Source organism: Chironomus tepperi, unplaced genomic scaffold, assembly GCF_022539635.2.
Source record: "Chironomus tepperi strain 1889 unplaced genomic scaffold, CSIRO-AGI_Ctep_v1 contig_33, whole genome shotgun sequence".
NCBI classification, from domain to species: Eukaryota; Metazoa; Arthropoda; class Insecta; order Diptera; family Chironomidae; genus Chironomus; species Chironomus tepperi.
This window is the reverse complement of record NW_027226155.1, coordinates 655543-799721: the sequence shown is the minus strand read 5'-3', so window position 1 is coordinate 799721 and position 144179 is coordinate 655543. Positions and strand designations below refer to the sequence as shown.

The 144179-nt window shown below is 32.6% G+C and overlaps 2 protein-coding genes across 2 annotated transcripts; both read left to right on the top strand.

Annotated features, from left to right (window-relative positions):
- The first annotated feature begins 30252 nt into the window (after nucleotides 1–30252).
- LOC139093863 (ADP-ribosylation factor-like protein 3) lies at nucleotides 30253–31484 on the top strand. The gene is made up of 4 exons (XM_070644716.1): nucleotides 30253–30264; nucleotides 30468–30672; nucleotides 31018–31085; nucleotides 31180–31484. The coding sequence occupies exons 1-4, from the start codon at nucleotides 30253–30255 to the stop codon at nucleotides 31444–31446; spliced, it is 552 nt and encodes a 183-aa protein (XP_070500817.1). The 3' UTR covers nucleotides 31447–31484.
- Nucleotides 31485–41436: 9952 nt separating this feature from the next.
- Nucleotides 41437–134117, top strand: LOC139094290 (protein amalgam-like). Its single transcript, XM_070645312.1, has 9 exons — nucleotides 41437–42271; nucleotides 43932–44580; nucleotides 125636–125918; nucleotides 126130–126185; nucleotides 126303–126404; nucleotides 127355–127552; nucleotides 127620–127952; nucleotides 129607–129696; nucleotides 131943–134117. The coding sequence occupies exons 2-9, from the start codon at nucleotides 44523–44525 to the stop codon at nucleotides 132176–132178; spliced, it is 1356 nt and encodes a 451-aa protein (XP_070501413.1). The 5' UTR covers nucleotides 41437–42271; nucleotides 43932–44522; the 3' UTR covers nucleotides 132179–134117.
- The last annotated feature ends 10062 nt before the right edge of the window (nucleotides 134118–144179 follow it).

Below are 144179 nucleotides of genomic sequence, written 5' to 3'. Positions count from 1 at the left end.
TTATTAAGCTTCACTTTCTCAAATTCATATTGGTTTTGTCAGAAAATGTTTTGTTCTGCTGAGTTAAAGTTGGGTTTCCAAAAACGGGAGAGGGAATTCACGTTCCCGATTCCCGAAATGTCACGGGAACGGGAATTCTGGAAACCCTAAGCTAAACATTGTTCTTTCGAGTAATAAACTTCATTTATTCAGCAAAGCCAATCGCATGAACCAAACAACGTAAAAATGGTCCAAAATCCAGCTCCAGGTAAGCATAACTGTAGATTCTATTAAAATATAATGGAATTCGGCCTCAAGCTAGCGTCAGACCGGTACGGTGCTAAATTTTTGACCATATCTACGCTGTGTACTTTCCAGGAAGGTGAACAAAGAACTAACTCTATTTTCACAGAAGTACTTTACATCCTCATCATAAAACTAAATTGAAAAGTATTTGTTTTATACCAGGAAGGTTTCACATTTCTTACAAATCTAGTTAATTTAACTTTTTTTTTATTTTCATTTGCCGTGAGAGAAAGTAAGACATAAAATTTATATGAGTTTCTTGGTTTTTGAGGCCAGTGAGGCATTGATACAAATTCAACATCCTCCCCTCTTTCATATACATCCTCATAAAGACGAAATAAAGTTAAGTGAGTAAATTTTTTTATTGCACATCATACGACAATAAATCGAAATTTAATTGAGTTATAAAGCTTGTACTTACACATGCCTATGGTGTTGAGGCAATTTTCCAGCATCATCATCAGTCTCAATGATCTAAAAAACAAGTGTTTACTTTTTCGAGTGGCTGTATCTGTCCTCCCACTTTCTTCTTCACTTTCTCTCCTTTTTTTACTTGATGTACTGCATGAAAAAAAAAAGAAAAAACATTTTATACAGCTACAGCCTCTCTTTTTAACCTCCCGTACAACCCATCTTCGTGTCTGCCTCAAACTGCAGGGTAAAAAATAATTTTAAAATACAGGCAGCGAACAGAATGAAATAAAATAAATAAATTTTGTGATGCTTGAATGTGTTCGAGGAAGAGTGAGGCTGAGATTTAAATCATTCAGTCTTTAAAAAGGCAAACGGTGGAGGTTCATAAATAATTGACATAAGTAACGCAATCTTTTTTGAGGCATCTTGGGAGATTGAATGCGTTTGGGGATATTTTCTTTTTTTTCATGAAATATTTTAATTAAAAATTGTCGTTTTAGAATAAAAGGGTGAACATTTTTTAGATTCTTAGAAAATTTAAGGAAATAGGAAATTTCCCTTGGGATATACTTGAAATTTTCTTGTTTTTATAGCATTGTTGTTAGGATGTTTTTAAACAATTGATGTCAATTTTATTCAAAAATTCACGAAATTATTTAAAATTGTAGGCGTTCAAAGAAGACAGATTTATATTTAGCTTGAATAGACAAGGAGGATGCTCAATATGCTTAATTATATTGAGAACATTTAGATGAATTTGCTTATAATTTCTTAGGGCTGAGTTCAAGGATTTTAAATTGAGACTTTTTGATTTTAAAAGTAATGCTCTTCAAAATATGTCAGTTTAAGGCCAAGAGCTGCATTTCCTGCATTACCTACTGTACCAAATAGTTCGTTTAATGTACAGACATGCGTCTTTTACTTGTAGTCCTGTAGTTTTGGACGAGCTCAAATTTTAGAGCAAATTAATCCCGAGTCGACAACTTGACACAATGTCTAGTTTTAAACTAGACCTACGGTCCACTTACATACATAGCTACTTCTCTCATCATACAGATTATCTGTGATCCATATTCTCCCTCAGATATCGCCTAATGCCAGCTTTATTGCCGACAACCGCTTGCAATTTCCGATTCCAAATTTTATCGAACTTCATGAAGTAAATGTCATTAATCGAACTTAGATTAAAATTCCTTTGAATTTTAATGTACAGCTTAAAATATTCTTTGAATATTCTTTTGGGTTCGCAATACGACCAAAAACTTACGGAAAGAAGCTGTCATCGAGATAGTATTGCATTTCAACTAGAAAATTGGCAAACGGAGGCCAAGTTTTAGGCAATATCTGAGGGAGGGCATGGATTTAAATTGGTCTGTACTGCCAGCGAAGTAAGTAAGGACATGTAATAAAGTCAGATGGAAAGACTTTTGGACTAACCTAGGCTTCATATCAGAGCATAGTCCTAGTAATTTATTAAGGAAGTAAGTACTGTAGCGCACGATTGATGTCATTTGTCAACGACCTCTTAGCTCATACTCTGAAATTTTGCAGCCCCTTAATTTCCGAAACACATTCCTTAAAAATCTTGCACAAAAATACCTTCTTTAAAATAGACTGACCTACAAAAAATAAACTTTTTCTGTATTCATCCTCCTAATTCACCAAATCATTCTAAAACTTCCGAATAAAACTCCCACAGACGAGAAGATAAAGACAGCAGAACAAAGCGTTGAAATTTCCGTTTCAAGAAATAAATCGTGAAAAAAAGTTTAAGTTTTTTTTTTTTCATCCCAACTTTTCTTTCATTATGAGTGGAAAGGTCTTGAAGTTAATTAAATACTTTTTTAAGATGAGAGTAAAAAGTACGTTTTTTTCGTCTTTATCGTTTAAACTATATAAGACGGTTCACAGCTTTAATAGCGAAAAATTGGTGAATGATGTAAAAAAAAAAATAAAACATTTTTTCGCTTAAAAAACTTTTTTGAGTTGCTTCTTACCCACTCCAGTTCCTTTAAAATTTTGCTAAAGATTAAAAAATTTACGTTCAAGTGAACAGCATTAATCGCATAATAAATTTTACTTGGTGGAATCTTAATCTTCATAATTTTTTTTACCCCGTTATTATTTATGTTGTAAGAGCGTAATTGAAAATTTTTTTTTTTGCAGTTTTTATGATCAAGAAATTTTGTTCAAGATAACCATTTTATGCTTGTGTCTAGATTCTTTTTTTTCGACTATAATTTAGTGGGTTGCTTTTATCTCTTAAGTCGTTGACATCTCAATTTATATTAGTCCTCAAAAATAACTTATTTTTTTTCCATCATCTCATAATCTTTTGTGATTTAAAGCTTCTTATGTACAGCCAGACATTCTTGACCTTCACTACAGAAAATTGAAAATTCATACAAAACTTTCCTTCTTACGGTTGACATTAAAGGTAAGATTATGAAGGGATTTGCGTGCAATTTGAATAAGATTTTAAGCGAGATTTGACGAAAAGACTTGATGAGATTTGTACGAAAGTTAAGTTTTGGTGGTGTGACCTTTTGGATTATTAGGATGTTTTGTTAGGATTTTGAGGAATTTTGTCAGCATTCGGAGAGGGGAGATTTTGCGTCTTATGCTTTTGTTGACTTTTGATGTTGTGGCAACAAGTCTAAATATAAAAGGTGGAAGCTTTTAATTCCGACTTAACTTTGGAGAAAACCTTGAGTATTATTTCAATATTGAATAGTTGATACCAAGATTTCTTCAAGATTGCATTACCAGTTTCGACTGTTGACAAAATATGTAGTCCTGCATATGACAAAATATAAGGAACATCAGAAAACTGCATGCTAGCAGCTTTTGATCGAACCTTAGCTGATACAGACCAGAACTACACAAATAAAGATGGCCCGCCACGTAACGTTTAAAACTGAGCAACTTTATTGAAACCAAATTATCGTTTTGACATCCACATGACTGGCATCAAGCCATGACCAGGATGAGAGGCTTCCATTTGATGTGAAATAAAAGAGGTTAACCAAAGTTTTAAGTAGCTTTCTGATTATGAGTTGATTTCGGAAATGAATGGTTGATAATAATGGATAATAAGCCCTACCATCCCTTGATGGTAGGTGTAATTAATGATGTTAAGAAATACTTACTTCCTTGGCTGGGGCGTACGAGGGCCCATTGCTGCGCGTAGGGTATGTCTGAAGACAGCTCTATCCTTCGAAACCTTCTGGCAATTCGGGATGTTAAGGACACTAACGTCCTTTTCAACACATGTTAGGGAATAGCATGATAATGAAAACACTCGAAATTTAGTCAGCTTCGGAGTCAGGCTTTGACTTAAAGTAGGGAACAAAGGCAGCAACAGAGTCAGATTAAAAGCTTTTTTAACGAAGCCTTTCTCATTTGTGTTACTCCTTGCAATGTACTTTAAAAACATGAAAGTAAACCTTTAAAATCTTCTATTCCACAGAGACGCATCTCAACCTTTAAGTACAAATTTAATCATTATCCCCAACCCTTATTCACAGTCAAATAATCAACGAAAAAAGAGGAAAAATTTTCAATTCTCATTCTTATCTTGAAGAAGTAAAGATGATGGAGTTAATCAAATGCAAATCGATAAAGCTCGTCAAAAAAGGAAGTGAAGAAAAATTTGATGGAAATTGAAACCTTTTTTGTAGAGTAAATTTAATGGAAAAGAAAATTATTTTGTAAAGAAAAAAAAGTTTTCCATTTATTTCAGCGGATTTCCTGCGTGTGCGCTTCAAGGTATAATTTTCACACACAATTTCAATTTACATACTTGAATCTTTTTTTTTACCTTACGGCAATGATCAACACTTTTTAAATGTAAATTAATTTTTTACGTCATATTTCCGTCTTCGATTTCAATGAATTTATTGAATATTTTACTCGGATTGAAGATTAAGCGACATAAAGCATAACAGACTATTTTCAATTTTATTTCAAATACAGATTGACATTGAGTCTTCAATATTCTTATTTACTGTATGTAAGCTCATATTTTACATGAACCTTAGTTATTTACAGCTCTCCATATGATTGCGTGCAAAATTACCAGCAATGAAGATGAAAATTTTAAATAAAACTGGGATAAATTTATTGGTGCCGGGACCGTCCATTTATTATGTAACGTAAAAAATCGAGTATCTAGACACTCCGAACCGTCCCAAAACTTTTATGTGCCCTTCCTGGACACTTCGAAGCGTCCAAAACTTTTCTATGCCCTTCCTGGACACTCAGAACTGTCCTAAAACTTTTCTGTGCCCTTCCTTGACACTCCGAACCGCACCAAATGTTTCTGTACTCTCTCTTGACTCTCTGAACCTTACCTTCCTTAGTGCGTTATGTAATATGTTACATGTATTTAACTGAATGACCTATTGTCGAAATTTCTATTGTACAATTTTAATCAGATTTACAACTCCAATCCCCCACCCTCTAAACATTCGTGTGCGTAATATGTGAACGACCCCTGATTAAACTGGGATTAAACTCACAATGACGAAAGAGTAAATGAAAATTCTGTCATTTTACTTTTTGTAATAAAATGCTCTTTTATCTTGTGATGGAATGATGAATATCGATAGAATACTTCCGTATGTAGAATATAGAAATGTTTGAAGATTTGATGTGTTTTAGGGGTTTTACAATTGCGGTTCTTTTTTTCTAATGAAGGATGGTTTAAAGGAGTACCATCATCCTCTCTCCTTCTTCCCTCCCCTCTGTCTCTCCTCACGCTCTTAAATCTGTAAAGGGCTAAAATGTAAAAAGTAATAACATAAAGTCCTTAATTGTGTTTATAATAGTTATTCATTCCTTTATATGTCTGTGATCAATTAAACCCTTAAGGTAAAATTGCCGTCAGGGTACCCTACATCTTGCGGTCAAGGCATCGACGTAACGACGCCCTAGCGACTAAATTGGTCTCCTCGGCTCATCATGTCATTATCGATCCAATTTATTACTTTTCAAATAAAAATCAATCATCATCCATCAAAATTCATCAAAAAAATACAGACCAATAAAATTTCATAAATGTGAAAACTCTAAAAAAAATGTAATCATAATAGCAGATGTGTAGACACAAAACTGCATGAGAATGGAACAATACAGAATGAGAATGAAATCAAGCCTGAAGGAAAGAAATCACTTTTTTTTACTATTTTTAGACGAGAAAATAAAACGTAAAATAGCAACAATAAAAAGCAGAAGTGAGCCTCCTTGAATGGATTTGACATTCATGCACACATGTGTTAGCTATTATAGAATGGATGATACCTCAAAGAAGAGATGTACGTCGAATCTCTCACCTTGTTTGAACTTGCTTTGTCATTGATCCATGAATGAGATGAAAATTTCTTTCTTTTTACACCTCTTCACTTTGATTTTGACTTTTTTTTTGTGCGTCTCATGCCTTCCAAGAACCTGTACACAAATTTAATGTAATGCTACGGGTTACAATTGTGACACAAAAATTAATTTCATTTCCCTTTTATGCAATTTTACAATGTAAAGGACTTACATCAACCTTTTTTTTTGTTGTGAGAGCACCGGCAAGCCTTTTGTTGTTACTTTTGCATGTTGCTATGATAATTAGCAATTAGGGAGAAATTAAGTCTGTAATTAAGGTAGCATGAGATTGAAAATAACAAAACAAGACAATGAAAAATGGTGTAACGTGATGTGAACATTTTAATGGCATTTATGTCGCTATCTGACTACGATGATTGCTGCTGCTGCGACACGTGCAAATTAATGCGAAAAGTTAAGTGGAAGTTAAAATTTTTAAATTAATTGAATTTCCTGTTTTAGTTGTAGGTAAAAATATTTTTGTTGTTTTCTAGATGATGAGTGTATGCACGAGGCAATGACTTTGATGTTTTTGTCGTTGTTGATTTTGGGAGGCACCTGCTTGGAATTATAATTTTTAAATGATGCTTAGTTGTAATGATTTTTTAAAATTCTCTTGAAAAATGTTATTTTAGAGACGTGATATTGTAGGATATTGTTTAGCTTACTTAGTAATTGCAATCATGCTCTAATGTGGAATTTAGGTTATAAAAAAATGCATTCCATCTGCTTTTGTTGCTGATTCTTTCACCAAGTTTGTACAAATTCTCTGTCATCACGTTGAGCTGACATTCTTACATCACTGTTCTGCGCCAACTAGCTTTTGGAGTTCCAAAGCGTCTTTTTCCGTGCGGACTCCAACCATGGGCGGTGCAGCAATCTTGTGTTTTTGTTCCAGCAATGGCACTTTCTCAGACATTTGTCTTTCAAAGTGTCTGTCTAATCCCACTGTACTTCCTCATCTTGATGTCATGCTGACTTGCTTTTTTGCAGAAGCTTCTCATTTGAAGACCAATCATCTTGATTCCCCTCAAACCAAATCCGAGTGTCACAAATGAAGAAGGCTCCTCCACGGAGCTTATAAGGCTTCGCTAAACCACTATGGGGCAAAATGAAAAAAAAAGGGACATTCACTTTGATTTTTGGACTTTTTGGAATCAAGACTTGAGGGTATTTTTTCTTATAGTACATATAGCAATAGACTTGCATGCAAAATTTCAGCTCATTTGGTGCTGTTTGGTCGGTTCTGGAGCTGTTTGAAGTTGAAAAATGGTAAAAAAATGGTTTTTTTCACTTCTTGTTTGACTTGAAAAGTTTCATATTTAATTAAAAGATATTGAAAAACGGTTTTCGGTTCCTAATTCTACTATATAAGAGCTTTAATTTGACATAGGACAAGGTTTATATATATTGGGTTTTAGTGGCAGGACTTGAGAAAATGTATGAAAATACCAGGAAAAAAAGCTTCAAGCGTCTGGAAAATATGCTAGTTCTCAAAAGTTTCTCATATAGACCTATTTTTTCGTAAAGTACTTACTTTCTACTTTCCAAAACTGAAAAAATATCCAAAATCGGTTGGTACGAACAAAAGTTATTGCATTTTTAGTTTTGGACGAATTTTTTCTCAAAACTAATATTTCTGAGATGAATTTGGAAGATATCATTTGGAAAAATTTTTTTAATGTTTTTTAATGTATTTAGTCATTTTAAGAAGATTTGTGAAGAAATTTTTGAAAAAGTTCAAAATTCTCCGAGTTAGAGGTACATATGCTAATTGACGACTTGACCCTTTTTCTCATCACTCAAACTGCTATAACTTTTACATGATTAAATATTTTACAGTTCTGTTTCTTGTTTAGTGTAGCTTGTTATAATACCTTTCCAACGATACATAATACTTAATAGTTGGAAGTAGTCTTGGTCGTGAAAACGGACTCTGTTTGTGACTGACCCTTTACAAAGAAATTTTCAAAAAAGTCATTTCTAAAACTACCACTTAGAAATTAAATAATATAATGTTTTTGTGTTTTTTAGGTCAAAATATGATAGTTTTGAATCTCAAAACTCAAAAAATCTCATTTTGTAAACTTTCTGCAACTTTAGGGGCCTTCATATGTAACACTTAGGTAGTCCAACAATTCTCAGATATGAAACTTTTTTATTGACTTTTTTGATTGATATTCAATACTTACATTTATTTTGTGCAAAATATATCAATTTTAAAAAGTTTGGGACAAAAAAAAGTGATTTTTGACTATTTTGTTAAAAACAGGCTTAGGTAGGCCACATTTAAGGCACTCCAGTAGCCACTATGATTAAGTTCTATACATGTTTTATACATATTTATAAAGGTAATAGTAGTAACTAGTAATAACAGAAAACAGAATGCAAAAATATTGGTTCTAAAAAAGTTATAGTCATTTGAGTGGCCAAAAAAGTGCTCAGGAGAGCAACCAGCATAGGCAAAAACACAAAAATTCAAAATTTTACGTTTATTTTGACAAAAAATGCATTATTTTGAATTAATATGACATAAAATTAATTTTTATTCAAAAAACTTCAAGAATTTCATTAAAATTTTAAATTTTTGTGTTTTTGCCTATGCTGGTTGCTCTCCTGAGCACTTTTTTGGCCACTCAAATGACTATAACTTTTTTTAGAACCAATATTTTTGCATTCTGTTTTCTGTTATTACTAGTTACTACTATTACCTTTATAAATATGTATAAAACATGTATAGAACTTAATCATAGTGGCTACTGGAGTGCCTTAAATGTGGCCTACCTAAGCCTGTTTTTAACAAAATAGTCAAAAATCACTTTTTTCGACCCAAACTTTTTAAAATTGATATATTTTGCACAAAATAAATGTAAATATTGAATATCAATCAAAAAAAGTCAATAAAAAAGTTTCATATCTGAGAATTGTTGGACTACCTAAGTGTTACATATGAAGGCCCCTAAAGTTGCAGAAAGTTTACAAAATGAGATTTTTTGAGTTTTGAGATTCAAAACTATCATATTTTGACCTAAAAAACACAAAAACATTATATTATTTAATTTCTAAGTGGTAGTTTTAGAAATGACTTTTTTGAAAATTTCTTTGTAAAGGGTCAGTCACAAACAGAGTCCGTTTTCACGACCAAGACTACTTCCAACTATTAAGTATTATGTATCGTTGGAAAGGTATTATAACAAGCTACACTAAACAAGAAACAGAACTGTAAAATATTTAATCATGTAAAAGTTATAGCAGTTTGAGTGATGAGAAAAAGGGTCAAGTCGTCAATTAGCATATGTACCTCTAACTCGGAGAATTTTGAACTTTTTCAAAAAATTTCTTCACAAATCTTCTTAAAATGACTAAATACATTAAAAAACATTAAAAAAATTTTTCCAAATGATATCTTCCAAATTCATCTCAGAAATATTAGTTTTGAGAAAAAATTCGTCCAAAACTAAAAATGCAATAACTTTTGTTCGTACCAACCGATTTTGGATATTTTTTCAGTTTTGGAAAGTAGAAAGTAAGTACTTTACGAAAAAATAGGTCTATATGAGAAACTTTTGAGAACTAGCATATTTTCCAGACGCTTGAAGCTTTTTTTCCTGGTATTTTCATACATTTTCTCAAGTCCTGCCACTAAAACCCAATATATATAAACCTTGTCCTATGTCAAATTAAAGCTCTTATATAGTAGAATTAGGAACCGAAAACCGTTTTTCAATATCTTTTAATTAAATATGAAACTTTTCATGTCAAACAAGAAGTGAAAAAAAACCATTTTTTTACCATTTTTCAACTTCAAACAGCTCCAGAACCGACCAAACAGCACCAAATGAGCTGAAATTTTGCATGCAAGTCTATTGCTATATGTACTATAAGAAAAAATACCCTCAAGTCTTGATTTCAAAAAGTCCAAAAATCAAAGTGAATGTCCCTTTTTTTCATTTTGCCCCATAGTGTAAACCTTCCTTATTAACACCAAATGGAAGCCCGCTCCGTATGTCGTCCATATGGCCAAAAATAGACGATTTCCATTTAGTGTTAATGAAGGAGGGTAAGCGAAGCCTTATAAGCTCCGTAGCAGAGCCTTTTTCATTTATGTCGCTGGGGTGTCAAGCTTAGACTGCAAGTTAACATCAATGACTGCTTTAAAGATGCTCTAAAGATTTGGTTTGACGAGAATCATGATGATTGATCTTTAAATGAGAAGCCTCCGTGAAAGCGATTTCTTCATTTGTGTCGCTTGGGACAGAATATCGTGCAGCACTGTCTTAAAACTCTATAGCATTTAACTACGTAGGCGATTTGGATTTGAAACCAACATTTTTAAATGAATCTAATTTGATATTCTTGTCTTATCGTATTTATCTTTATATTTAAGAGGATCAAAGCAAAAACCTCATCTAATACTTTTGGAGTAGACTTATGAAATGTTAATCTTATTCCAATAAATACACATCCAAAAAATTAATTAACATAACCCCATCAAACGTAAATAAATGTCAATGTTATGTTTATATTTAAAAAACACAAAAATAATCCTGTCTCAAAACTCATTTTTTTCAATTTAGAAAAGCCAGATTATGCAATTCATCTTAATTCCTTTCCTTACCAAAATGATTATGTCTCAAAATTTATTCGCATTGAAACTCAAAAATAATAAGAATTTTAAATTTTTTTTATCTGTTGCTTTGCCAATTGATACATACTCAAATTCTTATTTGTAATTCAATTTACTCAGCATAAAAAATTCAACTTAAATAAAAGAATTTTTTTTTTTGTGAGAAAATTACCGAGCAGAGCTTTAACTCTTCTCGTACAACTCTTTATAACGCTTTATATTTGTTTATCTTTTCGTAAGCTCTTCTCAATATCATGAGCATACATGAGCATGGAAATAAAAAAAAATCCTTGTTGCGTAACCACTTCTCGTTGTGAAATTTTCACTCATATTAAATGCAACGTATAAGGCACATTAAGAGGCCTGTTTACATAGCTTTATACACATACACAAAAAAAAATCACTCGTGTGAGATTCAAGACAGAACGACATGCACGAGATGAAGGGCAAAAATACATCAAAACAGCGGCATAAATAGCATAAAAGGCGCATAAATTATTAATTTAACGTCATGGGAAAAATAAAAAAGCACATAAAAGTGCGACAAAAGTTGCCTTTGAGATTTTGTTTGTCGTTATCTTTGGCTTTGACTTACAAGTGCGGCATACTGGTTGTAAATGTAAACAAAAAAAAATTGTTAAGTATAAGGCTCTCTCACTCACTCATTCTCTCTCATCTTGTGATGTTTTTGTCGTAATTTCTAAGGAAGAAAATTGTTGTCGCATTATGACATTCATTGGCAGAGTTGGAGGTTGTTGATGCTTGGGATTGAAGGATTTGAAGGCTGTTCATTAGGAACTGAAGCTGTTCATTAGGAACTGAAGCTGTTCATTAGGAACTGAAGCTGTTCATTATGAAATGAAGCTGTTCATTAAGAACTGAAGCTGTTCATTAGGAACTGAAGCTGTTCATTAGGAACTGAAGCTATTCATTAGGAACTGAATCTGTTTATTAGGAACTGAAGCTGGCCATTAGAAACTGAAGTATTTCATTAGGAACTGGAGCCGTTCATTAAGAACTGAAGCTGTTCATTAGGAACTGAAGCTGTTCATTAGGAGCTGAAGCTGTTCATTATGAAATGAAGCTGTTCATTAAGAACTGAAGCTGTTCATTAGGAACTGAAGCTGTTCATTAGGAACTGAAGCTTTTCATATGGAACTGAAGCTTTTCATTAGGAACTGAAGCTGTTCATTAGGAACTAAAGCTGTTCACTAGGAATTGAAGCTTTTCATTAAGAACTAAAGCTGGTCATTAGAAACTGAAGCTGTTCATTAGGAACTGAAGCTTTTCATATGGAACTGAAGCTTTTCATTAGGAACTGAAGCTGTTCATTAGGAACTGAAACTGTTCATTAGGAACTGAAGCTGTTCACTAGGAATTGAAGCTGTTCATTAAGAACTAAAGTTGGTCATTAGAAACTGAAGCTGTTCATTAGGAACTGAAGCTTTTCATATGGAACTGAAGCTGTTCATTAGAAACTGAAGCTGTTCATTAGGAACTAAAGCTGTTCACTAGGAATTGAAGCTTTTCATTAAGAACTAAAGCTGGTCATTAGAAACTGAAGCTGTTCATTAGGAACTGAAGCTTTTCATATGGAACTGAAGCTTTTCATTAGGAACTGAAGCTGTTCATTAGGAACTGAGGCTGTTCATTATCAACTGAAACTGTTCATTAAGAACTGAAGCTGTTCATTAGTAACTGAAGCTGTTTATTAGGAACTGAAGCTGTTTTTTAGGAATTGAAGCTGTTCTTTAGGAACTGAAGCTGTTCATTAGGAACTGAAGCTGTTCATTAGGAACTGAAACTGTTCATTAGGAACTGAAGCTGTTCATTAGGAACTAAAGCTGTTCACTAGGAATTGAAGCTTTTCATTAAGAACTAAAGCTGGTCATTAGAAACTGAAGCTGTTCATTAGGAACTGAAGCTTTTCATATGGAACTGAAGCTTTTCATTAGGAACTGAAGCTGTTCATTAGGAACTAAAGCTTTTCATTAGGAACTGAGGCTGTTCATTAGGAACTGAAGAAACTAGCCCTAACCTGCAAATAAACCGCAATTAGTGGTCTTTCTGTGCCATCAGCATATCTTTTATCTTTTAGGGTCCGTAAAGAAGTTGACTCGAGGTTTGGACTAGGATTTTTCGTAGCAATTTCTAAATCCCGTCTACCTTTTAGAAAACGTCAGTTTTGTATGCCAAACCACGGAAACCCTAGATAGAACCACTTCAGACCCCTCATTCACTTCCTCAAATATCCTCTAATAATTCCCCAAATTCTCCAACTCTGTTTATCATATTCCTTTGAATGCGGATATGAGGAAGGCTTTTGAGTAATAAATAGCATTACTCGTGTTCTTTTAATGCAATTATATATCATTAAAAAGGAACAAGCAATCGCAAAACATGGCAATAAACAATTTCAAGTATTTTGTAGAAAATGCTCTAACTCGAGATGCTCGCATACAAAAGTGTTTACAAACAATTTCAGCATGAGATTGCAACCCTTGACAAAAAAAAGTCGTTAATAAAAGCGGATATTAATTTTTTTATCACACATATAAATGCTTTCTTGGCTTATTTGGTTCCATTTGGGATAAATTCTTCTTTAGAATTTCCTTCTTCTGCAGATTTCGGATTATGGAAGGGGTGGCATGATGGTTGGGGTTAATCCAAAAGTAAGTTAAAGCTGCCCTTTTCGTAATCGTAAACGACTACAAACTGGATACTGTCCCTTAAAGGAAAGATCGATTAATTGATCAAAATTCGGTTCTTGACCAGCATGATTCTGGTTTGGTGGTAGATTTGAATCAAATCCGACATCAGACCATGGTGACTTTAGCATAATGCCGGATTCAAACTGATTAATGAACCAAATTGGAGTCATGCTGGCCTTTTGCTGAATTTGAACCGAATTAAATATTAAGGCAACCCAGAATCACGTCAGCTTGGTACTGGATTTTGGACAGATTAGTCGACTTGTGCTATTTGAGTAAATTATAGACGTAAGTGCATTCCAGACGAGAGGACTTTATCCATAAGTTCCAATGAAAATTTGTTCAAAATACATTCCCAGAACTAACTCAGACCTATCCATACTTCATCTTAAATTTGATTAGATTTTAAAACTTTTTAAAAATAAATCTGCAAATTCTTTTTTAAGTTTTTGATAGTCACAGAAAAAAAATCATCCATTCCATTTTCTTCTCATCGCTTTTCAATCTTATAGGACATGATAAACTTTCCTTTTATAAACTTCAATTTTTTTGTTTATGCTCTTATGCACTTTAGTGTAATGAGAAAACTTTCACAGCACAGACATTAAAAAAGGCTGTTTTTCATCAGAAAGTCAAATCATTTTGCAATCAGCAACACATTAATAATTTTTTAATGAGAAATACATCATGAAAAGATATAAATGTTAAAATTGCATTGCATGTCATTTGATGAATGTCTGGAAAAATGAGTCTGGATCACGTTTTGATGTTTATTTGAATGTTAAAGAGATTGTTGGGGTTGTAAGGTTTTTAATGGAATTTTAAGAATAATTTAGTTTGATTCAGGATGTTAGTCAGGTTTGTGAGAGGGATGGGGTGGGAGGTGTCATATTAGACGTATAATATGAAGGGATGGGTTCGGATTATTGACTCAAAAAACCCTAAAAATGGATAAAATCCTGAAAAATCGATGAGCACATTTAAGTCTATTCTTCAGCCTGTTGTGCCTCCAGATTGTGGCAGAACCTGCAATATTATTGACTCCTAAACCCAACCAGACAATAATAGCAAATTAACGAAGAAAAACTTTAAATTATTGCATTTTAAAATTTAATTCTAACATCAATGCAGCCAATTAAGAAAGCACATTTCCTCAATGCTTTAGTCTCACATTTCTACCTTGATATAATTAATTCTTAGAATAATTTTTCTTCAACATTGTGTAGAATTAGATTAAAATCGCAATTATTCTTCATACAATTTTCATTTTTATCATCTACGTGAGCAGCTCTCCTACTTGTCATGATTTATTATTTATAAAAAAAACCTGTCAGCACTGCTCTGTATTCATTTTTTTAAAAACAAAACCAAGCAAAATATGAGCAGTTTATTTTAGCATCAGTCAAATCAACATCAACATCAGTGTCATCACATATTAAACTATCTCTTTGTAGATTTGCAACAGAGACTGTATTTCTGTTTTATTATTTAAATGGCTATCGAAGTGAAATTATGAATAAAAGCGGACAGGAAGAGCCAAAAGTTTTTAAAACGGAGAAATGGAATATAATGCATTGTTATAGCTTCAATTTGACCATTTTTCTTTTGGATGTTTGTTGCTATTGAATTGTCCGTAATGACAATGTATTGCTGCTAATTATGTGTTTTTCCCGGAAGGCACAAGACGTTGGAATGACCTTAAAAATTCGGTTCCAAGCTGATTCAACTCTGATCAGAGACTAAGTACTAATTTTGCATCATTAACAGAAGGCAAATGACTTAGGAATGACCGTACATCCGGTCCTAAGAAGACTCATTGCTGATCAGAGGCTTAATACTAATCATGGATGTTTCCTCGAGAACAAATTGCGTAGAAATGACCGTAAATCCTGTTTAAATCCAATTCAACTCTGGTCTGTGGCTAGTTTATTTAAAACAGGTCTAAAACTAGAGTCACGCTGACCTGATGTCATATTTTCGGACATTTCTACGACTTAAGGATTCTTAATAGCTTCAACTTTTCTACTCACTTACTACACTGCCCGTGCAAATCAATTATGATTCATGGCCTCCTTCAAATGACGACTAATACTAACTCAATCGCTGACTTCCACTCTAGCATCAGCTTAGATCCCTAAAACATATAATTACAATGTAAAATGCTTAATTCATCAAAACTGCGCGTTATTAATCCTTCAAAAATAATTCATATTTTTTTCTTTCTTTATTCATATCCAACAACATGAATTTTTTTTGTTCATCCACAACTCATCATACATATGAAATTTTGTTGGCGCTTCACGAATGAGCAAATATTGAAAAAAATTCTTGTTCCTCTTCTCTCACCATTCATTGCATATTGTTCTGTGGTTATCAATGGCAAACATATTGCATTGATATGATGATGTGAATTCATGCAATGCGCCTGTATCTCTCTCATCATCATTGTGTATGTCTCATTCTCATCGTTATGTGCTTCATCTCTTGAACCGTAATTAATTATCTGCTAGGGTGCTTTCATAATGTTTAATTACTGATAATTTCAATTGTAAATTCATTATTATTTCAATACTTAATTACTGAATTCCTCATAATGTTTCTCATTATTTTGCAATAAATAAACACAAAATATATATTTTCAATGGAAAATATATAAAATGTCTTATGACAATGATGATGATGATGCTGATGCTGTTTCATATATATAAAAAATAATTATTTCTATTGTATTGAATAAACACGATAAAATAACAAGCTTTAAATGATATTTGATGCATTTTCACTGTATGCAATCTTTATGCTGCTAAAGACGATCTCAAATTTTGTGAGATAAGAGGAAAGTAGAGAAATTGTATAAACATCCTAAGGCTATTGTGATAGTTGATATGATGCATGATATGAGATTCTAAATTATTGCAGCAAATGATTATTTTGTAGATTAATTGAAATGTATCTCATATGAAGAATATCGGATTTTTTTTTTCTGTTCATATTCTGTTCCTCTTGTGTCTCATTCATTTGCTTTGTGATGTACTGTATGCACTTGAGATGATAACAATTTATGATGATAATACCTTTGTGAGTTTTATTATGAAATGATTGTGATCTATCTTTGGAATGAGCGAATACTTGATGTACTTGTGATGTTTTTCATAGCTTTGAATTATTGTAATATTTATTTTGTATGGAAATAATAAAATGATTTAAAAGTCTAGGCAAGGACAGTTAGGGGACGTTTGGAAATTACACAATGAGATAATTAGCGGTTTTAGACACCATTTCCCTTCAACATAGCAATATGTAAGAAAATTATCGACACAAATTTGTACTTTTCCTCCCTAAACGTTACGCAATTTTCGAGAATATACTAACTCAAGAGTCTTTCAGGACATCAAGGTATCAGTTTTTCAGGGTATCCATAATTGCATTAAGTGAAGAAAATGTTTGATAAAATCTGGCCTTATGGTAGAGTCACGACTGCATGGGAACACAATTATTGCTTTTATCTAACGGACAATGAGCATACCCTGGAACATCCTCAACTAAATGAGCGTACTCATGAGTGAACTCAATCAATACAACTGAGAATGCTTCATTTTGTGAGCATGTTCTTTATTGGGTCTCCTTCCAATGTGATTTGTGAGTATATTTCAATTTTAATCACTGGATAGTCCACAAAATTTAACTCAGATTCTTTAATCCACAATTATTTTAAACATTTAAACGCAGATCCATCAAACTCTGCAGCCCAACATACAAAAAAATTGCTTATGCATTCTACGCTATTCCCAAACAACTTAGAGCTGAATCAAACCTTCAAAAATGTTCTGTAAAAATATTCTATATTACTACTTCCATTTCCTACAGACACTTAATATCAAATATATCGAAATCAATTTTAATGGAAGTAAAAGTGTTTCTGCATGGACAACTGTAAATATATATATTTTTATTCTGCATCCTTCATACGAGCCGATTTCATAAAGAGATAGGTCAATACCGTAAAAGTTCATTAAAGGAAGTCGGAAATTGGTTTGAGATATTTTTGCCAGTCTAGACTTGATAAAAAAAATGTGTCTTTATTAAAATTGTTATGAGGGTCGTCTGTGACATTTAATGTGAGTTTGTTTGAAGTAATTTACAATTTGATGAGGTATTTATTATAATTATAATGAAGTTAGTGGTAATGGATCGTTATGTGATTCTTGGGGGAATGTACGCAAATTAGAAGGGACGGGAGGGGTCTCAATTGGTTTTGGATTACAAATTTTGGTTCACGATTTGATTGCAAATCGTTACGATGGACAGACGGTCTAAAAATGCTGTCTTTAGCGTTACATAACTCCCATACGATTCCTAAGTCAGCAATCCAAAATGTACCAAATCTAGTCCTATGCGGTATTTTAAATCAGCAATAAAATGAACAAAAAATTTAAATTTCACTAACAAACCTGCACATCTGTAATAATAAAGTATCGTTTGTCAGTTCCATTGAATTGAATTGGCCAAAATTACGTACAAAAGTAATTAATAATCAATGAATTTAATCGGCTTACGTATTAAATTGGCTTTTGACAAGCCAACCAATTCGTTATCAATGAATAGGACTGATTACAACATTTTAAATCCAATCAATTGAACAGCATCAAAGGTTTTATATAATTGCCAATTTAACATGTTGCATATGCATTTCACACCATATAATTTGTGAAATTTTATGGTGATTATTTTGAATGTCATGCCATCAAAATCCAACGTAATAGTAATCATATCAGTTTATCATTTCCACGAATTATCTTTAATGTTTGCAAAATTACAATTTATGATTTTTATAAATTCAACTCAGCATTATCGAAGTCGGAACTCAATTTTGTGTAATCGACATATTTATTTATGTCATCGGATGGAATATTGAGAAAAATTGTTTAAAACTAATACTTTTAGGATGTCCAAATATTAGAATGACCTATAAAAGTGGTCAAAATCTAATTTCATATTGCATAACTTCCTATTCCCAAAATATCATATGGACATCCCAGACATACATTCAAAAACATTAGGAACACAAATAACCGTTCCTTTCTTATTCATCCACACCAAAAAAAATCTATCTATAATATTCGAAATAAACGGATGAAAAGGATAAAATAACATCGAATGCTTCTTTTCATAATATTATGATTAATGTAACAAAATTCACATTTATATATACATATTTATACGAGAGAGTAACATTGTCATTGAGAGTAATATCATGTGTATACATATATTTATGTAACTCATACACTCCTAAGTGAGAATAAACAGCTTAACGTTAAATTCTTGCTGAATCTCATGTGATAAATTTAAAAGCAATTTAAATAATACAACAAATATACCTCTCGCATACGATGATGCTGTATCATCATTAGACATTTCTTTAGCGTATTTTTTACTAGAGATGTTGTGGGTGAGGTGAGGATGTTAGGCATTCTGTATACATTATTGACTTTGTAATTAGGTTTGTTGACTAATGTTGTACAAATTTTGGGGGTTTTATGAAAGAATGCAGTCAAATAATGAGCATTGAGGGGTCTAAAAATGCCAAGAATCATACTTTAGGGGGTATATTCTTTGGGGTGTTTTTGGATGTTACGTAATACTAGAAATAGCATTTTTTGACCCCCTCACCCTATTGTGGTGCTTTGTAACAAAATAATGAGCTTATTAAAAATGCAGCATCCACTCCTTAGCGTTACGTTACATCCTTACGTTCTTTTAAAGACCATTCACTTAATACTTACTTTACACCCTTGATTGGGGCGGACGGAGACCCATTGGCGTGTTTAGAGAACATCTTTAGACAGCTCTATCTTTCGAAAACTTCTTTCAGTTCGAGATATTGAGAGCTCAAGCGTCTTCATTACTTAACACGTAACGCAAAAATTCAAGGTTCTTGACCTCCCTTCTTCCTCCCCTCATCCATGTCCGTAATAAAATCTCAAACCCCCTTTAAGAGTGTTACTTAACAAATGAACATTCTTCCTTCATTAAATGTTCTTTTATATGAAAATATTCCAATTTCTTTGAAAATTCGCTTTAACCACCTCTAATTTCCATACTCTATCACATCCTAACTTCTCCCCTTTTTAACAGCATTCGGCAAATTTCTACACACAAAGCATACAAATAAAATTAATGTGTCACTTTTACAAGCAAGCATTTATTTGATTAGAGAATGAAGTAAAAAGGGAAATAGAAGACAAAAAAAAAGTCACTTAAAATGCTACATCAGTCTCCGATTTTTAACATGCGTTAAGCTTAACTACTTTTTTTTGTTGTTGTTCTGTTATTCTTTTTCCTTTATTCCCCATCTCGTTCACAATGTTTTTTTTTTCGGTACATAACAACTTCCTGTCTTGATAAATGTAATTGAGAAGCGTTGAGATGAGACTTTATATTTCATTTTGATGTTAAAGCTTCTTACACCATGCGGTATGTCGGCAAAGTTTTTTAATTAAAATTCTTTCGCCAATGCAGGAAAAAAGAGACACAAAGACATATACAAATACTTATTAGAGAAGGTTTTTATTTAATACGTATATGGGAAATGAAATGACATAAGATATAAAAGAGGAAGGATGTATGTTAAAGTTTGTATTATCTTGATTCAGTCAACATTAAAATATTAATGCGCATTTTATAGGATTTTGTGAAAAAACTGAAAGAAAATGAATTTGGGGCAGAGTTGGCGGGAATTTGGAGTCCAGACACCAAAATAAAAAATCCCAAGGTCCTGAACTTTGTGGAGTCAGACATCACTTTTTTTTGTAGTCCGGACTCCAGTAAAGGTGCCTCTACATTGGAGTCCTGTCAACTCTGATTTGGGGTAACTGGGAATGGCACAATATCCTGGAAGGCACACGACATAGAAATGGTCAAAAATCCAAATCCATGACAATTTTACGCTGGATCGAGGTCAGATTTGATAAAACTCGGTCTGTGGCCAACATCAAGTCAGCCTGGCATTGGATAAGCTCAATTCTACGACGTGCTTTTTTGAACAATATTAAGAATGTCTCAGTAATCTGAAAGATGGCTCCCGAATAGCACAACTTGGTTATTCGATCAAAAGTCCGAATCCAGACCAGCGTGACCCTGATTTTGTGCTGTTTTTGGTGAGTCATGCGAATCTGATTCCTGATTCAAAATTAAGAACTAACTAACCCAGTCAATTGCCAACGCCCCCTAAGTATCTATGTACATATCAGTTGATTAGATAATTTCAAATTTCTTATTTTGTTTAAAAAATCACCTTCTTACCTTGACATCTAACATCAGTGCCAATTACTCATTTCTTCAGGTGAAACGCAAACAAAATTTTTCACCTGCAAAGTGGTTTTATGTTTACATTTGCGTCGCATCAAATGTCTTACTTATTCATTCTTCATTTTACTTATAGAAATCTCGAGAATCAGCAACACAAAAAGAGAAAAATCAAGATATGTCTGAAATATCATCCATTTGAAATGTCTCGAAAGTCAATTGAAATTCTCAATATCTTAGACAATTTGTAGCTATATCAAGACAAAATTATGTACATGCCATTAAAATAAGAAGACTCTAAACAATTCAAAAAGTCATAGTCACAATTGCTTGAAATGAAAGTTTTTCTTCTATTTTTCTGGCAACAATGGATGCGAACAATAGCTTAGTGTTGAAGTTATCATATGGGAAATATCAGTCAAAATCTCATGCCATATATTTATTATTATGATTACTGTTGTTGTATATTATATATATTTACAGCATGTCTTAACTTTTTTCTCTTTTCATTTCATTTGTTGGATGTGACAATTTCAGAGTGTGAAATATTATTTATATTGTTGTTGCTTAATATACATTAACTACTATTTTGACAGCTTTAATTTTCACATGTTAAATGCCTAACCCCTATGAAAATAGAAAAAAAAAATCGGCAATAGGAGAAAAAAGTCATCTTAATGTCGGTGGATAAAGAGGGAAAAAAAAGAAAAAAAGTTTTTTTTTCTCGAGCAAACTTTATTTCCATTACATTACTGATATCCAATTTAGTTAACGAAATTTTCTCTTTCTATGAATACGTTTTCTAGTTTTGAGGAGCATTTTGTACTGGAAATGATGTTGATATGGCAGAAAATTTTATGTCCGAATTCAAAAAGTTCAAATGGTTTCCTCCAAAAGTCCGAAATCCAGTGTAATCCGAAACCATAATACATTATCAATCAATGTCTGGGGGAAAATTGGGGGAATTAGTCATCAAAAAAAATTGGAGTCTGGATTCCACGAAGAAACAATCAAGAAAAATACACGGCACAAAAATAGTCAAAATAGTTAGCTATATGCTAACTTGCCCGAGCAGACAAAGATCATTGTCATGAGTATGCTCACAAAATTGAACATACTCAATTATATTGACTGAGTATGCTCATGAACACGTTCATTCAGGTGAGTATGCTCATTGTCTGTTAGAACTGCCTTTGCCCTGAAGCCGGATTCATCAAATCTGGCCTAGGCCTCGAGTCACACTAGCTTGATGCCGGATTTTGACCATTTCTACGACGTTTAATTTCTGGAAGATCCTCAAATAGCATTAGTCGATTAATTAATTCAACATTAGTCATCAGAGCTGTGTGACCCTGACTTGGTACCCGATTTAGTTTAACTCCGGGTTCATGTCAGAGTCACAACTACCTGGGGTCGGATTTTAGATCGATTAACTGTTTTGGGCTGTTTTGGTAATGATTATTTGCCATTGGATGTGGAGGACATAGGGTTACTTTTTGACCCAAAATGCGGTTTTTGAAAGAAGTAGAAAGATGTATAAGAGCTCGTAGTCGACTCGGATTGTGTATAGAAAAGTCAACTGACTTCATAAAAAATTCTGGTCGACTTTAAACTTTGCAAAACATTCAAACAATACCTATTAAATTTTATGAAACCTAAAGTAGAACACATGATAGCCAAACAGAACAACGTTCAATCTAGTTTCATACATTCTGAATAAAAAATGCTTTTCATCCATCCATAGCACACACTGGATGTATCAAACAATTTTGTTTTCTTCGTGTTTAGTTACTTATTTATTCAGATGTCGAGAGAGATTTTTTTTTCATTCATTTCTAGCCTTCCCAAAGGGAATTTTTTTTTTCATGCCTGTATCAATATTTATTTGGTTAGAATCACACTCCATGGAAATAATGGTTATGCCTAAGTATACAAGATCTGCATACGAACAATACTGATATTGAGAATACGAAGAAAATTTACTGATTTTGATGATGATGGGTAACATAATGAGAGACAGATAGGAACTGGCAACAAGAAAATTTTGATGACAATTTATCCATCCATTTTGTCCATCATTCATCCCATGAGCTTTAATTACTTAATCATTTTGCTGTCATTGAAACAAAATTCAAATAGATTTTGTTCATAATGTCATCGTGGATTATTACATAATTCTTTTCATTTCCAACTCTCATACTCTCCATACCATTCCCTTTCTTTTGTATTCCCAAACCATTAGCTGTCTCAATATTAATGTCTTCTGCGAATAACTTTATATATTCATGATGATGTTTAATGTTTTATTTATGTCTGCAATATTATAGGAAATCTATATTATGTATTCATTATAAATGTACATAAATTATTACTCATGTCACAACAGCCTTTCCCTTAGCTACTTCTAATTATTTTGTCTTATTTTCTTCTGCAATATCTTGATGTTTTCACGCTTACTTGTTGTTGTTTATTTACGTATTCACGTGTATCTATTATAATTTGACATTATGCATTACTGTATGATTAATTGCTTAACTAGTGGGATGTTGTGGTTTAGTCATGTGAAAATTATTTTTATCTTGGTATGTTTTATTGCTTTGATAGGTGGATTTGACAGTGAAATTTGTATTCAATTTTATAGGGATAGAAATTTTAATTGAAACGATATGGTGTAGAAATGGCCGGAAATCCGGAAACAGACCAACATAACACTGGACATAGGCCAGATTCGATGAAATTCTGATTCAATCTTGAGTCAAGTCGGTCTGGAGCCAAGTTTTCGGCAATTTTGACGAAGTGTGCCTTGCGAGATTTCTAAAAATTATTGAGGACATTCAGGACACTCTAAGAAGAAGCTTGAAGAAGAGAGAGGTGCATGCGGTGGTTCATTTCACCCCAGAACCTCCCTAAATACGCCACTGATAGCCTAGTTCCTATTTTGTTTTACTAAATCCCAATTTCCCATTATTCAACAGTTGAACTTCATCTCCATACTTTTCCAGATTTCACCATATTCAGCTTTAATTGACATGAAATAAAATCTATAATATTAAAGCAGACCTGAACGATTATCCAACTGAAATCACCCCCAAACGCAACACACTTTAATTATCCACATCGCCGTATTTCTGGCCACATACTGCTGAAAGTTATGGTAATAATAATAATAGTTCAATTTATTACAAATAGTAGAGAAACTAAAGCTTTTAATTACCGGAAGACATCCTCAATGGTTTGCACCATGCTTTATCGTTCCCCTCAAATTAAATATGTATCCATGTGTTTCATCATGTAGCCAGAGAGAAGTAGATTAATATAATATAATAATTTTTAGTACCTCATGAAATATTCAGAATGGAGAAAATTTTCATCGATTTACTTAATTGATAATCATTGTCGTAATTAAAAGATGGAATGGATTCTCCTATGAGGTTGGATTATGGCTTTGCAAAAGGTATTTAATTTTAAATTTAGTTTGTATTGTAAGTTATGATGGAAGTAAATGAAGGAGATTATGAATAGAATGATTGAACATTTCTTGAGTCCTGAGTTCATATTGGAATTGAATAGCTTTCAAGAAATGGAAATTTTTTAAAATTTGATATGAATTGAATTTTCTAAGGTTCATCTTAGAAATGAGAGCCGAATTAGATTGGCTAGCTTGCAATTCTCGGCTGTATTTTGTAGTTTATCTAAAGATGTTAGCCTAGGGGATGAGGGGATTGTAAAAATCGAAATCCGAGCTAGGGGCTGGGATAAGTCAATTAAAGTCGAGCTCGACGTTGGCACATTTGATGTCTACTTTAGTCGACTCGACTGGACTTCGCTGGAGGATAGTGTGAAAGTGTATGTAAACCGCCTCTTCTGAAGGCTAGCAGCCCTACAATCATATAAGGGATGGTAAGAATTGCTATCGACCATCAACTTGTACAAATCAAGCAACATAAAGCTGCAAACTAGCAGTTTGAGACGAAACAAAGAATTTTAAAGAAATTTAGAATATTTAATTGGTAAATAGTATTGAAATATCAATTAAAATCCAAACTAGCTAAAAACTTTGTTCCTCAAGGTACACTTCCCCCTTATATTTTGATATTCAAATTTCCTTATAACTGCCAATAATTGACCACTATTTTTCCATATAAATCCAAAATCAACACCTCATATTCATTGAATAATCCACAAACAAATTCTGCAAAGATCATCATTTCATCACCAAAAAAATCCATCAACAGACATTAACACAAAAATATCTCAATATTTTCATAAATACATTTCACCATAAAAAAACAGAAAACAAACAATTTTTTATGTTTTGTACTTTTATCACCATAGAAACATGCCATGAGCGTCTCACTTTGACACAAACTCAACATCATTTAAAAAGTAGTTAAAACTTGTGATGCCAATGGCAACATGAGGGCCAACAACAACAAAATGTGATAGTTTTTTTTCCATTTTTTCTCTATTGTGCATATTATATCACTTTTTTTTCGAGTGAATGGAGAAAGTGCATAAGCTGATTTCGTGAAAAATATTGAGAAAATTGTTATAAAAAATACATGTTTTTTAATATTTTAAAAGTGTTTTTAATAAAAAATCTTTTATTATTTGTGTGTACATGAACTAACCCTTTGTGTGTCCAAGTACAATATTATATCGCATTATACGATTTTAAGAATACAAAAAAGAAGCATTTTCAAAGAAAAAATAATATATAATAGCATAAAAAAAGGAATCAATTATGGTTAGTACAATATCCATTAAAGTTAAAGTCATAGGATGTGTCTCATCGGTATGGCACAAAATACATAATTTTTCCTCCATAAATCTCTGAATGAGGAAGAATGAAAAGTGTTGGAAACAAGTTTTCTAAAGTGGCAATTAAATCCTGACTCATTCCTTTAGTCCTTTATTCATCTCGATAATGTATATGTTGTCTTATGAATTGGATGGCTATATATTATGAAATATTGTGATTCAATTTGAAATCTTGGTTTAATAAGTGTGAAAACTGACGTTTTTTAATGACTAATTTATAGTATAGCTTGAAGTCGACGTGGATTTTGTATGAAATCGAGTCGACTTGAATCGACTTTTATATACTAAATTCATGTCGACTTTGTAGCTCTGCTTTCGGCTTGAATCGACTTTTATATACTAAATTCATGTCGACTTTGTAGCAAAATTGGCAAGATTCCAACGTGAACGCGCCTTTATGGACTTTTGGAGTCCATACTCCCAACATGCCACCTCTGCTTTAGTACGTTCACTTATTGCTTAGCATGAGAAATTGACTGTTTGACCTCACGTTCTTCGTGACAAATCTCAAACCAACCCCATCCTCCCATCTTTTGCGTTACAAAAGTTAACGGTCCCCTTATGGCTTAATACATATCATACATCCCCCCAACTTTATCAACTGTTACTTCCAGTTTTCATAAAAGATTTCCTTAAATATCTGCAGCTTTCTCAAAATTGAGATAATTGCCCTTCCCTATAAATACTCATAACTTCCTAATCCCACAAAAAACCTCACCTTTAATCCCACATACTCATCTCTACAACCACTCACTGACCATCTAGCCACCCACCTGTATAAATGACGATAGGATAGAAAGAAGGAATATGGCATTTGATGTTAATGTGTAATTATTTAACTCTGTCTTATGCTCTATGTGCTTAAGCTTTAATTGATATACTTTCCTTTCATAAGGAAAAGAAAGTAAGAAAGGGAAATTGAGATTAAGTGGCTTTCTTCCATAAAAATTATTCTACGTATGAGAGACAAAAAGAGTGTGATAGGAAAGGAACAATAAGGTAAAGAAAGAAGAAAATTCATTTTTCAATTGCATTTATTTTAAGGAATGTGTGGCTTTAGGTGGTTCATTTTGGTTTGGATTGAAGATTGATTGAGTAGGTAGATTTAGGTTTGGGGATTTACTCAGATTGTGATTGGAAGTGGGTAATGGGAGCAAAGATACTTACTTTTCTGGTCATACAAATCAATTCCATGCCCTCCCTTAGATATCGCCTAAAGCTAGTTCTATCGCTGGCTACAGTCGACCAATTAACAATACTGAATGCAATACTGCCTGTACTCAAGTATCTGGAACACATTCAAATGGGAGGAGAGTGTTCATGGGTCAATATCTCCTCTTTTTGAATGCGTAAGAAGTTCCTGTTGTAAAGATTAGATGTTAAAATCTGTATTTTACCTGATTATGCACTCTAAGGTACTCTCTATACTATAAGACCACTTCCTTACTTCCATTCTCACTCTGTCTCATCAGTAACTTTTATATTTTTATGACATAAAGTGAGTAAAAGTAATTATATCATACTTGCATGCTTGTTGTTGAGCGTGATCATAATTAAAAGCCATTCAATAACGTATTAATGTAATCCTAGCTGATATCGATTTCTTATTTATGAAAACATTGCTTAGCATGAACCTCAAAGTGTCATTATTCTTATCAAACACAAAAAAAAAGTAAAAGGAAATGAATGAAAGGAAAGAAACTCCAAGAAATTCCTTTATTTTTGTTTCTTATTACTTAATGACTGAAATTTGAACTGAAAAAAAAAAGAAAAAGTTCACGTCTAGACGCTTTAACTGTTGTTATAAAAGGTACAAGACTCTTCTTTTTGTTGTGTCTATGCTTTTTTTTACCTTTAGATGTATCAATTCTATTAAGAGATAAATATGCTGAGATAAATTAGATTTCTTTCGTTTTTTTGCCATCCTCAAATTAAAGAGAAACACTTCATTCGTGTAATTTATTCTTTGAAAATGAGAATACCAATTGAATTGAGTGCTAAAGACTTTTTAAACGTCCGTTACTGACTTTTCACAATTTCTCAATTAATTTAATTTTATATCATTTTATTTGCTTCATTCCATTTTTTTAGTAATTTGACTTTAACATGAAATTGAAAGCTTGGAATTATTTGAGGTTGAGACTTACTGACTTACTGGAATCATGAGCCTAGGTTATTACAAATGACCTTCCATCTGACTGTGTTACTGGCCACATCACAATGCTTGTACAGATTCTCTGTTTTGACATCTAATTGCTAGTTACCCTTCGCAAATTATCCACTAATTACCAATACCAAATGCTTCACTTTCTAAATCAATCCTAACAGGCAAAGATCATGCTTTCATGGTACTAATGATACCACTACAGTATCTAATAGCGGTCTCCTTCCTGTTAGAGCTTCTTTCCAAGTGTTCTTTGGTCACTCAAGTGCTCTTTTGGACAAATATTAGCTAGAATCTGACTAATTTGTATCAAAAATTACAAGCTTTATTAAAATAAAAAAGAAACCCATTAGATGGTCATAATCATTGAGATCCAGAGCTGTACTAGGGCGACTCGCGGCTACTATTTGATTAAAGAGTTAGGATGTGTCCTCTGTCAGGGCATTGCACTTAGTAGACTTATACAGAACACTGCACTTACTGCTAGTAAACTAAAGTGGAATCAAAACCTTCATCTGATGACATTCCTGTCTGTAGCTTAGAAAAGAAAGGGTGTGTGCCCTGTTTCATCTCCAAATGATTCGAAGATTCAAAAAATGGTCGCTATTCCTATAATTAGGTACCGAAGTACTTAACTATCCAACACAGTGCCACTTTGACTCACAAAACATCTTAAGAAGCAATCTTATTAAATTCCTCTTATTTTGTAGTTTTACATTGACATTATGATAGTGCATCAAGCTAGCAATTTTGTTAGCATATTATAGTAAAGCTTTTAATTAATTAATTTAATGACATCGCCATCTTTACAGTAACACAAAAAAAAAAATGTATCCAAGATTGCTTGCATTGCAATTAAAATCATCGTAAATTGAGTGATAAAATTATCTCTAGGGTAATTACAAATTGTTTAAAACAAATTGTGCTGGTTGCAATTGAAGAAATGTTTACTTTTTACTGTAAACATTGGAAATTAAATGCTTACTTTGGGGCATTATGGGTTTTGTGTTGATAAAATTCATCACATTTGATTCAGATTTTAATTACGTTTTAAAATTATTGTGAATTTAATTCAAAAATGTTTTAATTTTGGACATTCATTCAAGATATTTCAATGGAATTTACTGAGAATCCTATATAAATTCACTTTGTGTTCCTAAATACACTTCAAAGCATGAAATTAATTTTGTTATACAAATTTTCTCCTCAATTGTTTAGCTATTATTCAAAATTTTCCATGACCTAAATATTATTTCTCAGAATATTCAGTAGATGTTCTTAATAATTCCAAAATATACTCAATTTACATCCGATTATGACGTGAATCATCGCGTTTACTTCAATTTTACAATATTTACCTTTCGATTTTTTTGTTTTCTTTTTTTTGTTTCATTATGAAAAAAAGGCATGCAAGGAAAGGCAAAGATTATTATCTGCTGTATATTCTTTCGTAATTACAACTAAATGGGTCAATAAACCTTTCTGTTGGGAACAAGCTGGCGAAGGACATTAGGTCGTTTGCTTTTTATGAACTTTTGTTTATTTTCGTTGTGTAAATTTTAATAAATTTCTTTTTTTGTGAATGGAAATTAATCCCGAATGGCTCAAATTAGCAAGTCCAGGTTAGTCCAGTAGATGGACAATTTTATATTATTTGAGGTAGACATTGGTTTTAAGCCTCGAAAGAAACAGAAATGATACACGGTTCATGGGCATTTTCATGCATTTTAGGCGTACACTAGTGACTAGTGTGCTGTGGCACACAGGTTGCGCACCATTGAGTTAGTCGATCGAAAATCATACCTTAGACCACAGACTCAGATTAAATTGTTATTTTTAATGCAATGACACCCCAAAGGTTTGTTCATTGATTATTATGCCATAATTGGCATTTTGCTTTTTTCCAACTCTGCACAGTAACATTGCCCAGGAAAAACCAATACACTGTATGTCTCTGTCCACAATTTGTGTGACGCGAATAAACAAACCGAGTTGGTGTGACTAGAAATAGCGAAAAAGCATACAAATCCGATCAGACTCCGAATAGACAAAAATACGTCAAAACTAGTCATCAACTGGACATTAATTTGACTTAAACTAGTCATAGTGTATTTTAATCCACTCCAGGACTTTCTCTGGGCTCGATTCCTGGTCGATAAGGTCAATTGGACGTTACTGTAGCCACTTCGCCACTGTTGCTGTTTCGCTGCATTTTTAAACGCCTGCAACTCTTTTAAAATTTAGTTTTAAAGTTCAAATCATGTTCAAAATAATTACTAAATTTTGTCATTTTTGTAATAATTTTAGGATGTTCCTTACACATTTTCATTACCAAAAACTATTCAATTAGACTTTAAAAAATCCAATTTAAATTTTAATAATTTCACCATCTGCTGAAAAAGAGCTACTAACCCAAATAATGAAATAAAGTTCAAACCCATGAATGAATATATTAATTGACACAGTTCAGGGTTAAAGATATTTCCTACTAAATTTCAACCCCATCGGGTTAGAAAGAAGCAGCAAATTTTTAATTATAATTAGCAACAAAAATGAGAAGAAGTGTGAGTAAAGTGATTATAATTACAAAAAAGAGTCACTCGTCAATTAAAATTCAATTTTGTTAGTCTATATCCCCTTAAATGGTCTACCTTTTTTTTTGTTCTAACATTCACGCAATATCTTGGTTGTATCAAATTTACTGAACTTCTATTATCATCATCATGAGACGCTTTAATTTATTTAATATAATCCTTAATTTTTGTAGGGCTTACTATCACTATTAAGAAAACTTCGGTCATCATCTGATAAAGAATTAAGAATTGTCCTTGTCGGTTTGGATAATAGTGGAAAGACAACAATTTTAAGACATTTGGCAAATGAAGAGACACCACACATAACAACACCTACAGCTGGATTTAATATCAAATCGATATCATCTAATAATTTAAATTTAAATGTGTGGGATTTGGGTGAGTATTGGGGTTATAAAAAAAAGAACAGACGAGGTAAAATGAAATTGGGAATGTGAATATACATTTTGTATGTATCACTTCATCTCATCTAATATACATTAATATACAGTTGACTTAATTTTATTTTATCTTCATGCTATCTTTATACGATTTACGTTATATAGTTTTGAATTCGAAAATTTCATATTTCAAATTTAAATTCGTTAAAATTATTTAAATTTGAAATGTCAAGCCTCACATCCCAATTCACATTTTGCCTTTCCGTCTTCCTTACCGAGCACCTTTTCTAGTACACATACATATTTAAATATATACATTTTCTATTTTCCTTACACACTGTAGGTGGAAATGCTAAAATTCGACCCTACTGGCGTAACTATTTCGAGAACACAGATGTTCTCATATTTGTGGTACACTTTACTGATGATGATTCCAATATTGTATGATGTTAACGTTACAATATTCTTTTCTCCTTTTTCCATCTCCAATAACAAAATTTTTAAGGTCGATAGCAGTGACAGAAAGAGAATGAGCGAGAGCACTGGAGAATTTAATGAACTATTGAAGGATGAAAAGTTGAAGTCTGTACCGATAATTGTACTTGCCAATAAGCAAGATCTCTCGAGTTCTATGAAGGCATCTGAAGTTGCTGAACTGATAGGTTTAGTTAAATTGAAGGATCGTGATTGGCAGATACAGGCGTGCTCGGCATTAGAAGGAACTGGCTTACAAGAAGCTATGGACTGGATTTGTAAATGTGTTAAAAAATAAAAGGAAGGAAATTTTTTATTTTCTTATTTGAAACGTGAAATGACATGGAGCATTTCTGAATGTTTTTTTTCCAAGTAATTGTATGTTTATTCGTAGGTAAATTGGACATTTTTAAATTCGGGGGTTGAAACTTTTATTTTTTTGGAAAGGATAAGCAAACATTATTGAATTTTTGATGAAATTGAAATAAAATGTAAATGTCAATTTGGGATTCAATATTATTTAGCTTATTTTGAGTTTGTAGTTGCTCTTTGATTTTTTCTAGAAAAAGTTTTGTTAAGTTAAGATAAAAATCGATTCATATTAATTCATGCCCGAGCGACACAAGTGAAGATGGCTCTGCTATGGAGCTTTTAGAGCTCGGCAAAAGCTCTTTTATTACGCTAAGCATGACTTTTTGGCAGCCATATGGATGCAACTTGATCATGTGAATGTCACATAGTCACATGAGTGCCACATGGTCATTTGAATACTTCATGGTGATTCAAATGTTACATGATCATATGAATGTAACATGTTCATTGGAATGCTTCATGGTCATAGGTACGTCACATGGTCAGATGAATGTAAAATGGTCATATGAGTGTCACATGGTCATGTGAGATCAACATGGTCATATGAGTGTAACATGGTCATATGTTTTTCATATTCTGATTTGAATGCGACATGGAGTGTTACATGGTCATATGTTTTTCATATTCTGATTTGAATGCGACATGGAGTGTTACATGGTCATTTGAATGTCACATGATTTCCACATAGAAATGGCTCCCATTTAGTGTTAATAAAAGAGCTTTGAATGAGTCTTATAAGCTTTGTAGCGGAGCCTTCTATATTTGTGTCATTTAGGTCAACATCATATTCAAGCCACTCTTATTTAGCAGTCATATTAATGCAATATGCAAGCGGAAATATGTCGCTCGGGAGAATAAAAGTTTTCCTCGCTTTACAAATAAGTTTTAAAACCACAACAAATAATTTTAAATTTTTAAACCAAATATTAAAACCGTAAAAAACATTAAAAGACGAAACACTTTTACCAAAATTGTAAAACTACACAAAATTTCCCCAAAAACCCCATAAGAGCAACAACACAGAAGAAAGGAAAAGTTTGAAGTGTCGTTTAAGGTGTTGAAACTTTTAACTTATTCTATTTAAAATTCTTTCAATTTTGTTGTTTCCTTTGAAAGGAACCTGTAAAATGTGAATATGGAAAAAGTTATTATAGCACAGAATGTGGAAAAAAATGGAAAAATTATAAAAAAATGTAATAAAATTCATGTTTGATTCTGATAACATTAATTTCCTGAATACATTAATCTCTTGCTACTAAAAGTTTTCTTTTTAAGGTGTGAGTTTTATCTGTGAATATGGTTTCAGATCCAACACAAACTGTCTGAAAATATTGTAAAAGTTTTATAGGAAATATCAAAGAATTCTCATTTTTTTTTACAGTCTGTGTGATATTATTTGCTCATTTTCTGAATGTAATGTAATGTAAGCAAGTATAAAGTTCACTGAAAATAAAATAAAAGCATACAGTCAGAATATTAAATGTTAAAATTGATTCTAAGAAATTTTTCTTCATCAAATTTTCAAAATCCTTAATTGGAATTTGTACAACAAATTTTCATGAGGATTTCGTGGAAATAATTTTTGGTATTTTGGAGACGATGTGATGTTGTTGATGTCAAATTAAGTGGATTGTTTTAAGAATAAAGATGAAAAAAGTTTAGAAGAATGTTTTTGATTTCATGGAATCACTTTAATCAAATTCAAAGACCAAAGGTCAGACACTTTAAAGAACAGTACTGTGCCTTCATTAAGTACTTCCATGTAAATACTTCAAATAAGTACTTCCACTTAAATTCAACTGTATTTAACAGTAAGTACAAGACTGGATTATTAAAGTGTCTGGCCCTAGATTAAGATTTTTTTGACTGTTCTTAAAAGTCTTAAAAAGTTAAAAATAAAAGAAAATGAGCTCAAAATAATTGAGCATTGAATTTATCTATGTATGCTTATGGGGCCGTTCACTTATTATGTTACGCAAAAAACGAATTTCTTGACCCCTCTCCCCCTCTTTTCAAAATGCCATTGAAAAAAAAAATTATTTTGGCTGTTACAAAATCCTCCTTAAAAAGCGAATGTAATAAGTGAACGGCCCCTATAAACATTGAGATATTATCCCATGTTACTAAGGAATATTTCTGTAATACACTGTAAACATTTTGGTTACATATCATTGGATGCGTGTCGGCACAGAAGTTATTATCTCTTTAATTTCAATATTTAATTACTTAATGAGGTTAAATAAATAAGACTGTAGATCTCGAATAGGGTCCGTTCATTCGGTGCATAACTCGAAAAATCAAATTTTAGATCCCGTTCTGTAACACAATTTCCCTGCACAAATTTCTTCATTTTTTCAGGCAGAACAATTTACCCGCAAGGCACACGGCGTTAATAATTTAGGGACGAATTTTTGGCAAAAAAATTAATAGATTGATCGATTGAAAATTCAGCCTTTGAACGGTGTGACTTTGACTTGATTTCGGATTTGATTTAATTCCGGTATTATGTCAGAGTCAATTTGGTCTGGAACCGGATTTTAACCGACTTGTGCTTAGGGGTGTCGAACCTAAGTCTTAAAACATACCCCAAATCCATAAAAAATTAATGATGCAGAAATGTTTCATAGGCCGGGATGCGTTGAATGAATGAAATCCTAAATTTACCTTGAAATTGACCTCACTCAACGTTATGGTTAATTAAAAATTGCGATTTGGGTCAGGATTTGGGGTATTTGGCTGGTTAAATGACTACAGGTCTTAGGGAAGTGAGTTTCAAATTAAAATTTAATATTAAACGGAAGTATCTGGTCCTATAAAACATTTCTGCATCATCACATTTATTTTGAGATTAATTAGGTTCTTAATTTTTTTAGGATTTGGAGTACCTTTCAGATTTGGGTTTCGACACCCATACTTGTGCTATTTGTAAGTTGATTTTAAAACAAGGGTCAGACACTTGTAGGTATATGTTGAATTTATGTGCAAGTACATTAAGTACAGTACTATACTTTTGGAGTGCCCTAGTTTTAAATAGACACGTAAAAGTCCAAATTTACTTCCTTAATTTTGGAAAGTAATTTAAATTTTAAATCGCAGTCTTTTTATGACCCATTCTTTTATTATGTTAACAACATTATCATCCATTTAAATAATCTTCCTAAAAACATCTCATAAAAAGTTAAGTTTCACATAAAATTTACTATGAAAAATTAAAACTTCCACCATCATTACTCCTCCACGAAGTGAGCATCTCACACTAAAATCACGGTTAATTATATTCTCTTGAGCTAAAAAAAACTAATCTCTGCGAATGTTTAATTAATTAATGTGATTGCTGCAGGATATTTGAGAACAAATAAGCTTTAAAAATAGGAAACTTGAGAATTTTCTCTTTTATTCACAACATAAATTGCTCTACAGGTACTCATTAAAACATTAAAAGGTTATGGTGATATAATCTCATTAAAATGAAAACAATAAAAAAAAAGCGTGGGGGAAAGGAATTATGTTGTTCCATGTCCTCATGCTCATTATTCCGATGTTCGCTTTTTAATTCATTTCGAATTTAAATGTTAAGTATTTTTTAATATCAAATGAGAATTCATAGTTTTAACTGAGCTCTTCGGGAATATGAAGTAAATGAGTAAATTAATGAATAGAGCATATTGATGCTTGAATTTAATGAGCTTTATGCATTTAAATCAATTGCTTTTTCCAATTAAAATTAATTTATGCTTTTTTTTTCTTCCTTCTTCGTCTCTCATTTGCACTCTCTCCTGTTCTTTTTCTCCATTTATTCGCCTCGCCTGTCCGCACACTCCATCACTGCCTGAATATATAATAAAATGAAAAAAAAAGTAGAAAAAATGGGGATTAAAGGATAAAATTTTTGGGTAACGTCGGATACATGTTTAATGAAAGCGCATTTAATCCCTATTTAAATATGAGGTTTACGGGTTTGACAGGTGGAAAATTGACAATAGTTTTGGGGTTGTGGCTTTTGGTGATTTTTGAATTGTTAGCATTTGATATCTATTTAGTCGTAAATTATTGGTAAATTATTGAACTCTAAGCGTTTGGCGTATTGAATTCCATCTATACGAATTGAATTCTATTCGGATCAGTAAAATCCCGGAATGCACAAGACATAGAAATGACCTAAAATTCGGCTTAGATCAAGTTGATGCTTATTTACGTACTGTAATCATATTTTTATGAGAAACTTTGGTATCAACTACATGATTTTCATTTGACTTCATTGTCGGCTCTTTCACCTAGCTTGTACTCAATCCGAATGTTAAGCTGACATTCTTTAATCACTGTTCTGCGACAAGTTGCTTTTGGGGCTCCTGGTCGTTGTTTTCCTTGCGAATACAAACCAAGGTAGATGTAACAATCTTGTGATTCTGACCCAGAAATTACATTTTCTCTGGCAATCTTCTTTAGAAGTGTAAGTCTTTTTACTTCGTCATCTGTATCGCCTGGTTGAGGCCTTGCTGACTTGATTATGGTCTGAGACAAATTTCATCGAATGTTGCCTGAGACCAGAGTCACGCTGACTTAGGGTTGAATAAACTATGAACAATGAGTAGTTCAAGAATTAATTTTCAAATGATTAATCTTGTTCTATCCACAATCCCATTTATTTTACTTGGAATTGGGCAAAAGGGTCCAACTAAGACCACAGCACCTAATTACGTTACCTTATTGAACCAAACTTTTAGACCATAAGCAAACTTCATCCATTCTTCAGAACAAACTGTAATAAAAATTTCTTCTCTCCATCCAAAAAAGGAAGCTCAACATTACATAATGTACAAACGTATGCATACACAAAAAAAAACGGAAAAAAGTGTCGGAACATTAATTTAATGAGGCTTTGCGTGCGGTGAAATTTAATCGTTAATTTAAATCAATAGGGCTTCGATTTATTGAAAAGGAGATGATAATAATTAAAAGGTATTGAAGCCATGATGATGGCAGACGGATGTAGAAGTGTTGTGTTTGTTTTTGTTCCTTTCATTTCATTTCCTTCCCCATCCCCTCCTCTTTTCGTCTTTTAACACAACACAAAAATGATTCCGGTTATCGCTTTATTAAAGGTCAAAGCAAGTAGGAACAAAAAAATCGCAAACTCATTAATTGAACCATAATACATAAAATAATGGAATTTGTGGTCATTACAGCTCATTGAACGTGAATGGGTAGGTGAGGCTAATAGGATATAATAACTTTCATCATGTAGAACTTTTTTTATATATAATATTGGGTGAGGATGTGATGTTAAGCCATCCATTTATTCATTCATGTAAACACAATTTTCAACAATTCCCATGCACAATTGTTTACACTAATTTTAGCAATTCTGATTATGAAGCTTACGAGAATTGCGAGTAGGTGTATTTGCTCTTTCACATAATTACCTTCATGAAACAACATAAATTATCTCTTTGTTGATTATGTTATTCATAGGGTACATGGATGAATTTTGTTTTATTGAGAACAGGCAGTGAATGATACCGAGCTGTGTGGGGGAATTATGTGGTGTTTTGGAGGGAGCGTCCCAATTAGTGGATATTATAAAGGCACACGCAGGTGTGTATTCAAAAGAGCGAGATTTGAGGAGGTTTGGAGGGTCTTGCACCTTTTTGTAGTAAAAATTCTTCAAATTGCTTAGGTTTTTTCGTAAAAAGTTCCAAAACCTCCCCTTAAATGTTGGCCTACAAATTGGTCTGACACTGAATTGGACCAAATTTTACTTAATTCTGATTTCAACGAGTCCGGAGCAACATGATTGTCATGCTAGGCCTACAATTAGTCAACTGTACTTCAGGCTAGAGCTTGAAATCGACTTGAATTTTGTATGGACTTAAGTCGACTTTTACATACAAATTTGAGTCCTTTCAGGTTCTGCGTCTAGCTTTAAATTTTCTTTTCGAGCTCAAAGTCGACTTGACTTCAATAATATAAATCTTTAGTAGACGTCTAGATATAAACTTGACAGTCCAAGTCTAGTTCCACAACTTTCAAATTTATTACCAGACATAAGCTCGATTAATCACAGCTTGTTCCACTCGGATCCAGTTAAACACAGGATTTTACACCTCTTCTACGACGTATGCCTTCCAAAAATATTAATTAACCCAACAGCCGCTCAAAAATAATTCATTACTCGGAATTATAATTTTTTTTTTCAATCCCTATATAATATCCAGCAGTTATCATATTTATGGCTTGACAAAAATATATATCGCAGATTCTGGAAAATTGAATTACCTGTAAAAATGTTTTTACAATTGCCGTGATGGCATTTACAGTATAATAATAGTAATAAATGAACACCATGAACGATGAACTATGCAGCACAATGATGCATTAAATTGAATTCATGAATTTTAATGTCTCTTTTTTTGACTCAAAAAAAAAATTGTTTCCATTCATGCAGAAATAAAAATTCAATAGCTCAATACACAGGAAAGATGAATAGGTTAAGTAAGTCAGGAAAATTCATCAAACTAAGAAAATTAAATTTTTGAAATTGCATATTTGCATGCATTACATTCATCTTTCTGTCTTCATATTGAATCGACTACCATTAATTTGGTACATGTTTGCTTCCTTATCTGCAGTATGTAAGTTAAATAAAAAAAAATTGTAACATTCGTACAGAGTATCATCTAATGCATGTGTAGAATGATTGAAATATTGAGTTTTGTATTTCTATGCGGTCAATATTTGATGTGCAACAATATTGCATAGTAACTGCTTTGAAATTTGAATTTTTAGAGACATTGAAGTTTAAGTATAGGGTACACCTTTGTGTCCCATTCAAAAGGATTTCTAAATAGTGAGATTTGCTTAAATATTCTGAATAGAGATTGGTTTTTAGTGGTTCTTTTATGAATTGTTGATTTTTTGTCAGAAATGTGGAGTTTATTGACTCAAATTGACTAAAGTTGTTCGCTGAGGCACGGCTAAGCTGGTCGACCATCTGGTGTATTTTTGCTGGAACACTGCTGTACTTTTCTCTTTTGCTCATGAGTCCCTAAAAAGCCTCAAAATGTCTTCATATATTGCAAAAATCATCAAATCACCCTACGGCTAAGCCTGATTTTTGCTCCATTTTACAGAAAATGCAGTTTGTTGCATTATGTCGTTTGGGTCACCCTTACGGGCAAATTGGCTTCTTTTAGATATCGTAGTGGTCTGTGGAAACTCCATTAATTAAGCCCTTCAAAGTGATTTTCTATACGGTAAATGAGCTCGTGGACGTTTAAAGAGCTCGTGGACATCAAAAGAACTCTTGCAAGGAAGCTATCGAAAGAGATAGTATTGCGCTCGGTATCGGAAATTGGCAAGTGGAAGCCAGCAATTGAGCCAGCTTCAGGCGACTCCTTTGGGAGGTCATGGATCACAACTGATCGGTACGACCATCGAAGTAAGTAAGTAAGTGGTCTTTCTGTATCATTTAAGGGATGCTCCTTGCCTGTTAGGGTCATTCACTTATTAAGTATAGTCCTTAGAGGGATGTAGGGAGGTGAGATTTTGTCATGCTTCAAACAATACTTGTTATAAGAGGGCAAGGAGGTAAGGATCCAAAAAGTAAATTTTTCACGTTACTCAATAAGCAAACTACCCCTTACAATCAAGATTGAAGTTACTTTACCAATATTTGCTGTTCTTTTCCTTTATCAATATATGAGTTCCAGTGTTAAATTCAATTTACAGATCAGATAGTTCTAAAAGTTTCTCAAACTATCGATTTATAAAGATTAGATTAAAATGATCAATGAGTATAAAAAAGTTATTTTACAAATGCATATCACTATAGGAACCAGACAGAAAATTTATTACAAAGAGGTTTTATGGATTGAATTTTAAAATCCATACATTAAAAATTCCTTTCAATTTATCTGGATTATTCACAAAAAAAAAATATCTCAAATGTTTGCCTTTTTGAGCTCGAAATTGACTGTAAATTGTAAATATTTTACGTATATATTGTTGTAAAATGCCTACACATCATCAGAGAAACTTTTTTTATGCTTTAAACTCGATTTACTGCTTTATTCAATCACATAAAGCATCTAAAGTGAAGAGAATCGAGAATTTAGTCTGATTATAATAAAGGAAATCTCCTCCACAAAAATATGATTTGAAAGCAATAAACTAGGAATTGATAAGAAGAAGAAATTCAAATCGAAAATGTTTCTGTGACGCACGAAGAAGATTTCTTGCCTCAAATAGCCTTTTGTGTGTATTTGTAAGAGCCTTTTTTACGCTTCTCGCAGAATCTTTTTTAATATTGAATTGCTACATTTCCTTTATTTACATTAACCGCAAGTAAATATATTCGAAATTAGAAAGATGGATGGATTGCCATAGACGATAGAATACATAATCTGATTAAGAATCGATTGAAGAAGATAAATGATTAAGCCATGCCATTTCTCGTATGTAATCATTCGCTCATAAGATGAAATGATGTTGAGATACATTTGGATGGAATGGTGAATTTTTGTCTTTAATTTTTTTGCATGATATTTCCCCGGTGACTACACTTTTTTGGAGATTATTAGGGATTTTTTAATTGATAAATGTTGATTTTTTAACCTTTTGTTCCTTAATAGATCCATTGAGTTTTCCAGGAATAAAACTTGGGCAATTTTCAAATGTTTAACCTTGAAGAATTAAAGTCAAATTTAAACTCTGGTTAATATAAGCTGGAGCTGCAAAAAAAATCGGTTAATGAGTCAGAAATTGAGCTTCATGCCGTTGCTATTGTTGAAGGGTACATTGGGTATAAGTAGTAAGTACAGTACTGGACTTTTGGAGTCTCTGTATTATTGTACTTACTATACTTACTGTACTTACTGTACTTACTGTACTAACTGTACTTACTGTACTTACTGTACTTACTGTACTTACTGTACTTACTGTAGATGTATGTAAAATGCAGTAAAAAGAGTACTGTACATTGGAGTGTCTGACCCTAGGGGCCGTTCAGACTCTATATTGGCACTGGATTAAATCAGTTTAAACTGATTTCAGCTTCAAACCAAAGTCACACAGGCCTCTAACCGGAGTTTGAATCGGTTAACCAATTTGTGCTATTTCGGGAAGCAGATATATACATAACCAAAATATCATTTTTAATCTTAAAAATTTATTAAAAGTATTTCATAAGAAATGACTTTCATAAATCTTCAAAAATACTTCCTTCAATTATATTCCTTGAAAAAAGGATTCATTCCTTCCTTAATTAGACAAAAGCAATTCATAGCATAGATACATCCAGCAGCAATTTTATTAAAAATATCTTTCTTAACAGCCTAAAAAGTAAAATTTTTGGATGAAAATCCTTTCCCGCAAATTCTTTTTCCTTTCAAAATTTTAACCACCAGGGTTAAAAATTCTCGAATTTATTTCAAAAATATTCAACTTAAAGTCATCATCAAGATATTTTCAAAAGGATTTTTAATACTTCCCATGTGCGGTTTTATCCCGAGTTTTTTTTTTATTTTCTTCGTACGCGTAGCAGCAAAACATTAAAATAGGATTACAGACTTTTTTTTCCTTTATTCATCCTTATTAGCGAGTATCAGATGATAATGTTTCTTTTGGGGTTTTCTCTCTCAAAAAAATTCATTTTCTCCTCTCATAGCCAGCAATAAAGGATGCGACGGGGAAAATTGTATGAAATAAGGTGAAATTTACATCACAGAGAGTCAATTTATGTCCTGCAGAGAGAACATTTTTGAGGGGAAATATCAAAAATAGGGGAAATTGAGAGAGAATTTCAATCAACACAGAGATGCTGTGTATGTCTATGAAAATGTAAACCATCCTGCCTGATATCACACAGGAATTGAAGAGAAAATGCACAACTCAGTTGGTATTTTATCACAGACTCGATCGAACGGCTACGGATATATTCGTGTTTTGTATTAAAATTTTATTGGACTCAAGAAGAAAGTTTTTGGAAGTTTTATCGAGATTATTATTATTCTTATTGTTATTTTGTCATCATTAGTCTCATCCCAAATGTGCGTGGGAAATTAAGTGAAATAATTGCCTAAAAAAAAATCCACGATAATCTAGCGCTTGTTGTGAAATTTCTCATCATTGGATAGCACAAAAAATAAATAAATATTTTTATTACAAAAGCGAGGAGCAACAGAAAAATAAACAGTGAATTGAAAATGACATAATCAAAAAGATGAGAAAAAGCCATGGAAATAACGTGTAATAAACATTTCAATCAAACAATAAAGATTGCTACAATTGCCTACATTCCACATATAATAAAGAAAATTATCTGACACTGGAGAGACATTGACATTCTCTTGCTTTATACATATTTTTATTTTTGTGAAGTGCTTTGTGCGTTCGAAGGAAACAAAAAAAATAAAGAAATATAAAAAATAATAAGGCAAAGAAATAAAATAACAAAAAAACAAAAGAAGATATGAAAGGAAAATCTCAACAAATAAATTAAATAATGATATTTCGCTCCTTTTTTCAGTCTCAACACACTTCTGTCTCTGTTTACTGTATTCGGTGTAATATAATATTGAAGTGTGAAGACGCTCTTGTCAAATAACACGAAGAAGAAGGGTGCAAAAATTTTTTTTTATTCTTAAACATTTAGCCTCGTTGTTTACAAGAAGAAAGTAAAATATTCATATGTGATGTGAGATATAAGAAGAAGTAGGTGTATATGGTGTAATAATATACGTAATATATATAGGGTAAGTTTGAAAAAATGAGAGGAATTTTTGAACGGTGAAAATTCTTTACAGTTATTACGTGAGGAATGTTACTTTTGATGATTCAACGTAATTAGATTGATTAAAGTGAAATTGGATACTGAAATTTTGGCAATCAAGGAACTTTTGATAAAGGATTTTAATGCTGCAATTTTTAAATAAGCCGGTGATTTTATTTTGTAAGATTATGTAAACCCGAGTGGACAACTTGATATAATGTCTGGTTCAGTATTATCCAAACTTTTTTGAGCCAATGGCATACATTAGTGAAAAGTGTTAGTCAAAACCACATACAGCATACGCCTCATGGCACTTTAAATTAAATTCAACGGCACATCAGTGTTCCGCGGCCCACAATTAAGCACTGGTCTATTTAATAACTATAATTACTTGTCTGAACAATGGATTCTACTTAACTTCGGAACACCGGAACATTCCATAAAAATATCATCCATAACAGACAATGAGCATACTCACCTAAATGAACGTTCTCATTAGTATACTCAGTCAATATAGTTGAGTATGCTTAATTTTGTGAAATCTTGTCTATTCGGGCATTTGCCAACTATAGAAAGAATCTAATTTAGAATAAAATCTATCAAAATATAAAACAACATTCGATATATATGATAGGTGCATACCCTGAAGGTAGAAGAAGAAGAACAAATTTCTCTTTTCAATTGAAATCAGTTGAAATAATTCATAAATTTAATGAAATTTGAGAAGAGCTTAATTTGATTTATCTTCTACAATCTTTTGCAAAGAATAAATCAGTCCGAGTACGAGGAGAGCTATATTTGTCACAAAAGTTCACGTGCTGTTTTATGGTTATTCGGAGTTCCTTTGGGAAAAATATGAGGAAACACCTCTCATATTTCTTTTATGAACATAAAGAATTTAGACTTTGCTTTGAATAAACTTTACTAGTAATTGTGCATTTTAAAAATCGTAGAATAAGTGTTGACTGAATATTTTTTGACTGTAAAATTAGATTAAAATGAGAGTGACTAGTTGTACCTTTTAATTAAATTCTTTAAGTATAAACAAAACCACATATTTTTAGAATTTTTAATGTATTTCGACGACAAACTAGAGCTCGTTCTGAGGCATTCCAGAATGCCGTGGCATACAGTTTGGACAACACTGCATTAAACTTTTACAGTTATGCTGTTCAATTAAAATGATCCAGTGGAATTTTAATGTTTTTCGAAATTATTGCTTAAATAAAATAAAATGCAATCAATATTTTAAAGAGCCCTTTAAATAGTCAAGCCAGTAATTTTTTGAGAATAATTTGGATTTTTTTTTGTGATTTGAGCAAAACGTCAGAAAATCTATGAAGCTTTGAATTTTTATAATTCGGGACAGTGAAAGAATCTTGGACTTTTCCGGTTAAAAATGAGTAAATTGAAAATGAATGAAAATCTTTAATTAAGTAAATGTTCAAAATTTAAAAACTTAAATTTAAATTTCAAATTCCTGTATATTTATTAAACATCTTACTCTTACTATTTATTGATAAAAGTAAAACAGCCTGAGAAAAACTGTAAAGAAGTCACCCCCTAAAAATATTAAATCTTCCAAAATCCTCTCAATTTTTTCATCTTTACCCAAAAACACACATATATATATATATATTTAGATATAAACCCTCTCGATCTACAAGACATATCACCGATAAGAAAGTGTCGAAAATTGAAACGATTCCACACACTTAAATAAAAAGAAGTAAAAGAAGTAAAAAAAATATCGCAAATAAGAAAAATAAGAAGTTGATTTCGGTTAAATTGAAAGCGATAAAACAGTAAATTTATGATTGAAAGCATCTTACAAAAAGCATATCAAGTTGCGATGATGGAGAAAGTTTGTTAAAAGAAAATCTTAGCGAAGCAACTTTTTACGTGTTCTTGTCCTCTACATTTAAGTGACGAAACTTACACTTTAAAGAAAAAAAAAGAAAAAAAGAATCTTTTTACTGTGTTCGAATAATGGCATGACAAGTTGTAAATAATAAAGTAGCTGAGCTGTTAAAATTAAATATATTTTCTAATAAGTAAGCACTGTGCTGTTCCATCAAAGATAAAAAAAACGGAAGGGAGACGAAAGCAAAGCGACAAAAAAATTTTTTTGATGACAGTATAACGAGTCAATATAAAGCAGTTGAGGCAGCAACGTAAAAAGAGATTAAGGAAGAATTTTGTGGATAATAAAAAGATAAAAAAAACCAAGAACTATGAAACATCTTTTCGGATTACTTTTGTTTCAAATTTTCACAAATAATTTTGCGAATGGTGAGTATTTTTTTGGTCTTATTTGTCTTGTGTCTGTTGCTAATAAGAAAAGTTTTCCGCTCCTTTTATCTGTGGTGCGAAAAAATATTTCTTTTTTTTTTCTGTATAATTTAACAATAGAACAAGCAGTATGGCTTTTAATGTGGTTAGAGAAAATTATTGTCACAGCGACAAATGGAAACAAAAAAATGTCGAAACAATTTCTTCCACTAAATTTGCGTTTCAAATTTGAAATATTTTTTTGGATGGAGGAAATAATAAGAAAATATTTTATTACTATAGTAATTATTCATCCAAAAATTAAGGAGATCTGGAGAAATATTTGAGTTTTTACAAAAAAATTTGTCTAAAGTTTTAAATTTTTTAAATTTCAAATTTTTTAAATTCAAATATTTTAATGTAAAATTTTAAAATTTAAAATTTAAAATATTTAAGATTTAAATTTTAAAATATTACAAAAATTACTAAAATTACCAAAATTTACCCTTAAACCAAGGTCAGAAACTATCAATTTCACAATTTTTACGATAATGTTTGACTATAGATATTTAGTTCAAACATTGCAGCTTTCAATTTTACAGAATTAAAGCTTACATTTTCAAGTTAAAGCTAAGTATTTGAGTGTTTGGCATAATACCGAGAATTTTAAGCCAAGCCACACAGTGTAATGTGATAGTTTAATAGGAATGGCGCAGAACTTTTAAAAAATCTAAATGCCCTTTAGCATATTTCCTTAACTCTTTTGAAAGCTTCAAGTGAAAAATTTTGTTAAAATTCAGTCATGATGCATTTGAGTTTTTCTGAAGGCTTCATGAGAATCATATGACTTTGTATTTTCCATACCTAAAATTACTGTCTCATTGATACTTTTAAACTTTTTTTAAAGTCAACAAAAAATGCTAAAAACAAAAAATTCGACAATAAATATTTAAACACAAAAAATCTTTCTCAAATTCTTTAATAAGTATAAGTCTTGCATTAAAAGAGCTAAAAAATACTTTATAAAAAAAAACTTTTAAAAAAACCTCGTTTTTCGCGTAGACTAAAAAGCAAAATAAATTTTATTTTGTGTTGTAGAGAAATTGGTTTGAAAGTTGAGACGACAGATGAATTACATACAAGCACCTTGATCTTATCGTATAGTTCTACAACTTTAAACGAGGGCGCTTATTGACAGAGCTTCATCAAAGTTTTGCGCCCTCGTTTAAAGTTGTAGAACTATACGATAAGATCAAGGTGCTTGTATGTAATTCATCTGTCGTCTCAACTTTCAAACCAATTTCTCTACAACACAAAATAAAATTTATTTTTTGCTTTTTAGTCTACGCGAAAAACGAGGTTTTTTTAAAAAGTTTTTTTTTATAAAGTATTTTATTTTCAACTTTTTAGTCAAATGATTATTTAATTTAATATTTTGATAATCTTGGAACATGTTTGAAGGGCATAAGTTTGAAGAACTAAGCTAGCCCGATAGGCCAAGCTTCGCTTGGCTTAAGTTTGAAGAACTAAGCTAGACCGATAGGCCAAGCTTCGCTTGGCATAAGTTTGAAGAACTAAGCTAGACCGATAGGCCAAGCTTCGCTTGGCATAAGTTTGAAGAACTAAGCTAGACCGATAGGCCAAGCTTCGCTTGGCATAAGTTTGAAGAACTAAGCTAGACCTATAGGCCAAGCTTCGCTTGGCATAAGTTTGAAGAGCTAAGCTAGACCTAAAGGCCAAGCTTCGCTTGGCATAAGTTTGAAGAACTAAGCTAGAACGATAGGCCAAGCTTCGCTTGGCATAAGTTTGAAGAACTAAGCTAGACCGATAGGCCAAGCTTCGCTTGGCATAAGTTTGAAGAGCTAAGCTAGACCGATAGGCCAAGCTTCGCTTGGCATAAGTTTGAAAAGCTAAGCTAGACCGATAGGCCAAGCTTCGCTTGGCATAAGTTTGAAGAGCTAAGCTAGACCGATAGGCCAAGCTTCGCTTGGCATAAGTTTGAAGAACTAAGCTAGACCGATAGGCCAAGCTTCGCTTGGCATAAGTTTGAAGAACTAAGCTAGACCGATAGGCCAAGCTTCGCTTGGCATAAGTTTGAAGAGCTAAGCTAGACCGATAGGCCAAGCTTCGCTTGGCATAAGTTTGAAGAGCTAAGCTAGACCGATAGGCCAAGCTTCGCTTGGCATAAGTTTGAAGAGCTAAGCTAGACCGATAGGCCAAGCTTCGCTTGGCATAAGTTTGAAGAACTAAGCTAGACCGATAGGCCAAGCTTCGCTTGGCATAAGTTTGAAGAACTAAGCTAGACCGATAGGCCAAGCTTCGCTTGGCATAAGTTTGAAGAGCTAAGCTAGACCGATAGGCCAAGCTTCGCTTGGCATAAGTTTGAAGAGCTAAGCTAGACCGATAGGCCAAGCTTCGCTTGGCATAAGTTTGAAGAGCTAAGCTAGACCGATAGGCCAAGCTTCGCTTGGCATAAGTTTGAAAAGCTAAGCTAGACCGATAGGCCAAGCTTCGCTTGGCATAAGTTTGAAGAGCTAAGCTAGACCGATAGGCCAAGCTTCGCTTGGCATAAGTTTGAAGAGCTAAGCTAGACCGATAGGCCAAGCTTCGCTTGGCATAAGTTTGAAGAGCTAAGCTAGACCGATAGGCCAAGCTTCGCTTGGCATAAGTTTGAAAAGCTAAGCTAGACCGATAGGCCAAGCTTCGCTTGGCATAAGTTTGAAGAGCTAAGCTAGACCGATAGGCCAAGCTTCGCTTGGCATAAGTTTGAAGAACTAAGCTAGACCGATAGGCCAAGCTTCGCTTGGCATAAGTTTGAAGAACTAAGCTAGACCGATAGGCCAAGCTTCGCTTGGCATAAGTTTGAAGAGCTAAGCTAGACCGATAGGCCAAGCTTCGCTTGGCATAAGTTTGAAGAGCTAAGCTAGACCGATAGGCCAAGCTTCGCTTGGCATAAGTTTGAAGAGCTAAGCTAGACCGATAGGCCAAGCTTCGCTTGGCATAAGTTTGAAGAACTAAGCTAGACCGATAGGCCAAGCTTCGCTTGGCATAAGTTTGAAGAACTAAGCTAGACCGATAGGCCAAGCTTCGCTTGGCATAAGTTTGAAGAGCTAAGCTAGACCGATAGGCCAAGCTTCGCTTGGCATAAGTTTGAAGAGCTAAGCTAGACCGATAGGCCAAGCTTCGCTTGGCATAAGTTTGAAGAGCTAAGCTAGACCGATAGGCCAAGCTTCGCTTGGCATAAGTTTGAAGAGCTAAGCTAGACCGATAGGCCAAGCTTCGCTTGGCATAAGTTTGAAGAGCTAAGCTAGACCGATAGGCCAAGCTTCGCTTGGCATAAGTTTGAAGAGCTAAGCTAGGCCGATAGGCCAAGCTCCGCTTGGCATTAGTTTGAAGAGCTAAGCTAGACCGATAGGCCAAGCTTCGCTTGGCATAAGTTTGAAGAACTAAGCTAGACCGATAGGCCAAGCTTCGCTTGGCATAAGTTTGAAGAACTAAGCTAGACCGATAGGCCAAGCTTCGCTTGGCATAAGTTTGAAGAGCTAAGCTAGACCGATAGGCCAAGCTTCGCTTGGCATAAGTTTGAAGAGCTAAGCTAGACCGATAGGCCAAGCTTCGCTTGGCATAAGTTTGAAGAGCTAAGCTAGACCGATAGGCCAAGCTTCGCTTGGCATAAGTTTGAAGAACTAAGCTAGACCGATAGGCCAAGCTTCGCTTGGCATAAGTTTGAAGAACTAAGCTAGACCGATAGGCCAAGCTTCGCTTGGCTTAAGTTTGAAGAACTAAGATAGACCGATAGGCCAAGCTTCGCTTGGCATAAGTTTGAAGGACTAAGCTAGACCGATTATTATTATCTAGAAATTTAAATATTAGCTTTAATTTAAATTTGATTTTTGATAATAAAAATAAAGTATTTTCGATACTTTCCATCATGAGGACAAAAACGTAAAATTTTATGTGAAAATGCGTGATGAAAAATATTAAACTCCAAGAAAACATTAGAAAATAGCTAAGAAAAGTATGAAAATGGAAAATTTTATATTAAAACATTATAAATTATCAAAAAAGTATGAAAAAGAATTGAAAAAGTACGACAAAAAAAGTTGGAAAATTTGAGACTTGAACTCTTGACCGGCTTGGAATTTTATAAAAATTATCTCTTTAAGGACTACGTAAAAATACGTACGTAATGCGCGTAAAGCGCGTACGAAAAAATTAGTTAAAATTAATTAATTATAGCATAACTAAGCTATATTGTGATTAACTAATGCTTGAATATTGCATTGTCATCGAGAACACACATGCATGAAAAATTTCAGCTCGATTGGAGCAGTAGAAGTAGTCGAAAAATCGATCACAAGATTTGACCTCGACAAACAGACAGACAAGGAAGCAAGTTAAGAAAAACAAGGTAAAAAGAAGGATCAAATCAAATTAAAAAGTATTAAAAAGTATCTTATTTCTAAGTGAGGGGAATTTTACTCTCAATTAATACAAAATTTGTGAAAAAAATTGTTTGACAAAATTCATGTGAATTCAAAACCAACAATTTTGGATGTTTGCTTTTCTTTAAAAAGTTTCAATGTTAAAAATGAAAATTCCCCCACCTGACATTCAATCTTTTGGAATTTACTTTTGAAATTAATTTTGTTAAATTTTCCCAGACATGATAACTTTTACGGTTTAATGATTTGTATCGATGTGATGCAAAAATTTGTAAAATTTCTTATTTTAGTCTTTATAAGTTAAATTTAGAAGCTCTCAACAGTCCCAGAAATATGATTGAAAATTCTTGTTATTCACTTATTGAAAATACTTTATTTATTATCGGAGATTTCATGAAATATAATACTCATTCCAAGGCCATTTAATAAAGAGATTTAAACAATAATATTTGTTTTCATTATTTTCGATCTTTAATATTTACGAGACCATAAATATCATTTTGTTTTTAAATTTTTTTCAATGTCCAACAAACATTTTACAAATTATATCTTTAAAACAGAGGAACTAGGAGGGGGTAAGAAACTGGAATTTTGTCTTGAGGCGTAACTAGGGAAGAGGTCGGGGAAATTGTCTTTTTGAAAAAAATTCTTCAATTTTATAAAGTTTCTTGATGTCAGGACAAGAACTGGGAATTTTAGAGAAAGTTATGAGTCGATTCCGTCCTGAGTGTCGAGTCCTTGTCTGGGACCCGAGTCCCGTCTTGAGTCTTAGGTCCACTCTTGAGTCTCGAGTCCCGCCTTGAGTTTCGAGTCCCGTCTTAAGTCTCGAGTCCCGTCTTGAATCTTAAGCTCCGTTTCATGTCCCGAATCCTGAGTTCCGGTTGGGGTTCCTAGTCTTGAGTCCCAGTCCCTTTTTAGTATCGGTCTCTTTCTGAATTCCTGAGTCCCGGCCCCGTTTTAAATTCTAGTCCCGTCTTAAAAACCGTTTTCCAAGTCCAGAAAAATTCTCGGAAAAGCTTACAATTTGATAAATTCTTAAGTATGCAATATATGATTCATAGCAAAGACAACAATATCCCAAGTTAGTTAATTGATCTTATATCCGGCACCAGCCCATCGTGACTCTGGCATGATGCAAGATTTAAATCAATTTATACTATTCGGGCTGCAAAATTCACTACTTTAAAATTTTCTATTAAATCTAAAAAAATTTAAAAATTGAAGATCAAAAAGTCTCAAAACAAGCATAATCAAGTCTAGAATCAGAATCAAATTTCATAAAAGAGAAGAAAAAAAAATCTTGACTTTTCACATTTGCAAAATTAATATTCATATTACATCACATTTGAAATCTTTCATGCGATTAATTTTCATATTCATATTATGAAAGCTGCTTCAACATAAATCTCACACCATAAATCTCGTGCATTTTTTTTTTGTTCCATCCGAGAGGGAGGTTGAGTATTAAATTTGCATGAAATTTATATGAATTATTCTTCTTAGAAAGAATTTCCATACAATCATTTGCAAAATTAATTGGTTTCATGAGAAACATTTAATAAAAATTCATTTAAAATGTTCTGTAAATTTATGTCAAAATGCCTGCCTTTCTTTGTTCCTTTTAAATTTTCTATATTATGTTGAAAATTACTTTTTTTTTTGTGTTTTATTGGAAATGGAGTGTCGTAATCTGAAATCAGAAATACAATTTCTACAGGAATAATTTTCTTTTATGTTTAAAAGTAATAAAAGTAAATTGTTATGTGATTTTTGTGTTACCAAGGTTCTTTTGCTGTAGCTTCAAAGTCATCTTCAATTACTTTGTTTGCTATTTTTGTCAGAATTTTCTTTCTGTAACTAGAAGAATTATTCTTGAAATTGGATCAACATTTTGAGTTCTTTGAATGTTTAAATATGTTTATTTTTGGTGTAATTAAAAGTTTTTTTTGGAAGTCTACGAAATGGAGGGTAGTCAAGTGTCTTACTTGTTTGTTTAGTTACTTACTGGAACCATCCTACGACTTGGAGGCTTAGGTTACAACAATTGTGATTCTGTCCCAACAATGACATTTTCTTTGACATTTTCCTTTCAAAGTGTATGTCCTATTCAGCCGTTGGGTCTCAACTGAGTCAAGTTTCTTAAAGCATAAGATAAAGGACGAAGTCTTGGTCAAAACATTTTCATTTAAAAAAGCTTCAATTTATTTCATTCTTAAAGGCAAATTTCAAAAGTTATGTTAAAATTAGCTTTTTTAGACATCCTGCCCTAACCGAAACGCTTGATAGCATAATCATGTAACCAAAATTTGAACTTTTTGAAAAAATTTTAATTCCTTCTCTTTCCAAATGTTTACGTAATTTTTTAACTTTTCCGAAACATTTCTGTTTTGAAGATTTTAAAGTGTCCCAAAAACATATAAAAGCCTTGCTTTTCCTCCCCTTTAACACACCCCTCTTAAATATCACCAAATTTTAATTTGAAACACAAAACATTCAATTCTACAAATTTTCCAGACACTGCACACATTTACACAGATTATTCGCTAATTTTCATGCCAATTACAAACTTTTTAAATTTTCTTTCATTTCAAGACAATCGACAAAATTTTCAATAATTTTCCGTTCCTTCATGAAATATTCTTTTGTAATAATTCTCTATTGTCGTAATCCGAATATTTAATTCAAACAAAACACAAGAGAAGTTTTTTTTTTATATATTTTTTTGCCATTCAGCTTACAAAATTCCGATAGAAAATTCTCTTTCTTTTCAAAAATTTTTCAATGGCAAATGTTCTTTGTGATTTTATTATATTATATTATTTTCTATGCGATTACTGTACCATTCATAAAATTACACAACAATATCTAGTTGAATAGTTTTCCACAAGCTTGGAGAAAATTTTAAAACGACAGCAGCAACAGCAGCAATAGTGAAGAAAATAAGAAAAGACTTTAAATGAAATAAAATGACTGAAATAAAGTTTAGTAATATAAAAGGCACATTCATATATATAAACAGACACAGTAAGACAGCAAAATAAGTCTTGAAAATGGTACTTTAATTTAGGAGTAAAAGAGATTTGTTGTGTAAATATAGGAAAAGTTATGGGGGCTCTTTTCTGTGTTCCTTTATATATTTTAGCATGAAATTAAACAGACAATGCTGCAGGGTGTTGGAATTTCTATTTTGTTTATTTGTCTTGTCTGTTTTTCTGTGAGAAATATCTTTATTAAATGTAATATGGAATGTGTGATATCTTCATTTCTTGGGAACTATGCAGTAAGTGTAGAGTAATGAGTGGAATGTATTTTCAAAGGTTTAAGGGCCAAAATTATGCCAAAATCCTTTCTCCAAATAGACATTTGCTCAATTTATATTCCACAAATTTTTAAATCATTTAACTATTTAATGCCTTAATTGGTTTGGACTTTGAATTGAGCTTTCCTCGAATGCCAAACATAATTAGACAATTTTTGACAAATCAGATGATTTTTTACGAGACCCACTTTCATTCAATAACACTTAAATGCTTTACACTGCATACCAGGGATCCAGAGATTCAGGGATCCAGAGATCCAGGGATCCAGAGATCCAGGGATCCAGGGATCCAGGGATGAAAGAATGCCAACTTCACGTGAGGACAGAGAATTTGTGCAAACTAGGTGACAGAGTCAGAAACAGTGTCAGATAGAAAACCTTTTGCTGTAACCTAAGTTCCACATAGGAGTATGGCTTCAGTAAGTAATCGAGGACGTAATCCAAAAAGGGATAGGGTGGTGAATTTGGGGGCAAACCTTCTCAACAAATGATATTTTCTGAAGTAACATCCATCTTCAGCCACAAGCACAAAATACACAAAAATTCACAATTTATTAATTCTTAAATTTATCCTTTAACTTCAATTCAGTTTTCCCAATAATCCCAACATCAATCTGAAAATGTAATGTTTGCAATAAAAATCAAATTTATATAGGAACATGTTACCTATATGATATTTATTTTTTGATGATTCGCTCAATTTGAGATATTTGTATACACAATGAATATTGCAAATAAATGGATATTTGCAGATATGCATTCATATTTCATATTTTGGTAAATAAAATATTTCAAAGCAAATTTAAAGAGTAATCACATTCTGTGTTCTACTTTAAGTTTTCTTGTATTAAAGTTTGTGAATGTTAAGTTACGATAGTGAATGGGAGAATGTTAAGGTTTTTTCATTAATTAAAGCGTAGTTGAGTGTCGGTGTTGGAATGGTTTAGTACTTCGATACTTAATTATTGAAATATCGATCCTGTAATCTATGAGTTTGAGACTCGGTAGGAGAAATTGTTCAATTTTTTCTTTTTCGAATCATATGCAGTCACAACGTGTTTAAAAGCCTCTCTATCTAGGCTAAAAGCAATTATGTCCTCAAATTAGGGGTTCTGATCGCACTATATACTGAGTACAGAAGCCTAGGGCACCCTAATCCCTAATGAATCTGGATCACAATGATCTAAATCGCAAAAACTTCGTTTGTTCCTCAATTACACAGAAAAAGCGCTTCACATACCCCATTTACAAACATCAAACCACATCAAACTTACCATCCCTTATAAGAGTATTTTCCACTCTTATCATTTAAATATTTTCAAAACACAAGCAGCAGCAAAAGAAGAAATTTCTACGAATGTCTTATAATTTCCAGTATATTTTTTTCATCCACAAAGCAAATGCTCATTATTTTTGTATCTTTGCTGCTACTGTGTGCTATATCATTGCCTTTGCTAAGTCAAAAATGACTTTTTTTTAGCTAGAAAATGAAGAAGAGTAAAAAATAATGTGAATATGAGGAGTATGAAATGAAAATAAGGCACGAGACAAAGAAGAAAATTTTTGCACAACTTAAGACAATAGAGGCGAATAAAGACGACAAGGAGGAAGAGAAAAAAGAAAGTCTTTTTTGATATCAAACCCTCATCTTGATTGAATCATAAGAAGAGCAAAAGATGTCGAAAAGATGTTGATGAGAAATATAAAGAGAAGAAAAAAAGAAATATCGAGGAAGTGGGTAAGGAAAAGAAGGAAAGAAAACTTCAAATAATATAATTCAATTAAAAGCAAGAAAAGAATCATTGTGAGCGACAATTTTTGCTGTCTTTTTATTCCTTGGATGTTTAAATTTAGCACCCAGTGTTATCAATGTTCAAGAGAACAAAAGATGTACTTGTTGTTGAGATCAGAGTTGGGATAAGAGTGCTTATCTAGCAGAGAATTTTTATAACAGACTGCATTGTAGAAGGAATTCAAAATATCAAGGTCAATTTGAGATATTGGAAAATTACTTGATTGATCTCTTTCTTATGGATTATTTCGAGCTATTGTGAAATTGTATAGAGATTAGTTAGCAAGCTTGAATCTGCAAACTATTCTTGCTACGTGGGTTTTATCAACAAAGAAGCTTAATTAATCAATCAATTTTAATTTGATAAAAGAGACATTGTGACACAACGGTTGTGTTAAACTTTGACTGAATTTCAAATTAACTTCCAGGTGGAACAAGGAAGGGGTTTTTAATTTTACGACGATAAAAGTGATCTTATAGCAAATTTTGTGCTTTAGTAATTCGTAAGCAAGCATGTTGATTTCTAGAAATATTCCCGAATACCACAAGTCGTCCAATATTTCCAAAAATCAGCACCCCATGTAACCGAAATGTTCTATATGTAATGCTCCTTAGAACCATCGATGTAATGCATGTGGATAATTTTGTTTGCATGGGATCAAGACTCTCGTAATGTTGATTAATTAGTCCGGTTGTTTGATTAATTAAGTGAGTTGCTTTATTGGACATTACTACACTTACTTACTTACTTACTTCACTGGTCGTACAGATCAGTTGTGATCCATGACCTCCCACAAGAGTCGCCTGAAGCTGGCTCTATCGCTGGCTTCTATTTGTCAATTTCTGATACCAAGTTCCCATTACTACACTTTTATGTAAATCAAATGACTTTAAACAAAACACGCAAACCTGCGTTCTTGGACGAACTAAGGTACAGTTGGAAACTGCAGGCATGTGCACCAAAGAAGCTGGATATGCTGATCCACGATACATGGTCTCGAGAAATTTCGGGCAACGGGATTAAAATTTTCGAGATTTCGAGGGAAATTTCGGGATCCCGAAAACAATATAACATAGTTCATAATCGAATCCTACTTTAAACTTGACCTAGGTTATATTGAATGTAACCAATATTTTTTCTACAAATTATTTCACAAAACTTGAAGAATTTTTATATGACTTCCTTAAGATGATCCCAGCTGGGCGGCACCAACCGTCCCTGTGGTAGCCAAATGGCAGTCATGCGGCGCTGCCGGCTGCCGACTGCCTTGAATCAAGGCAGAACGATATTCGCCATACGACTGCCTTTCTGCCTTGGTGGCGCTCCCAGATGTCGATTTATCCGCTTGAGCGGCTGCCACACAACCGCCATTGCCGTTAGATTGCCTTGCCTTTTAATCGCCGTGGCGGTGACATAAAGGCGCTTATGCGGCGGTCATCAAGGTAATATAAAGGCAATGCCTTGAAATTGCCTTCTGCCTGCCTTTTTACTGCCTTCTGAAATCTGTAATAAAACTGTTATAATTAAACATAATTTAAATTTTATTTTTCAGTTAATTCTCTTTATTTCATAAAAAATATAAATTTAACATTTTATTATTTTTGTCCTCATGAATTCTCCGGATTGATGTGTGCATGTAATTGCTCTCGTCATCCAACTTTTCGTACACTCCTTGAATCATCATGACAGCATCGTGAAACAAACAAAGATGACTTGAATAATTTTTCACATGAATTCGACCTGAAATGATAATTAACATTAAGTTTAATATTTTTTATGCATAAAGTGAAAAAAAAACTAAATACATACCATCATAATTTGTCCATCCAATCTCTTTATTATTAAAATGTTGCATCTTATTCCGAAAACACGTGGAAAGGTTCTTTTGTTATTAACGGTGTTCACATGGCGATCATTGATTTTCCTAAATCATTAAAAATTTGATTTTTACCTGTAAGTCCTTTCTCTAACGAGGTGATTGGTTTTTGTATAATATACTCTCGTCACGAATTGTCTTCAATCTCACTTTTCACTGTTTACTGAAAAATCAAACATTTATTATCTTATTTTTTACATTATCACATAATTTTATTTAAGTTATTTTACTTACATCAATTTCCTGCTCTATTACAAATTTTTTTGAGTCCTGTTAAGTCCAATTAGCGCTCCAGATTTATTATTTTACTAATTTTTTTCATCAACGATGTTGACACTTGAAAAATTAAATCTCAAATGAAGAACACACGAAAAAAATTGTTGCACTTTTGTTATTTAAGGCGGTCATATGGCAGTCACAAGGCGGTCATATGGCCACCACGAGGTGACCTTGAGGCGATCGTGCAAGGCAAACGGATGGCAAGCAAAAGGCAATCACAAGGCAATTATATGTCAGCCACAAGGTGAACATATACGGCAGTGCCTTATGGCAGCCTTATACATGGCAAGGCAGCGTGAAGGCTGCCACATAGCTGTCATTGCCAAAAAATGCCGCTCGGGCAGTCCACCTCTGTCAATTATTCTTTCTACAAGTGCCCAAGACAAACATACATACTTTTCTTTCAACCATTGTCGCCTTGTAGGAAAGCAAAAGAAGGGAAATAAAATAAAGAGTAAATTTTAATAAAAAACCATTTCAAATAAAAGTATGAAATAATAAAAAAAGAAAACTTTGTAATTAAAGTCAGCTCTTGCTGGTTTTCCATTTTTATTTTTATTTTTATTCCTGTTCTGGTTTTTAATTCGTTATGGCTCATACAAAAAGAGATTTTTTATTCTCTCTCACTCACTCTCAGTTCCATTTTATATCCTCAAATGTTGAATGTATAGCAAATTAAAATAAATATTTTTCACTTTTAATGGCAGTTGATTCGCATCGTATCGTAAATTTTTTTGAAGGGTAGATACAATCTGTTCTATGTGACAATAGAAATAAAATTACGAATTACGGTCAGCAATCTTGAATAGAATGTAACAAGAAAGTGTTCGCTTTATGGACAAAAATGAAAATTCATTCTTTGTGGTTTTTAATTCTTTTTCGAATTGAGGTCTATGCCCGGGGAGCTTTAACATTTTTAAATAGCTCTGATGTTAATTAAATAGTGATTCCAAGTATTTTCATATGCGTGGTTTTAGAGGATTGCATTTTTTTTTTTGGCAAAATATGAAAAATTCTGTGCATCAATAATTTTAGTCTAGCAGCAAACTATCAATGCGGTTAGATTGGTCAAATTTAATGTGAAAAGTTTAGTTTTTTGTTATAATTCCCAGTATGCTGAACCAATTATTCATTGATATTGGATTTAGAATGGATGAATTATTAATTATAATTTTGACCAATAATATTCAAAAAATGAAAAGTTGTAGGAAATTGGTGAATTTCTGTCATGAAAAAATTGAGAAATGTTGGAAATTTGAATGAAGTTTGGGTTGGGGCTGTTTACATATTACATAAACCATGGGTCACAACCGAATTGTACGACCAGTGAAGTAAGGAATTTCACTTATTACACAATTTGACTTCCAAACCCTTTTTTAGACCCCTCCCCCACTTTAACAGCGTAACATGTAACAATATATGAGTGCCCCATTATACGATTTGGCAGAAATCCCAAAGTGAGACACTCCTGGACTATAATTAGACTCTATTGGAGCCAGACACCTAAATAGAATCCTTCCAACCCTGCCCATAACAATATCATGCATTACGTCTTTATTAAAACAGTAATTGCAGATATTAAATACTCCTATGTATCTCATAACAGCTTATAGACTTTAAATTTTAAGCTTTAAAATAGTATTTTACATAAAATATTTTTCTCGTTCATCATTATAAGCATAATTGATTTTTGACTACTCAACCTCAAGTGTATCACAAGTAAACTAACTGACGACCCAAAATATACACAGTTCCACCGTATCATAATCCTCAAGTCAATAAGCATCAACAATTTAAGTTGAGAACTTTTTTCATAATTTATACTCTAGTGGATCATCTTGAGGAAAATAATAATAATAATAATAATACGAGAAGAATAGGTAGGAAAAAGGAGAAGAAAATCATCTCGTAAGAGTTATCAGTGATTCCTTTAGGGGTTGTTTGTTGGTTGTGTAACGTGTTTTGAGAGGGGGAGGGCAGGTATCAGGGGTGTATTCAGGATGGTGGACGGATGGTTCTTCAATTTGCTAGAGTTTTTCAAGACCAAAGCCTGAAAATCCTCTAAATTTTTGCGTTCCGTTCCAAATGCACCTTGCAGGTATGCATAATTTTAATTAGATGACAATTGATATGACACATCATATCATAATGCATAATTAATACACTGAAGGGTATCCTAGCAATTCCTAAGGGAATGTTGACTTCTTATGCAACATGATACCTATCGTGATACGTACGCAGAAGGAATGGGGAGCTTCCCTCCATATCAAAATCTCAACCCCCTTCCTAAAAGCGCTACATAATAATTGAACGGTCCCCCGTAAGATATAATTTAATTTAAAGAAAGTTTGAAGAGATCCTGCCTTTAAACCCTTTTTTTTACATCTCCTACCTTTCATTCTTTTCATGACTGTTACGAAAGGAAATTTTTATTCTATTATCTAATATTTACTGTTATATGCATTAACATACATCCGCATGTGAACATATTTCGTCTTACTTTATGGGAACAATCTTTTCAGCAGCAACAAAAAAAAAAGAAATTTTTTATTAAATATTTTTATAAAAAATTACATTTTTATTGACTTTCAAGGAAAGAAGAAGTAACAAAAAAAAATAGCTTTTAAGCCAAAATGATAAAAAGGAAACATTTTCCTCATCTTTTTGGTAAACATCCCTTTTTCCATGCAATGAATTTCCGATTTTTATATACATATATCTCTCTAAGTTTTGCCTTATGAATGGAATGTATAAAAATTGGCAACACAAATACAGCCAAGAATTTCATTTTCTTTTTAACACAACTTTTTTTTTTGCACAATTTACTCGGATTTTGACTTTTTCTTATTCATCCCTTTCCATTCCAACTGGTCAAACAATAGAAAATGAATGCAAGAATTTCTCCTTTTCATTACTTATGTCTGTCGTTGGATGAGAAGCATGAAAAAAAAATTCAGAGTGAAAAATATGAATCGTTATGCTAAATGTCATTAAATTGAATTTCATTTGAATACGAATTGTTATAAATGACTCAGAAGACTTTGAAATGACAACAAATAAATGCAAATTTCATGCAATGAAATGTCAGCTTATGCTTTGTATTTCCATTTCTCTTACACTAAGTGATATTACTTTCGGAAAAAAACGAAAGCAAGAACAAGAAAACAGAGAGATAACTTAGAATATAAGAAAATAAAAGTTGGAAGCTTAATGGTATATACATATTTTATAGTTTTATAAGGATAGGGATGATTATGGTAATTTGCATTAGGAAGGAATAAAAATTCCTTGCTTATGGTTTGAATTGTCTAGTATAAATTTAATGCTGCTTCTTTTTTTAATGCTGAAGGTTCACAGTTTTGTACTTAAGTATTAGATCTTGATAACATATTGAAAATTAATAAAATTTTACGTTTCTTATGGAGTTTGGAGCTCAAGGTTAGCAGGAGTTTTCATTATGGAGAAGCTTCCAATTGAGTTAAGCATGCTCACCGGCGTTATTCACATCTTGATCTACTTTTGAGAGCATGTCTTATGCCTGCAAGGGTTAATCACGAAAAAAAAATTTTTAACTCCACTGAAATTCGAATTTTGTAGCTCAGGACTTGCTCAGGACTTTTTTAGTTTGGACTCCCGAAGCACTTTCAACTCTGGTAGAAATTATCTCTAAAAGACAGAGAGCATACTCACTTTTGTTAGTATGATTTGTATGAAAAAAGCATTCTTTGAATTAATCATCAATGTGAGAATGCTCTTTTTATGTTAATGATACCTTTCATTGAGTTTATAGCATAATTTTCAACATCCCCGAACAAGACAACATGTCAACTAGGGCACCGCTCTCTAACAGATAATCAGCATAATCACCAAAATGTGCATGCTTATCAGTATGATCAATCAATTCAATTGAGCATGGTCAATTTTGTGTACAAACTTATAACCAAGCTTTTAGACTGTTCAGGAATAAGTTGCCAAATTAACGATAATAAAATAATATACGATGATTTGTCCTATATTATTTTGACACCTTTACAGCTGATTTTTATTACACCATCCTTAACAGACAAAGAACATCCTTTAATTGTACAGAAATACCTATTCGGTACCTAAAAGCGATATCTTTACCGGTTAGGGCATTTTTATGGCAATAAATGTGGTTTGCCGCATTGTGTCTCTAAGGTGTCTGCTTGTGTTACCAAGACCCTTCAATTAGCTAAATCACAATAAGAAATCCAAACCAAAATTAATTTCTGTCTCTAAAAATGTCCTCTTCTATCAACAGTATGTACATTGTGATAATAAAAGCTTTCCATTAAACTTTTTCAAGAACATCATAAATAAGCAGAAGCTTCAATCGCCCACATAGATAAGTAAATAGCTTGATGAATGAGACAAAAAGACAAAAGAAATAAAATTAAATTATCCCCTCAACAACTTAGTTTCTCAGAAATACCTAAAAGTTTCCACATCTAGAGTCAAAAACTATACACACAAAAAAAATCGAGTCAAATAACATTAAATGAGAGGACAGACGGAATAAGAATGAAAATGATGAAGAAAAAAATAAAGTTTTTTTTTCTTGTCACCCTTTTTTCTTACTTTTTGCTTCCATTTCTCACCATTTACTCACTTTACTCTATTATATTTGTACATCTATCTATCCAATTCTATATGTTTTGAAATAATATGAAAGACATTTCTTATTTTTTTGTGTTATTTGGATGAGACTAGAGATAGATTGTGTTGTTGGAAGTACTTTAGATTCCTCAACAGAAACGACCCTTTTTTTGTGTTGCTGCTTGTTTGTTCCATGAACATTTTACTTTTTTTTTTTATACTGTAGCAAATAAATTAGATTAATTTTTCAATAGATCGTACAAATAAATTTTATTTTAACAAAGTGTGAAAGAAAGAACGACAAACTTTTCTCTTTTTTTGTAGCTTGCTCTTATGTTTGAGTTTTAAATGAATTGGTATAATGACTTAGTGGAGTCAATGGTCGTTTATGGGGAAACAAACGGAATTTTTTAGGGTTTTAAACTGAATTTCTTAAGAAAATGTAAACGAGATTTTCTTTAAAAAAAATCAGTCATTTCCGTTCATCTCTATGCGAATTTACAGTATAAATATAATAGCATTAAGCAATGAGAGAATTTTCTATTTATTTTAAACAGATTTTTGCTATTTTGCTTTACATTTCAAGGAAATTTAAATCCCATTTTGTGTTTCCTTTGTAGAATATCTTATTGTATGTATAATCTTGCATAAAGGAAATGTAATACTGAATGAAAGAAACCAACTAATGATTGTTTATGGTATTAATTTAGCAGTCTCGAAAAACCACACTCGTTTGTGGTTGTCCTTTAATTAGTTTACGGTTTATAGGAAAAAAAAATGCTAAGATAGAAAATGTTTATTTTGGGGCTTTAAATTTGGGCTATGAGGTAGGTAAGTTATAAAATGTTAATTTTATGTTTTGGAATAGAAAAGTATTTAGGAAAGTGTTGCAATAAAATAGACATGTTGAGTAGGATCGTTGAATTCATTCAAATAAGGGTGAATTGTAGGTAACTGAAGTCTAATGTTGGAAAATTTAATTAAATGAAGTCAGTTGAGGTGGTTCGGTGGTGAAATGGTTTCGTACTTCGGTAACTAATTATTGTAATACTGACCAAGCGGTCATGAGATTGAGACTCGGCAAGAGACACTCTTTCACCTGTCACTTTTCGAATCATCCTTTTGAAGTATACCATAACAGATAATGTGCATGCTCAGTTAAATGAGCGTGTTCTTGAGTGTCCTCAATCAATATTACAATAGTAGGCAGGACTATGTAGTCCGGACTTCAGTGGAGGCGTCTCCACATTGAATCCCTGCTTATTCTGAACATAACATCCTTGTTTGTGATCCCGCTATTAACTGTAGAACTACTGAGTGGAGTAGTCTGACGCACCCTCACCCGTTAAACAGTGATTACCCTCAAAATGTCCTAGTGCAGTTCTAGATTTCAATTATCTGAATAGCTAAAGGTTGTTTGATGTTAAATCGAGTAAAATTCGTCAAATTATTCCTCAATGAGATTCAAAATAAGCAATATAGAGCACATAACTCATTATTTGGACATAACACACAAATTTAAAGCCAAAGGACCTTATTATACTTTTCAATGCAAATAAAAGCTAGTAAATTCAAATAATCCCAAAATGAAATTCAATTGAATACAAATTTCGAAGCTAATTGCTCTGAACTAAACTTCCTCATTATCTAAAATATTTAACTAACAATTTAAAATTTTGCAAAAAAATCTAAACTTTTTCATTTAAATTCAAATAAATTCTCATATGAATTAAAATTGACCACTCAAACCCCGAAAAAAAGGAATAGAATCTCTCAAAAGCACAATTCCACATCACTGGGAATCAGTGGGATACAATACAAGCACGAATTTCAATTTAAAAAAAAAAACTTTTATATGCAATTTTCACATTTTGAATCTAAAATGTATGAGTCAATAACTAAACTCCAGCACTCGTATTTTATTTGGTGATAGAAAATTGAATTTTTCAATTGACATAGGACAACGATATTGCTTCGATTACTACAACTTTTTATTTCATGTCATATCTTGTTGTATCAAAAGACCATAACGCATCAATGATCATAGGTATGCATTTGAAGTCAGTTCCTTTTTTTTAGTACGGTAAAAACTTTTTTCTCGCATTTTGCTTTGATTTCGCACAGCATTCGAGAAAATTCTTTCTTTCTTAAATTGATAGCTAAACTTTTGTTTTTTACTTCGTTTAACAGAAAACAGCAGGAGAAACTGTGAAAGCAACGTAGTAAGGATGTGAAAACCATTTGACCTATTTCTAGTTTTCTATCTCTGCTTATAGCTTGAGCATTTGGTATTGGGGGGTTGTTGGGATGTTATGTTACTGTGGTGACTGAAGGGACTGAGTAGATTCTTGGTCATTGGAAGAATAAGGTCTATGTAATCGAATGGTTAGGCAGCATGCCGGATATTTGTATAATTCATTGGGGAGTTTGTGGGCTCGATTTCCACCAGAAACCGATCGTTCAATCATTATGTGAAGTGTTGTGGATATGTCAATTATACGCAAAATGCTCAAGACATTACAGTTCCATGAACAGCTATTCCGATTCCTCATTAAGAGCAAAAGCACCGAATAATGAGCAGCATTGTCCTCTTTCTTCCTTGAAGGTCATAATATCTGGCTACATAACAGACAAACAAACCCAAAAAGACGTCGTCATGGAAGAATCTTGCAGCTATATTCATGAAGAAATCGTTGTTGGCTTTATACTGCAAGAAGAATACTTTAAGGAACCATTACAAAATGTGTCTTGTTTCAATTTCACATGATTACCTTTCGTACTTTTCTTATGCATGCATGGTATACTGTTACTTACCTTCTGTGTAAACAGAATTCAGCTAGATGAGTATAGTAAGGATGGTAAGGGTGCAAAAACGTGAGTCTCTTATGCCCGCATTTCCTTTTGAATATTTTAAAGTACGAAAAAAATAACGAAAAATTTTCTCATGAGCTTTAAATGATTACTTAAAATTCACTGGTGTACAAAGGTATGCAAATTTTCATTCTTCATAATCTTCATCGCTTCTCTTCTGTTTAAGACAATTTTTTTTGCGACACTGTCTTGGAATTTTATTCATTTTATGCAAAATATATATAATCAGATGAAAAATGTGATTTTGCTGACAACTGACCAATTTTGGTATAATAAAATGGCATTTTTATCACGATTTTTCGTGATGATTAGGCATCTATAAAGGTTGTGCGTTTTTTGATGGTTTTTGGTCAAAAAATATCAATTAAAAATCCCGAACAGCACAAAGTATTCTCTTGGGCACCATTACGTAGGAAAATTAACCGTAAGACGTGAAGTACCCAGGATCACGGATCAGACCCTACAGAACTACAATAAGTACAGTAAGTACAGTAAATACAGTAAGTAAAGTACTGTACCACTGGAGTATCTGACCCTTGCGCAGGACGGCACTGTTACGACTGACCCACTCTTACAATACTTTATTTTGGGCACATAAATTTCGATCGGCACTATTGAAGAAGGTTCCATTACAGAGCTTTAAAGCCTCCACTAAAGCTCTTCTATTAACACCAAATGTAAGATACATCCATATGAATGCCACATGAAAGCAGCTTCCATTTAATATTAAAAAAAACCGGCTTAGTGGAGCCATTAAAGTTCCATGACGCAGCCTTCCTCATTTGTGTCGCTTGAGTATGAAAACTTTACGTTAAGTTACATAAATTATGTCAGTTTCTGTTGAACTGTCTGCTAGAAATTTAAGTAGAATAGTGGCCAACAAATTATGTGTCTAGCCATTTAGACACACGATCGTGGCGGCTATTTATTATCTCTCTATGCAGACAACTTATTGGCTAAGTTCACAGGATGTTACTTTGCTTTTTCAAGAAAAATAAGTAGTTTTGCTTCTGGTAATTCAAAATTGCTGATTTGCATTAGTAAAAGCATTAAAGAAAGTTAATTTAAAATTGGAGCATATGTACATGGTTCTTTGGTTTCAAACTTGAAATGAAGGACATCAAAATAGATATTTTGTGGATCCTGGAAAGGCTCATTGACCCGAACAGCACAACGTGTACGCAAGGCAACGTCACGTAGTCATTTTAACGGATAAACGTGATATTCCCCTGATTGCTTCGTGATGAATGATTTCAACCCATTTTTACGTTAATGCTGCTCAGATTTGTCATATTGTGCTGCTCGGGTGTCAGTCAAATTCCATTTTACTAGATTGCATCGTCTAAATTGAGCTAAAATGCATAACACGCCTTGCACGTTCTAATCTAAATCATTCCCAAATACCTCGAAGAGCAACACTTTAAAAAAATTATAATCGCATAAAAACTGAAACCAGCAAGACAAAAAAAAAAGCTTAAAATAACAGCCAATTGCGCTCATTTTCCCTAAATCACATAAGACATCTCCCAAATAAAAGCAAGTAACAATAACAACAAAAAGCATGTTTTCTTCACTTAATGTGTTAATACGACATGGTAAAGTGTGAGACATAGGAGGAAGTGAATGGGAGATAGTGAAAAAGAGTTGGAACAAAAAAAGACAAAAGCAATGTCTTTTTTGTCACAGTATTTTTATCCTCCCTCCGGATGAGTTCTCTTTTTATAAGCATCCTACATGTATGTTTATAAATACACAGCAAAAAATGTAGAATAGACTTTCACTTGCTGTGAAAAGTGCTGTTAATTTTTCTTGTTCTTCTTTCAGTTTCTCGTGTGTGCTTCAAACAAAACAACGAGAGTAAAAAATGTTGAATCTACTTTTTTTTATATGCCCGCTCACTTAGCTACAAATCCTCCATTTCTATTTCTTTATACGTTTTTTTTATCCAGCTGTATATACTTTATATGTGTTTTTTTTTATTCTCGTTAAACAAAGATTGCGTACTTTAAGACATATCTCCGCTATGGTAAAAATGATATCTATCTACAATGTCTATGGTTTGCTTTTCTTTTTGTGTGTGTATATATGTGTATTGTGTGTCTTTCGATTCTTTTTTCTATCTCTATGGTTCTTTTGTACTCTCAGCACACATGAGGAACGTTGGTAACAAGAATCATTGGCTTGATGTGATTTAATGTTGGGCTTCCATGCGTTAATTTCAACTTAAATTGAATTTTTCTTTTGCTGATCAAACACAGTTCTGGGAAGATTCTGATAAATTTATTGATGGTTGTTGACAATTGACGACTATCCTTCTACTATACAAAGGATATGCTCATTTAAGTGATTGTACTCGCATGTAGAACAATTGGATATGCCAAGAAATGTGCCTAGAGCATGTTTGCAGTCTAAAGTTATTAAACGAAAGCCATGACAAAGTCAAAGTTCATTTTTGATGTAAATCTTTAACAAACATTGCTGAAAGCTCACGACAAACCAAGGATTTTATTGAATTATTTATTCAATAGATTTTCAAGATTGAATTTATAAGTTAAATTTTTCTGTTGAAATAGGAAATTTTCTCTTTTTAAACATCCTTCTTAGAAGGCCATAGAGAACTGTTAAATAGCTCTAAACCATCAATTTCACTCTTTTTCATTCACAAAAAAAAATTGTGTTTTTTTGGGTTGTTTGGAAATTACGGAACTTAAAATAGGGCTGCTATCTGCTGTACTTATCTACCTTTCTGCTGTATCCCGACAGAGCCTTAAAATGTCTCGATTTTTCAACGAGTCGAAAACTCCGTACAAATATTGGAATTTTTGACAAATTTTGGACATTTTTGTTTTGTAGGTCCGGATTCAAGCCCAGGGCTGAAAATATTTCGACTTTATTAACAAATTACGGCAATAACTAGTTGTTGACTTTAAGTTAATACCCAGTTGATGACTAGATGTTATTTTGTCCACTCGGGATAGTTCAAATCTTCATAGAATTCATTGCTTGATATAGCCCTCCCCCCTTCTTAAGAGCATTACGCAATAAGTGAATTCCCCCAAAGGAGGTCTAAGTAATGATTTTCTTAGCGAATCTTGTCAAAAATGCCCATTTTATGCATTACATAATGAATGAACATCTTCTAATGAAAGCATATCCTTTAATATTTTAATGAATAATTTAAGATTTGATACTGTCGAATACGAATCCGAAAACAATAGAAAATGCAAGCCTACGCAGGTTGGCAGATGTTTGCCGAAACCTAGAAATTTAATTATATTAAAGCAGTCAGCCAGGAGCTTTAAAAGAACAGTAGACAGAACAGTGATGAATGAATGTCAACTCAAAGTGCGGACAGAGCACTTGTACAAACTAGATGACAGTGCCAGCAACAGATTCAGATGAAAAGCATTTTTTTTGTAAACTAAACTCCACATAGACCATATTCCTACAGTAAGAAAGTAAATTAAATGAGTTTTGAACTAAAATTTGCAGTTTATTCTTCAAAAGCCTCAAAAAAGCTCACCACATGGAAGTCGAATCAGATCCAATTTTTTTCCTCTCATTCCACTTGTATCTATTTTGGTTAAACAGTCCATGTAAAGTGCTTAAACAGAAAATTTATTCAAAAGGATACATCAGCATTAGAAGAGTATAATTATGCATTTGGCTCGTTTTTGGTACCGAAAAAAAGGAAAAAAATTGTATATATTTTTATGTTATTTTACAATCTTATACTATTTGCTAACTGTTGTGAATTGCATTATCTGAAATTTTTTTCAATTTCCCACGAGAGCAATGAATGAATCCACATTATAATGGTTTTTGATCCCAACCAATTTACATTTTTCGGGTTTTTTTTTTATTTTATTCTTCTCACTTCTTCGTTTTACTTATTATTTTTCATACAAAATATACATTGCGGATTATCATGCTGTGCAAAAATTGTATAATTTTTTTTATCATTTTTTCAATATTGCTGTTACTGTTGCTGCTTCTCGTTCGTGTTGTTCCAATTTGAATTAAAATCTATCACTTGATAGCTATAATAAAAATGGAAGATTGAATAAGGCCACTGGCTCAATAATCATTTTGGATTGTTCGGGATATCTGTTTGTGTGTGTAGTCATGCTTAGACCAGGGGGTAGGTATGCTGCTGTAGATTCTGGGCTAGTCTTGGGATGCCTCCTAGAATTACTAGTCTTGGGGAACCTCCTAGAATAAGGAAGGTACTCTAGGCTAGTCTTGGGATACCTCCTAAAATAAGGAAGGTACTTGTAGTGGAACTAGTAGTATTGTGGTGAAAGTTCGCTTGTATTTGGGGAATTTGTGGAATAGTGATCGGTAAGGCTGAAATGAAATTGTTGGGTCCAAGATCTAGGGGGTCTAAAACCTTTGTCCTATACAACGTCCATGTAATTACTGAAGGACATAGCTAATTTCTGGGAAAAGAATTAAAATACGTGTAGATTCTGGGCTAGTCTTGGGATGCCTCCTAGAATAAGGAAGGCACTCTAGGCTAGTCTTGGGGTACCTCCTAGAATAAGGAAGGTACTCTAGGCTAGTCTTGGGATACCTCCTAGAATAAGGAAGGTATTCTAGGCTAGTCAAGGGGTACATCTCAGAACAAGTAAGGTCCAGTTAGGTCAGTATTAAGAAAGACAAAACAATATCCAAAAACTATATAAAACATTTGATATAAAATTCATAAAAAATCTATTCAAAAACCGAATGTTTCCCCCTCACACAGCAACAAAAGGTTCATAATAACAGCATCAGAAGATTCCAAGTGTGTTCGCAAAAGCTAACATTGAAAATTAGATTTCTTTCTTATTTTCAGTTATTCAATCGCAGTCAAAATGGTAATATTGGATGGGAGGAATCCATTGAATTCGTTATTGGCAAATAAAAAAAAAATTTACATCTTCATGAAAAAAAAAAATCTTACATTTCTCGAAAATGGTGTGTGCTACATTTTTTATGACGACGGTATTCACTTGTAGAATTTTTTATGTTTTTTTTTTCTCCAAAAGCACCAAAAAAAGGTTTCATTGTGCATTATGTAGTTGTGAGATTTGAATTTATTATGTTGAACTGTTACGGTGAGGATTGCGGATCTGAATTGTTAACACCGTCAGGACATGAGAACATTGATGTTTCTGGTTGCTGTCTTAACCCTTTTTCTGTTCTTTTGTTTTTATTTTGAATCGAAATGCTTTAAATTTTGTGTATAAGAGGAACTTAATTCTTCTTTATGAGATGCCCACTTTTCTACTTATTTCTAGCTCACTGTATTCATCGAATTTCAAATTTTGTAGCTACACAAAGAACATATTGCAAAATATTTTCGATAATTCTTTCACAAAAGAAACCACACAATTGAAATTGTTTTAGGAAAATTTACATAAATTCAAACAATTTCACAAAGAATTTGTAATATTTGAGAAGCTCAATCAGTTCACAAACTTTGTAGTAAGAAAGAAAATAAAGTTCAAACGAAATCAAAAGAATGAATTGGTTTGATTAAGATTTGATGAAATTCTTAATCTGCTTTATAAAGTAGTATGAAGGAGAATGAGTATTTTAAAATGAAATGCGCATATTAACATGAATTTGAAATTCTTTGTGTATAATTCAATTTCATTAGACTTTTTTAATGTGAAGTCTCGCAGATTTTATTAAAATTTTTGATTATATTCATATACATATGTACATATTTGATGGTATTTAATATTCACTAAATTAAACTCAGTCGTAAAATAAGATTGAAGGCACACGCTGTAGAAAAGTCTGAAAATCCAGTCTTAAAACGGCGTCACTCAAATCAGTTTGGGACTGAATTTTTGACCAAATTTGATCTCAAATTCAAAATTTGAAGTCGACTCAAATTTAGTACACTTACTTCGTTGGCCGTTGATCTTTACGGATCAACTGTTATCCATTACCTCAATCCGGTGACGCTTAAAGCTGGCTCTTTTGTTTGCTTCCGTCTGCCGATTGCCAATACCAAATGAAATGCTGTAAATTTATTATGTAAAAGTCGATTTTGAACTCTTCATTATTACTCTTAGAGCACCGAAGTGGAGCCTTGGACAACCTGGTCTTAGCCTTTCCAGAAGCTATGAAGCCACTTCTTCATTTAAGCCGCTCGGAAATTATTTTTAAAAATTATTAAAGAATAAGTTTTGTCAGAAAATTTGCAAATACATCACAAATTTCAAGGGCTTCAACGTAGAATTAATACAATCTATTTATAGAAACAACACCTTTAATAAACCTCTCAACTAGGGGTGTCGAAACCCAAATCTGAAAGATACCCCAAATCCTAAAAAAATTAAGGACCTGATTAATCTCAAAATAAATTTAATGATGCAGAAATGTTTAATAGGACCGGACACTTCCATTTAATATTAAATTTTAATTTGAAACTCACTTCCTTAAGAGCTGTAGTAATTTTACGACCCAAATACCCCAAATCCCAAATCCTGACCCAAATCCCAATTCTTAATTGACCATAACATTGAGTGAGGTCAATTTCAAGGTAAATTTAGGATTTTATTCAACGCATCCCGGCCTATGAAACATTTCTGCATCATTAGATTTATTTCTAAATTAATTAGGTCGCTAATTTTTTATGGATTTGGGGTACCTTTCAGATTTGGGTTTCGACACCCCTACTCTCAACTATAGAATCCTTTAAAAATAACTTTTAAACAACTAAAGTGTAAATTTGGTGTAAGTATTTTAAGCAATGTGATATAAATGTGAAATTCTTTTAAACCTAGCAACGAAAATATTTTTCATGTACTTCGAAGTATTTTTAGAAAAGAAGGATTTAAAAAGCTGTTTTTATTCAATTTTGTTGATTGAAAATCTAAAATTCATCCTATGTGGGAATAAAGTAAAAGTTCTCCTTTAAAAATGAAGGGGCGTTGACAGAAAATTTTATCAGGTGGGCTTAACCGTATTATTGAATTCTTGAATCTTGTTCTACTTCTCAAATTCATGTATCATATTACTTAGTCTCATATTAATCAATTACTTACTAGCATTTCCACTTACTGAATGGAAAATAAACAATTTACAACATTTGTATTTTATTAACGATTTTCCAATTTTTGGAAACAGGATCCGTGCATCCAAAGTCACCTTATCCTATGGCTACGTCCTTTTATAAGTAAACAAATTGTTCAAAAAATGCTTGGGATTTAGAAATTTTTGAGAAGACTAGTTTTTGCTCATTTAAAGCACGTAGATGTTCAATAATAAATATCCAGTAAAAAAAGTTACTATAAATACTCAAAATCCTCAACAGTCAATACTCAAAAATAGCTAGAATTGAGAAAACAGGCCAAAACAACTTTTAAACTATTTTCACTCCATTCCCTCTTTTGTGCTTGTTAACAAATGTCAGCCTATATTGTTATTTTTCCGAAAAATTCAATCCGAAAACACAATGTCAAAATTATGTATCTCAATTTATTTCCTAAACTCAAAACATAGCCTTAAAGAAAATAAAATAAGTCAAATCAAAAACAAATTTGTTAAATTTTTCATCTGCATATTCACGGTATTTAATTCATTAAATTTTGATGAACGCCTCAAGACAGCAAAAGAGAAAAAAAATCCACTAGGCGCGTTTAGATGAAATAATTTTCTTCTTGTCATTTTATTTACCATTCTACAGCTTGCTCCACGTTCTGTCTTTATTCCATTCAAATTAGGCTTCTTGTTTCATTTTTTTTTTTTATAAAATATTTTCTAATTTTATATTTTTCGGAATTTTCATCGCGTCTATCTGAGAAATTCAACAGATTAAAATAATATTAATAAAAGTTTCTTGGTACCAAAAAACTTTTTTTTGGGGTAGCACAAAATATACATCAGTAGGAATAACAAGCTTTGACAAATTGCCTACGAAAATTTATTTTAATTATGCTGAGTGAAACTTTTCTTCAAGTTCATTCGTAATTTTTTGGGAAATGAGTGAGGTTGTTAAATACATTTTGGTATGCTGAATGTAATATATTTTATTTAAATGGCCTTTTCGGACTTGGTTGTTAGGTTAAATGACCTTTTTGGACTTGATTGCAATGAAATGATAATTTTCGTAGAATATTTTGTGCGTTCTTGAGCTTGTTGATTAATAATTCAAGGTCTGAAAGGAGCTCTTGGAAGGAGGTTGTTGATGAAGGCAATGTAGAACTTGGCGTTGACAATTGGCAGAGCCAAGCCAGCGATATAGAGAGTTTTAGACGTCAACTGAGGGAAAACATGGATCACTGTTGATCTGTGCAGTCAGTGAAGTAAGTAAGTGAGTACTTAAAGAGCTCTATGGAGGAGGGGATCATGGAGAAAAATTTACTTTTGTATGGACTCAATTTATGAACGACTCCTAGTTGATTGATCATATATTTGATTAACACATATCGAGTAATCAATCAATAATCCAACTCCAGGCTGAATACGAATCGAATTTTGCACTAAATCAGAGTTGCATCGGTTTATTGCCGGAATTTGGATTGATAAACCGAATTGTTTTATTTAATATACATCTGAGTGGAACAGGCTGTAATTAGTCGACCTTATGTCTAGTAATGAAGTTGATTTTTGTGGAAATTATCATAAAATGTCAAGCTTATTACTAGACATAGGGTTTACTAGTTGCACCCTGTTCCACTCAAGATAGTCATCTTCAAGGTTGATAAAAACAGAATCAGGTGTGTTACACATGTAAAAATTTGTGGATATGCGTGGAGAATAAGTGGATTTCCATACATTTCCACACATTTTCCCCTGTGCACACATGAAATATGTGGAATATGTGAGCACATTCTGTAGAGCAGAATATGCTTTAACAACCCTGATCATCACATCATATCTAAATTGGACTATGCCTAACAATTTCCCTTCTAAACTGCGCATTTGTCCCACCACAATCAACATCTCCTCTACTAACTTCGATCTATTTTTCTTCTAAAATCTTTAATAATCCGCAAATTGAAAATCCTCATTCCTCATAGTCAAAAAACATAGATGATTGGAAAATGATGTGGAAGTTTAAAATCTGTATACTAATTGGCTTTTCAAAGTAGTTTATTCCCTTGTGGCATTTGCTGCGCATTATATATATTTTTCGTACGCATAGTGTAATGGGATTCAACAGACATGAGAGAAGAAAAAAATTGAGCTGTGAGCACAAACAGGGAATCTAATTTCATTTTGATAGTCTAAAGAGGATGACAAAAAAGAAGGAGCAACAACGAAGACTTTTTTTTATGACAAGACGTAAATTATGTACCATTAAAATATTAAATAAAATAAGAACGAGATTTTTTTTCCCGCGTCTAAATTCCATTTTCATACGGTTGTTAAGTATGATAAAATGAAGATTGTAGGTGTCAGTGAACTTGAATCTAAATATGAATATTTCTCGGGTCTGTCATCTTTTTGTGCTGTTCTCAAGTTGTCAGCGAGTGCATTCGAATTAATTCTTTAAAAATGACACCCATAACCACTTTTCTCTCGCTCGTTTATTTTCTGTCTTGTTCACCAGCTACGAAATGAGAATTTTAAATAAAAGAAGAAAAAAAAAAAATTTAAAACCATCAGAGCAAGTTTCATTGCTGCTGTCTGAATGAAGAAAAGCATTTCAAGCGAATATCATCATGGGAAATTACAAATGTAATTTAAAGTAGGATTTTCTTCATCGTACTTGCTTTTTTTCTTGCAAGACTTCTTTTTTTGATGCCCGGCATTGCTGGTGGATTTTTTTTTTATACTAATTTCATTTTAAGTTGAATTTATTTTCTGATGGCTATTAATGTTGTGTACGTAAGGGGTGGTGGAAGATTAGGCAGAAAATTGTGGAATTTAATTCAAAAATGGGGAAGCTATTTGACCATTAAACTCTACTCTTTGGCCCCTCGTTCCTCTTAATATGATTCTGAGGGTGAGGGAGTCTGCAATCTTATTACGGAGTCCAAACTAAGACTCAAAGCTTTACGGTTAGGGAAAATGAATCAAAAATACTATTTTTGACACCTTTTATGAGGTGAAATGGTCTCCAAACTTATCCCGACGTTCAAATTCTCTTAATTTTGTTTCAAAGCGCTTCTTTGGGGTCATGAAGGTCTAAATACGCTACATTTACCGTTACGTAATTTCCACACGTTCCTAATCCTTTTTTACAAAAGTAATTTTTCCACATTATTGGTTATTATCCCCCTATGACCCATATACTCCACATACCTTATACTTTATTCACTTCATTTTTTATCTCGAAACGTGCACATCCACCATCCCTGCTGTTTTCGTTCTGTTTTTCCTGTGAAAATTATTTTTTTAAGGCTTATTCACTTTTGAATCTCTTTCTCATGATTATGAAATGAGGAAATGTTGTAAATAAATTATAATAACGGAAAATGTTAAGTAAGTAAATATTTTTTAATGCACAGTTTTTTTTTTAATGAAGAAGATGCAAGGCAGAGGTAAATTAAGTTGCAGATCATCATGATTGATTTTTATGTTGCTTAAGGGAATGCTGTGCATAGCTTTTAAATCTTGTAGGTTGAGTGAAGACATTAATTCAATTACACGGTATATTATAGTGTATGTAAATAGGAATATCTAAATTTAGAGGGAATAATTAAAGTTCTTGGAAGGTTGAATTTGCTGCTTATTATGTTTTTTGCTGGTTTTACTTGTATTTAACCGATAGATGGGAAATGGAACTGAGTGGGTTAAATTTTTATTCAAATTGAACACGTTTTTGAGTACTATGCTGAATAATTTCAATTTTAAATAGTTTTTTTGAGCATTTTCGTTTGTTTCAGTCTGAAATCACGTTTTCTGATCAAATTCAGCACATTCCTAAAGATTTTAAAAATTTGCATACCCTTAAATTCAATTTTAAGTTTACCTAACAGAAGCAATAAAAAGTTGCATTCACATTAAGATCGCTGATTTAAGAAAACTAAATAATGTAAAATGAAATTTTTCAGATAAAAATATCATCAACAATTCCTTCCACTTTGTTGAGTTAGAGAACAGAAATTTTTATCCTGATTGCAGTTTTTCTTGCTTTACCTCAATTGTAATATTATATGCAAAAATCTGCAATTTTCCGCGGATTGATCATCTAGAATTTGTGAGAATTCACGTCAAGGAACCGATAAGATGATTTGTAATCAAATTTTGAAGGCATCCTTAGCTTCAAGGATTAAAATCAACTAACCTTGGTAGCACAATTCAGTCAATCGATCCAAAATCCGACTTTACGTTGGTACGACTCTGACATGGATTTGGGTTTAAATTGAATCCGGAACCAAGCCCAGAGTGGATAACTTAACATAAATTATGCTTAATGATATTGACCTATGGTCGACTAATGACATATTTTATGATAATTTGGAGCTGCCGCCCTACAGCCGTGGAGTTTAAATTGGCTTTTATCTTTAAAGTACTAATCTCGGCACAGCTTCGGATGCCATCGATGTTCTTAGTGAAAACAGGAAGTACCATGGGAAGATGAAACACTTGACGTTTGGTCAGCGACCGAGGCAGATCTAAAGCTTCCCTAACTCTCCATTAGTCGACCATAGGTCTAGCTATTAACCAGACATTATTTCAAATTGTCCACTCCAGAGTAATTTTTTATCGATTAACCGATTTGTGCAACTCAAATGACCTAAAGACCAATTTTTTATAGCTCAACCAAATGAATCGTATCCTAAAAATTATCACATTTCATTAAATTGACTTCAAGGTCTTTCCTGTATCATGAAATAACATAGTAAAAGTAATAAATTGACAGTAGGTGTCATTTGGAGCTAGATGCCGTAAATAAAAGATGTTTTTCTCAGCAAATAGCCCCACTCAATCACGCAAATGTGTCGTGAAAAATGTCTGTAGGCGGTCGAACTAGAAATTGATAAAATCGTCTTCAATTTATTTGTTTGAAATGGGAAATCGATAGAAATATCGTTGAATCAAATTTGTTGAGAATTTTTTTGAGTTGAAAATTCAATTTAAAGTTCAATTTGTTATATCCAGTAAGAGAATTTGTCAAATTGAAGCTCTTAATTTGTATAAAGAAGCCTTATTAATTATGTAATTTGTTGAGAGATTAATGGCTGTTGTTGGAGTGCAGCAGTGTTATTCAAGCATTTTTTGGCCACAGTATATCCCCGAGTAGACAAAAATACGTTAGAACTCATTAACTGGGCTTTAAGGTGCCATTTACTAGTTATAACCTATTTTTGTCCACTTGGAATCTTGGGGTAAGCGTCGACCTAGACCATACTGATATATGACATTTGTAGACAATTATATCGGCACACAGTATGGACAGCATGTTGTACAGCATAATTTACGTATTTTTAACAATATTTTAATGTTTTATACCATTTTTTAAAAGCTAGTTTTTTATTAACTTTTGATGCTTATAACTTTTTTTAGAAATCCAACAAAATGATTCATTAATTTTTAATTCATAACATAATATCCTCATACCATAATGACTATAAAGTCTCACTTAGTTACACAAATGTTCTCTAAAAGGTATGCATACAAAGCAATAACCATAAAGTCATAACATAAGCATGAAATTGCTAGTTTTGTTTTTCCATATATGAGGACATAAAAAGGAACAAAATTTTCGTCTAATTTTTGTCGACAACAAACAAGTCAGTAGTAAAAAGGCAGCAATATTCTTCATTTAATGGCAAAAAATATGGATGAATAAATGGCATGAGAAAGGAACGAAAAAAAAAAAAAATAAGCTTCTTATCACATTTTACAAGACCGAATATGGAATGAGAAGTGGCAGTAAAAGACGCAGCACAAGAAGATGAAAAGAATTAAATTATTTCTTAATGGCGAAAAAAATTCCTCATTCCAATTTTTTTTGTGTGTGGATGGCATGAAGCAATCAGTAGAGGAAGAGATTTTCATTTTTTTCCACTTCTTCTTCCTTCCTATTTTACTTATAATTTTTTTTTCTTTCTCGACTATTTTCTCTCATTTCAATTCCAATTAGGAAAGAAAAAAATACTCAATGATTTATACATTAATCAATTCTATAAAAATAAGCTTGTGCTAATTCCTCTACTATTACTTGATTCTCAAGTGCTTTATACAGGAAAAATAACTGGATAATTTGAGTACGGAAAAAAAATTTAGTTTTAAATGTTCACTGACATTTTGATCTCGAGAGATTCTACTTCCTTTTTTTTTTTTGAAAAGTACGTCCTAATTTTATTTTAGATTACTTTTGTAGAAATGGAAAAAGTTTTGTCTCTGAAGATTTATTGGGCATTTTGTGTTTGCAGCTTGAATGTAAAGACGATTGCGAATTCATGTCTGAGCTAATTTTACTTCACAAACTTTTGATGCAAAACGGAATTTGGAATCAGATAAAGTTTTACTGAACGCAATTTTTGATGTAAAGGAGGTTATTGACCTTAAAAAACAATGGGCGTTATCATCTAAATGTATAAAGTATACTCTGACTACTTACTTACTTCGCTGGCCGTACAGATCAATTGTGATCCATGGCCTCTCTCAGAAGTCACCTAAAGATCGCTCTATCGCTGTCTTCCGTCTGCCAATTTCCAATGCATGTCAAATACAATACCGTCTCATCCACAGCTTCCTTCTAAAGTTTCTTTGATTCTCCATTAGCATGAGCATACTCAATCAAATTTTGTTTAATTTTGTTTAATTTTGTGAAAGTACAAAAAAGCATGGTCTTTGTCTGATCGGAAAAACCGTTTGCATAGCTACATAAATGTAGAAAATTTATTAAACATTGATACTTCCTCGAAGGACAAATTTGAATTGAAAAGAACAAGTCCTTAAATTAATCCAAATTCTTGGACCTGGCCGGTTTGACTCTGTCATGATGCTGATTTCAAATCCAATCCGTCATCAAATCACAGTCACACCAGATAAGGGCCGAATTTTTGATCGATTAATGCTATTTGGAATGAAAAATTTAAGCCAGGATTCTTTAAAGCTCCATCATCGTGTGAAATCCATCTGGCCGTCAATTGGAGGTGACATCTTCCATTCAGTAATAATAATTGAATAATCTAATATCAATTTTTGTGCAAATATCCCAGAAGGCACGCGGTGAAGAAAAAGCAAATAATTCAGAATAATTAGGCAGGTGTGAGTCTAGTCAGATTTCACCATATTTAGCCCAAGGTCAGAGTCATGTCGGAATGATTACAGGTTTTTCATAATTCTGTATCGTGTGCTTTCCGATTATGAACCAAAACATTGAAAAAAGCACTTCTTATGAAAAACAGATGCAAAACTGTAAACTTCATTCAATGAAGCTCAAACTCTATTAAAATAAGTGCATTTAAGTTAATTCTCAATTCAATTTTCTTCAAATTTTCCCACTCAACTAACTTATTACATTTACATACATACTCGTAGGAACAGATTTAAATCAAAATTGTTCCTGCATAATTTCTCTCATTTCACATCTTCATAAAGTCGTAAAGACTTCTTTCAAATTATAATCCTTTACAAAAAAAAATGAGTTTAATAATGACTTGACAATTCTCAGTATCATATTCTGTCATCAATTCATATATAGAACAAGAAACATTTTTCCCAGTCTTTCAATTCACATGTATATCTCTCATATGAAAATGTGTATAATATTCACATAAAAATTGCAAAGCATTGAAACAAAAGAACAAGAAGATATAATAAAAAAACCGGATTAAAATCACAAGAGTTGAATGCTGAAACTCTATTAATATTCATCCGGTGTTCGAGCATTCATATACATACGTATGCATGTTCATGTATGGATGCTTGATGCTGGAAGTTACGAGAAGAAATCTCTGACAGAAAAAATTCCAAAAAAGAAGCAGTGAGCTCAAATAAGAAGGAAAAGACAAGAAAGCAGTACCAGCAAGCAAAAAAAAGTTCACACACGAAATCATAAGCTATAAATAATGTGCTTTCCTGAAGCTTGATGCCTGTTTGCACACAAAACAATTTTCATGTTGCCTCTTCGTTTTGCTGTTTGCTTGTTTGTTGCTGCCGCTTACGATAGATGTTTACCATTATTTCTGTTCCTATTTTTGCTACATTTTTGATTGCATGCTATCAGACTGGAAATGAAAAATTTAGGTATAGTGGCGAAAGGAAAAAAGTCAAACAATCCATTTTTATTCCTACCTACCTTCCCTTTGTCTCTCGTCATGCATGCAATATATATACTTTTTTTCGAACATTTTAATGTGGAGTGGGCCAATGGGAAATTGATTTTATGATTTTCCATGCTCATCCGAGCACGTTGAATTCTGATCTTGAAAAAGTTATTCGTGATGGGATTATTAATGCATGCTTGGGATGTTTTAGACATTCTTGATGTAAAAATAGACATAATAATTTACTTGATGCAGTTTTGATACTGAATTACATGAATGGAAAACTACAGATGCATGCAACATGCATATAGGACCTCAAATTGTAAAGAGCAACTACATTTTTGATGCAAAGTTTCATTTTGAGGACCAAAACCCATAATCACCTCAATTTCGTAAGCATACTCATGAGCATGCTCCTTGCCTATTCAGAATTTACGTACTTACATACTTCGATGGCCGTGCAGATCAACTGCGATCCATGGCTTCCCTCGTCTAAAGCTGGTTTTATCGCCGGCTTCCACCTGCCAGTTGGGCTTATTCAAAAATCATCCTTAAATCACACAATAAAATTGATTCATTGGCAAACCCAAATCTGAAACGAATCACTTAAATACGTAGAAAAGCTTACATGATAGCTTATGAGAATAAAGTCAAACATCCAATTCGAGTGAAGCGGATATCTCTTTTGAAGTTTGAGTAATCCATATTTTGTTTGATACTTCGATGTTATTGAGCATGGCACTTAATTTAACAACAATGTACTTGACAACGGTACTTATAAGTATTAAGAATTTATTTATAGATAGATTAAGAATCTTTTTAATTAATATTAAATAAAGATGTAATCCACGTATAAATAATGTCTGTAACTTCGAGTTTTATTTTGCATTCTTAATGCTTCTTCGTATTGATAATCTTTAATTAGCTGCATAAGGCTTCATTTAGCGATTGCCGGAGTCTTGATTTTGAGATCGAGATGAAAATGGAAATCGAGATGGGGACTGGGATCGAAATGAGAACTGAGATCGAGGTTGGGACCAAGATCGATATGGAGACCGAGATTGAGATGGGGACCGAGATCGATATGGAGACCGAGATTGAGATGGGGACCGAGATTGAGATGGGGATCGCGATTGAGATGGGGACCGAGATCAAGATGGGGACCGTGATCGAGATGGGGACCAAGATCGAGATCGAGATGGGGATTGAGATCGAGATCCAGATGAAGACCGAGATCAAGATGGAGGGATACAGCAACTGAGATCAATACGGAAACCATGATTAAAACGGCAACCGAGACCGAGACTGAGACGGTAACCGATATAGCCGAGAATCGAGATACCGACTTCAAAGATATCCTTCAAAGACTTCGGTCTCTACAAGTCTCACAGAAAATTTCAACAAATTCTGGTCTTGGTCTCGTTCACGATAACTCTTAGCTTCATGGTTTACACGAAGTTCCATATCATGATTAAGCTATGCAATTTTTATTTCATTTTTTAAAGAAAATAAATTATTTATGGCAACAAACTATCACGAAATCTCACCAAACTAGCTCATTTCATCTCCGACCTCATTTTTTCCCAGACCACAATAATGTAATAAAAATATATGGTTTTATCGTAGCACATTCTATATAAAGTCTGTTCACAAAACTTATCGAAATATTTCCGTGTTTTGATTTTAAACTTCAGTCTATCCACCGATTGCTTGCGACGAGAAAGTTTATGATGAAAAGCAATTCACACTGTTATTTAATATTTTATGTTTGCTCTTTTTTCCCATGTTACAGCATGAAACGAGTACAGAATCGATTTTTATTGCTCAAATTTTTCGTCACCATACATCAATTTTCCATCCTCGATGCTTCTATCAAGCAATATAACGTTGATTAATTGCATGTGCATAAATTTATGATTGCACATTTCAATGTTGATGTTATTGTGGGTAACATGAGATGATTGTATATGTGAGGCATGTAAAATAATATGATGAAAATTGATAGATTTTTATGCGATGTTTTATAAGCTTTCAATTTTAGGGAATGATTAAATGGGATTTACTGAAGGATGAAATGTGAGAGCAAGAGTTTTTGTACGTTTTTGGTGGTTGGTAATTAAATATTCGGTTTTTGGAACTAATTTTCAGTAATTTTAAAAGGATTATCTGATTATTGTAGGCTGTTTTGGATGAGTTGACGTAATTTTGACAGGAAATGTCCATTTTAGCAAAATTCCGCGACCTTTTTTGGAAGTTCAACTAAATTTGATCAAATTTTCATTCGACATATCAAAAATTCAGAGAATTCTCCTTTTTAAAGGATGAATTTAGGACATGTTCTACTTTCATGCTAATGTCGACAGTCAGCTTGATATAGCATCAAGTCTAAAATGCATCTAACATGCCCCATTTTCATGCTAAATGACTCAATTTATCGCCAACTTATAATGCTCCATGTCAATCACACAAGTGCGCTCTAAAAGCACTTATCCTGTTACATTGTTATCTCCTAACCTAAAAAATTGCTTACAGATTGTTTTTAATACCCAATCTCAAGTGAGCACAATTTCTAAATATCAAACCATTTGATCCATTAAAAAGGGATGCAAGCACGCAAAAAAAAGTGAATAGTGCCAAAACATAGATGTATCCATAACTTCAATTATTGTCCCTTTTTACCATATTCAGGAAATATCTATTCCTCTCTACATGCAACCAACACAGAAATTGCACACACATAGAGGCTACAAATTTTCCACATTCACACAAATGTGCCCAGCACGTTCACATACTTTGTTCTAATATGTGTCAAAAAATTATCTGCGGCACACACAAGCCTCTGCGGCAATTTTTTTTTATACTCTGTCTCTGTTCCGCAAACTCGTTTTTAGTCAACGGTATAGCAACAATGGTACTGGTTTTGAGAAATCGAACCATTGGGGATTTTTATCCGTACACACTCAATTTTGTCATTTTATGGATGTGTGTGCATATATAGGAAAATATATTGAAAGGGGAAAAAAATGAGATGAGTGCTAAAAAAAAGGCTTCATTTCTTTCAGCACAAAGGGGATAATGGAAATTTTTTGTTGCTTCCCTTTTTTTTAACATTTCTCTCCATAGTCTCATTTATGATGAGAGCATTTATTAGGAAACTGAGATTTTGACTTTATTGATATTTATATATCTCTTGTATGATATGAGTGCTACTCAAAAATATCTACATCTATATCGGAAGTGGGCAATTCTTTATGTGTGATTGATACTGAATAGAAGCGCAGCAGGTATTCGACATGTTTTCCAAATCTGGGCCTTTTTTTCTTCAACTTTATGACTTGCCCCCGTAGTGTAAGTGACAGGAAAATTTTATGGATTTTGAGGAAGAGAATCATGTTGATTTTCATGACATGCGAGCTTTGATGATATGGTTTGATACTAAAAGCTAATAAAGTACATGCAAGCATGGATGAAATATTTTACGTTTACTTAAATTTCGTTCAAAAATCTATTAAAAGGTGTCTTTGAAGTTGTTGTTGCTTGATGCCAAACAATACTTTGTGTCGTTTTCATGCAGAGTTAAGAGGTGTTAAAGTAGTGGACTTAAAAGGCATAGAGCATGCTTTCGTGATTCAAAAATACCACTCAGGAAACAAAAAGCGGTCGCTTTGCCTTTTAGGGGTGCCTATTTGAGGTGGTATACCAAATTTAGTAACATGCAAGTAAGTAACTTGCTTACTTCGCTGGTCGTACAGATCAACTGTGATCCATGACATCCCACAGGTGTCGTCTGAAGCTAGCATCTACATGCAAATACCAAGCGCAACATTATCTCCATTAACAGCTTCCTTCCAAGAGTTGGACATGAGTTGTAATATAAAAAACACAAAATTATCCTTGAAAAACTGTTATACAGACCCCATTGAGGAACAGTTAAGTGGATTAAAGCATCGAAAAACGTTAAAAACTCAGGCTGCATTTTGTAATTTACTCCTATAATAATTGTTCCGATTTTACAATTTTGCGCGTCATTAACCACATCGCCATAGGAAACTGTTCCACACGAAAAATTGCTAGTGTTACATGCATTTATATACAATGTTGGTATTCACTACAATGGGCATTTTTATGAACATTGTATTAAATTCAAACCATAGAAATAAATATGAAAAAAATTCCATACCTAAAGCACACGACATTCCAGTATTAAATTGGATATCGTATGATTTAATATCTATTATACACAAAATACCTTTAATAAATAAAAGGAACTCCAATAAACACATTACAAACGAAAATTAAATCGTACTCAATTGCTCGTAACAGAGTTCATATAAAATTGACATTAATGGTTCTATTAAAGCATGAAAATTGAAGAGTAAATAAAAAGAAACAGCAGTAAAAAAGAATCTGAACGAAAGTCATGAAAGGACTAAAGGACGAAGAAGCAGGCGCTTCATTCATGCGAAAGAAATTTATAGCTAATAATCGAACTCAAATTCTTTTGTGCCTCAAAGAAGCAAAAAAAAAAAGAATCTTTTTGTGTGATGAGAATTTCACATTCAATATGATGTGTACATGGCACAAAAGTAGAAGGAATTTTTCAATATGTTGCCTCGTGCCTCAAACAAAATTTATTGTTGGTTTTGCTGTGTACAGCTGCTATTACAATATTACTTTCTGTTTCTTATTCCATTTTAACATTTCATCATAAAGAAAATCTTTTTCGTTTGCTTTATGCCTTATAATCATCATTTTCCTCCGGTCCCCCCCACACACACACACACATTCTGGTGTTCTTTTCATCCAACAAAAGTGTTAAGTATTTATCTTTGTGTACATGTACGGAAAATCAAATATATATAAGCGAAAATTATACTGGCGAGAGAGAAAGATGAAAAATTGCGTCATTTGCTTGATGGAAAGCTTCACTCCTCTCTTTACTGCATGAACGTGGCAAACATTATTCAAGCATTTTTCAGTTTTGTATCAGCAATAGCGCTTCATCATCTTACATATTTTCATCTCATTTCATGTCGTCTTTCTTACTTCTCCTTGCTACTTCTTCATCTGTTCTCGTTTTCATTCAATGAATGAATGGAAATGAAGAAAAGAAATGTTTTTTATGAGATTTCGAATGCCATGAATGGATGGCAAAAAAAGAAGTTGCAAGCAAAAGATTTCTTCTTCCTACTTTATATTTTTTTGAAGAACTGTCAGGTCTCAGTGTTATAGCTAGAAAGCTCGTACTATAACTGATAAGACATGAAGCACATAAAAGTTGATGGGAATGAAAATGTATCTCAAGTGACCGTTGAGAATGAATAAGGAAAGAAGAGAAATTTCTTACAAATATTTACTTTTTAATCACATAAAGACCAAAATTGAAAATTTTTTTCTTTTCCTTTCTTTTCTTCATGATTCTCAAGAGCAACAGCAAAGAAAGGAAATGAATGGAAAAAGTTTATTTTTTTTCTCAAATGTGAGAAAATAGAATTGAGATAAGAAAGTGTAAGCGAGCTTTGATGTTGAATTTTAAGGGTGTTCATAGCGCATTGTGGGAAAAATAATCAAAGACAATTTAAAAATAGACTTGAAAGTAAAAGTCAGTCTACATAAAGTGTTATGTTCATATTGTTTAGGCGTCTGATATTAAGTTGCAAAAATAATTGACTTTTCAAACGAATATTCTGGTAAAAGCTTTTCTTTTGAAATTTAAATTGTTATCCGGCTCAGCTTTTATTAAGCATTTATATGTTTCGTATATTATGACAGATATGAACTGTCCATTAACATGGCATTTATAAAATTTTATTAGCTGTTCAGATCATTGAGATCAGAGCTCTAACTCATCAGATCATTGAGATCAGACTCATTTTATAAAAACTCGAATATAATCATGTCCACTTTTAGAGCTCTGATTGAGTACCAGAACTGCGCTAGGCTGATTCGCGGCTAATTTTGTTAAACTAATGAGGGTGCGTCAGACTTCAGCACTCAGTTTACTCCATTTTATAATGTGAGCAGAACGAGTAGAGTGACTGGGATGGATAACTTCTCCCGAACAGAACAACTCAACATGCCATTAACTAGTTAATAATTCTACCCTCAGTAAAAACCAATAAAAAATGTTTCTTGAAAATAAGTTTTCTCAATTCCTTAAGCGATAGTTTAAAGAAAACATTCACTGGTTGTTCTATACTCAGTAGCTTTATCAGAACAATAACAAATGTCTTCATGTTTTTAACCTTTTTTAAAAAAATAAAATCTAGTTCGACACAAGAATTTAAACAAAAGCACAAAATGTGTATATTCAACTTCATTGTAACCTGACTGTAGACACAGAATAATTTACACTTTAAAGTCTAAATCTTCAATTTTTATATTTTTCAACCATTCTTATATGTCAAATGATTTGACTTGAAAATAACAAAATTTTAACATAAATCTCAAAATGCTTACCCTTAAATTAAATTGATTAGAAGCTTAAAAGTGACATTGGCTAGCATAGGAACTGTCTTTGTCAATCTATACACTTTTAATGTTTTAATTTGACCACGTAGAGAGTTCGGATTTTTAAATTTATATAATATAAATTTGTAAACATATAAAAATTGTTCAGAAATATAAAAATTGAACCCAAACAGCTAAAGAGTGTACTCTCAAGAACAGGATAAGCTGAAAGCAACTAAAAGCAACTCTCACGAGCGTGCTTATCTAATATATTTAAGGTTAGCAAGCTTTCAAGAGAATGCTCTTTGCTCATAAGGTGTAGATTGCCAGCTTATGTTCTTTCTGCCTTGTAAGACAACTCTGATTATAGTCATTCTTTATCAAGCTCTGAAAAGCTTTATTAGTAACGTGTTAAAGTATTTAAACAGTACTTACCAATTCAATAAAGCACAAATTTATTATAGTAATTCTTTTAACGTCATAATTTCACCACAACCTAATTCACATTAACATCCACTCAAGAAGAAAATAAAGAAAAAAAATTTAAATTCAAACAACCTAAACAAAGATCTTAACAAAATCAGAATAAATATTATTAAACAACACCCTTATCAACGCTAATCTGACATTTCAAATCGTCTACCGTGGAGTAATTATCATAAATCTTGTAACTGAATCTGAATAAAATTAAATTTGCTAATTGAAATTATACGGCTCATAACTTAGAAAATATGAAATGACAAAATTAATTAATTTGTCGGAGCTTAACAGGTGCTTAATTGAATTATTTTTGATTTATTTTTTTTTTCACTTTGAAGGTAAATTTTTTGTATGAATTCTTTTGCATGAGATGTGCGACCTTGAAGGAATTCAACGTCAAATTTCATTCAAAGAAGAAATTAAAAAGGAGCTTTAGTCAATGAATGTAAATCAACTCAAGGACTTCTCAGAAAATTTATATCATTTTTCAATTTATCATAAAAACAAGACTAACTTCATAATCCATCCGAAATTTGTTAAATAGAAATTTATTGTTTATTCTAAAAATACATTAAAAGTAAATTAATGAAAAATAAGTGACTACTTGTACTGACAACATTACCGCCTACATGAGAAATCTATAAAAACTTTTCCTCTTTATTGCAACATCAGTCATCAACCATTTGACATTTTAAGGGGAAAGGAACTTCCCATAATCGTAAAATAAATCTGAGATTAAAACTTTGATGAACCCCCAACACATCTACACGCATGTATATGCTTCTTTTGAGTTAAATCCTACACACTCATAAGATCCATTTCATTGCAAAACATAAAGCAATAAATTCCTCACTCCATGTCAAAAGTGTATTTTCATTTTTTTATATACAGACTTTTTTTGTGAGAAATTGGTTTGTTATGGATGCAGAATGGATAGTTCAGCTTATAAGTAGTGTATAAGAGGAATTGTTCAAAAGAGTTGAACTATAAATATTTTAAGTGCTCTATAAATTGAATAGTTTTTGAAAATTTGTTGAAAGGAATTAAAGGATTGTTAAAATCTAATATTTCATCGTCGTCCTAGTTTGTGTAGTAATTGATCCAAGTTGGAGTAAATCAATTTATTCCATTCCTTATTACTAAAGTAGATGAACTGAGATTTTGATAGTAAATAGAGTGGATCAGTCGTAAAATTTAGCACAGTTTGGATACGTAGATCAAGGATGCTTACCAAGGAAGCTGACCTAGAGTGCTGACCGAGGGTGCTGACTAATCAATCAATCTTTTAACAATGTTTACCATTTTTGATAACATTTGATAATCTTTTAATAGGTTGTACAACTTGCCATCCCTAGTCTGATTGTGAGACTGCCACCCTTCAGATATTGTGGATTGGATACGCTTTTTCTCTATCATTTAGGGTACGCATACCGGCATATAACTTGGTCGTCTGTGGTGTATTTAGCAAAAACACAAAATATCACAAGAACCCGAGTGACCAAAAATATGTTAGAACCCGTTAGAACTTGTACATATCATCAACTTGTTATAAAGTATTTCTGTCTGCTCGGAGAAAGCATAAGCTTGACATTTGGTCAGATTTGGAGTCAGACTTCAGTTTTTTCCAAACTTCTACTAATTCCTGAAGAGTTATTAGTTAAACAGAAATTTTGTCAAATCTGCAGTCTCGATTCTGGTCTCGGTCTAGCTCTTGGTCTTAGTCTTAGTCTCAGTCTCAATCTTGGTCTTAGTCTCAGTCTTGGTCTTAGTCTCAGTCTTGGTCTCAGTCTTGTTATCAGTTTTGCTTCTAGTCTCGAAAGTTCGTCCAAAACCGAGACTTCGGTAGATTCAAGCACCATGCTGGTGTTTAAAGCTAGATTCATTTTATTCAGATTAATTCAGACACAAAAGCATTTCCTCCTGCATGTTATCTAAAACTGCGCTTAGAATCTACAAAAGCATAAAACTTTTCCACTCCAAATTCCATTTCCCATTCCACTTTGACGTTACATAAAAAAAATTTTCTTCATAAATTTTTATTTTTTGACATCAAAATTTTCACACCAGACATTAACAAATAAAACTTTTTTACTTCATTTCCTTCTCGTTTTACTTGTTTCATGATATTGCTAAACTCATTTAAATTTCATCCATTCCATCGAGGGGTGAGGATAACCGAAACAACAAAAAAAAAGAGATTTTTCTTGTCATGTTACATGCCGTTGCTCTTTCTGCTTCTTCTATCGTCCATTGCAGCTAACATCTGTCAAGTGAAGCATAATTTAGGATCGAGGAAGAAAATTTATGAAAAAAATTTCTTTTTAGCTCTAGCAAATTTTCAAAGAATAAACAAGTAGCAAGTAGCAAGGCAAAAAAAAAGTTTGAATTGCACACAACAACATAAAAATTGTATTCAATCTGGAAAACAGCTTTGAGGAAGTTTTTTTTTTGAGAAAACACAAATTTATTTTCATCTCGTAAAGTTTTTTCATCCTCGTGTATTTGAAAATAATCCATAAGAAAATATGATACATTCTAGATTTGCCTCTAACAGAATAGAGCAAATTTTTGTGTAGAAAGTTGAGTGAAGAAGTAAAAGTTGCTTTTTTGAAGGAAGGTAAAAGAAGAAAAAATAAATATTCCCTAAGGAGCAATTTGTTTTTCTTGACTGTTGGCGATGGACACGGGTCGTTCATAAATTTTTTTTGTTGTTGTTGTTGTGCCAGTTAGAAAGTTGCATAATTGAAAAAAAATTCTAAACCAGAGATTTTATTTGGTGATTTTTGTGGATTTATTGTGATTACTGCATTTAAGATGATTCTACAAGGAGGAACGATGGGACTTTTCTAATGGGAAAGGTTATCTTTGCTCCTGTGCCTTTAGATAAACTTACTTTTTCTTGAGTTTTATGCTGTAAATGTTCCCAAACGTTTAACGACCTTAATTCTATTTTTAATCTATTAAACAGAGAGCATTTTACTAACATTGTGGACATTTATGAATGTAAGCATTTCAGGAATTATATCTGTTGATATTTTGATCCAAATGGTTCACATTCCTGCTGGTCACTGTGTCTGAATTAAGATTTTCAATCTCAGGGTCTCGGGATACGGGATGTCAGTTTTCTCCAATTCTGCAATATCCGGGATTGAGATTTAACCATCCCGGTGATTGAAATCCCTATGATGAATCGAAGGAAGCATCTCAACGAGGATAATGTCAGCATTCTGAATATAAGGAAACAACACCACACGGACATTACTTGCTTACTAACTAAAACCAAGCTCCGATGCGGAGCAAAAGTAACTAAAAAAGAATTTCTAACTAACTCCATCGCTGGTTTTATCGCAAAATTCGTATAAATTATCCGTTTTCGCGTCTAATTGACATTCCATTAGGATCATTCTATTCCATGTTGCTATTTAGGGGCCGTTCACTTATTACGTTCGCTTTTTAGGGGGAGGGGGTCTAGGATTTTGTAACAGCCTCAACCAAAAAATTTTTTTGTAACGACATTTTGTAACGAGGGGGAGGGGGTCTGGAAATTCGTTATTTTGCGTATCGTAATAAGTGAACGGCCCCTTATGGGCTTTCAAGGAAATTGAAATTCATTAAATGACACTAACCTGAGTTCGAATCCAATTTGGTTGAAGTCGACTCGACTCGACTCAATAGTAGTCGACTTGAGTCGATTCGAAGTCGAATCGGGTTTTTTTGAGACGACTCACATCAGCTCGACTTTAAGCTCTGACAACAGCTAATCTGGTACAGCAGATCATAGTTAGCAATGTAATTTGATCTTCAAAGAACCCTATCCTTTATTCTATCTATCTATTGCAACTTATTGAAATATATTGATCCAAATATGTCGGTTAAAACTGAAGTTTTCAATCATAAAACCATTAGACTATACCCTATCGAAACCGACTATGATTAGCTGACCATGCTATATCTGAACAGACAGAAACACGTTGCAGCTGCTTAAGGGTCATTAACTTATTACGTGATGCACAAATGAGGATGGGGTTCAAATTTTATTACATTTTCGCGTTATGCAATAATTGAACGACCGTTTAATGGCAAGTCAATGTCCTGTTGATGTTTAATTATTTTTGTTCACGCGTGACAAATTTTAATATTGTCAAATTTGTAACTAGACATACGATCGACTAATCACAGCCTGTTCCAATCAGTATTGAATAAATTTCGTTCACCAATAGGAAAAGTTCAAAAATCTGAATCTATTTTTAATTAAAATCTCATTTTTCCTGAGACAGGTGAACATACTTTTACATACATAAACCGCATACAACAAAGCCCATCTAGCCACATCCAGTTTTCAATATATTCTAATGTCTATAGCATATATAAGATATTATATTTAAATTACGACACTGCAAATTCATGTTCATATTAATACACAATGTGGTTTCATGGTTGTGGAATCTACTAAGTGTATATTCTGTGGTTAATTTAACAAATCATGGTTGAAAAGGCAACCAATGAGCCTTAGATCAAAAATGGAAATATCAGCCTATGTAAATTTAATGCTCATGCATATTTACATGCCATGAAAAGTTGAATGAACAAGCATGAATTAATTAAAATGTTTTGTCCGGCATTAAATCGTGTCATAATTCCTATTGAATATATTACAATATTCTCATTTATTAATAACTTCCTGTTTATACAATACTCATTGAAAATAAGGAATTTAATACCAAAATCCCAAACATAAGAGCTTAATTCAATTATTGGTCTAATTCCATAATCAAATTTAATATATAATTTTACCCTAATAAAAATTTACTATTTATTTACAATCAAATTATCATACATGAATAGCTGCTAATTCCATAATCCGCAATCCAATCAGATTAAGTTTTTTTTTTTATTTGCCCCTCAGCTTTCCTTACCAATTTGATCATTATTATACATATTACGGTATTATAAAGAAGAAATACGAGGAGCAAGAAAGTTGTTGATAAAAAGAGAATAAAAAAAAGTATAGAGGAGGTTGGATGGTGATTTCATGGTGTGTTTCTCAATCAATTATTTAACCTTCGTCATAGCCAATAAAACAAGACTTGACGTTAGGCTCAAGAAAAGACCATAAAATTCTTTTTTATTGCTACAACCATAAACATGATAAAAGTGTGTATTTTTGTGTGAGTATTAATACAAAACTTTTTTTTTTTTTTCGTCTTCTTCGAGCATCGACGAACACATGTTCACATCTTAAGTGAGAATAAAAAAAAGGTGAATTGTCTTGGGAACAAATAGCGCAGATGCTTGGATTAGCCATGCTGAGTTGACATTTAACGATGTTAAATTGTGTCTTAATTCATTCTTTTAAGAAATATTTAAGGGGGATTGAAAGGGTTAACATCCATTTGGCACAAGTTTTTGTTGGAGATATCTGGGTATGTAGTTATGACACTGCTTTGGCTAAGAAGAAGAACACCGAACTCCTTCGGTGGAAGGTCAGTAAAAGATACAAATTTTTAGATCATTTGTACTATAAGTGGAAGAAAGGTCATTGATACGATAGCTGAAATGGTATCCTAACCACTCTTCTTTGAGTAATGCTACTCAACTCATCATGTATCCTTTCAATGGAGTATGAACAGAGTGGACTCTATGGTATAGAGCCATATAAATTCAAATTTGTCAGTGCAAGGGTAAGGCTTTGGTTACTTTCTTTGTATTTACCTTACAACGGGCTGCCACCCTTCAGACAAGGTGGTTTGGATAGGCTTTTACTCTATCCTTTAATGTACATATCCCGGCACATAGCTCGGTCGCCAGCGGTATATTTAGCGATATCAGGGAATACCACGAGAAGGTATACACTTGACGTTTGGTTAGCTTCGGAGTCAGACTTCGGCTTCCCCAATTCCCCGCAAGTGTAAGGCCTCTGTGGTCAAGTAACAGATTTATTATGTATCACTCATTTGTGAGTACGTGGGTTCAACTCCCACCCGAGACTAATCTCTCAATCATTACAGAAAGTGTTGTGGATTTACACGACATTAAATTTTCATATTTGCCATATTTCCACCCAAAATGACAAACCATTAATCCCACCTCCACCTTTCAACATGAAAATCAGCTAACAGAACGAATTGAATAATGAGAGTAGAACCATTATGCAGAAGGGAGCTAGATTAAGCTCATACAAGATTATTAATGACACTGGCCTCCGGTTTGTAAATGCGATTTTTTTTTTATATTCCTTGGAAGGTGTTGATTCCATTTTTGTGTGCTGTCTTCATCCTTCGCTATTTACATCAATGGATGGGGAGGGGGGAAGTGGAAAAGCAAAAAAAGTAATTTTCTGGCACTCAACAAGATTTACTAGCGGAAAATTTTTTTCTGCTTTTTCTTTTCCCATTTTTTTTTTCGTTATAGCTCATCCCTCGCAATTTTGGAATGTTCATGTTCTGTTAGGAACGGAAATATCTATTGGTAACAAAGCAACATTCGTTGTTACAAGAAAGAATGACTCTGCTTCTTCTTTGGATTCAATTTTTTTTATATATATATATTTTCCTTCCACTTCATTGATGTGATCCTGCTGCCCTTTAAGAGAATTTCCTTTAAATTCTTTCTCGAATAATGCTTCCGAAAATTTTTCCTTTCCGCTCTCATCGTTTAACCGGCTGTAGTCATAAATTTTACACCTCTATTCTTCTTAAATGGGTTCTGAGAATCTTTACTGTTTTTTGTGTTTGTGCTTGTCTTTTCTATTATGGATGGAAAAATATGGAAAAGAGTTTTGTTTTTGTGAAAAATAGGGGGACATCTGCTGGTGTGGAGGGTACAGACTCTTAAAAAAATAAACTTTAGTTCTTCAGACCTTAGGGTCTAGAATTTTATTGGGTTTAAACTGGGACATCACATAAGTGAGAGGGGTGTTTTGGGCTGATCGCAAACTTTTAGATAGGATTTGGATTTTTGTCTTGAGACGTTTTGCTTATGCCAATTCTGCCCAGTTGCATGGACCAGAGAACACCAATGCAATGAAACGAGCCTCATATTGTGTGTGTCATGATTGTAAAACCCGAGTTGGTGTGACCAAAAACAGCGAAAAATCGCCCAGATCCTACTAGACTTTCCCTGCAAATGAACCAGAGTATCTTGCCTTGTAGTAATTTGGATCAAATTTTGAATGCATTTTTGAGTAAAAAAGGCCGAAATTGCTCTTAAATACAGGGCAATGATAGGATTTTGAAGAGCAAGGGGTGGGTTCAAAAATGATGAAGCAACCCGATCGGCCCATAATGAAATGTTGCCACCACGGCGACAATATGGCAGAGTACTTAGAACCTAGCGACACCCATTTGACGAAAACAACCAGATTTGCAAAACGGCTGTCACTTGGTTCAAAGTATACAACCGCCTCGTCGCCGTATCGGCATCATTTCAATATGTGCCGATCGGGAAACATTTTCAAAATTTTCCAAAATTGGGCATTTCCAAGAATTTGTCATCATAATTCCCCCTCCACATCCGCTAAATCAATTTTCCCACTCCAAAGATATTTCACTACCAATAAAGAGAAAATGCGTAAATTTACCTTTGGGAAATGAAGTTTCAGCATTACTTCGACAGCAGATTATGGCTTTTTTTTCATACACAAAAATTACATAACTTTTCGGCACTTTATTGAAGCAAAAAAAAAGTTTATTGATGCGATAACCTTTAAAGCTGAATGCTAGAGCTTATATGTCACATAAAAAATATTTTTCTACTTTTTCATCTTTTTTTATGATAGTTAAATTTATTATAAGTTTCTTCCATGTCCGTTCCTTACTCGTTTTCTCATTCTTTTTATGTCCTTGACTTGTGATTCTTATGGGAATTTTCAAGAACCTTTACTTGACTTCAATGCGCATCTCTGTAGTTGAAAATGTATAGTTTTTAAGAAGAGATCTTACAGTTTAATGTGAAAATTTTACGATTCCTTTAGTGATTTTGTGTATTTATTTTATGTGATATTTACTTATATCACATGAGCTTGAATGAGTTTCTTAATGACTTTTTGAGTATTTTAATGGATTTAATTGAAAGTTCTTCTTAAAAAGTTTGATGCATGGATGGCTTTTTGGTTCAGAGCAATTGAGTAGTTTTAAATGCTTTCTAAACATTTAAAAAGAAATTGAAAATTGACAAAACTACTTGAAATGTTTCGATATTAATTGGAGTAGAAGGCAATTTGTCACAACATCCATCCCTTGTTCTAGCACATCCCCACCCATTTACTACCAATAAACTTACACATTCTAGTCTCTCCTAACCCAAATCACTGTACAATCTTCAAACCCAAAAAAAAAATATTTTTCTCAAGAATTTTACATCTGCAATCATCTAAAACTTCCATAAATCATCACAACCTTGATCCCAACAAGCAACAAACTCCCATACCATTTATGACATCTCCAAGAACATGAATATTTCCATTACTCATGTTTGCACAGAGAAGAGGAAATTTTCAATGATTTAAATAAATTAATTACATTTTGCTCATATATACATTAAATTATTCAAAAGTAATGCATAACGTAATAACATGCATGTTGCATATGTTATGTATATGGTATTACATACCATCAAGCAACATATCAATTAAAATCAAATAAAACATTCATAAAATTCATCTTCCATGAAAAATAATATTTTAATGTATTTTATATGAAATAATATCCTATATGTATGTTTGCCTGTATAAGTGCATGAGCATGTGATACTTTCGTACAAAAATTTAGACTCATCAATCACATTCGTTTGTCATGTTAGCAACTGAAGCATGCATGTGAACACACTTGGGTCCTTTTAACTTTTTTTTTTTCTATTTTTATGCGAATTCACTGCGATGACGAAGATGAGGAAATAAATAGATTCTCTCTTTTTTTTGGAATATTTATCATCACAAATATATTTAACAATAGGAAGAAACAAGAGACGATTTGATGAAGCATAAAGTGGAGGAAAATATTATAATATGATTGAATTTGTAGATAAAACAAAACACAATAAAGAGTAGGAGGTGAACAATATTATTTTAGGGGGTATGGAGACACAAAAATAGAATTCAGACAATACAAGATGTATATTTTTTTGCGCAGCACAAATGTTTTATTTTAACAGAATTTGAGAATGTTGCAGGGATTGGGGCTATAGACATGAAATAGAAGTTGGTTTTGAATGGGGGCGGGGATGGAGTAGGTGATGTTTTGATATATTTTTGAATGGATCTCAAACAAAGTAAATCGAAGACAAATTTAAGATATTTTCTAAAAAGATGGTTAGATACCCAACCCTTATACACTGATACACCCCCCATTGACTCAATAAATAGAATCGACTTAAGGTAAAGTGCAAGTTAAGTAGGTAAAGCTTTCCCGGAATCTCAATCTCGGAAGATTTTCGGGACTTGAAATTTTCCCAATTCCGATTCCGATCCCAACACCGAGAAAGCATTAAGAAGGTTAGGGATACACTCCCAAAATGGTCAGAAATTAAAAGGACGAAAGATATTGTACCCAGGCAATCATGACTTTGGGGTGGAGCAGGATTTTCATCAAATATGACTTAACGAGTCTGGACAAAGTACTTTTTGAGCACTACAAGGGAATACTTACTTAATTACTTCCTTGGCTGGGGCGCACGAGGGCCCATTGCCGCGCGTAGGGAATGCCTGAAGACAGCATCTTTCGAAACCTTCTGCCAGTTCGGGATATTAAGAACTCTAGCGTCCACAAGGGCATACTCAGAATTTATTGGAGGGTGATGGGTGTGGGTATGCTTTCCCGTAAGCCCGGTCCTGGACGATTTTCAAGCCATTCAGAATAGGTGCGGGTAGTTGCAAAGGTTTGAAATTGAAGAATTTTTCCTAAAAGGTGGGTTTTTACCACCCAATCTCCTGAATACACCCCTTAACCACCACAAAATTCAGTCCATTTAGCTATCACATTACCCTTTAGCTCAAAAACCTCAAAAAAAGTTTTCAAATATCTTCCACTTTGCACTATCATAAAGAACCAATTTTCATTACAATAACAAATCTCATTTGAACGAAAAATTTCAGTAATAAATTCACAAACTTCAACAATAAATTCCACGTAGCAAGAAGAAGTGCAAATGGGGAGCAAAATTGCAAAAAAAAGCCCCATAATCATAGTTATGTGGACAATAAATAAAATAATCACATATATTAGTAAAAATGTGAATGCTCAAAAAGTCAATGGTTGAACAAATTCAATTTTTTTTTCTATAAAAGTTCCCAGGAAGGAACCAAACTTTTTCATCAGCAAAAGAGTTACACACAAAAAAAAATAATTTTTTTGTTCGTATTTAAGTCATGACATTGAAGGCACCTGGTGCAAATGGTAAAGTTTTGCTTTCAATTCTTTTTATTTCTCTACGAATTTTTTTAAGGTTGTTATTTTAACAGAAGAGACATTTTTTGGACTCCATGCCTTAAAAGCATGTGTGTGTTCATGAGTCTAACTATTTGAAATGATTTGTTCTTGCCAGCTCCATTTCTCGACCATTACTTTACATCGTCATATGACAAGTTGGGGAAAAAAAACTTTTCTATAAAGTCGTATCTTTAAAGGAACTGCCAAAGCACTTTTCACTGCATGCTGCCTTTTTTTTGTTCTTCTTCTACTTCATTTTGCTCTTTCGTCTTGAGGCTATAAGTGGATATTTCTTTTCAATGATCCCTTTACCCTCATCCCTCAATTCTCTTTTCTTTTGATGCCTATTCACCATAATATGTATGGATATATCGTACAGTCTAAAAAAAGGATGATTTTGTTCTCCTCATTCCTCTCGTCATGATGTAGAGTCAACATGTTTTGATTTTTTTTTTATGAACCAATCTGGATAAATTCTGCTTTTTCTTCATGAACGCAGTTTTTTCGATGTGAGATAAAAATGAAATCCAATTTATCGATTGACATTTGTTATCTCTTTTAAGTTCTCAAACTTACTATATATATGTGCTGTGAATAACTAGCTTAAGGAAATAAATCTAGTATAGTCAATTCAAATTCACATCTTGATCAATCACGACACTACATTGGTCTAAAAGAGTTCGGACATGATTCTGAATTTTTGATGAGGATTGGATCAAGTTGGAATTTAGGTAGATTATGGATATATTGGATATGGAGAATTTGTTGGGAAAATGTCATTAAGTTATGGGTTGTTGTAGAATGGATGTCAAATGTGTCATTTAGTGCTGTAAGGAGTCTCAGTTTAAAGGCAGTGTTGTTTAAATGGAATTTAGTTGATTCAAGCAGCTTAACGTGTTTGCTAGGACACCGACATGTCGTCATATAAACTGTAAGACGCAAATAAGTTCAGACGACACCGAGACAGCTGATTTGGCTCTTTTTTTACCGCGAAAAATGCGGCTCGTGCACCAAACTTGATTTCATATAATCCCAAATTTTGCTAAGCACCCCAAAATACAGCATTTATTGAATAACTTAAAGGGTCAATTCCAAACAATTTAAAGACTTCAAAGGTCAGCTCCAAAGTTCATTGCCTCTTATTCCTAACTACTAACATCTCAATTTAGATTCCAGTCAATTCACGATTCACGAATATCCAACAAAATATCTACGTGCTAATGACCTACAAACTTCAAAATCATTTCACGTAAAAAATTAATCTCAGAAAAGAAATCCATTAACGTAACAGATGGCTAACCTCTCATTAAATGAACATGCTCAAAACCAAATGATGTTGAATCTAATTGAATATTTGTTAATTTCAATTAGTAAAAGTTTCATTATTAAGTTTATGAGGTGGCTCAAAGTTTTCTTTATGCTGTTAACCCAATCAGTTCCTTCAGCTAAAGTTCAAAGATCAAATAAGAAAAACTTTTCAAAAAATTCACTATTATTCTTATTCAAATAACAGAAAATGTATTGAGTAAAGGTCTCTATATAGGCACACATATCAACAAACCAAAGATCTCATCATTTCATACAAAAAATAAGAGGAAGCAAGCAAGCAAAAAAAGGCAAAAGAGTGGAAAAAAATCCACTCACATCACATACAACATAAAAGGAAATGTGATGATGGTTGAGGCGATAATAAATTACTTTCTTCCACATTTCCGGGGTAGTGGGAATAAAAAGTAGCTCGTGAATGTGAAGAAGCAAAAAAAGTGAGCACCATTAAAAGCATTTTTTTTTTTGAAGAATGGGAAAAACGGAAGAGCTTTACAGTCACCCTTGAAAATATAAAGAAAAAAAGAGGAAGATGAGTCTGAAATGTTTTTGTATGCTGGGTAGGTAAAGGAAAGTGATGATGGTGTTGCTTTAGGGTATGCTTTATGGACTGAATATAGGGATTGTTGCTTGGGAAATGGTTTGTGGAAATTGATTTTGAATTTTCATGTAAATAAAATAGTTTAGGACATGACATGAAAACTCCCAAAATTCTTTGGAGACTAAAACTTCCCTTTTGCACTCAAGGGAACGTTCGGATATTGGATAACGCGAACCTCTACCTAAATGTATTCCACATTGTTTGAGGTGTTACAATATCGCAACCTCATTTTCCCTTCACCGTAAGTGCGTTACGTAGTGATACATGAACAGCTCATAAGCTAATAAGTGTGAGGAAGTTCTTCCACAGACTGGGATTTTTTGAGATATTTGGAATATATAAGAGTTAACAAGCTTTTACTTAGAGAGGATTTAAAAATTAATAATCCTTCGATAGCATGAAGACTTTCAACATTTTATGGAACTAATCATCTACAATTGACAGATTAAGAAAAGAACACATAAATTTAAATTTTTTAATATTTCTTTATTCATTTTGTATTTTTATTAATTTTGTATTCTGAATAGGTTCCAATCACTTTCTTCAATATCATCATTTGTTATACTGCGAGATATTATTTTTGATTCAATTGAATAAAATCGCATACGTTCTAACATGTCTGAATTCATTGATCTTGGGGTATATCCCACATTGTTAGATCCTACTGTTAAATGATTGTTTAAGTTGATCTTGATTTCATCCAACATATTTTTTCCATGTTGAACTTGATGACAGCTCCAGTCGATATTCATATTTTTCTCTAAATCGATACTCTTTAACTTCTTGAGACCATCAAACACGTCTTTAGGTAGATATGAGATTTGATTCATGTATAATGAGATCTTCTCAAGATTTGGAACAAAATTAAAGACATCGGAACTTAACGATGTGATTAAATTTCCATTTAGCATCAATTGTTTAAGTCCTGTCATTCCAATCAAAGCATCTTTTGGTACAGTTGTCAATCCACATGATATGATGTGAATTGACTTTAAATTTGGAAAATATTGGAACAAATTACTTGGGAAATCTCCAATTTGTAAACCAGCCATTATGAACACTTTGACATCAACATATGATTTGCCTTCTAGATGAGTTCCATTGATGCTATAGATACGTCCCGATGGTAAGCATGGACGAGCTTGTGTGATTCGACAAACGTAAATAGTTTTGTCGCTCTTCATTGATGAGTGGTTGTAGTATTCACAGTTGAGTATCATTTTTAAGCTTGATGATTTTTGATAAATTTTACACTTTTGAAATTAAAGTTATTTGAATTTTGTTAAATATTTTTTAATATTTTGTTAGAAATTTGAGATTTTTTGAAATTGTTGTGCAATTGTAATGTTGTGTTTACTAAAAGTGAGCGATGATTGATAACTTAAGGACAAATTTTGATATTTTGTACCCACTGTTCAGGTAAAATTGCACAAAACTGTTGCAAAAAATCTTAGTTATTGCGATTCGATTTGCGAAACTTAATTTTGTTTATGGAGTCACTTGAAGTCCGGACTCCACCTTTTTGCAAAATTAAGTTTAAGTTAAACAAAATTAAGTTTTGCAATCGAATCTCGACAACTGAGATTTTTTTGCAATAGTTTTGTGCAATTCTACCTGAACAGTGGGTACAAAATATCAAAATTTGTCCTTAAGTTATCAATCATTGTTCACTTTTAGTAAACACAACATTACAACTCATCAAAAGTTTTAAAAAGTCTAAAATTTCTTACAAAATTTCAAAAATTCTTCAACAATTCAAACAAAATCTCAAAAAATTATTAAAAATTTAAATAATTTAAAAGTGCAAAATTTATCAAAAATCATCAAGCTTAAAAATGATACTCAACTGTGAATACTACAACCACTCATCAATGAAGAGCGACAAAACTATTTACGTTTGTCGAATCACACAAGCTCGTCCATGCTTACCATCGGGACGTATCTACAGCATCAATGGAAGTCATCTAGAAGGCAAATCATATGTTGATGTCAAAGTATTCATAATGGTTGGTATACAAATTGGAGATTTCCCAAGTAATTTGTATCAATATTTTCCAAATTTAAAGTCAATTCATATCATATCATGTGGATTAACAACTGTACCAAAAGATGCTTTGATTGGAATGACTGGACTTAAACAATTGATGCTAAATGGAAATTTAATCACATCGTTAAGTTCCGATGTCTTTGATTTTGTTCCAAATCTTGAGAAGATCTCATTATACATGAATCAAATCTCATATATACCTAAAGACGTGTTTGATGGTCTCAAGAAGTTAAAGAGTATCGATTTGGAGAAAATATGAATATCGACTGGAGCTGCCATCAAGTTCAACATGGAAAAACTATTTTGGATGAAATCAAGATCAACTTAAGCAATCATTTAACAGTAGAATCTCACAATGTTGGATATACCCCAAGATCTATGAATTCAGACATGTTAGAACGGATGCGATTTTATTCAATTGAATCAAAAATAATATCTCGCAGTATAACAAATGATGATATTGAAGATAGTGATTGGAACATATTCAAATTACAAAATTAATAGTAATAAAAAATGAATAAAGTTATATTAAAAAATTTAAATTTTTGTGTTTTTTTCTTAGTCTGTCAATTGTAAATGATAAGTTCTATTAAAAGTTAAAAATATTCACGCTGTTGTTGCTTGGAGTTACAACGGTCGATATATTTTTGTATTTTCTATCGGGTTTTACCGATTCATTTACGTTTACCGGTTTTGTCCGATTTTCTTTCTCTTTTTTACTTGACTTCGTCGAGATCGGACGTGTTTTCACGAAGTAGGTTACTTCATTTTTATTTATTCACTTTTTCTTATATTTTATTCAATTTTAGAAAAATTGAATCGTTTATTACGTTTTATACGTTTTATACGTTTGCTACGTTTTGTACTGTTTTGTATCATCTACACAAATATATAGTTTATGGACGATATCAATTATTTGTGTTTTACTTTCCCGATCCGACACGCTATCGAGGGAACTAAGCACAACGATGTCCAACTGTCAGTATGTAATTATAAGCCTCTCTAAGTAAAAGCTTTTAAGCTCTTAAATATTCCAAACATCTCAAAAAATCCCAGTCTGTGGAAGAACTTCCTGACATAGTGGATGATTAGCATATGAGCTGCTCTACGTAAACTTTGGAGTCCTGTCAATTTTGGACTCTAACAACAGCTTAGTTGCAAAAGTCCTTTAAATAAAGCGCTAGGAAATAAACATTTTCCCTTTCTTTGATTCAGTGCCTCTAAATTAATAACAATCTATTACAACCCAAAACTTATCAAAATATTTCGAAAAGCTGCAGTTTTAACGAAAGCTCATTTTCCATCCCGGAAGTGACTGTGAAAGAAATTATAATTCAGCTAGATTAATGTGAATTTTTTTTTAGAAAAATAGGAAATTGAAGGATATTGAATAGGAAGCAGAAGCAGATACGTTAAATGAAAATTTCCTCTATCTACTCAAAACAAAAATAAATCTTAGAAAACTTTTATTTTCTCTCAATTTTTTGATTTATTTTTGAAAGGTTTTTATGGTAAGTTGTGCACCGAGTTTTTATGGGTCTTCTTGTCGATATTTCTTTTTCTACCCATAAAAGATGGGTTTTTTCTGATGATTGATTTCTGCCTTTTTTGAGCAACAAGAAATCTTTTTTTATTGTTTGGGTGCTTTTTATTCCTTGGAGAATCTGTGGTAATTGTTAAAATATTCTTGACAGTATAAAAAGTTTTCAATTTGTTTAAACATGTACGGTGATTTTTTTTCTGGATTTTTGATGGATATTCAGTGGATGTTTGGAAATTATGTGATGCTAAGGGGTGGAGGAAGGGTTTGCAGATTTTGTTACGGAGTACAGTTGATGATTTTTTATACAATGTGCTACGATAGCTAATATAAAGGTGTAATAGGTCAAAATTAAAGATCTATTAAGTTACATTTAAGAAATAAATATGATGAAATTGTTTATAAACTTGATAATTCATCTTGCAATAACCGAGTATAACAGACAAGAAACAAGTTCATGAATCCGAATAGTATAAGACGGATTGATCCGAAATCTTTGATCAGACTGACATGATTCTGGTGTGATTCTGGAGAAGGATTTAAAGAAAAAATGACACCAAATCAGAATAGAACTCGCCTAGAGCCTCGATTAGCCATTGTGTGCTATGCAGGGAGTATTAATCTCCACAAATATGGGCATGGTCAAATATAGTCATCATTAGCACACTCTTTTAAGTGAGTATGCTTATTTTCTGTTAGAATATCGCCAACTACTTCAATCATTACTTAGAATCCTTCAATTATCACCTGAAATCAGAGCTGAATGTAAATAATTAACATTTGAATTCTGAGCTTCTTTTATATTTAAGACACTTATCACTTCCTCTCATCACTTAATTATGCAAGCATGTAAAAATCCTTTTTAAATTCTTCAAAAATAATGAATTTCTGCGTCAAACTCTTGCTTACGTTTAAAATTAAGCAGAATAACTTTCATCTTTTTTGCGTTATTCCATTTCAAACCCACCTAAATAAAGCATGATTTAATTGTATTAAATTTAAATGGAATAGTTTAGGACATGACGTAGAACTCTCTTAAATCTTCGGTGTCTAAAATTTCCCGTTTGCACTTAAAGAGCACTACGCCCTCAGGGGGGTAGGATAGGGGATTTTAAACGACTAATTCAAACATCAACTGGATATTCTTAATCCAAAGAGATTCAAAAATTATGTCAAGAAGTGGGATTTTTGGGGATATTTTGGAATATTTTTACAATTTTGGATTTAAGGTGTGTATGGAATGTTTGATTGGCTGGGTAACCCGTAAGATCTCGAAAACCAGAGATCCGACAGACGAAAAAATACACAAAAATTTAAATTTTTTAATATTCCTTTATTCATTTTGTATTATTATTAATTTTGTATTTTGAATATGTTCCAATCACTATCTTCAATATCATCATTTGTTATACTGCGAGATATTATTTTTGATTCAATTGAATAAAATCGCATACGTTCTAACATGTCTGAATTCATAGATCTTGGGGTATATCCCACATTGTGAGATTTTACTGTTAAATGATTGTCTAAGTTGATCTTGATTTCATCCAAAATAGTTCTTCCATGTTGAACTTGATGGCAGCTCCAGTCGATATTCATATTTTTCTCCAAATCGATACTCTTTAACTTCTTGAGACCATCAAACACGTCTTTAGGTATATATGAGATTTGATTCATGTATAATGAGATCTTCTCAAGATTTGGAACAAAATCAAAGACATCGGAACTTAACGATGTGATTAAATTTCCATTTAGAATCAATTGTTTAAGTCCAGTCATTCCAATCAAAGCATCTTTTGGTACAGTTGTCAATCCACATGATATGATATGAATTGACTTTAAGTTTGGAAAATATTGGAACAAATTACTTGGGAAATCTCCAATTTGTATACCAGCCATTATGAATACTTTGACATCAACATATGATTTGCCTTCTAGATGACTTCCATTGATGCTGTAGATACGTCCCGATGGTAAGCATGGACGAGCTTGTGTGATTCGACAAACGTAAATACTTTTGTCGCTCTTCATTGATGAATGGTTGTAGTATTCACAGTTGAGTATCATGTTTAAGGTTGATGATTTTTTAATAAATTTCACACTTTTTAAATTATTTAAATTTTTAATAATTTTTTGAAATTTTGTCTAAATTTGTTAAAAATTTTTTAATACTTTTGATAAAAATTTTTAGATTTTTAAAACTGTTGTTCAGTTGTAATGTTGTGTTAAGTAAAAGTGAACAATGATTGATAACTTAAGAACAATATTTGGATATTTTATATCCACTGTTCAGGTAAAATTGCACAAAATTGTTTCAATAAAATCTCAATTGTTGAGATTCGAATTGCAAAACTTAATCTTGTTTACAAAAATCTCAACTAAATATTTGTACAATTTATACGTATTTTTGGAATAATCTCTAAGTTTTTAAAAGTTCGAGTACGTTTCATTGGCTTTTATTGGCAAACGGTAGCCAGCGACATCAATGGGAAGTCATGGATTACAAATGATTTGCATCTGAATTGATTTACTTCCTTATTTTGTGAACCCAACAAAGTGCGAGTCAATTATATGTAATAACTACATATCATGAATGGACAAGGAGCATATTCAATAGCTTGAATAGTCGGATTGTTCCAAAATTAGGTACCAGACCAGCGTACTTGTGATATTGTGTCAAATGTAAAGCTAATTTGGTTCTTAATCAGAGTGACGTCGGTCTTAAGTCAGAATTCAAACATATTTGCGCTATTTGGGAAATATGCTCACTAAATTGTCCATGTTCAATAATATTCATTGGATATACTCATTTAAGTGTGTATATCTATATCCATTGCCTGTTAGAATATATCTCATTGCCTGAATCATTTCTTAAAACCTCTCAATTATCACCTCATATCAGTACTGAATGTAAATAATTAAAATTTGAAATGTGAATTTCTTTTATATTTACAAACACTTATCACTGGCTTAACACAGCTTCCTCTCATCACTTAATTATGCAAGCATGTAAAAATCCCTTTTTAAATTCTTCAACATAATGAATTTCTACCTCAAACTCCTGCTTACGTTTAAAATTAAGCAGAATAATTTTCAACTTTTTTGCGTTATTCCATTTCAAACCCATCTAAATAAAGCATGATTTAATTGAATTAAATGTGATAATCTCACAAAAAATAAAGAAAGAATGAATAAAAAAGAATCTTTTTGTGTGTAAAAACACACGTTTCACTCACTCCAGTAAACAAAATAAAAAAACCGCACATCCATGTATATAAGTATGTATAACAGATAATGTACAGAATAAAAACATAAAAAAGTAATATATGTATGAACATACAGCATACATATTTGTGTATCATGATGAACATGAAAGCAAAAATGAAGTGATGTGAACTGGGTTAGATGAGTGAAGAAATGAAAAGCAAGAGCAAACGTTAAGCATCATAAGAAGCGAGAAAAGATTAATTTACTCGACTCTATAACATTTTTAGGATATTAAGATGACGTGAGATTTTCAAAAAAAAAATCGTCAACCTTTCATTCTTCATCATGTTCATGTATTCACATCAGCAATGAGCGCCAATTTATCATTTTAATCTCTATTTGGGAAAAAAGTTGATCCCTCCCCTATTGGAATGGACTTAATGCTTCAAGTGCTTTTTTTTTCATTCTTTATATTCTCTGATACTTAGCGTGCGAGTAAGTGGATGTGTGTGTATGTGGGTGCTGAAAATTAACTTAATATAATGCTCCATTATCCTGACCTTTCTTCCTTCTCTTCACTCGTCTTCATCGTCATCATTTAAGCTACGTTTTCTTTTGATAGACATGATTTTTGGAAAATGTAAGTAGTGTGGGCCATGGTTTGGCTGGTTGGCCATCTTACTTGCTGTACGGATCAGATACGATTCAGATGTTGGCATCTAAAACTGGCTGTAGTTGGCAATCCACAAAAATGAGCAAAATGCACTATAAATTTCAAAAAATTCGAAAAGTCATTCAAATACCAATAATTTGAAGAGGAAGAGTGAAACAAATAAAAAGTGCTGTTGTCAGCATAAACAATTACTGTCAAAAGCACACAAAAAAATCCTTTCATGCACATGCCAACGCTAATACATTTTAACAGATGAAAAGAATTCAGTGACTGGGATTTTTTATTTTAAAAAATCAGCATAAAATGTGCAATCAATTGTCAAAATTGGGAATTTTTGTTCGGTCATCGACCTTGAGGGGGTTTGAAATTATTGGGCTGGATTATTTATTGTACGGGGCTATTTGGATGGGTATATGATTTGTAATAATCTCACTTAATTGCCGTTCGTACCTGATCTTGTCAATGATGTTGCTTAGGTACAGGAAATAATGAGAATTTCTTAGGAAAATGTACCAAAAATTCAGAAATTCCAACAAAATCTCAAACTCAAAAGTTCTGCATTTTCCTAAAATTTACAGCAAGTCCTCAGAAAAAAGCACTTCATTCACCCATTCTCCTCAGTACTAATGACCCGATTACCAGCTATACTATACTGTACGTGTATAGTCAAGCACGTGTGCGTGTGTATGTGCAAATATCGATAATAATAAAGGAAGCTATAGAAATAATAGCAATTTTTCATGTCCATCATTACTGTTGGCACTTAACATTAGAGCCTGAAAATGTATGTAAAAGGTAATTTAATGGTGTGAGTGAACGAACATAACATTAATAACACAGCAGATCACTTGGTGCTTATGATGTTGACATTTTTTTTTGCTCCTTCCTACCATGAGTTTTATTTGCTTTAGATTATGAAGCAGTAAGAAGAAAGTCTATAGAAGGAAGGTAAAATTGGTCAAAATCGTTGTATTTATCCGTGCCAAAATATATTCTCGCCTATTTATAAAGAATAATAATATATTAGATATAATTTCGTAGCAGATCCACAGTTGGTAATAAACTGATAAAACTTTCAATGAAATGATTTAATAACGACTATATTTCTATGCCTTTTATCTCAATCGATTCTATTTTATTTCACATTTATATGAAATAATATGGCAGCATTTTATCAATAATAATTTCATCTATATTGAAAATTATTTTCCTATAACTGACAAACACCGCAGCATAAAATAGCTGTGCTGCGTTAATAGATGAGTGTGTGTATATATATGTGTGGTGGAATAGACACAAAGATAATTCGTAATGTCGATAAATATTTTTGCTTTCCTTTCTCTATCTCGTTCAACATAAATAAACAAAATGCAAGACGAACGAATGTAAGCGAAATGGAGGAGGGGAATAGATAATAAGTACAAAAATTTCATGCGAAAATTGAGCTTTCAAATTTTATGGTATATTAATGTTTGAGCTACAATTATGGAGAGTTTTTGTTGAGAAAATTTAACGAGCTTTTTACAGACAGCCTTTAAGAATTGTAATTTGAAGCTTTTATTGAAGTGTTATTCAGTGATTTTGACTAGAAGGTTACAAGGAGTGCATTCAAAGGGGATGGGGGAGGTTGGATGTCCAAGCCACTAGGGGTGTATTTACAGGAGAGGCTCGAGGTGGTTGACGTTTGATGCTCAAGCTATCATGGTGGGATCAAACCTCACCCACTTCCACCTTTCCTGAATACGCTCAATGCCATTATGGCCTTGGTATCCAGCCTCAACCCCTCCTCTGCTTTTTTGAAGAAATTATTCAATTTTCTGGGGTGTTTTGTATTAAAAATACTAAAAGTCCCCCTAAATTTTTGTAAATAACTCACTGCTTCTTACATCAACATCTCAAGCACCGTTTATATGCTTATGTCATTTTACATGAATTCCACAGAATCTTTTTATTGAATGTTTTATTTTAAAGGTCTGTAAAGTGGTTGAACTATATTAATCCCCTCCAGTATGGAGACAATATTAAATTAATTACCATAAATACTTCATTATCAAAAGAATTGACACCAGGCACTTGAATCTTCAAGCAGATTTTGATATTTGGAGTAGCGTCCAAACTCCCAATACTACTCAACATCATAATTATATCCCTGGATCTCCCATGGACAGAATAAAATATAATTTATACATTGATTAAACTACAAAATCCACTTAAACATGCTGTTCAAGAGAAAATTCTCATCAATTCACAGATGTGCAACCTCTTAAGGTTCTTTGCATATTCAACCACTGTTATCTCTCTCTCAATATTTCATTCATCCAGAGTTAAATTCCAACAAGCTCTCGACTTTTGTAGTCATTGAAATTAATTGCCATTAAAATTGAATTCGATTGATGCTTGAGATTAAATATTTTTTTGCAATCCAATTGAAATTGTATGATGATGGACAGAGACATCAGCAACTCAATTAATTGATATGTGAGCTCATCGGTTGGACATTTGAATGAACTCACTCGTAATCGTTAAATCAATAAAATAAAATCAAGCGATGAATAGACAGACAGCTAAATCATTTTGAACCAGCATGAAAAATTTCTCATCGAATTTTGTGTGTGCTTTTTTCCTTAAAATTGAAATTTTATATGCATGCTTTATTATTATTATGTGAATAGAGAGTGGAGTGAAATGGAAAGAATAGCAAGGAATGTAAGGTTTCAATAGAGCTTATAAGCTTTTCTTTACTCACCCTCTCTATCATCATGTTCAACTCACAAAAATACACAACCAATAAAGCTTCCTCTTCTCTTTTATATCGAGCGTCTTTAGCACATTATGCTGGAGCTGTTTTGCTAATGCTTCACCATGTTGTAGTTTTATTCCATTTTGATCTTTTTCTTTCTTTCATTGTATTTGCTTCTCACACTCCCTTCGCATTGCTATCCATGAAAATTGATTGCTTCTCTTCTTGCTCAGTGTTGAAATAGTTGAAATGGAAATACTTTAAAGTTGGTGAGGGAAGGGCGCATTTTTTTGGGATTTTTGGTTGATTTTGGGATGATTTTATAGATTTTTATTGCTATATTGCCAAGTTGCAGTATTTTCCAGACGTTTTTGTACCAAGGCACACCTTTAGGGTAAGCCATGTCTTGGCCATGGCCGAATCCGCACATGGCATATGTCCTTCAACGTTATCAACACTCAGTTTGAACAACACATCTTTTTTGCGATGGATTGACCTTTTACTGAGTTAAAAACGTGACATTTCATGTCAAATATTTGATTAAAGCTAGACTCATGGTCAATCAATCGCAATCTGTTCCACTAGAAATTGTATTGATTTTCAACCAACATAGAATGCTCAAATAAATTCAATTCATCTCCCAACTTCCTCAAATATCAATTATTCACACAGTAAATGTTCCTTTTTTCCAGCCAACAAAAATGATAAAATTAATTTGCTCATTTTACATAAAAACAAATCCACAAAAAAACGAGAGCAAGAAGAAAGAAAACCGTTTATACAGATGTGCAGCAATACTCCCTTAACTTTATCGATCTATCTATACTCGCACTTCTTTCAATGTAGATTTTCTCTATATTTATGACGGTATATATAAGCGTATTTATTTATATAGCAACCTGCACAAATGTGAGATAAATCTTTTGGGAGTGATTTAAATTTTTATTGAGCAATGCGATTTACGTTCAATTGCGTGTGATTTAGGTCGACGAGACGGGAAATTGATGTGAATACATGTGAAGTGAAAGACACAAAAGTTAGTAAAAGTTTGGTTTTTTATGCACACGAGGGAAAAACTTCTTTTTTTCATTCTCAGCTTTTGTTTTACTTTTTACATCCCCATGAAATGAAAATGAGACAGCATCAACCACGTTAGATGCTGGAAAAAAATAAAATGTTAAAAAACATACCTGGTGTGGTAAAGAAACTTTTTTATACGAACTAGAAAATTGTAAAACTTAATCTAGTTGATTGATTAGTTGACCTGATGTACATTAACATCAGTAGTTCAACTGGAAGTAACTTTCTTTTGCTGTTCATTCAATATTTATTACCATTTTATCTTTGGTAATTTTTCAGATTTCATTCTAGTGAATATAAAACTAATGAATGATGGATGGACGGTCTTATTGTTTGGATGATCCTGAATCTTTAATACCGATCGATAGTTTTTTGATCAAAGTTGTGCTTTAGTAGCATATCTGAGAGGTACTTACTTACTTACTTCGCTGACGATTCGGATAAATTGTGATCCATGGCTTCCTTAAGATGTCGCCTGAAACTGACTTTTTCACTGATATTTGCTTGCCAATTTCCAGTACCAAATGCAATACTGTCTCTGTCAACAGCTTCGTATATCTACAACTGATTGTGGAGTTGATACCCTTCAGACGAGATGCTTTGGATAGGCTTATACTCTATCCTTTAACGTTTTTATACCGGCATATATGTAGCTTGGTCACCAGTTGTATACATAGCGATATCAAGGGATATCATGAGAAGGCATACACTTGATAATTGGTCACTTTCAGAATTAGACTTCGACTTCCCCAATCCCACTTCCAATTTAATGGACCCCCCTTTGTTGTATACTTACACTCGGGTGGATATCTTGTTGTAAATTTTTCTCCGTCAAACAATTTCTTCGAAAAAAACTTTTTAATTCCTGAAGTTTGTAATGAAAATTTGCAGATGAATAATTCAGATTATATTGAAATGAGTAATGAGATTTTGGATTTTTATGAGACTTTACTTAATTGTTTAATGACAATGACATTTATTGTTATGTTTTTCTGATTCTCGAGGGAAATAAAACTTTATGTTGTGAGCGTTTTTTGAAAAATATCACAGAAAAGATGCTACATAGTTTGATTTGACTTCTTGACGTTACGTAAACAGCTATGTTGATGACACTTAAGCACAAAATTTCTAAACAACATCATCTCATCCACATCACATACAGTTTAAATCCAGTCAACTTCCTCCCCATCTCTGTTCAATTCTATTTATCCACTATGTAAAGTTTTGCAATTTATGTCACTCAAAAACAAGTCTTGATCCTTATTAGCGTGGAAAAAAACTTTTCTTCATCCACCCTTTTTTCTAGAACTTTAAAAGATTACAAGCTGGAAACAAAATAACAATTTGTTATGAAATTTTTTAATTTAAATTAGTTTAAAATCTAGGAAAAGTATTAACTTCAAAATAAAGTTTCATCTCATAAAAATTAATTTAAGTCTCCAGATAGATTCCCCGCCGTTTAATGTTGTATAGAATGAGTTTTTGTGTTTGAGAATATTCATAACTTTTAAAAGAATCGTGCTGCTGTATAATGAGACTTTTGCTATGCATTTGCTACTTTGTTGCAATTGTAGAAGTATTTATTGATGCAAATAACAGAGCATGATAAAGTGATAAAATTTATTTTTTTGTGTTGGAACTAAAATAAAGAGTTTTGTGATTAGTTGAAGAATTATAATGAAAATTCTCAAAGAGATTGTCTCGGATTTTAATGAAAACTAATGAAATTAATTAATTTAAATTTTTAAGACTGTTTAGAAGTTTGGGATTTTAATTTGTTTGTGAATTTCATTTTCAATTTAGAGCTTGAAGTCTCTTAGACTTGCATTCTTAATATCCAAGTAGAACAAGTTGGTTAATTGATCTAAAATATGGTATAAGCCCGGTATTTGAATTTAATCTCGAATCATGACAGTATCACACCAGCATTCGATCTAAATCAGTCATCATGGCAGATTCACGCCGACTTGAGAGCAGATTTTCGATCTATTAACGTTCTAGGGCTGTTCAAGATGGGATCGAGTCGAATTGAGTCAAATTTTGCACACAAAATCCTAATCGACTTCGAGTTCTGTTTCGAGTTCTTATAATACAATCAACAATTTGAAATAAAGCAAATCAATCAGCAATTTGACAACAATCCCCTCTTCATGGCCACTTTTCCATCACTGTTCAATTTTTCCAATAATATTCAACATGTAATACTCAAATTTATTGAGTCACTTCAATCAATTTCAATATTCACTTTATAAAACAAACCATGTATGAAAATCTAAAGACACAAAAAAATAAATCATATTTTTTCAAGAACTTTCAAATAACGATCAAAAAGGATTTTATAAAATGAACTCAATAGAGCATGAAAATATTTCAATAAAAAATTGAGTTCTTTACAAAAAATTTTGATGGAATAAAATTCATGTTATTGGCATTACAATTCAAATAATTCTCCTTAAGTGCTTCCACTCACTTACGTATGTAGTATATATGTGAAATAATAAGAAAGAGGACTTAGAGTGAGAAATTTCGTGAAAGAATGTGCAGTGAGAAATCTAATTGAATCTTCCTCTTGTGCTTTTTTTATTTGATTATTGTCTCCGAGTAGCAAAAATAGATGGAATATGTGTTGAAATGGTTAAAAATAATCGGAATCTGAATCAGACTTTTGTGTAATGATGAATATATGAATTTTTTGAAATAAATCATTATTAGCACCTATTTTGAAACTTGATGGGACTCATTAAATGCATTTGTGAGTCTGATTTACTTATTAATCCTTATTACACATTTACAACTCTATACTTATGTAATATTAAAATGTAAGTATCAGAAGTCGGTTCTACAAGGTCAAAATTGTGGCAAAATGGACTTTTTATGGTTTAAATGAGCATATTGGGACTTATTAGACCTGATTTGACTTTTATGACCTTATATGCTGCATTAAACACTCATTCTAATGTATAAACCTTAATAGACTATAAGCATACTCACCTAAATGACCGTGTCTGTTCGGAAAAGTAACTGTCACCACATGAGTCATGTATTGGCATACCTTAATAAGCAAATTGAGAAAAATGCAGCCAAAGACTTTAAAAATCCAAAAATGTTCTCATGCACTACCCACCAATACCCCTCAGGTTAAAGTTTTCTCATAGTCATACACGTATCCATGAGATATTCTCCATCCAAATCCAATACAAAGATTCCATCCTTCTGTTCTGTGTTGCTATGTTGATGATGACAAGCTCAAAAAAAAAGAAAAATTCATCCACATCGTAGTCATGTCAATAGAAAAGAGATAAAGAAGAGAAAATACTTTAAAAGTTCAAGTAAATACACAAGCTCCAATTTTTCATCAAGCTTCCTTTCCGTTCCTGCTTTATTTTTTTTGCTGTCTGTGTCTTTTACCATGCGATGCTGATAAATTCATTGAATGGGGGATTATTGTATTACAAACGCTATTGCCAATCCATTTATTTTGCCATTTTATTCAATTATAGCATGTTATTTCACATTACTTGCTTCCTTTCCTGCTTCATTCTCTTTGTATTCAACATTTTTTTTTATATTTTCTTCATTCCTGTTGTTTTTCATTTTAATTCCTTCCTGATATTCACGATAAATATTCTCATTCAATATTTTTTTATAAAGTAAATTATTTCAATACCTTAAGCTATAGCCAAACAAGCACGAGAGAGATGAACTTTGTGCGCATTAAGAGTTCACAAAAAAAGTTCTTTTTATAAACTCAATGAAGCGTAATTTGATGAGCTCAAAGTTGAAACAGTTGAAAATTTATGGAGCAAGATGTGAGATAAATTCTTTTTTGAAGCTATAGCTTGAAAGTCTGAAAAGCGCATTTACTGTGGTATGATTGTTTATTATTGCGATATTTTCTCATTTTTGATATTTTTCTTTGATGTTTCATCTCTTTGAGAAGATCCGAGAAGTTAACTGTATTATGTTACATTACATGGATAAATGGTAAAGTCCTTAAACGAGGGAATTTGTAACACGTGCTTGGGATATCCACTTTTTAATTCGAATCTTGATATTTTTGGAATATTGAACATTCCGTTAATTAATTAGCTAAATATCACAAATTTCTTGGGAGCTTTTTGGAATCTATGTCAATTTAATAGAAAATTCCACCCCAAGTACCACAAATCATGTCTCAATTGAAGCTTAATTGGATGAAATTCTTATAATTACTCTCATTTGCGTGATTTTTTTCCCAAGTGATGTTCTTAGAAATATTTAATTGCTCACTTTTTTTGCGACTCAAAATGTGACTAGTTTTCTTCCCAGAAATACGAATGGAATGCTATTTAAAGATTAGGATTTAAGGATGAAGTTACATTGAGCAATTCTATGAATTTTCTTCTTAGGAAATAACGATACAGGTCAAGGTAAATGTGATTATGACTGGATTCTAAGACGTAATTACAAGAATGAAGATTAGAGATGTCTACTGGAGCTCAAATCGTCTTTTTAAAGGTCCCCTCTCAGAAGGATAAATCTTTATTAAATCTTACTTAGACTTACAAGTAATTGTACACGTCTATGAATTTTAACAAAAGGTTCTAGAGACACAGACTAGCCGCAGAGCTTGAAAGACTCAGCTAATGCTATTTTCTTAGCATGAAGTAATAATTGCGTTCATGTGGCATCCATTTAGTAATATTTGGCATCATTATGGCTAAATGTGGCATCTAAATGGAGAAAGCTTCCATTTGGTGTTAAAAAACGAGTTTAAGCTCCTTTCAGGAGTCGTATGCAATTGTGTCGTCCGATAAGAGAGAGTGGGGAAGCGGTTCATCTGGATTTTCATTTTTCTTAATTTGCATGATAATTTACGAAAAGTTGAAAGTAGCACCTAAATAACACAAGTTGGCTAGTCGATCTAGAACCTGGCACTATGTCAGCATGACTATAAATCGATGGATTCGATTTAAATCTGGGTCAGAGTCTTGCCATTCTGGTCCCTAGTTTTAGATCGATTGCCTAACGATCCCACACTAACGTGTCGTCAGATTCTGCTATTCGAGAGAATGATAATACACCAGCTAATCAATCGTAGGGACTAAGTTGACTCTATTACGAAGTTGACTCTATCGTTGCCTTCCATCTGCCAATTACCGATACTAAATACAATGCTTTCTCTATTGACACCTTCTCTGTATGAGTTCAGTCAATACATAACACCTTAAAAACACCGTTCATAAAAGAATTGCTAAGAAACTTTTTGACAAAATAAATTAGATTGCAATATAATTATATCAAATGGATTTATGCTTCCTCTCGAAAGAAACAAGAAGAAAAAGTAAAATTGCTGAGCATTTCTGCAAATTTTATATCTTGTTAAAATTGAGGAAAAGGAAGAGTTTTTAGCGCATTTTTGAAATTTTTTTCAAAAAGGTAGCTTAATAAGACACTTTGTTCGTTTGTTCGTTTGTTCGTTTGCTCGTTTGTTCGTTTGTTCGTTTGTTCGGCTGGAACGCGAGATCTCGAAAACTAGACATCGTAGAGAGCTCTGGTTTGTTTTAATATCTTTGTTCTTTCAAGTTATTGGGTTATCGGTCATTTAGAAGTTTCAAATCAACGCATAAATACTATAATTAACAGTTTTTCATTTTCATTTACAACAACAACAAAAACAACAACACGTTTTTTCATTGTTTTACAGTGTTTTTCAATGTTTGTCGATGTTTTTACAGTGTTTACTGAAAAATGTTTGAATTTTTTTTGACCGTTATGAGGTTTGAATTATGAAAATCCGTTAAATGATGAAGTTCTTAAATTTGTGGAAGTTTTATACGGATCTTGTTTTTAAGATCTGAAAGTGACCTGGATCTTACTGGATCTTGGTTTTTAGGTCTGGAAGTGACCTGGATCTTACTGGATCTTGGTTTTTAGGGCTGGAAGTGACCTGGATCTTACTGGATCTTGGTTTTTAGGTCTGGAAGTGACCTAGATCTTACTGGATCTTGTTTTTTAGGTCTGGAAGTGACCTGGATCTTACTGGATCTTGGTTTTTAGGTCTGGAAGTGACCTGGATCTTACTGGATCTTGGTTTTTAGGTCTGGAAGTGACCTGGATCTTACTGGATCTTGGTTTTTAGGTCTGGAAGTGACCTGGATCTTACTGGATCTTGGTTTTTAGGACTGGAAGTGACTTATTAATCAATTACTGATCGCTGGGACAAAAATGCGCTGAAGTCACTCGATAAGAACGAGTACTTTTGTAATTTTTTTTGTATAAGTTGTAAGAAAAAGAAAGAAATTTGGGAGAAATAATAAAAAGCAGAAGAACAAAGTAAAGAAAAAACTTTTCTATTTAGCTTGCAGTATAATATAATAGAAGATAGCAGCCAGCTGTAGGGAGGGCAAAAAATAAAATGAAACAGAAAGAAATGTTTGTGTAAAAAAAAAGCAAAATTATTTATTGAATACAAATTCATCCAATTTTACCTTGAGGATATTCCGTAGCTATAGAGTTCAGTAGAGCATCAACACAAAGTTTCTCTTATTCTTGGAAATAAAATAAAAATTGTGTTGATTTTAAGTTTATTTTCTTATTTTTTTCTCGATTTTTTTTTGGAATCTAGAAAACACTAAAAAATACAGAAAAAAAGAGCAATGAAAACCATTATTAATAATTTATCTCCCATAAAAATTCATGAGAAATTTTCGGTGAATAATTTATTGTATTTTTATTGTTTGCAATTTCAAAATCTCTCCCGAAAGCATATGGAACTACATGAGTAAAATCTGTATTTATAGGCGAAATTCGAGCAAATTTTTTTTATATTTCACTTCCCCAGTGGATGTTGATGAAGAAAAAGAATTGCTCATGGAATGACAATTATTGTTGTTTTCGTAAAAAAAAAGTTACTGAATTATTTATAGCAGACAATGACTTTTGAATGTTTTTTGAAATTAAAACGTAAGAAGCGAATGTCCTCAAACGGTTGTTGGGGATTTGTAAAATAAATTATTTCTTAGTATTTGTTTTTTGATGAGGCACTTTGTAGTTTGAGCTAAAGTAGCTTTAAGAAAACTTTTTATTAAAGATGGGGGAAATTGCAGAGCTAATCGGAAAAATTGAGTTTTTGTATTGCTTAATAAGGATTTGTTTACAAAAAATGTGTTCTGTGTGTGGAGTAATCGGGAAGCTGCTTGAGTCAAATTTGGGATTTGCAAACTTAAAATCCGTTAGTGCGAATATTGCTATTTCCAAAATTGTGATTTTTCACATAACTAAAGTTAATTGATGGTGACATAAAATTTCATAAATGAATTTTAAGTTTCTGGAATTTATTTAAAAAAGTTTACGTCATCCTGAAGACCTCAAAATTTAAATCCCAGAAGTACATTTGAATCCAACATTCAATAATCTTTTCCCCACCAGCATAAATCCTTTTTCATGCAGTTTAAAATAAATTTTATTCAAAAAAAACGAAATGAAATGCTAAATTTTCTCCGAAAATCAATTTCATGCCTAGCATCAAATTTATTTAACAAAAAAACTCATTTTTCCCAGTAATCCAATCAATTTTGTCAAAAATAGAAGGCACTGACTGTGATTCCCGAATTCACTTTAACTTATTTTTCGTCAAATTTCCACCATTTATTTGTTCTAATTCTTGTTATTTTTTTCTGATATTTTCCCATCACTCCACCATCCATAATCAAATGTCGAGGAAAGAGGAAAGAAAGAGCGAAAAAGCAATAAAATGTATAGAAGAAAAAACACATTCATATAACAAATTGCGAAATGAGAAGCAAAGAATAAAAACATATCACATAACATTCCTTATAAGCGATACAATAATATATAAGTCTGAAAATGAAAATAAATGAATATGAATGGCGCAATTGTTAAATAAAGATTGAGAATCAAAGCAGCAACAGAAGAAAAATTATTTTTTTTTTTTTTGCTACAATGTGAGACGAGAAATTGGAAATTGAAAAAAAGCACCACAAATGAGAGGCGAACAAAAAAAAATTGTATGCATTGAGAATGAGATGAGAAAGGCTTTGAAAAAGCTGCCTTTGAACGAAATAAATTGTTTTTCTTTAAGCATTCAACTTCATTAAATTTTGCGTTCCCTTCATAACGTTTCTCTCGTTATTATGTGTATGTATACTTAATGTACAGAAATTTATGCGCAAAAAAGGGAGAATGAAACCGCTATAAAATACAACAAAATTTTTTTGCTCAGCTTGAAACTTAGCTAAATGGTGAGGGGGTGGTCTTAAACTTCTCAGCCATTTTGGGAATAATAAATTTTCAATTATTTGTAGCTCTTTGTGTAGTTTCTTTTTTGTTTTCTTTTAGTTCTTTCTTTTTGCCAAAAGATTTTCATTTGGAGATGTAAATGATGCAAAATTAGAGTAATTCTATTGCAAATTTTATGCTTTGTTTTAAACAGAAATTCCTATTCCCTGAAAAGAATAGATTGAAGTATTTTTGATTGGTAGCTTCTAAGTTGGAGAATTCTTGACCTCCCGACGGAATTCCTGACGAATTCAGATAGATGCTTGGGAATTTCATACATTCCAAATATATTCTATGATAGTAGAGGGCAATCTGAGTGTCGTGGCACAGTGAAACTTCAAATCTAGTCATGCCATAATGAGTTTTTTAAGGAAAGAACTAGAACAGTGATAGGCAACCTATTAATTCTCACAGCACACTTTAGAGCAGTAGTTGGCAATCTGTGTATATTTTTGAAAATGTCATAAACTGTATAACTTATGCAGTTTAGATCGAGGCATACTTAAAAAGTGTGCCGCGAAAAATAAAAGATTCTCCACCACTGCCTCAGAGAAAAGCTTCAATCAGGAACGCACACGGTATAGGGTCAATGGCATATTCAAAAACATTTGACGGCACACTAATATGCGCACAAGAAGCTGCCACTGATCTAGATACTCAGTCAATACAATTAGCTAGAGCGCCGTTCACTTATTACGCAATGCGTAACGAAATCATGATCCTTTCCTCCCCTCCATTCCTTTAGAGCGTTACGTAATAAGAGAACGACGCTACGAATATCTTGATGCTCAATTAGCATAATGTTGAGCAGATTAATAATTTAAATCTCCTGTTGTGCGGTGACACCACAAAAAAGTTATCCAACAATTTTCCACAAATTTATAAGATGCTGATAAATTTAGTAGATTAGACTTACTTGGCATTTGCAACCTACTCCATGCATATGTATCTACGCCCTTGTTATTTGCCTACCGCAACAAAGGGACATGACATTTAGAAAGAGTTTTTTTAAAATATTTAGGATTCCTCTTCATTCTTATTAGATATATCCTTGCCTGCAACAAAACCACTCTCCCCATACCCACATGGAAGTCAAATTTATACGGTTGAGATTTCATTTATACAAAAAAAAAGGCAGGAAAAAATGAAATTTGTCATAAAAATATATCGCGTTATAAAATGAGAAAATTTACTTTTTCTACATTTTGTTCTGTTCGTTTCCTTTAAAGCTTTATAGCCAAAGCTTCTCTTTTTGCCTTCTTATTACCTATTTAGACGCTTTTAGAGATGAGACTATCGTCAATAAATTACTTAGCAGAAGCTGAAATGACAGCTGTAATCAACTTAATTATTTCAAATTTGTTCTCATTGTGTACAGCGATTCAGAAACGAGAGCGGAAATGTTGCTATCAGTCTTGAATTAATGTCTGACAGTCATGAAATGATAAGAGTAGTCGAAACTTTCATTTTGGATAATCATTTTCAATTTGTAAGAGCAAATATGTTGTAGTGGAATGTTTGGGATGGAATGTTGATTGCGTGGATTAGATCTTGGTGGAAATTGAGTTAAGGAAAGCATTGCTGTATCTATAAATCTAGAAATACATTAGAGTAAAATATTAAAATTCATAGAAATTGAATTTTCGTATAGCAGAAAGCCTTAACACAGTGATGGACAACCTTGTTGGTTAGCCCGACTGAAACCGAACACGTTATGAGAATAATGGCATTTCCAAAATTTTTTGGGTCCACACACCCTAACAGACAATGAGTATATGCACTTTAATGAGCTTCATATACTCATAAACGAGTATACTCAATCTATATAGGCAAGCATGCTCAATTTTGTGAGTATACTCATAAGTATGCTCCTTGTATATGCAAGACAAGTGTGCCACAGCACACAGACAACCCTCCACTGCCCTAACTGCTCATATATTCCTTCCCATACATATTCTCACTATAATAAATTCATATAAAAATAAAATCTAATTTGTTACCCTTTGCACCATGCTATTCAAAAGCATTATTGAGTTAGTAAAGAATCCATGCAATTTCCACATCACAATACCAAGAATCTGTGTAATTTTAGAGCAACATTTTATTGTGCACTAGCTATGCTTCACAAAATCTCTTAACGTTGATAGACAAAAGAAAAATTTAATGCTATAAAATCTACAAATAAGACAAATGAAATTAGAGATTTATTGTGGTGGCTTCATGTTATTAAAAAAGTCAACAATTTACGTAGGTTTTTAAGCTTTTAAAGCATTCAGATACAAAAGGAAGGATTCAATAACAAATAAAATGAAATCTTTAACATTTTAAACATTCTCAATGCTTATAAATTATTTAGAGCTTGTGTTGGTAGCGATATTTTCGGACATCCATTTTGGGAAAATAATTGACATTTAGATAAATAAGAAGGATTATTTTTATTCTTGTGCTTGTCACTCTCAATTTGTCCTGACATATTGCTCGTAAAGAAGAAAAAAAAAAGTTTTTTTTTGTTCATTCAACCAATGACGACAGATTTTGCCATGGCTGTCGTAACCAAGCGATGATTATGTTTTTGGTCAATCAGAGTCAAAAAATGGACATACCCGAATAACACAAGTCGGTTGATTGATCTTGACATGGTGACTTCCACTTGGAGTGGGTTAAACCCGGCGATAAGACAAAGTCACGTTAGACTGGTGTGGAATTCAATTTAAATTTGAAATCAAATCGAAGTCAAGCTGGTCTAGTGCTGAATTTAGATTAAATCCTGCAACCAATTCGGAATCACCTTGATCCTGTGCTAAATTCGGTTTGAATTCGGCACTAGAGTCGGATTCAAAATGATCTGGTACTGGATTTGGCTTATATCCGCGACCGAATCGATGTCACGCTGGTCAAGTACCAAATACAGTTTGAATTTGACACCAAGTCGGAGTCACGCTTGTCTGGTGTCAAATTCAATTTAAATACGGCACCAAGTCAAAGCCACACTGGTCTGTTCCCAAAATTGCTTTAAATCTGGCATCAAGTCGAAGTCATGCAGGTTTGGTACCAAATTCGGTTTAAATCTGACCCCAATTAAGAATAACGCAATTCGGATGACAAATTCAGTTTAAATTCTGTAACAAAATCGGAGTTACAACATCCCAGAGTTACACCGGCATGTTGCAAAATTTTTCGTATGATTAACCGACTTGTGCCACTCGGACCCAATGATCAAAGCTGACAAAGTTCTTTTTTATGAATACAATTTGTAAAATCTGTTCATGACCTACATTCATCAACTTTACAGCAATCTATTATCTCATGTAATTGCCAATTCACAAGGTGAAATTAAAAAAAAGGAACAAAAAGAAAAAATAATTATTGTCTGAACATTTCACAGCATCGCTTCTTTTGAACAGCCTGAAAAGTTAAGCATTGAAAATTTATTATTTTTAGCATTGAATGAGCACGAAACGACGTCATTGGTTCTATTATGTCCTCGTGTTGAATGATGAATATAACGTTGACATCCATGAATATTTTCTACGGAGTTGATACACCTACACTATTAAGGTTCATTAACATTCTTAATTGACGTAAAAAAAATCATTTAAAATTCTAAATATAAAGTTTTTTGTACCTTTATTGACTATTTTTAGAAATTGCGCTAAAACCATCCTACACACCTTAAATTCCTTTATACAAATTTTTTCAGAATTATTCAACTTTTTATTCATCATTAAAGAGCTTCGTCCTTCTCGCTCGATTCTCATTTCACTGTGTACACAGAGAAAAAAAAAATGATAATTTGTTCTAATTATTTAGACAGAAAAATTCTTTTCCATTTGTCGTAGCGCTGTTCATTAGTGATTTTTTTTTTGTGTTCCCTGTTACTTCAGGGCTTGTAACTCATGGTGCATAATGTATACAGACAATCATGAAATTTATATGCAAATTGTTGTAATTTTTCACGTTTTTCTTTCATTCATCATTGTGGGAAAAAGAATTTTTCTCGTCCGAGATTCATTCTCATCTGTTCCACTGCAGGACAGAACCATAAGCATTTGCTTTGACATAAGTACACAGTGTGAGGTTTCACTTGACTTTTTTTTGTGTCTCTTTTTTTTCGTTTACATTTCTCCTTCGTTTAATTAATTAACTATCCCAAATGTGGTTTTTCTTTCAGCTTTTTTTATCTGCGGACGTCACAAAGAAAAATGAAAGGAAAAGGAACGGAATGGCAAATAATCTGCTAAATGAGTTATTTGTACTGAATTTTGTGGATGTGTGTCTGTGCTTTTTTTATACACAACTTTTCTTTCCCATCTCATTGTGTTTGAATTATTCAAAGCTTGGGGTCCAATGAAGCTTTTTATTTCATTTCCTTTTACCTTATTGTTGGGGATTGTAATATGTCTATGTAAAATGTACACAATAATTTAACTGAATAAAACTTGTCCAACATGTGCTTAAAGGATTGTGGCGGTTTTGTTGATTTCATTTACGTTTTTGTGTAATTTCAACTTAACAGCGTGGATTTAAAGTCCTCAATTTGATTGGCTGAAGTCATTTATTTACTCAAAAATACTCAAAAATGTTCAAATTCTAGTCATTAAGTCATTTAATATAGATTTTCAAAAAGGATTTCATTCCGAAAAATATTCATTCATTTGACCTAGAATACAGATCGCATGAATAGTTAATTGAAAAGCGGACAAGATTTAATTTTATGCTTCAAATGTAGTTCAACAGAGTGAATTAATTATTTCATTAATCAACAAAACTAGCCATTAAGTGAGTTCCAGAATTGATAAACAAGTTTTATAATTGTTTTAAAATAAATAAAGAAGAAGTTTTAGTCATTCTGCTGGTTGCTATCTTGTATTTAACCTTCTCAGGCTATACAAATTAAGAATGCCGCAACTCAGCATTTAGGGGTCCGCCACGGAGCTTTTAAAGCTCTCTAAAAGCTCTTATTAAGACCAAATGGGAGTCGCCTCAATTTGACAGCCAAATGAATGCTACTTGGAAAATTCTCCCATGCTTTACATACCAAAAATCCGAACAGTGACAGTAGTTTCTAACAGAAATTGAGCATTCTCACTCAAATGAGCATACTAATGAGTAGACTCAATCAATTCGACTCAATATATCACAATTTGGTGACGATACTCATAAGCATGCTTCCTTGTTTGCTCAGAAGTCATTTGCATCCTTCGTTATGCGCTTTTACTCTCATACCAAGCAGTGTTCATCCAACCAATTTATATTCTTCTTTCTTTTCCATTGGGGTATACTTTGAATATTTTAAATTGTATCCCTTTTTTACTGTATTCATTCACTTCTCGGTTCTACGTAGATCAATGACTGCAGGTGATGTTAAGAAAGCTGCTTGAAAATAGAAGAAAAAGTAACAAAAAAAAGTGGAATGGGTGGGATAAGGATGATAGTAAATGAGACCATAAACCTTTTCAAGTTATTTTTCTTTTCCTGGTTTACTTCATTATATATTGAATTGCGACACAGAATGGAGGAGCAAATAAAACCCAAACATCCGAGCAAAATCAAATTAGTCAGCAACAATGAATGGAGGGGATAAAAAAAAGGTGAAATTGAAGTGAAAATTGAGTTTTCGTTGAGTAACTGATATTGCTGATGTGCCTCAATTTCCAAAAAAATTAAAAACTTTCCTGTTTTGTGGACAGAAATACGATGAAGAATTTAACCACAAAATTGTTTTCATTTCACGAGCATTAAGTGCTCTTTTAGGTACGAAACTTCCTTCTCCACAAAAAAAAGCATTTCAACAACGTTCATGGACTTAAGGAAATGTTGGTTTAAAGGAATTTTCATGCTTTTGTTTTTATTATGAAACCGGATGTAATTGTTGATGTAAATGCAACCAACTAATTCTTCCGGATTTTTAACAACAACTCAAATACAAATTTTTGCAGTAAAAGGGGATGAGTGTGGTTGGTTTGGGAACATTTTGTGGTCGTGTATGAGAAATTGGATGATTTTTTGTGTTTAATTTGTCAGTTTGGTCAAAATAGGTCAAATTTGAGGTTTTAAAGCTGACCAGGAAGGCACTCGACGTCGAAATTACTGAAAATCTAGATCCAGGCAAGCATGACTGTGGTTCTAGGTCAGAATTGACAAAATTCGGACGCATGTTAAAGTCATATCGACCTAGAACTGGATTTTCAGCCATTTATACTCCGTGTGCTTTTTGGGTAATGTATTCAGCCATTTTTGACGTCACTCTTATGGCGCTTCATCAATTTTCTATTTGACCTTCTTCGAAATTCTATCGCATTATCTCCATGACCTCTTCAGACAAACTTCTTCTCTTCCAATTTCACCTACTCAGAATCCATTCATTCTACAGTCCAAATTAAACTTTAACAAGCTTTAAAAAAGTAAAACTGCGCTTTATTCCCACAACTCACATCAATCTCTCCCGCATATATTTTAAAACCACCCCTCTCATCTCCAAATCTAAAACTGAAATACAATAACATAATTTTTAACAATGAATATAAAAATGGGGAAAAAGCAAGAGGAATTCTCAAAATGCTGAGTTGATTTCGAGTCCGGAAAGGTTTTTTTTTTTTGTGAGGCTCAGGAGCCCGGAACAATGCACAGAACTGTAAAATATTTAATGATGAAATGTTTAACGGTTCATTTTATAGCTCAACCATAGTCCATTTTATCCATCCCATTCATTTTCACCAGAGAATTATCCATAAAATTAATTGCTAAAATTCCAATCGTCTGTGAGAGATAGAATGGAGGCAAAAAATATATATTTTTTCAGCTCTTCCGCAACCGTTGAGCACTACATTTTGAGATGGGTTATAATTTTAAATTCTATATTTTGCATATATTTTGATATTTTTTTATATAAAAGTAAATGAAGAAGAAAGTTCGCTTTTTCTCCTCTGTTGCTGTAGAGATCAGATCCATTTATTGACGCACGAGTGGATATTGAAGAGTTGAATGTCTCAATGAATGAACCTTGTTTGTTATTTAACAATTCATTTTAACGCTAATGATTTAAATAATCACAAATTAATGACTTTAATACCTTAACTGAATTAAGTTTGTCCCCTGATTTAGATAAGATTGTTTTAGGTATGTTGTTTTTACATTTTTGGGTAATGTACATAGAATGGAATAATTTGAATGATGAGAGATTGTTTTTAGCAACAAGTTTGGGTTGCTTTTTGAAAAATCACTTGAGAATTTGAGATCTGGTGTAATTTGGGGTGTGTTTGTCAATTATGTAGCATCCTTGTGTTGCTAATGAGACAACTTATACTATATTCTGAGAATATACCATCCCGGAAGGCACATGAGCGATGAAATGGTCAAAAATTCATCCTCAAATCCGCATGATTCTGGCTTCAATCCCACTTCATGCTAGATTTGATGAAATTCGTCCTCAGCCACTGTCAAGTCAATCTGAGACTAGAATTTCGTACATTACTACACCATATGTCTACCGGGTATGAACGACGTCCTTGTTGGTCATTTATTACATGCTTGGTAAAGCATTAACTAATTATACAGCTAAATATCTCCATAATAATGCATACAATCCCATCCAAGCGCATAAAATCCAACCAATTCAAATGCTTTCAGTCAATATTAATAAACCAAGCAAATTTGACACTGATTGCTTCATATCAACTAGACCATGACATAATAGAAATATCACCAATGGAATTTGATGCGATAAACAACTTTATTCACGCCATACTGCAAAAACTATTGTAAACAATTTTTTTTTATTATTTCCTATCTGAACATAACATTCCATCTTCATCCGTAACTAACATAATCTGATTTCATTCTATTTTTCAATTTACAGTCAATTCAGAGATGCAAAACATCAGCGGAGATCGTGAGCCATCGTTCACATCGCCAATAAAAAATATAAGTGTATCGTTGGGACGTGAGGCTGTGTTGAGTTGTTTTGTTGCAAATCTTGGCGATTTCAAAGTCGGATGGATGCGAGCGGCAGATCAAACAGTATTAGCACTTCAAGGACGTGTCGTAACCCATAATTCACGTTATAGTGTAATAAATGAGGAAATGAAAGTGTGGCGTTTGAAAATCAACAATATTCGTGAGGCAGACCGTGGATGCTACATGTAAGTAAATATAATTTATTATTCAGACTGCGAGAATTTCAGCTATTCCTGAATATGCCTAATCAAATTGGAAATGTCGGTTCTTCTACACACCAATTACAATTTATCAATACTGACATTTAATCATTGCTATGTTTTTTTACGTTTTCTTCTCTTTTCCACATATGTCTGATCCTGATGCTCATGATGCTGCTCATCTGCTATATTTCAGGTGCCAAATAAATACAACACCATTGAAAAAACAAATCGGATGCATCGATGTACACTGTATGTCAGAGCCAATTAAAATGTCAAATGCTTACTCGATATTCTGAACTTTATGTGCTCATACGTATACCTTCCTTCTGCTTTCTTTCTTTTTTTCCTCAATGTATCAATTTCTAGTACCGCCCGACATATTGGATACAGAGTCATCGAAAGACATAACTGTTACTGAGGGTCAGAATGCATCACTATATTGTGCTGCAAGTGGAAATCCACAGCCGAGTAAGTAAATCCGTTGATCTCATATGTGCTCTCGTTTTTAAAATGTGATATTGCTTTACAATGGCAACGTATGTTTCATTGTCGAAAGAAATTTTTGTAACCATTTTCCATCGTCAAATAGAAAAAACATAAATGTTGTCGTTTGGAATGTATAGGGGGATTGTTGGTTGGTGTAAAAGTGGGAATGGGATTATAGGTGACTTTAGGAATGTGTTTTCAGTTACTACTCTTAATGTTGCATTATGCTTACTTACTTGGATGGTCGTACAGATGAATTGTGATCCATGTCCTACCTCAGGGCATGAGATCGTGCGGTAGGCCAAATTACTAATGGAAAGAAGCTGTCGATAGAGATAGTGTCACAATTGGAATTGGTAATTGGCAAGCGGTAGCCAGAGATAGAGCCAGCTTCAAGAGCCGACTGAGGGAGGTCATGGATCACACTTGCTCTGTACGGCCAGCAAAGTAAATTATTAAGTCTTTCCTCAGATGCCGCCTGAAACTGGTCCTATCACTGGTCCTAATTTCTGATACCAAATGCAACATTGTCTCTGTCAACACTGTCTCTGTCATTACTGTCTTTATCAACAGCTATTGCACCACAATCACTTAAAAATCAGGAAAAACAGCTGCCAGTTTAGCAATTCTTGAACCCAGGATATTTACGTCAACATAATAGTGTCATCACACTAAAATAAACTGATCACTGCACAATTTACACATTTAATTTTACTATAGCTCATTAATTTTAACCTTAAAACTCATACATAATTCATACCAATTATCAATCCCCCTACACTACGTATCCATACATATGGATAAAGATTATGTGAATCGTTGAACTTTTGAATGTATCATTTGATGTATTTTTTACCATCTCTCCATCTCTACTTTTTTCTCTCTCTCATACATATATTCATTCCATTCATTTCATGTATGTACGTATGTAGGAATCATATGGCGCAGAGATGACGGTAATCCGATAATAACAAAAGTCAACAACAATAAAACACGTCGCAGTGATACAGTTGAGGGTGAACTAATAAGCTTCCATAATGTCGATCGACGACAAATGGGCGCATATTTGTGCATTGCGAAAAATGACGTGCCACCTGCAGTATCAAAAATGATTCATTTGATTGTGAATTGTAAGTGAATATTTGTGTAGTCATTTATCATATTATTTTATTGCTCTATATTTTATTTTATGACTAGTTGCACCAAATGTCTCAATATTAAATGAAAGAATTGTACACGTACTAGAGAATTCACATATTGATATTGATTGCTCAATCGAGGCATCACCTAGAACCGTAAGCTATTGGATCAAAGAGCCATTAGGCAAAAGCTTTCAACAATCATACGAAAATCCGCTTCAAAATGTTCTACAAGAGAGTGAAAAATATAATATTAGCGAGACATTTAACTCATATTATAAAACATCATTAAAAATGAGAATATCAAATTTTAGCGAGAGTGATGTTGGCATATATACGTGTATAGCATCCAACATGATGGGACGTGCTAATTCTACAATACGTCTATATGGTAAGTGCCTCGTTATCGTCATTTTTTTCCTTTTTTTCTTTTTTGTTCTCGCAATTTTTTTACACTCACTTTATTATCTGTGTGAAGGCAATTTACTGTGGATTATCTAATGATTATATTAATTTTATTGATGAAAATTACATGTAAGAGAGTAATTGGGTGGATGATTTTACAACGGAGAACTTTTTGCTGTAATTTAATGTTGGGGGATTTTGTGATGAAAATTTATTTAATTTTGGTATATTATCTGGGCTGGTGTTTTTTAAAAGTTGGGGATTTTAATTAAGTTCAATTTTAAGTTCCTTGGCTGGGGCACATGTGAGCCCATTACCGCATGGAGGGTATGGTTAAAGTTGGGTCTATCCTTCGAGAACTTTTGTCAATTTAGAATGTATTCTAGTTAATATAACTCAAATTCCTAAGTTTCTAAATTATTAGGTTACTTACTGACTTGCTTGAGTAAGGTCTACGGATCTAGGATGCACGATAGGAAGTTGGTACTTGGATTGGAGAGGATTATTGGCGATGAACAAGTTAATTGCGTGTCACTCAAATTATTAAGCTACGAGGACATTTTTGGGATACATTAAGATATGTAGGGATACACCTAGAATGTACACTTAGATGAATACTTAGGCTACTTATTTACTTACTGCAACCATGCTCCGACATAGAGCCTAGGTTGATACAAAATGCTTTCTATCTGACTCTGTTGATGGTAGGGTTTCTGAAAAACCGCGTTTTTTCAAAACCGCGGTTTTGCGGTTTTCTAAAATTTCAAAAACCGCGGTTTTGCGGTTTTCAATTTTCATACAAATGTATGAAATTTTTTGAAAAAATAAAATTTGGAGTTTTATGCATAAAACTGTTAAATCTTTCTATTTTTCTCCATTTTATTTAGATTTAGTTTCAAATTGGTTGCTAAAATATTCTTAAAATTATTGGTTATAAAAACTTTTGAAATTAAAGTTGTTCTTAGCAGTTTGTAAGATTTTAGTCCAATTTTTCAAGTTAATAGAAAATTTAAATTTATTTTTGAAAAATTATCTTCAAAAATTTCAATTTTGTGGATTTAAGTGAATTTTTCCATACAAAGTTCTAAAACTGCGGTTTTTTCTTTCAAAACCGCGGTTTTTAAAAAACCGCATTTTAGGGTCAAAAAGTGCGGTTTTGCGGTTTTAGGAAAACCGCTTCCAGAAACCCTACTTGATGGCTGTATCAACTAGGATCTGAAATCAATTCTACAATTTATAATCCATTTTTATAAATATAAATTTTTGTCATTATATAATCCACTTCAGCATTAAAGTCCTGCGACAGTCTAAATCCATTAAAGTTATTAATCATCCCCCAAAAATGCCCCAATCATCTCAGTGACATACATTTTTAGAGGTTCAATGTCCTTTTTTTATTATCCACTCCACCTTCCTTTAAAACTCCATTAATATACCCAAGTGACATATTAATAAACACTAACCAGACCGAAATGAAAAAAAAATCCAGCCATCATTATGATTTTCTGTTCTACTTCCTCTATCCACAGTCATTATATTATAAATTTAATTATTATCAATTATCTTATAAAAAGCATTCTTATGTTTCTCTTTTTTATCATCTTGCTTAATTTTTCACGTCCAATTCATCATTTAAATAGAAATTAAAATTCCCACAACGACAACAACAACAACACCAAAACCGACAACAACGACAACGATTCGGACTACAACTCGTCGTACAACACAAGGTAAAAAATATTTGATGTGAAATTTTTTATTTTCTGTTTAACAATGCGATGGATTAGTGGGGAGAATAAAAGGAAAATGAATGTTGGAAGTTTGTTAGGGTTTCGCACTTTGGCTTTTGTGGGATTTAAAAGTTCGTGAATTTATTGAGGAAATTCTGTGAATAATTCGTTTGATGGATTTATGAGAGCTTTAGTAGTGGATAAATTGTGTCGATTACTTGAATATAGTGTCAAATTGTGTATTAAGGGGCTGTTCACTGATTATGTTCCAAGAGAGGGGTAGGGAGGGGGTCACCTTAAAATTAGAGCTTAAAGTCCATTTTTTATACAAATTTCCAAATTTATTTTGAGCTTTGATTCAAACAATAGAAATTCCGAGAATCTTATTCAGAGTTGACAGGTCACCACAATGACGGCCGGCATTCAGTGGATGCTACCTCAAGCTGGATGCCTCCAAATGGAAGCCTACCAACTCTTATTCCATTGTTATTCTGTAACGTAATAGATCAATGGCTCCTAAATTCATAATATCCCTAACAGACTCAAAGCATGCACTCAAGTGCTTCTCACCTTAAATCTATTGGCTGACCATGCTCGTGGGCGTTGCTCTTAGCTTACTCTGCTCTTGAAAGCAAGCTCTTTTCCTACCAGGAAGTAGCTATATAGATATTAAAGCAAATATTTGCCAGTCATAATTAAAATCAACAATTTATAATTTTCTCAGATCTTCCTTGAATTCAAAGCTTATTAACCTACACAAAAATTTATAAAATATTGCTGAAAAAAATGTTTAAAACTTTTTTCATATTTTATATAATTAATTGAGCTTTATTCCTGGAAACCTACAAAGGAATCTGCTGTAATCTGATCACGTGGAATGGAAAAAATTCCTCTAGCAGATATAATATTTCCGATTTTAATTCGGGTCTGTTGATTTTAATGCATGAAATTTTATGCCATGAGATATTTTTTCCTTTGTGGGCTTAAAAGATTGTTTCAGTGAAAATTCGTAGAAATCATTAATAATTTATGTCCCGTGAGCATGTTGAGAATGAGATTAAATATTTTTTCGCTTATAATGCGATTAGCACGTTGGAAAGTAGAACAATATTATGGAGATTATTTCATAACAACCTCCGGAAATTTTTTCAATAATTCAAATGCAATTTCAATAAAAGAATAAAATTATAGATTGTGCTACAAAATATATCCTCGGGTAAAGATTTTCAACCCACGTTTACTCTGCTCTGACAAGTTTTACAAAAAAAAAAAGATATTTAACTTTATACAGCAGAGAAAATCCTCGAGAGACATTGTCCACAAAAACCAACTGTCAAGTGCGAAAGCCTTGCAGCAGCAGATATTTCGGATGATGAGTTTATGACACATGCAAGAGAAAAAAAAAGTTGAATTTTTTGCAAGTAAGGAAATCATTTGTGGTATTGTGTATAGAGCGCATAATTATTAAAGTAAAAAATCATTTAAATTTATGGATTTTAAAACAGAATTCTCTCAAATTTAGAAGTATATTAGAAGTAGAGTTTGCCAAAATTAGATGCGCATAAATGCATACATGCAAAAATATGCAGGCATGGGCATCTGGGGACACATCTTTGAAGTCAAATTTAGAGGCTTTTAGCTTTATCACCGGTTGTCTTCTGTCAATCACCAACACTAAGTGCTACACTGTGTCTTCTACTTGTTCCAGAATTCATTTTCTTGGCCAATATTGAACTCGAATAGCGTAAATCAGTTAGTTGATCTAAAGACTCGAGACAGCAAAATACCCCAGGCAATATGAGACTGATTTGGTGCCGGATAGAGCCACGTCATAGTCACTCCACCCTGATGCCGGATTTTTGATCGATTGACCGGCATGTGCCCTTGTGTGAATGGCACATGCCGACTATTAGATGCCGGCTAATCGATCTAAAACTAGGCATCAGACTGATTTGACGTGATTCTACATTTGGATTATTACAATTGATTTCCTCCAAAGTGAAAGCCATAGCACATTCCAAATTTCCAAATAAAAGTGTTTATGAAAAAGGAAAATGTTTCCTTTTATTCCCACGACAATTGACTTCATTTTTGCATGTAACAATGTTAATGTTTGTTACACTGTCATTGTCATTCTTATTCCATCCCGTCTAAAATATATTTTTCCTCTCTCAGCATTTAACTTTTACACTTTACTGTGTATACAAGTATAAATAAAAATTTTTTTGTTGATTTTTTGTCCACAGCCACAACAACCACAACAGTTGAACCAACAACAATGGAGATAACATCAACGGAACCGCAATTAGAATTTGTCACATTTAATCCTGAACTTAACGAGATTCCGGGTGGCGATCCATACATCAATAGACCACATTTAAATGTGGCTTACTCAACGAGTCGTGCAGCCGAAAGTTCATTCCATCATGTATGGATGATTGGACTTATGTCATTTACAAAATTGTTATTGTTATTTCGGTGATAATGGATTTTATGTTATTGAAAATCTATAAATTATTATGATTATTATCATTTCTTGTCTGAGATTTAAGAGCACACTTGTCAAGTGTCATTATTATAATTATAAATTATAAATTGCATATAGTATTGTATATTAAGTGCTTCACAACTGAAAAAAAAAAAAATAAATCTCCCCATCATGTGCAAGAGAATGAATCAAATAATCAATAAATAAAATTAATTAAATTATAAATTTGATGAAAAAAATAGAATTGAAAATATATAAAAGAAATATAATTTAATGAAAATTAATAAAAAAATGAATAGAATTGAGAACAAAAAAATAATGTGTTGAAATTGAGACTTATATTGACTATATCTTGAAGAGATGTGGGTACTTTGGCTTTTTTGCTTTAATTTATTGCAATATTGAGCCTTTTGAATGCTTATGTATCTTCTAAACAACGCAACTTGGTTAATTGACTCGAAACTCGAAGACAGATTTGTGTGACTTTGGCATGATGACGGATTTAAGCCGAATCTGGAACCAAATTAGAGTCTCACAAGCCTGTGATCAGATTCTTGATCGATTAATCAAGTATTTTCTAAGCTACTTTGTGCCACGGTACGCTTTTGTGGTCAGCCACAGCCAAAACAGCACATGATATGCGGATTATGGCAGTTTCAAACAAATTTGATGTCAAACAGTTAAGATAATGCTGAATTATTCGATTTGTGCTATTTGGGCCGATTTCAGGCAAATGTTTAGAATCTCCTTCAGCTTTTCATCTTGAAAACTGAAGCATTGTCCCTCTTAAAACAGATACTTTCATACCTTCATACCTTCTAAATCAAAAGCTTTTATTGTTTCTTTCTGAAGCTTTTTACCTCATTATGTGGAAACTTTAACAACAGTTCAAGTAAAAATGTTCATATTTCTTGAAAACAGAATCCATTTACCTTCTAAAGCAAAAGCTTCACATTCATTAAATCAAAACTTGTTCATTGAGAAATTGTTCATTGAGAAAGAGACTCATTTGAGCTTTTAACTAAGGCGCGGAACTTAAAAATTTAACCAGCTTTTACCCGCTTATACCCGCATTTATGTGCATTTTCTTACATTCATCCATTTTTTCCCACATTCAAATATCCTGCATTTACATACATTTGCGGACAAGTTCCACCCTCTTGCTCTTACCCTAACATAGGGTTGTCAGAGAATTTTCGGGGCATTTTGCGGCTTTGTCGTGACTCAGCAACAATGTAAAAAAGTACAGCAGCGTTCCGGCAGATACCGCCCTACCCTAATAGACAATGAGCATCCTTACCTAAATTAGCATAATCAATCAATATAATTGAACATGCTTAGCATTGTGAGCATATTCATAAGCTGGTTCTTGTCTAAAATTCTAGTATGGTCTGGTATGGTTCTTGTCTGTTCAGGCTAAAAGGAGTGTCTATCTTTTCATACCAAGCTATCAAGCAGTTAAGCAGTTATTTCATACAAAGCTATTAAGCAACAGTATCATCCCAATTCATCTAAAAGCTAAATACCTACTCACATTCAAGCATTAAACGTCCATGTAATTTATGTCTTATTTTGTTACAAAATGAGTCTTTATCTAAAATACTCGAAGAGAAAGTACCTACACCTTGTCAACCCCTCTCCACATTTAATGTCACATATCCAAAAACTCTTTTACTATCTCTATACGAATAAGCATATGTACATATATTACGTGAAACCAAAAGCATTCTTCACCAACAATAAAAAAAAGAAGGATAAAGTTTTTGCTTTTATTCCAAAAAAAAAAAAAAAAAAGTGCAACAAGAATGTATAGAATGTATCTAAATTATTTTCAAGATAGGCCAAAGTCTCCATTTCATTCTCGAATGCCAAATAATACATTAGATGTGAATTATGTATATAGACGTAGATATATAAAAAACAATTGATTCCATTCAAGCAAGAACGTGTGGTTTTTAAATTATTTAATTAAGAATTGTTAATGTATGGATGAATGTGAGTGTGTGTATGCTCTTTTGGGGATAGAAACTTTTTTTTTCAGGAACATTCAGTTTAAATCTTTTAGTCTTCTTTACAGTTATCTGATTCCTATTTTCATGCATTATTCTATTTTTATATATGAAAGAATGCACCAGAAACCACATCATATACAGACATAGACATATTCATGAACACATTTTCATTCAGTGGACTTATACTTATCAAAGAAACGGAAGGAAAGGAGTGAAAGATTGTTGATGATGATATTCGAGCGCATTTCAAGGAAGGAAATAAAGATCCTTAGCTTGGAGTGAATTAGATCATTTTGTTTCAGAAGTGTATTACAGGAAAGGAAACAACAATTGTAACTGAATTTATAAACTATGTAAATTTTCTAAAAGGTCAGTTTGAACTTCATTAACTTTTAAAAGTATTTGACTTTGAATTCTAAGAGTAAGGATATAATGTCATGTGCTATCATAGGCGTATTCAGGAATTGTTGCAGCGTTTATATGCCGTTGATATCTCGCAGTTAGGTTGCACTACGATAATAATAAGTATCTTTTATTTACAAATTTCAATTTACGGCGGAACAGAATATGAAATGTTTTGTTGCACTACAAGCAGTATGAATTGTATCAGCATATAGCTGACACTTGCAGTATAGCAAGAATCAAACGACGATCATCGGATTGTACAGATCGTCATTTGTAGTTGATAGACCAAAGAACGTTCTCCACTGGACTTGATGTAAGACGCATACCCTAACAGACAAAGAGCATGATATACAACTACCTAATGTAGACTCTTTGCTTGTTCGGGATAGTCACAAGCTATCAAGCTTTCTGACGTCAGTTACAGTAAATACTCACGTTGTCATTCATAATACACATACAAGAACCATCTTTTGATTTATTTCATTCAACAGCCTTTCCGAATGATTTCCGGTCACTGCAGCATTTTGAGGTCAAAATTTGGAACAAAATATTAAAGTTTTTGGAGAAGAAATTCTTAAATTCTGGTAAGATGCCGTTCATTTAGTACGTAATGGCTTTGAGTGGAGGAATTCTATTTTCTATGATCATTTAGTGATTAATGAGCCTTAAAATCTGTATGATGACTGCAACAATCTCATCCATAAGTCCACTAAAAATAAGCGTCTTCCATTTATTGTTAATAAAAGAAGTTAAGCGACCCTAAAATCACCGAGGCGGACCCTTCTTCATTTGTGTCGCTCGGAGATATGTATTTTCAAGGTACAATCATATATTTCCTTCCATCCAATAAATCAGACTCCAATTATTAGACAAAATATAATTAAAAACTCACCATTTGTTCCGCAAAGTCAGCACAAAATTAGACTTCAAGAGAAAAATAACTTCATTTCATTGTGAAATACTTTAATGGCTGGGAAAAATTTTTCCTCTTCCTCATTTTTCCTTTTTCTTGTTTTCTTTAGCATTTTTGAAATGCTTATCAGTCGTTTTAGAATTTTCCCAGTCTCACAACTGTTGGAAATTGGAGAGATTTTTTAGTCTGGATTCATATAAAGTGGTTTTGTTATTTTTGTGTGTGATTTTTTTTCAGGAATAATAGAAAACGCTTCATTCACAAGCCGGAACTTTAATGTGAAAATTATAATGTTGATTTTAATTCTTTCAAGTTTTTCAGCTAATGATTTTCATTTTAATTTTAATTAGATAATTTCAGCATCAACACTTCCACAATTTCACGGCCAGTTCCATCAAAATTCACTTTAATCTTGTTTGTCATCAAAGAAAATTTTTGTTTGTTATTTTTTGATTGTTTTAATCCGTCGCAAGAAAAAAAAGGGAACAAGTTGTTCGGTAAGCCTACTTATCATTTTCCACAATATATAATCAGATTAAGTCTCATTTTCTGTTTCTCATGCTTTTATTTTCAAAAATATTTTCTTTTAATTTTCACATGGCACTCTTTGCTTTCATAGAAAGTAATTTAAAAGCTGGATTTGGGGAGGGGAGGGAAATTGGGGAAGCCTCAAACATTTAATTGAAATAACATTTCTGGGAAAATTTTAAATCCTTACACTTTTCAAGTTTTTGGATCGTCTAGAAACTTTAAATGAGAAATTTTGAGAGTGTAAGATTTATGAGAGATTTTAAAGTGCCTTCTTCCTTAGTCAATTGAAAATAGTTAAGGTAGAATGGGAAAATATCAATTTTATGGTTATTGGTGATTGATTACTTTTGGTATTGAATATTGATTTGGTGAATTTGTGCAAAAATCTGCTTATTTTGCTGGACATTCAGATCAATTATGATCTATAGCCTCCCTCACAAAGCGTCTAAAGCTGACTCTAACAGTCGCTTCCGTCTGTCAATTTCCAATATCAAATGAAGTACTGTCTCTATCAACATCTTCTTTGCAAAAATTCTGTGTTCGTTCATGCGGCAATGAGCAGTTGTGCGCCCTAGTCAAAGAAGTAAATAAGTAAGGATAGAACACATAAATTTAAATTTTTTAATATAACTTTATTCATTTTGTATTACTATTAATTTTGTATTCTGAATAGGTTCCAATCACTATCTTCAATATCATCATTTGTTATACTGCGAGATATTATTTTTGATTCAATTGAATAAAATCGCATACGTTCTAACATGTCTGAATTCATTGATCTTGGGGTATATCCTACATTGTGAGATTCTACTGTTAAATGATTGTCTAAGTTGATCTTGATTTCATCCAAAATAGTTTTTCCATGTTGAACTTGATGGCAGCTCCAGTCGATATTCATATTTTTCTCCAAATCGATACTCTTTAACTTTTTGAGACCATCAAAAACGTCTTTAGGTATATATGAAATTTGATTCATGTATAATGAGATCTTCTCAAGATTTGGAACAAAATCAAAGACATCGGAACTTAACGATGTGATTAAATTTCCATTTAGAATCAATTGTTTAAGTCCAGTCATTCCAATCAAAGCATCTTTTGGTACAGTTGTCAATCCACATGATATGATGTGGATGGACTTTAAATTTGGAAAATATTGGAACAAATTACTTGGGAAATCTCCAATTTGTATACCAACCATTATGAATACTTTGACATCAACATATGATTTGCCTTCTAGATGACTTCCATTGATGCTGTAGATACGTCCCGATGGTAAGCATGGACGAGCTTGTGTGATTCGACAAACGTAAATAGTTTTGTCGCTCTTCATTGATGAGTGGTTGTAGTATTCACAGTTGAGTATCATTTTGAGTAAGTTTGATGATTTTTACACTTTTAAAAATATTTAAATTTTTAATAATTTTTTGAAATTTTGTCTGAATTGTTGAAGAATTTTTAAAATTTTGTTAGAAATTTTAGATTTTTTAAAACTGTTGTTCAGTTGTAATGTTGTGTTAAGTAAAAGTGAACAATGATTGATAACTTAAGGACAAAATTTGGATATTATATATCCATATTTCAGGTAGAATTGCACAAAACTATTACACAATAACATCTCAATTATTGAGATTCGATTTGCAAAACTTAACTTTGATTAACTTAAACTTAATTTTGCAAAAAAAAAGTGGAATCTTGACTTCAAGTGACTTAATAAACAAAATTATGTTAAGTTTTGCAAATCGAATCTAAATAGTTGAGATGTTATTGTGTAATAAGTTTGTGTAATTTTACCTGAACAGTGGATACAAAATATCCAAATTTTGTTCTTAAGTTATCAATCATTGTTCACTTTAAATAAACACAACAGCTCAATTGAACAAAAGTTTTAAAAAATCTAAAATTTCTAACAAAATATTAAAAATTGTTTAATAAATTCAGACAAAATTTCAAAAAATTATTAAAAATTTAAATATTTTTAAAAGTGTAAAAATCATCAAACTTACTCAAAATGATACTCAACTGTGAATACTACAACCACTCATCAATGAAGAGCGACAAAACTATTTACGTTTGTCGAATCACACAAGCTCGTAAATGCTTACCATCGGGACGTATCTACAGCATCAATGGAAGCCATTTAGAAGGCCAATCATATGTTGATGTCAAAGTATTCATAATGGCTGGTATTCAAATTGGAGATTTCCCAAGTAATTTGTTCCAATATTTTCCAAATTTAAAGTCAATTCACATCATATCATGTGGATTGACAACTGTACCAAAAGATGCTTTGATTGGAATGACTGGACTTAAACAATTGATGCTAAATGGAAATTTAATCACATCGTTAAGTTCCGATGTCTTTGATTTTGTTCCAAATCTTGAGAAGATCTCATTATACATGAATCAAATCTCATATATACCTAAAGACGTGTTTGATGGTCTCAAGAAGTTAAAGAGTATCGATTTGGAGAAAAATATGAATATCGACTGGAGCTGTCATCAAGTTCAACATGGAAGAACTGTTTTGGATGAAATCAAGATCAACTTAGACAATCATTTAACAGTATCATCTCACAATGTGGGATATACCCCAAGATCTATGAATTCAGACATGTTAGAACGGATGCGATTTTATTCAATTGAATCAAAAATAATATCTCGCAGTATAACAAATGATGATATTGAAGATAGTGATTATGACCTATTCAGAATACAAAATTAATAGTAATACAAAATGAATAAAGAAATATTAAAAAATTTAAATTTATGTGTTCTTTTCTTAATCTGTCAATTGTAGATGATTAGTTCCATAAAATGTTGAAAGTCTTCATGCTATCGAGGGAATTAAGCGAAACGCCAGCTATCAATATATCATTAAATCTTAAAGCAACCATAAATAAAGGTTTTTAAACTCTTAAATATTCGAAATGTCTCCAAAAAATCCCAGTTGCAATGTTATTGAAATACATTTAGACAGAAATTTCTACACTCCAATGGAGGCACCTTCACATTGGACCCCAACCCGCCACTTATTCTAGTTACCCTTAATCTATTCTACAGTAAAACAAGCTCGAGAAAAGTCCAAATAAAATTTAAGTCTATTGACTAATCCACCTATTTTTCTCCTATTTTATGTAATGCTCATTTTACCATTAAGCATCAAAATCATAAAAAAATGTAAAGTATTTCCAAAACCATTCAATAAAATGTTTCTGTGTAAAATAAACATTATCTTTTTATCATCTACCAAAAGACTTAAAATATCTTTACCCAAAACATAAATAATAAGACATAGAACCAAAAATTTGCCAAAGAAGATGAAAAACTTTTCAAATTTTTGAGGCTAGAATGACAACAAAAAGTGTGAATAGAATGGGATGGCCAAAGGACTTTCTAAAAATATCGGGACATTTCAAAAGGTGACCAATATAAATGTAGATGTAATCTAGAACTGTACCAGCTTATGCAGAGGCTGATATTGCAAGAAGAGTCAAAGTAAACAGGCACCGATGAGCTGGACACGTTATTAGAAGATCTGTAGAAGATCCACTAAATAAGGTCTTTAAATCAGACTTTGTGGATGGTAAGAGAGCTCGAGGTAGACAGAAGAACTCCTAGTAGACCGAAGAACTCCTGGAAGGAAGTTGTCGATAGACCTTCAAAAGGAAAATGTTCAAAATTAAACAAAACACAGCAGCAAGGTAGAAAAGTACAGCTACGTCCCGGCAAAAATACAGCAGATGGCTACCCTAGAATAGAACCCAAAAAATTTATTTAAATGAGTTATTATAAACAAAAATATAAATAATATGTAAAATATTTTTTTTTGTCCATGATAATAAAATAAATCTTCGTGGTGTGAAAAAACAGAGAACTTAGTCAGAACTGTCAAAAGATGAGAAAGACTTGATTAATATAGTGATATAGGTTTTGTGATATACACGCAATGACTTCAAAAAAACTCGAAGTTGATTTTAAGCAACCAAAAAAAGCAATAAAAGGAACTGTGAAAAAACATGAGCTTTTTTTTAAAACAACATTAAACCTGACAATTTTATGCGACAGCGACAACATTAATACACGGCGAGAGCAGGGAGACAGACAAAAATAATAACAAGAACAACAAGCTTAGCAATATTTTTGTGTTATGAACAATAAATGGCTGGAAAATGTGTGTATAAATCTCATCTACCTCATTCCATTCAGCATCATCTTTTTTTTTTTCGTCGTTTGTTCCTTTATTTTTTAGTGCAAGGTACTTCTAAGCGAAACGTACGTACGGTAAATCCTCATGATAAATAAACAAGCAATAATATTTGTTCTCTCATCTGACTGTTGTCATATATTTCTTTTTCCTTTATTCCTTTTTACTGTATAATATGATATAAATATGAAGCATAGCAAAAAAGGATGAGACATTCTTACTGTATGATTCGGGAGAAAATTGAGCATTTATATGTTGATGAGGTGTTGTGAGTTGATGTTTTATTCAGCTTTTTTTTGTTGCTTATATGGTGTTTTCTTTTCATGTTTTGTAAATGGGAAATTTTCATCCAATTATTTATTTTTTTTGTGTTTGAGATGCTTGCTTTCGTTGAAAGTTGACAACTTTTTGAGTTGGTAAAAAAGCTGTTTTGCAATAATTTAATGGGCGTAAAGTTGAAGAATTACAAACTTTGTTTTAAGGCCATCAATAGATTCAGATTGAAGGCATTTTGTAGAAACCTAGGCTCCACATCGGAGCATGATTCCAGTAAGCAAGTAAGTAAGTAAGTAAGTAAGTAAGTAAGTAAGTAAAGCAAAATTGAATATAATACTCTAATGAGAAAAATGGTATGTCAAAAGTCACTTAATGTGTCAAAAGTTCTAGGTTCAATCACAGACACTCCATATGTCGTTACAGTTGAATTTATATGAAAGTAAATTAAGTAACAGACAGTACTTACTTGGAAGTTCATATTGGAGTGTCTGACCCTTGTTCAATTAAAGCATTTTTTTCATTTAGTTATTTTAGTTACAAAATTGGACTCACTTGTTGGGTATAGCTTTAATAACTTTGAAACGTAATGTGTCTTCATTGTTCAGAATATCCATAAGGACATACTAGTATCTAGATGGATTTCTAAGCAGATTTTGACACAGATAAAATGCAACTATGTTCATTGCTGGCACATCAGGCTAGAGTTAACAGGACTTTATCGTGGAGGCACCTGTACTAGAGTCTGGATTCCCAAAAGATTCCTTCCAACTCTACATCATGGTCATGGTCTTTTGACGTTTTTGTGTCCTAACAATAATCAAAGCTTGCAAATGATTCAGATTTCACTATAAAAAGTTGATCTAAAAAGTAAAATCCAACTCATAAGATTGAGCCCTTCAAACAATGAGCATGCTCACCTTAATAAGAGTGCTTCTGATTATTCTCAATCCATGTAATTGTGCACGGTTAATCAGGTGAGCATACTCATGAGCATGCTCTTTGTATGTTCAGAAAGTTATTTACTTACTTCGCTGGCCGCACAAATCAACTGCTATCTATAGTCTTTCTTAGTTGGCATCTGAAGATCTCTATCGCTGGCTGTCCTTTGCCAATTACTAATACAACATTTTTTCGAACTATATTGTAATGAAAATAATATTAAATAGTAGAGAACTTCACAAATGTAAATTAATTCATAACACAATTGAAAAATTACAAACATTAAAGATACTAAGCAAAAATCCAATAACATTGTTGGTTGCCATTAACAACTATATTTACATCTCCAAAAATAAATGAAATATTCCGAAAAGTAACAAAAAGCATAATTATCTTGTTACAAAGATTTAAGTTTCATTTAGTCCATTGTCAACAAATTTTACTAGTATCTATTTCATTTTTCTCCGAACAATACAATAATAAAGATAAAGAAGAATCATTTCTAGGAATACATTTTCATCTGCCATAATAAAAAGCACACGAAAAGCAAATGAAAGAAGATGAGGAAAAAGGTGAAATTATGAATAAGACGAAGACATATGACTTAATGTTCACTTTAATGGCTTTAATGGTGACCAGGTGTTCGTGTACTTTCCTCCTCCTTCCAATATTTTTATTATCATTTCATTCACCTATATTGTTTACTTTCCACTTATATTTCCGTTTTTTCGTGTTACTGTATATCCGGATCTTGAGGTTCTAAAACGTGTATTTCTGTTACACATTGTACGATAACGCACGATGAAGCCATCAGGAGAGAAACAAAACAAAAAAATAAAGCAAAATGTTTATGGAATGGAACGGTAAAGTGTGTGTGTGGGAATATAGGTGGAACAGGAGTCAGTATGAGGGAGAGAAAAGGAAACAATAAAATAAATTCTTCTTAATATAATCTTCTTAGCAATTTATTATATGTGATACTACTTTTTCCTCTATTTTCTACCAAAAACGTTTTGCCTTTTTTTTTTCTTCTCACATGCTTACGTATCATTTTAAATATAGGAGAGAAAATATACTAGGATTGTGTTGGAAATTACTATAACAGACATTCATTTGGTAGTGTATGCGTAGAGATCAGTGGTGGGTAGCATGTATGCTGCGACACACTAGAAATTCTTGGAAATGTGTGTGGCAAGGGCGTAGCATAAAAGCTTACTAGAGGAGGCTAGAGGGGGCTAGAGGGGTCTAAAGAGAGCTAGAAGGAGGCTAGAGGAGGCTAGAGGAGGCTAGAGGAGGCTAGAGTCGGCTAAAGGGGGCTAGAGGAGGCTAGTGGGGATAGAGGGGGCTAGAAGGGGTTAGAGGTGGCTAGAGAGGGGTTAGAAGGGGCTAGAAGGAGCTAGAGGGGGCTAGAGGGGGCTAAAATGAGCTAAAGGGGGCTAGAGGGGGCTAGAGTGGGCAAAAGGGGGCTAGAGGAGGCTAGTGGAGGCTAGAGAGGGCTAGAGGGGGCTAGAGGGGGCTAGAGGGAGCTAGAGTTAACCCTCTAAGGATGGCACCCAAATGGCTGTACCTCTCCCGTGTGCGGTTTCGGTTGAGACTTTGCACCGAATTATGCCACACCGCAATTAAAGGTTGCGCACCACTGTCATAGATTGAGATTATTTTGTACCTGGAAAGATTCATTTTCTGATGATGTGATGTAAGTTTTTTGAAGTACCTCTTATAGTAGGTGCATAAACATGAATTTATCACACATTTTATTCTTATGAATGCTTTATTATTTCATTGATTCAAGTGTGGGTGCTTAATAATGTATGAATATAATAAAATAAATGAATTCCATGAAGCTATAGTGATAATTGAATTAGTTCACTATTGATTTTGTATATAATAATGCGATAATATCTTACATCAATAGTGATATTTGTAGGTGTATAATGATGAATAAATATTAAATAATCTATATTATAAACACCCAATTCCTTTGCTGATACAAGAACGGAAGCCATGTGAAGTCATTTTGTGAAGCCATGTGAAGCCGAAAATTGAGGGGGTATCTGGGGGAATGGGGGGTGTAACGTGAAGTTGTGTGAAGTCGTGTGAAGCCATGTGAAGCCAAAAGTTGAGGGGTATCAGGGGGAATGGGGGGTGTAACGTGAAGTTGTGTGAAGTTGTGTGAAGCCGTGTGAAGCCATGTGAAGCCGAAAATTGAGGGGTATCAGGGGGAATGTGGGTGTAATGTGATGCCACATGAAACTATGTGAAGCTGAAAATTCTGAAGATGGGGCGCCACGGGCGCTCCCGATACTCTAGTATTAAATATGGTAAAATGAGATATTTTATGGAATATAAGCACAGTCAATGATTGACTTTTGCTCATTTTCTAGTTTGAAGCATTCGAATTTATGGCAGATTTATGGTTAATTAATGCTATGATTTTAGAAATGTGAGCTGAAAGTTAAATATTATAATTTATGGAATGATGGAATCATGTTTATTTAAACATATAATCTGATTGAGTGATGTAGCAATGGAAAAAGGTAATTGAGCTGAATTTTGAATTTGACATTTGAACGAAAAACTTCAATATTCCCGAATATTAGTTCTTTATTCATTTTTAGGTGATTTTACGACTTTTAGAATGTATCTTATAGTTCGTAGTGCCTTATAGTTCGCGAAGGCTACAGGCCTGCGTTTTTTGCATGCATGCTTGTAATT

What these genes read in the sequence shown, in the direction of transcription:
- LOC139094290 (XM_070645312.1), top strand. Translation starts at nt 44,523, where the DNA reads ATGAAACATCTTTTCGGATTACTTTTGTTTCAAATTTTCACAAATAAT. An exon ending in AAGTGGAAATCCACAGCCGA is followed by an intron (nt 126,405 to 127,354) that starts GTAAGTAAATCC and finishes GTACGTATGTAG; the next exon opens with GAATCATATGGCGCAGAGAT. An exon ending in AACTCGTCGTACAACACAAG is followed by an intron (nt 129,697 to 131,942) that starts GTAAAAAATATT and finishes TTTTGTCCACAG; the next exon opens with CCACAACAACCACAACAGTT.
- LOC139093863 (XM_070644716.1), top strand. An exon ending in TTTAAATGTGTGGGATTTGG is followed by an intron (nt 30,673 to 31,017) that starts GTGAGTATTGGG and finishes TACACACTGTAG; the next exon opens with GTGGAAATGCTAAAATTCGA. An exon ending in CAGATGTTCTCATATTTGTG is followed by an intron (nt 31,086 to 31,179) that starts GTACACTTTACT and finishes AAAATTTTTAAG; the next exon opens with GTCGATAGCAGTGACAGAAA.